We start from the raw sequence: 144,179 nt of genomic DNA on the forward strand, positions 1-144,179 counted from the left end.
TTCACCATAACATCTGGTCAAGTAAGAGTCCAATTAGGGTGGGTCACTTTCAGAAGGGGTGTATTTCAGGGTGATTCCCTCAGTCCCCTTCTCTTCTGCATCTCACTATTGCCATTATCCGTTGCGCTCAGAAACACTCGAGGGTATAACTGTGGCACCCTCGGAAACCGGAGGCACAAAGTCACCCATTTGTTTTATATAGATGATCTTAAACTTTATGCCTCTGGAGAGAAGGATCTCCATCAACCCTTGAGGGTGGTGGAAGAGTACACGCATGCTATCGGTATAAAATTCGGGATAGACAAATGTGCAATGGTTCATCTCAATGGACGATGCGGATACTACGAAGATGATGTGCAGCTCGTAGATGGAAGCATCTTACACCATCTGGATGCCGGAGAGACGTATACTTACCTCGGGGTGGAACAACGCCACTCACAAGAGGTAACAGCAGTAAAAAACTCTCTCCGCGGCAAGTATCAGCACAAACTTTGACAGATCTGGTCATCGGAACTGTCGGGGAAGAGCAAAGTTGCTGCAATAAATATAGTTGCCGTTCTAATCTTACTCTACTCGTTTCGGGTACTGAAGTGGACTCGAGAGGAGCTGTATCAACTCGACGTAAAGACCTGAAAAATGATGCATCTCTATAGGAGTTTACATCCCAAATCGTCCGTTCCACGGTTGTACTTCCCCGACAACAGGGAGGCCGTGGACTTTTGAGTTTGGAGTGTCTACATGACAGAATGGTGCTGGATACAGCCTGTGAAGTCGTCAGGAGTAAAAAAAGAATGAATTTGTTGACAGTAGAAACAACATGATACAATATGGAGAAAAACAAAATACAAATTTGTCAATAGGATACAAGGTTGAACAGAGTTCATTCTTCCTCTTGCATCTTACGAAAAAAAAATATGAAGAAGAAGAAAAACAAAAAAAAAATAACAAAGGACCCAAAATTGTTATTGTAATTGTGATAGCGGGTACAACATTTAATTCGAATAAAGAGGGGAGATGAGGCGGATATCGATATAAACATAAGAATACTACAAATATTTTAGCTATGGCCTACAAGAGCCAATGTATCGTAGAATATATTCGGGTATTATTGTTTTTTCAGAAGGTGTTTTTTCAGGCAGTACCTGAAACTGGAAACATATTTCGACCGAAAAGAAGGTGGTAAGTTGTTATAGAAGTCAGCTATTGTATATGTAAATGACATTCTGAATAGTTCTATGGAGTGTCTAACAACATGGATCATTTTGCGCCTGATGTTCACATTATGAACATCAGTTCGATAAGTTATTTTGTTATATAGGTAGGGAGGTGTTCTATTGACAATAACTTTATGAAATAATGTCGCCTATCGTACATTTTCAGCCACCTGACTTTTTTGAGTGTATGGTTCTCTTTTCTTGATACCGTATGAAAATCTCAAATAAGAGTTTTGAACTCTTTGAATTCGTTATTGCTCATTTTTATTCAGAAAATAATGATACACTACGTCACAATGGTTGAAAATAGATAATATCCACGAATCACAAATGAGTAATTTGGTTTTCAGGCTCACGACATGCCTATGAGGGTATAATACTTTCATTTTCCCAAATGCTCTTTGAATCAATGTTGAAGTATGTTTTTTGAATTTCAGTTCGTCATCGATAAAAACTCCTAGATTTTTAACCTGATTCACAACTGGTAAAACAGTGTCATCAATTTTTATCATCAGATCGCTAAGTTTCGACCTTGTGACTTTCCTTCCAAATACAATCACAGAGCATTTGAAATTATTGACTTCCAGGGCATGTTTCTTCGATACATTAACGAATTGATTCAAATCCTCATATTTTTGTTTTGCTGTACAGAGTCAGGAGTAAAAAAGAGTAATACAGCTGTGTATCATTGGCATTATGATATTTGAGTTTTTTCAAACAGTTTGTCAAATGGGAGGTGTAAATTATCTAGAGGATCGGTCCAAGGATTGAACCCTGTGGGACACCTGACATCTGACATGTGGTTCCCACTCTAGCAATTTGTTGTCTATGTGAAAGATATGAATCGAACAATTTCAAAGTGTTTTGAAAAAGTCCATTACAATGTAATATAGATCGAAGGAGTTGATGATTCAATGTATCAAAAGCTTTGCTAAAGTCAATAGTAGGACAGTGATTTCGTCTCTATCCGATGCTGTGACGATATCATCTAATATGTTCAATAAAGCTGTAGCACAGCTATAGTTTGGTCTGAAACCAGATTGCATAATTGGAAGTACATTGTTGTTGTGAAGGTGGTTTCTCAACTGTTGAGCAATAGCCTTTTCCAAAATTTTAGAAAGAAATGGAAGAAGACTTATAGGACGCAAGTCTTTGAATTCCTTAGGTTATTGGTACCACGATAGACTGATTCCACATACTTGGGAAAACTTTCTTCTCCAAGCAAAAGTTTATAATATGTAAAATAACGGGCACAACAGAGATTTAAGAGAAAATTATCGAGATCATCGATTCCTTTTGATCTACTTTTTATTTGTGACATGAAGGTTAACAATTCATTTTCGGTGATCAATGTCAATTCAAAAAATGATGTGATAGAATCATTCACATTATTACTGTATAAATTGTTCCAGATTTGGGTCAACCCTATTACACCTTATTAAACGTGGTGAATTCGTGTCCTATTGAAAACCATTCTCACTATACTTACACCAAATGAATATTTTCTTAGACCTCCTTGTATAAACAAACTGACGCCATTTAAATTAAAATAGCTTCGAGGAATACACTTCAATAACTCATCAGTCCACTTAGCACATGCACATGTCATCTTCGCTAGGAAATTACAATTATCCCGACATTAATTGGTCCAGTTCGGTGGGAGCCTCGCTTCGGCTGTTACAATGTGTAACTATGTGCCTGTTTTAATTATAGTTGTTTGGAACTTCGTGATAACCAAGCAAGTGGTGGATTTAACGCACGCCGAGGATATAAAATTCGTATATCCCAGAGTTAATGTGGAAGCTGTGCGCAGAAAAAGGGGCATTATTGAGGAGCAATCTGTGGATGATGGGAAAGTGAAGGTAAATGGGACATAAAAATGTCCTCTGCTTCCGTGATCAGATATATATTGCCAATAATTTTTGTTGGGTATATAGATCATAAGTTTGGTAAGTTTATTTTCTGAATGGCGTGAAACACGTCTCAAAATGACCGACAACAGAAAAGCAAAACCGAAACATATATTAAATATTTCAACACAAGAACCTTAGTCACAAGCTACCGAAAACTGACACACTCAAATGCCAATTGAACCGTGTCTTTCATCATTTTTATGACACTGTGTCCACGCTGTCACTTAAAGATCAATACAATCGCTTTGAATTCTACGTCACATTAATACACTTTTTGATTGTTGACGTCACAAGTCTGCATGTGGCGGGCATCTACATGAACAATTTTTTGATGAAAATACACTGGTATTTATACAGTAAGTCATCATGCATGTATTTATTTTCTCCATTCCCATCTGCCGCCTTGACTCTCCAATTTAGGAAATTCTTTCTTTGTAAATTCTCTTGTATTTGTTATTTTCGGTGGTAGGTTATGTAAGGTTAGGTCCGAAGTGATTGGGTCTATTGGAGTCTCCACCGCAATCCGCAAGGGTTTATTGTGGCTCACACCTATTCACACTCGACCAAATAAACCCTGCTTCTTAACGAAGACGATTAGTTTGTAAAGTGAGTGGTCTCTCAGGTCAGATGGTGAGAGTACGGCTCTGCCGAACTCTAAAAACCTGATTCAGTTTCCAGCGGGGCAGGCACAAAGTATGTGCTCTGCTATTTCATCATTTTCCAAACAGAGGCGACATTCACTGTCCGAGTCTCGGCATATGACAATTCAAATTACAGTGACCTGAAGAAAGGCCTCTTAGATATCGTAGTTCATTCCTACTATAGTCCAACCACTGTTTGGTATCAATAAACGCATCAACATGAGTTCCCGCCCGCTCACGGGAATAGAGGAATCCTTGATGAGGAAAGGCTTGAATTTCGCCATTACGCCAACATCTTTGCCCACTTTAGAAATAATTACTGCAGTGCATTCCACCAGTTCCCTTATTGACCAGACCGAGGCAGAAGAGTTCAGATGGAAAATTAGAGAACAGCTGGATCGAGAACCAGTTCCAACATATAACATCAGCAATGAAGAACGTAGAGCTCTGAACGGCCTACGTAGAGACAACACCATCAAGATCCTACCTGCAGATAAAGGAAACGCTACTGTGGTAATGGATATCGCTCTCTACGAACAGAAGATCGAAGAGTTTCTTCAAAAGGGACGATACACAAAGATCGTACGGGACCCTACTACATCAATCGAAAGGAAGTTGTACCAGATTTTGAAAATACACCAAGTCTATTTTTCGGACAAGGAAAGATCATCGCTAACACCACACCACAGTAAGCCCCCTCACTTGTATGGACTACCCAAAATCCACAAGAAGGACGTTCCACTTAGACCGATCATCAGCTCCAGAGATTCGGCTGCTCAAAACTTGTTTAGATTTGTACTTCCCTTAATACAACCATTACAAGGAAAAACATCGTCTTTTGTGAAGAATTCAAGGCATTTTGTCGAACTACTAGGGTCAATTGAGGTCACTCAGGAAGATCAACTAATTAGTTTCGACATGGAAAGCCTTTACATCAACGTTCCGGTCGAAGAAGCACTCCAAATCATACAGAGAAAGCTATCCGAAGACGGGAACCTGAAAGAGAGAACGAATCTACCTATAGAAGTGATTATGGAATTACTAGGATTCTGTGTACGAAACTGTTATTTCCAACTGAAGGACGAATTATTTTCACAAGATGAGGGACTGCCAATGAGATCGCCACTTTCACCAGTCATAGCCAACATATATATGGAGTGGTTTGAAACTCTAGCCATTGAAGAAGCCCACAAGGAACCTCGATTCTGGTAGAGATGTGTTGACGACACCTTCATAATATGGAACCATGGGAACACTGAACTAGACGTCTTCCTGAAACACGTCAACAGCGTGAGACCTTCCATCACTTTCACAATGGAGAAGAGAACCGACACTAAGTGGGAAACATCTGTATACCGAAAACCCACTCATACGGGACATTATCTGAACCACGAATCCAACCACCATCAATCAACTGAAAGAGGAATCATCAAGACTTTATTAGACCGTGCTTTCGGGCTCTGTAACACGAAGGAAGGTCTCGAGAAGGAACTGGATATCATCAAAAATGATCTTCAACGGAATGGCTACTCCAAAGCGATGGTAGAAAAAACCTTGGCTAAAAGACAGCAGGAGCCTCGCAAGGAAGAGAAGCCGTCACAACCAGTGCTTGCACTTCCCTACATCAGAGGATTATCGGAGAGGATGAGAAGAATTGGTTCCAAGTACAACATCAGAACCTGTTTCAGATCCGGCAACACTATCCGTAGCAGCCTCACGAAAACCAGGCCACCAAACACGGACTGCGATTCCAAGAATTGCATTTACCGGATACCTTGTGAGTGCGGAAAATCCTATATTGGTGAAACTAACAGGCCATTGAATGTTCGCATTGCCGAGTACAAGAAGCACACACAGCGAGGGGAAACCAGCAAATCAGGAATAGCAGACCATGTCTGGACTCATCAACATAACATCGAGTGGTCCCAAGCTGAGATCTTGCACAGAGAGGAACATTGGTTTAGGAGAAAATTCAAGGAAGCCGCTTACATGTTATCCAACAACGTATTCAGCCAAGCCAGCGTAGAAATACGCAACATATGGAAACCCATCATCAAGCGAAAAATGGTCAACTCCCGCCAAACGATCATCTCTCACGGAACCAATGAAGCGGAAAATGGAAATCGGGGATAAGTGAAAGTACTAGAACGACCTTTAAATAGTCATCTCTCAGTCCAGTCATCACCCGAAGACGATTGTAGATACTAACAATCGAAACGTCGTGAGCTAACGTGACTTGGAATCTCTCAACTTTTTATTTTTGTTTTCTTCTTTCATTTCTTTATTTTTATTTATTTTTGTTCAATTGTTCTATTTTACTTGTATTTTATTTCACTATAATTTCATTTCAGGTTTATTTTTGCTTAGTATAATTGTTATTTTCAGCTATTCATTTTTAATTCTTCTTTTGTTAGTTGTTCCAGGGATTTCAAATCATTTTATATAGTAGACAATGCAAGTCCGAACTAGTGAAAGGTTCTGGTCCGATGAAGTTGTTTGCAGCACCCTCCTTTGCAAGGAAGTCAGCATCCTCATTGTTCGGGGGTAGGACACGCGGAATAAATATTCCAAACGCTTAACATCGACCCCTACCATAGTTTTGTTTTTTGGTAAACAGACGAAGAGGATGTGTCTTGATACATTATTGAAACTGAAAACACATGTTAGGGAATCAGACCTAATGAAAGCTTAGAAGTGGTATTGGTACTACTAATGTACATCTCTAAGGTCTTTTGATTTTAGAGAGGTCAAAGGCAACTGCCTTTACGTTTACCACAACCTACTGTGTAGGCAGTTGGAGGAGATTTATTTCCTTATACTATCGTGCAGTTTTGAGTTGCAGTCAAACTAGATTCTTCTGTTAGGGCCATTTGTTTTCTGAGGTTGCTCATAAATCATTCTCATGAGCTCCAGGGGATTATTCACCGTTTAAGGGATTATTCTCGTCAGAGATAGATTTTTTCCAGATTATCAAGTTCTAGTTACATTTCCAGTCTTTTTCCCAATTCCCTGACATATTTTCGAGAGGACGGAGCTCTCCGTTCCTCTCTCCGCTCCACCGGTTTAGTGAGACTTGACCGTTTTTCCGCTCGATTAAAGCTTTTCATATGTCGCGTATCTCTACGCTAGCTTGGCTGAACGCGTCGTTGAACAAATATATGCAGCTTCTTTGATCTCCTTTCAAACCAGGGTTCCTTCCTGTCCTGTCCTGTCCTGTTCGGGACCACTTGATATTATGTTGAAGAGTCCAAACATGCTCTACTATTCCCAAATGCAATTCTTGGCATCCGCAGTCCGCGTTTGGTGGTCTGGTTTTCGTGAGGCTGCTACAGATGGTGTTTCCAGATCTGAGCAGGTTCTGATGTACTTGGACCCAATTCTTCTTATCCTTTCCGACAATTCTCTGGAGTAGGGAAGAGCAAGCACTGGTTGTGATGGTTTCTCTTCCTTATGATGCTCTTGTTGTCAGAATTTGTTGCATCATCACTTTGGAGTAACCATTCCGTCGAAGATCTTTTTTGATGATGCCTAGTTCCTTCTCGAAACCTTCCTTCGTATTACAGAGCCCGAGAGCACGATCTACTAGAATCTTAATGATTTTTTTTGTGTAGATTGATGGTGGTTAGATTCGTGATTCAGATACTGTCCCGTGTGAGCGGGTTTTTGGTATACAGATGTTTCCCATTTAGTATTGGTCCCCTTCACCAATACGTTCAAGAATGGCAATTCGTTGTGGATTTCCTTCTCCATTGTGAAATTGATGGAAGGTCTCACGCTGTTGATGTGTTTCAGGAAGGCGTCTTGTTCAGTGTTCCCATGGTTCCATACTATGAAGGTGTCGCCAACGTATCTCAACTAGACTCGGAGCTTCTTGTGGGCTTATTCAAATGCTTCTGTTTTTTCTTCTTCATAGTCGATCACAAAAAAATCCTAATTAATTCATAAAGTAAGAGGGAGGGGAGTCTTTTCGTCGCACTGTGTATAAATGATACTCAAAGATGAGGGATCAATGTTAACTTGTTCGTCAAACTCCATTTCCAAAAAGAACATAATTTGATATACTGGTAAGGCTTCAGATACAGTTCACCAGTTTGCTCTCCTCCACCTTTTCAAAATTTCCCAACAAAAACTAACATTTGGACTTGCATGCATGTCTCGAGAAAGTTACTCCCACTTTTCCATCAAGAAACTTCAAAACTGCCTAATCAACTCTTCCCCAAGGTCGTCGAGATTGGAGATTGGGCGGTGGAACTCGGTCCCGAAAATAATCTAGTTGTAGCCGACGGATTACAGACCGAATGGATCAATTTGGGCGGCCGTGGAGAGTTGAAGGCGGTTGAAAGATGCGATTACCATAAGGGGGCGGTGAAAGGACTGGAGAGCTTGTCTACGGCCGCTGTGACCCTTTGCGGAGACCTTATGAGGGCATATGTTGGAATTGGTGACGTGGCTTACTTTCTGGAGCCGTTCGATGAAGCCACTGGGGAGCACGTGTTGTATAAAAGGTTAGTATACCGCCAAAATTGAATCTTCTCTTTAACTGACCCGGTGAACTCTGCACCACTTTTTACAATGATGTCGAAAAATATGGAGCACTCATTTAATCATCAATAACTAGGGATAATAAACTTTATTCAATGAGATTTTCGTACTTTATTGATTGGGTACTTTGACAAAAGAAGCAATTTCATCGTTACCAAATAATAATAATGAGGTCTTTATTGCTTTTCAGTTGTATTTATACATGTGAACTGAATAACTGTGTGAGATTCATTTTGGCAATTGGCACCGGAAGGTGCAAACTGCCGTCTGTTCTTCCACCTAACCCGAAACAGACTACTGAATATCAAGTTAGAAAAACACAAAAAAAGAATGTGTGTGTACTTATGTAAGTACAAAAATCTATTAGAGTTTATGTTGATACTATTGTCATGTTCTACTGTGTATGAGACAACCTGACGATAAATTTCGTTATTTTAAGTCTTGAAATAACTTCAAAGAACCATTCAATTTAATTTATTATTTGGAATATTTGAATTTTTCCGAACTTCAATAATTATTATTTGTATATACTATTAATTTTTCAATTTATTTGTACACTTATTACATATTAAATAATGATAATAATAAAATAATATCAGTTTATGATTTAAATAAATAATATATATCGCCAACTAACCTCAAATTCTACGAACGTACTCAAAGTGACGTGTAAAAACCATTTTTATCTATGGAATGCCAATTTACTATACCTATATTATACTGAAAAATAATCTATATACATATAGTTCAACTCAGCAATGAACAAACATTTTCATTCAACAATCAATGGAATGTATTATTCGAGTAAATTCAACAAACGTTTGAATTCCACATATAATTTAGACCTTTGAATAAAATGTTAGTTATTTATTTGACTGTTGAATTATAATGGAACTTTAAATTCACTTTCTGAAAGTAAGTTTGGGAATAAAATTTCAATGAATATATTTGAATGACTGTCAAAGTTTTACCATGAAACATTGTTGGTAATAAAATAGACTTTTGTTTGTTTGAAAATATAGCAAATGAACTTTCCATACTAAATATTTTTCTATGACTAGTAGAGATTGTTATATTTCAATTTTATTAAAAGTGTTGAATATTTCCAACATTCACTTTAATGCATTTAGTTTAAAATTTGGTTACTTTTGTGCAAAACATCCTCAAGCAAGTATCATTTTATTTCATCAATCTTTTTAAGAAGCTAATTTCTGACAAAGAATTACATTTTTTGATGATTTAAAAAGTTTGTTGAATTTGAAAGATACATTTAAAACGATTGTTGATAATCTTAATTCGGCGCTGGTATCGAGCGGATTTATCAAGAACTTCAGGTGTTACATTGATGATTTAAAAAGTTTGTTGTATTTGAAAGGTACATTTAAAACGATTGTTGATAATTTTAATTCGGCGCTGGTATTGAGCGGATTTATCAAGAACTTCAGGTGTTACATTGATGATTTAAAAAGTTTGTTGTATTTGAAAGGTACATTCAAAACGATTGTTGATAATTTTAATTCGGCGCTGGTATCGAGCGGATTTATCAAGAACTTCAGGTGTTACATATGGCAACATGCTAGTTCATTTATAGTACGACACAACGCCGTTCAACCGTGTAGCTGAATAAAAATTATCAACAATCAATTTAATTCATGTATCACTGAAATTCAACAAACAAAATGATTCAGATCATTTCAAAGGAATATTAGTGAAAGTAAAAGGGGGTGGCACGCCGTTTTACTTTCTGTTGGTATTTTGTAAAAATGAATTGTTTTGACTGTTGCATTTTAGGTGATACATGAATTAAATTGATTGTTGATAATTTTTTATTCGTCGCGGTCCATACTATGACCAACGCCATACATATATGCAGTTGAGTAGTTCCATAAAAATACGCCCGACGTCAGCGCCGAATAAAAATGATCAACAATCAATTTAATTCATGTATCACTGAAATTCAACAAACAAAATGATTCATATCATTTCAAAGGAATATTAATAAAAAGCAAAACGGCGTGCCACAAAATGGCTGCCTATAACGCATTCATATATAGAATGTTAAGGATACCACTCAGCAATGAAGCCCGAAACAAAGAACGGAAAATCATATACCAAATAGCGAACGAAAACGGATACACCCAAAAGACAATAGATAAACTAGAAAACAGAATCAAACGAAAAATACAGAACAAGGATCAAGCTACCCCAACAGACGAAACAATACAACGATGGACAGCATTTACGTACGTAGGACACCAAACCAAGAAACTAACAAACATCTTCAAACCACTGAATATCAACATCACATACAAGCCGAAATAGGTGTTTTTAAGGCAGTGCTCTGCTAGATCCGTGATATGTTGCGGAAAGCTATGATCAGTTCTAATGGTGGCTAGGGCTTCGTTTATGGGTATACTCGGGTAGAGGGATTTTATGTCTAGGCTGGCAAGGATGTCGGTGTCGTTTAGTTTGATGTTTTTAATGATATCCACCAATTGCTCTGAGTTTCTCACATAAGATTCTGCCAGCTCCGTCTTTGGTTGCATGATTTTGGATAAGTATTTCTCTAGATTTTGTGCCCGTGAGTTGATGGCACTCACTATTGGTCTTAGTGGAACGTCCGTCTTGTGAATTTTTGGAAGGCCATACAACTTCGGGCATTTGCTGGACTTTTCCCGAGGTATGGTTTTTTGCTCGATTTCCCGACCTAGCTTGAAAGACTGGATTTTGGCCTTTGTGGTTTTCTCTAAATATGTCGTCGGGTCTTTGGCTGATGGTTTATAAGAACCGTCTTGGAGGATGTTCATCATCTTTTTCTGATAGTCCGTGGTATTCATGACTACTGTCGCATTGCCTTTGTCTGCCGGTGTTATTATGATGTTCTTGCTATTTTTCAAGTTCTGAAGGGCATCTCTTTCTTTCCTTGGTAAGTTGGATTTGGGTGGTTTTTGTGTTTTTAGGACATGTGCAACTTCATGTCGTATATCCTCTGCGGTCTCTGGTGGCATGTCTTGTAAGGTGGCTTCCAAACTGGAGATTATTTTCTCATTTGGGACTGTTTTTGGTGTGATGGCAAAATTGAAACCTCTACTGAGTACGTGTGTTTCGTCGTCGGTGAGAGTGTGATCCGAAATATTATACACTACCGTTTTGGTTTCGGAAGTCGTGTTGGACTTGGTGGTGTGTCCGAGATGCTCAAACTTTTTCTTGAGTTTTTCTGTTTTTATTTGTGTGTTTGTCTCTGTTCTCCAGGCGGTGATTTTGTCAATTTCGGTCCAGATGTAAGGGTGCAGGGTCTGGCTCAGTTGTATATGTAGTTGATATGTTTCCTTCTCTGTAGCTGCTAATTTTTTTTTTTTAAGAAAAAGTTTGAGTACACTACCTGTAGTTGTGAAGTCCTCTCAAATATTTTCTACAGATAGGACCATTCGGAAAACATTCATTGAAAATCCTTTCGGTCTCGTGAAAGTTACGCGTCGCACCGTGAATAAAAACTGCTTCAATTTTTTCTTCCAATGGACGAGAATTGACCATTTTAGAGATTGTTGACATGGTACCTTTCTACTAGTAAAACCGGAAACTAAATGAGAATATTCTAACAGAACAGTGATGTTCATTGTCGCACTGACATTTTTTGTCTTTTTCATAAACAAAAAATAAACTAACAAACCTTATCGGGTTGTTGGAATTGCCATATTATGGCAGATAAAAAGGAATATTTCTAGAAATATCGATATTAATGTGTTTGTCTTCAGGAAATTATCAAATGTTCCGCCATTTTGTAGTAGGTGAAGATATTGACTTCATATTCTAGGGTTGTGAAGCATTTGTCAGGAGCTTCAAAAAAATGTGTCACAAGATTCCCCTTTCCATTAAATTTTTTGCCAGATAGCGCCCAGTTGCCATCTTGAAAGTTTCATCTGTCAATTTCACTTCAAAATAAAGTATGCTTCGATTTCATTATCCCAAATTTCAATTTTTTGAGTTGACCCGTTCAAAAAATAAAAGGGGGTTACATTAAAGAAATGCACTGTAAATCAGGATAGTTTCCTATAAAAAATATTCTGAAAAAAATCTGAATTCACAGCAGGAACATCCATACTATCCTGAAACGCTCTCCATCGGTCCTGCAACCTGCTACCGCTCAGTGGATGTTCAATCTCACCGGAGACACCATAGATATCGACAGCGGCGAGGAGAATATTGAATTTGAACACGTTTTCCAGGAAGAAACTGATCCCTTCTTCGACGCGGAGGACTCGAGCAGGGAGACCACTGGAGGCAATTCATCCACCGCAGGAAGTTCCGTCCCGTTTTACGTGGGAGGATGGCACCGGGAGCAATTTGCGGACGACGAAGACGGTTATTTTTATGACACGGCTTGGTCCGCCAACGTGGTGCAAGGTGAGTGGGGAATGATACGGGGAAAGTCGGGAAGATAGAGAGGTGATGATGTGTTTAACTTAGAATAAAGTTAGTTTATCGCCAAAATTGAATTTTCTCTTAGATTAGATCAAGATCTTCAGATGATGTGGTGCTGCAGGTTTTTCCGGGTTTTCCTGCAGCTGAAAAAGCAAATGCGCCACTGGAATCAATGAAGTCGCCCCGGAGCGCCAATTAATTTTTATTGTTGTATTTATTTTATTTTTAATGTCATAAATATACTATTATTTATATAAATATAATTAGAATTTTCTCTTCAACTAGTTGAAATTAATGTCTTCTGATTGTATGAATGAGAGAACTGACATTGATAATCTCATCAGTATATACAGTAACTAATTGGAACTACCCCAAAAAACATCAAGATAATAATGAAAATTGTATCAATCAACTCTGTCTGTAGAGTCAAAGATTATCAAATCATCATGCCCATTGAAAAAAGAAATGTTTTAAAAGATATCAATTTTTGGGGAAAAACGTATTGGATTTCTACTCCTCAGTCATTAGGTACATGAATAACGCCTTTGATGCCCTAGCCCGTGGACCTTACATCAGGCATTTTCTCCTCTATCTAACGCCGCCACTGCCAAGGGAACCCCTATTCCTCCGAACTCATCTCCTCCCCGTACCACCAGTGCAAGGCGCCGGCAATACGGAAAGACGAATTTGCGGGGTAGAAGATCTTTTTTTATTTCTCAATAAATTACAAATCAATCCTTACTCCCTAGTACATCAATTAATACTTTGAAAAATTCTGGCTCCTAGATATAATAACAAAGAAATGAACCAAAAAGGTAATCTTCTATTTGACCCAACCCGTATATCCCAGTTGTACAAAGTTATCTTTGCAGATCCTTGGATGTATTTACAATCAAGCAGTACCACTTCCGGCCATGACTGGGAAGACCATGACCCTTCTTCATAGTTATCGTGTTTACGTGTGTGCCGCTCTACACTTATCCTTTCCTTTCTTCCCTCACCACATTGTCCGCCGAGTCATTAACAAAACGAATCCATTCTTCCATTTTCCCATTTACATCTCTCAACATAATTTCACCATTCATCCTTTCCGTCCTCTCCTTCTACTCTCGCCAACCAATCATGTCCCCAGTCATACATCTATGAATCACGTATTCTACCGTTTCAGGCTCCCCATATTCACGGGGGCAGGGAACCTCCGGACCCAGGTTAAATCTTGCCAGGTATCCCGGAAAATTCCCATGCCCAGTGAGCAGTTGGACAGCCTTCCGCGACAGATCCAATAATTTATATTCGACTGTTCCGCGTGATCACGGTACGTACTCCCCTATCATTCCTCTCCTCAATCATCCGCTGATTCATTGCTACCCTTATACTCCCCACTCTTCCTGCTTTCACTCTTTCTACAGCCATAGCAGTACCGTCATTAGGTACAGACAGAAACTTGTATCTGAATGAAACTTTTGAGCAGGACCTACACATCTTTGTGAAATAACCGTCGCATGAGCATCGCTGAGGAATTATTAAATGGCATCAACGGCGATCCAGATTTGCTCAAAAGGGTTATAACTGCTGAAGAATCATGGGTATATGCGGTGTGCGATGTGGTAACGGTCGTGCACTGCGACAAAGTTACCACATCGCCCTTGATAATATCCACCGTAGTAGTAGACGAAACGTCAAACATAAAAACCATGCAGACCATGGCTAAAAAACCGGAAAATAGCTGTCACCCAGTTATCTACGGCCGTGAAAGTTTGAAGTTGTAATGCTTAGCCACAGCTACGTATTCCAGTATTTCTAGCCACGAGAATAGACCGATTAATTTTCAATTCAGAAATTTAAAAGCCCTGCCCTGATCCTCATAAAATTCAAAGGCCTGGGTAAGCTATGGGAATGTTTAAAAAAATAATCTGCAGGTTCTTCGCTAGACGCGTAGTCAGAGAACGTCAGACCAGACGAAAATATATCAACTGTCAAACCTTGTATCTCTAGAGAGCACAGCTATCTGTATTTGTAGAGTAGGAAGGGTGAGCACTTAGACCACATGTGGCCCATTGTATATCCTCCCGAGGAGTTGTCCTCCTGGGTCATCGTCCATCCTTCCTTTCCAGGAAGGTGGACAGGTCGCTGGGAGACGTCTCGTTCATATCGGCAGGTGTAGACCAAGACTCGCCGGACACACACTCTCTTATTGACGATAACTCCGGACATGCCTGACAGTCTCATCTTCCTGTTCACACATCCTGCATAGAGGTGTGTCCACTAGCCCCATAATCTAGAGGTGTTTCCTTAGTTGACAGTGGCCGGTCAGAAATCCTACTGTTAAGCGTAGATTTTTCCTGGTCATCTCCAGATATTTCTTCGGCGCCAGCTTCCCAGGATCGCCCAGGGTGATCCTGGCAAGACTGCATCCTTTGATTCACAGAAAATTTCCTGCAAATGTAATTGGCAATACAAATGAAAGAGTCGACCTTCAATTTTGGAACGGGCACACCTGCAGGCCGGTTTCGGGCCTGTTAGCCACTCGTCAGTGCAAGATGTTCGCTCCAACCTAAGATGAGGAATGAAATACTCTGAAAGAATTTCGATTTTCAATTATGGAAAATCATCGACTTTAGGTCGATGATGGTCACTATCTGGCACTGACGAGTGGCTAAGGAGCCCGAAACCGGTCTGCAAGTGCGCCCGTTCCAAAATTGAAGGTCGAATCTTTCAGTTGTATTGCCAATTGCATATGCAAGAAATTTTCTGTGAAGATTCCTGCACTGACCCCTCTCGAATATAATCCAACGACGTTTGTGGTATTAGCCAGTGGAGTAGTTGTTTTCTGATAGGCGTCAGTCCATTCAACCTACTGTGTAGGTATATCCGAGACGGGCTTGAACATTTAAAGTTAATTTCTTTAGATTTGTTTACTGCCTGTCTTCAAGCATAGCCCACTGACTAATAAGAAAACTATAATGTATATTAAAAAAAAGGTTTAATGTGTGGAAACGGGCGGCTGATGCGATCTTGAATATTATTTTATTCTGTAGTAAGGGAGATCAAAAGTGTGAAATTCGAGAGGAAATCGAACAGTGTAGGGCGAAAATCAAAACAGATGAAAATTCCGTATGCCGAAATCGTGTATAATCGTGTTAAAATTGAGGTGAAGTTGTTCCGATATTGTTTTGGATAACCTTGCAGGATTAGCCCGGACGAGCTAGGAAAGGCGGCTGTACATTTGTAATAACCGTTATTTGGATTTTTTGGGACGAAGTTAGCCATAAAACTCAGTTTACAAAGTAGATCTAATATTTGAATCATAGTAAGGTAGCGGTCTGAAACTGTCGGCCTAGCTACGTATTATAGTCACTCTCGTACATAGTAGAAATGACGGCGAGATTTTATTATTATTATTTTCTTTTAGTTTTCTATTTTGTTGTATCATTTTTCTTTGTTGCTATATTATTGAATATATGAGTTTTAGTTTTAAAGCCGGCTTTTATGTCAAATTCTAGCATAGTAATCTCTTAGAAAGGAGTATGTCTTAGTAACATCCAAAATTTGATGTGGAGAAATCAATTTAACAAAACAGTCACGGCTGGTGGTAACCAGTTAGTGAGCCGTATATGTTACACATTTCTGTTTGGAATTCTTGACATGAGTTAATTTTCGGTTGTCCCGAAATAGTTTTTCAGTTGTTTTTCATCAGAAATACCTCCGAATTTCATATTTCTAACTTTAGTGAATGGTACCGTGTACAATGAATTCGTTGTAAACCGGTTTACTTTGAGTATTTTAAAACTACTGTCCTAGACATATATAGATATTGAAATTCTGAATGAATAAGACATTTCTATCATTCCAGCACGGAAATCGACAGGCTCAAACCTGCCGCCACGTTGGATGGAAATCGCAGTTGCAGTAGACTATACCCTAGTCGCTTTCCACGGCAATGGTAAAGTAGAACAATATGTTCTGTCGCTGTTAAATATTGTGAGTAGGATATATTTATCACTTTGTTGAACTTATCGATTATTAGTGTCCGACCGAAACTGGTTTTCATGACCGAAACCGAAACCGAAAACAAATTTCGGCAACGAAACCGAAACTTCCTTACAAGGATTATATTTTGAGGGAAAAATAAAGAAAACATTATTATAATCAGTCAGTCTCTATTTTTTTATCTTTAAATCACAACGTTATGCAGTCTTCGACATTTTTACTTATTGATAATCAACATAACAAACCTTTGTTTAATAAAAAATGTTAATTGCACCCTAAAAGTACTTAAAATAGGTGAGGTGTTTATTTGAGTAGGTGTATATCGTTTTTTTGGAAATTATTGATGGTTTTTCAAAAATATTAAACATAAAATTACTTATTTAAGTTGTTACCTAATATCACAATAGGCACTCAATATTTATGTAATAAACAAAATAAATCACGAGTCACGACATAATTTTAGGCACGTGGACGCGGCAAAATATGAAATTCAACGCGCCGAACATCACCGATCACAGCGCGGAAACTCCCGAATGCAGTTTCGGTTTCGGTCGCAGTTTCGGCAGGTTTGCCGACGAAACCGAAACTAAACCGAAATGCGTTTTTTTGCCGAAACTCGACCGAAACTGGAACCGAAATCGAACTTTCGGTCGGACACTATCGATTATAGAACAACCGAGACTAAAAGGAACCATTCGAAAATGTTATTACCACTGCTAGGAATTTATTATATACAGCCCGTTTATTTTAGTTGTTTTCACCATCGCTATATCGGAAACAGTAAGACCTACTAAAGAATAAGTTTGATGTTGAAGTCTAATGAACGAAACGTCGCAGTGCAAATCAGTTCATATCATATTATAACGGAGTTCCTCTGCCATTTTTTCATATTATTCTAAATAGAGGTGGTAGAGCCGAAAACTGAATATTACAATTCTAGATTTTGGCGAATATTTCAAAAACAACAATGATATTGTCGATCTGAAAAGAGATTATTCTAGTTCCTCAAAAAAATAAACTTTTGTCATATTTCAACGACTTTGTCGGCCTTACCTTTTCCATGATAGCAACAGTGAGACAGCTATTACTGATTTATGGAAATCAGTGAAAATAAGGAGAATTTTAATTTTTCTCGAAAAATATTTATTTATTCTTCAATGTCTATTTTGTCCCCTTCGAAGTAGCCTCACTCAGATTTATCTCCTCAATTGTCACAAAACGCCATCTTTTCATGAATTTTTTCAATCTTGGGAACAGGAAAAAGTCGCAGAGGACCAAATCTGTTAAATACGACGACTGAGGTATGAGTTCGGTGTTTTTTTGTCAATAAATACGTATAAGCAATGACAGTGCAAAAGCTATGAATTGTTTTTTCACAAAACCGGACGTTTTCATCGTATAACGGCGCATAACTTCAAGATAATACTCCTTATTGGTCGTACGACCATATGGCAAGAACTCCTGATGCACTACGCCACGGTTATAGAAGAAAAAGCATTCGATACCATCAATCATGAGCTGATTTGCATGAAACTCAAATATAATGGTTTTGATAGTGCTGCCTTATTTCTCATTTGGTCTTATTTACTTGGTCGATCTCAAAAAGTTGTTGTTGATGGTCATCACTCCTTACCTCTTGATATACTATCAGGAGTACCACAGGGTTTCATTTTGGGACCTTTATTGTTCATCATTTATACTACTGACATTATCTCGTCCATCAAGAAATGTAAAATACAGGCGTATGCTGATGACATACAATTATACATGCACTTCAAAATCGATGAGTATGCTGAGGCACAAAATCTCTTCAACACTGATCTTGATTTGATCAATGGGCTATCAAGTGAACATGATTTGAAAATTAATCCTAATAAAACAATGATGATGCACTTTGGATCGCAGAATAATCGTAAATTTGCAGAAAACAATTTACATTTAGAACTAGGTCATACTATCTTGACTCCTGTCAATACAGCTAAAAACTTAGGGGCGATGCTTGACACTGATCTTAGATTCACTAGTCATGTTAAAAATTTAATGAAAAAAGCTTATATGTCATTGAAACTCTGTGATAGTTTGGTGCTAAGCCATTTCGACTACTGTGACTTCATATATGGGCCATACTTATATGATTCAGATAAAAAAAGAATACAAAAAGTGCAAAATTCTTGTTGCCGCCTAATTTATGGACTTCGTAAGTATAATTCAATTTCTGAATCCTTCGAAAACTCCCGCTGGCTTAATATGAAAAACCGTATGATTCACCATTTGGGTTGTTTTGTTCATATATTAATTACCCTTCCCCATTCTCCCCTTTCAATACAGAAACTAATTCTGCGTGAAAATATTCACTCAAGAAACATTAAACACAAAAACATATTAACTATGCCGCAACATCGCAGTGCACAGTTTCAGAGATCATTTCTTTTTGGTGCTGTAAAACTCTATAATTCATTGCCCGAGCAATTGAAGAGATTCAATATCAGGAAATTCAAATACAAATATAAAAATTATATCTATGATAGTCAATATTGTCAACTTTTGCTCATTGGACAAATTAATAAACAACAGATCAATTAAATTTAATAATTCATCTACTACAAACCTACAAACTGTTCACTACATTTCTGTTATGAAATATCAAACATATCCGAGAATAACTTGCTGTCTAGGACTTCCTTGATTTCTCATGTTCGAAACATTGATCATTCTTTGAAGGCATATCGAATATCTTCGTTTCATGTATGTTCACAACAGGTTTGGTTCTGAGATCGTCAAAAGAGATGAGATATTATACATTGCGAAGTGAAACGGATATTCATATGCAGAAATGTTGGACGATTGAAACGTTAGATTTATCAAAGAGCTTTCGATTCAGAATGCATCTCACGCTTCACATTGCTTGTTTCAACCCTCCAGTGTTTCTGAGAGCAGTAAAGCCTAATGTTTTGTTTGGGAATTCACCGGTCCTTCATCTTTCTAATTACAACAAGATGGTGAGTCTGAGTTCTGTTATTACCTGCCAAATTCGCCGGTGATTTTCTTAAGTTTCATTTTTCTTTTTATCTTCAAATGGACCGACAAAAAATGTAACGGACTTAAATCTAGCGACCTTGTGGGCCAATCCAATAATCTTCTTTGATAGATCTATCATTGAATATTAAAACTGATAATTAGAGAAATTAAATATTCTTCATAATTTTGTTAGATTTGTTAACACCAACGGAAATTTGTCTCCACATTTCCTTTGAAATGTCAAGAGATTCAAGTTTTGACTGGATCGCAAAAAATCTGACAACACCGGTTCGTGAAAGATGGCGTTGCGACGTTAAAGACATTGAGGGGGAAGAAATAAAAGTGTAATCCACTGGCCGAAGGCATTTCTTCTAAATGTTGAGACATTTTATAGGTGTCTATTGGATATCTTTAATATCTCTAATAGGCATATTGAACTCAATTTCAACAACTTGTGCCTTCCCTGAACAGTGGAAAACGGCTCAAATTTGTCTGATATTAAAAAAAGGAGACTCATATATATATATATATATATATATATATATATATATATATATATATATATATACAGTGTGACCCATTTAAAATGGAACCACCCCTGTAGAATGTGCATTTTTCAATCAATCTCAATTTTTTTTTATTGAAATATTAAGCATGAAAAACTGTATCTTGACACTAACTTTCACAATTTTAGTTTCATTTCCAAGGCACTCTATGGTTTTTTTTGTTTGTCTAAAACGGCAAAAGTTTATTAGGCAATTTTTGTTTTCAAATTTGACTACACCACTGGATTCGTAGTCGTTATAAATCAAAACTGTCAAATTTTCATTAAAAAATATTTGTTAACAACGAAGTTACAACAACTTCAATTTTGGAAACAAAGTATTTGTTTGTAATTTTTATTCAGATTATAGACATATTTGAGATCTGACAACACTGTCATCACCAAGTAGAACACCAGTGAATTTGTACAGTGAAAATCCGAAGTCAACAGCTCAATGCGTTCTACAGTTATAACTCCTGAAAATATGGTAATGTGAGAGATTTGTGGTGCAAGCGTTTTGTAATAAAAATCTGACTACGCCACTGGATTTGTGGATAATATTCCCTTAAAATCATTCATTTGAGTGTAGGTTACGAGAAGTGAAAATTAAAATAAAAATTGAATAATTGAATAACAGAAAATTAAAAGTTCATTTTCAAGTTACGCAGTAGTAGACCAAGTTCAGAATCTCATGTCATGGGATCTCCCAATTGCGCTTTTACCAAATCTTGATAGAATCTTGAAGTATTAATGGTCATACTTGTAAGCTTTTTGGAAGTTTCCCAATAATAAATAATAGTACTTTTGTAACAGCGCACCTGGAAAATCACATTTTATGAGATTCTGAACTTACTCTACCTTCTTCTATAGCTGATGAAAAAAAAATGTATACAAACAAGTTTCAAAGTATTTATTCAACAATTAATTGCCATTAAGAAAAAACTGATACTAAAATAAACATTGATTTAAAACTAAACATTCAAATTTTTGTGGCTTCTACCAAACCTCCATTAAGTTCAATACATTTATCGTATCTCTTCCGAATATTGTTTACACTATTTCTTATTTGTTGAACTGTAATTTCGGCACAAGCTTGTCGTATCCTTTGCATGAGTTCAGCTCGATTCGTTGGTCTTGTTCTGTATACTTTTTGTGTCAGAAACTTCTGTTTGGGTGGTTTCTAAAATAATCTAAAACAGCACCTTCGTTTAAATTTCTTCTTCGGTGATTATTTTTTAAAATATGTTTGCTGACTGCACCGGTTTCTTTAAATGTTTTGTTAATTTTACTGACGGTGCTTCTGTCAATGGGAAGTCGATTTGGATGTCTGTGATTGAATATCCTAGCTGCTTCTCTTTCACTATGATAATTGTCCCCAGAAATTCTCACAATTTCAATTCTTTCTTCTAATGATAATTGCAAAGCCATTATTAAATGCACGTAACTAACAACTATTATTTTATTTATGATTAACTGTCAAAATCACAGCCTACTGTTGATTTATTATAAAACCTTTGCATAATGAGTTCAGCTTCCTCAAATTATTGATATCTCCTCTAAAAGATTGTTTTAGCTGAGTTATGAAGAATTTACAGGAAACAATTTTTGTCCTGCTCTCTGTTTTATTATTGAATAAATGATTTCCATGCTTTAAATCAATTTGATTTTAGCGGCTATGCGGAAGAATGTACTAAGTACTGCATAACTTGAAAATTAATTTTTAATTTTCTGTTATTCTAGAATACACTTCTCGTAACCTACACTCAAATGAATGATTTTAAGGGAATATTATCCACAAATCCAGTGGCGTAGTCAGATTTTTATTACAAAACGCTTGCACCACAAATCTCTCACATTACCATATTTTCAGGAGTTATAACTGTAGAACGCATTGAGCTGTTGACTTCGGATTTTCACTGTACAAATTCACTGGTGTTCTACTTGGTGATGACAGTGTTGTCAGATCTCAAATATGTCTATAATCTGAATAAAAATTACAAACAAATACTTTGTTTCCAAAATTGAAGTTGTTGTAACTTCGTTGTTAACAAATATTTTTTAATGAAAATTTGACAGTTTTGATTTATAACGACTACGAATCCAGTGGTGTAGTCAAATTTGAAAACAAAAATTGCCTAATAAACTTTTGCCGTTTTTGACAAACAAAAAAAACCATAGAGTGCCTTGGAAATGAAACTAAAATTGTGAAAGTTAGTGTCAAGATACAGTTTTTCATGCTTAATATTTCAATAAAAAAAAATTGAGATTGATTGAAAAATGCACATTCTACAGGGGTGGTTCCATTTTAAATGGGTCACACTGTATATATATATATATATATATATATATATATATATAATTATATATATATATATATTTACTGACTGAAACCAGTATCATTGTAAGTATTCGTTTGGTGAAATATGTCACATTAATAAATATTTTTTGAATCAAGGTAAGTGCGATCTACCAAGATCCGTCCTTGGGATCCAACATGAAACTCGTCGTCACAAAACTAATGATATACGATAATCAAAAACAAAATGTGATCAGAAGAGGAAATGCCAAGAGATCCTTAGAAAATGTCAACATTTGGAACAGACGTCTGCATGCTTCCTTGAAACCAGGAGAACCCCGGCACGATGTTGCCATTTGGTTGACCAGATCTGACATCGGGGGACCGTCCGGATATGCACCTGTAGGAGGAACCTGCGATCCTAAGAGAAGCTGCGCTTTGAACCGGACGAAGGACTAACCAGCGCTTTCATAATTGCTCATGAAACCGCCCATATGTGAGTTATCCCTGAAAAATACCATTCATCAAAAACACATGACATGAAAAAGAACCAAACTTTCCAAGCAACAAGGCGTATAAAATGGTGTTTATTCAACTTTTCATCGTTCATTAAAACCACCTAATGACATTTCTCATCCGTGTACGCGTGATGAAAATGCTAATCTCTTTTCCAGCCTCGGTTTGAGCCACGACGGAGACAAGAAAAATGGAAATAATTGTTCAGACGAAGCTCTAGATGGAAGCGTTATGGCCCCGATGGTGTCTGCAACTTTTAATAAGTTTTCCTGGTCAGAATGTTCGAAGCGTGAGTTTGAGAAATATACCAGGTGAGTACTTGCTAATTATTATGGCGGAAATGTTGGCGATAACTCAAAATAACGTTCGGATAAGTGACACTCCAAACTAACTGATTACACTGACTTATAATGTTCTACCAGAATGGGGAATGTTCCTCAATTTGGGTTATTACAGCAAATGCAAGTTTGAACAAAATAAAGTTGAGTTTAATTCATGAGTTTTTCGAATTCACTTTGAAAAGTATTCAAATTGATGTTTCAAATGTTGGGTTTTAATGTTTGAATGGATTTTTTTCTAATTCACATATTGGCAACAGCTCGTATATCAAGTTGAAATAATTTATACGTACCTAGATATTCTACTTTAAAAAAGGAAAATTATCTTTATAAATCAACAATTGAGGCAAAATATAAATTATAGTTCAATACCACCTCCACAAGTCACATAAACAACAGTTGTTTTGTTATTTATTTATATAGAGGACGATAGGTTAGGTGCACAAAATGTCATATGTCACAGAATGTCTCAGAACATAAGTAAACAGAACAGCACGCCTCTGAAATATGTCATCTTTGTTTGTCTCATACAGGTTACATATTCATTGTCCTTTATTAGCTATAACCGATGTTGCCAAATGGTGAAATAATAACGAATTCTTTTAAATGTTGAATTCATTATAAATATTTAAATAATTTTTTAAAGAAAAAGGTTGAAATGGTATGTTTAAAATGCGTTGTTTTAGAGCTCTTTTATGAAAACCACTTGATTTTCGTCAGGAGGAGCATTCCCCATTGGAATGATGATGGGGTTTTTGCTTGGTAGGTTCAATCATTGACATTGTGTAGTGGAAAATCTTGCAAATGAGTGACAATATTTCGGATTGCTTTCTGAGATTCTCAGCAATAACATTATGAAATTAATGTATGTAGGTCTTCCAAAAAGTAGGTTTTTGTTGCTTGGGACCAGTTGGATTGGTTCATTTATTCTTCGGAAAACAGTGGGCGTATTGTGCTTTTTCATTCATCTTGCCGTTCCAGAAATACTACATCCTGCACTAGTTTTTAGACATTCTGTGTTGGACGTTTGTTTATGTGTATCTCTATAATCATTCTGAGCCTGTGGTTGCTCTGTTGGATCAGTGTTGTAGGTTTTTTCTTAGTCGATTCTTCCTCAATCGTTTTTAACACGCTTCCATTGGCTTCTTCTTATATGTTCGTTGGTAAGCGACTTCTTTGGACTCGATTTTGACTAACTTCAAACGAACAGATTTGTTTTGAACTTCGTAAACTTTTCAAGAATCGGTGACAATATAATAATTTCATGATTTTATCGCATTATCCTGTTCAGGATCGCCAGGATTGAATAATATTTTCTCACAGTCTCTGTGTGAGAGCAAGTGAGACAACCATACTGTCTGCGCATGTACATATATTTTATATTAAAAAAAATAGTTTAAAAAGATCGATAATAAGTCCTATGGCTTGATGTAACTAATGTCTTCTAATAAGTCTGAAATCTGAATAGATCTAAGTAATATAGCTGCAAGAGTTCTGGCTCATTCCTTTTGGTAAAAACACGTGTAAATTTGAGTAGATCCATTCTGGCGTTTTTTGGACCTCAGACCCAGTTCAAACAGAAGGGACAAAGGTCAGCGGCTCGTCTCTGTCAGACGTCAATTCTGTGTGAATGGGGCTTTAGACTTTTAGTTTCATTCAGTCAACTAATCAGCTACCACGCCTACAGCGTAAAACTTAAACCATCAGTAGATGAACAAAGCGGCTTCTGGCCCAAAATTCCATGTATTTTCTTATGGAGCTGAATTTTTTTCATTCATCACATCCGAGTGGAACCTAGTGGAACACCCAACTCGAGGTAAGTGTATTTCGGAGAGTGGGAGAGGGAAACTTGTAACGTAATCAATGCAGGATGGAGTGAAAATTGCAAAAATGTTAGCTCCATAAGAAAATACATGGGATTTTGGGCCAGAAGTCGCTTTGTTCATCTACTGGTGGTTTGAATTTCCTGCTGTATGCGCGGTAGCTGATTGGTTGACTGAATGACGGCAAAAGTGAAGGAGTGGGATCTGAAAGTCTAAAGCCCCATTCACACAGAATAGACATCTGGCAAAGTCGAGTTACTGACCTTCGTCCCCAAACGCCCGAATAGACCTGCTCAAATTTACACTTGTTTTTTCCATAAGGAATGAGCCAGAACTCTTGCAGCTATATTGCTGATATATTTACAAAAAACTCATTTTGTTGTAAACAGACACCACCTTATCAGAATCACAGACCTTTCGTTCATTTCATGTCGTTTTGTGTTGTCTCGAAAATCTAGTTGTTGCAATGTTTTTTATTTTTTTAATGTATCCCAAAGCTTTCAAACAGTGCATCACAAGTAGGAACTGAAACGATAATAATCGTTTAAGTTTTGTGGGAAGTGTGTTTATGAAAATCAATTGTTACAGAGCCTTGAAGAAGAATTCAATTAACGTTATTGTTTCATTATGAAATTATTGTGGCTTTTTTCGACGTCATACATTTCGTTCAATATCCTCTGATATTGAGCACTTTCCTTTCATGTTCCTACTCCTCCGTATTTCTATTTTTACAGCAAATGGACATGCCTGCAGAATCCCCCGACCGGGCCGGATGAGATTATATTAAATGCCACCCTCCAAGCATCTTTCACGATGGACGAGCAGTGCAGAATGGAGTTCGGGAACGGGTAAAAATGCTTTATATTTTCCTAACGAACTTAGATTTCGTCCCATCGATTTTGCTCTACAGAAAGGAATTTATTGCGGACTTTGATAAATTGGCTTTATTGACTGAAATGACGCGGAAAGTGAAGGGTGGATTTCGCGGAGAAACGTTCAAATTAGGTGTGTTTCAAGTGTTTTTAAAAATACTTTATCTCGGCTTCCTACTTCTTCATCTTCATACAAAAAATGTCCGGGAATCTTTCGAAGGAAACGATTGAGCAATGAATTTTGAAATTAACTCTTCACAAAGGTGTTAAGATCGTGCAAAGAAGTGACTTTCAGACAAACTGAAAGAAAAAGCCCTCTTGAGAGAAATATTTTCATATAGAGATTGAATTACATGAATTCACAATAAACCCTCTCACTTTGGACGTAACATAACTTAACTTCTTTCTTTCAATTCTTTCTTTCAATTTGTGTTTAAATCAATATCTCTGTACATACCTGGATAAGCAAAAACAAGTCGATGTTGTTTATTTAGACTTCCAAAAAGCCTCGATCAAAAAGACCATTATGTTCTTCTCAGCAAATTGGGAAAATTGGGACTCTCTAAGCAACTGCTTACTCTAATTGAATCATATCTAGTTAACAGAAAACAATTCGTCGAATATGAATCTTTTAAATCCGCTAAACACGTTGTTACATCTTGGGTGCCACAAGGTTCTAATCTTCGACATCTTTTATTTTTTATTTTTATAAATGACTTGGCAACCTCTTTCAATATTCCTAGCCTATTATTTTCAAACGGCTTGAAACTTTATTATGAAATCGACGACATTTCTGACTGCCAACGTCTACAACATGAATTCAGTTTAAAAAAAAAATCTGTTTAAAATCTGTTTTTCCCTTAATCAGCTGTCGCCCCCTTACGAACGTCAACTCTCAGAAGTTGAGAAACTTGTGCGAGCTAAGGACTAACGAGGTCTTACCTTTTAACGTGTGATTCCTAACACGGTTGCAGAATCGTTCCAGCTTCAACCAGATAAATTCTCTCGAGAAAAATATCTGGTCGAAGCGGGAATCGAACACACGACCTTCCGATCGTGAGTCGGACGCACTACCACCGCGGCCAATTCCACAACAAGATGTAAGATGTAATCAAACTTTGGTGTAATAATAATCGTCTACAAATGAAAGTATCCAAATGTAAAATAATATCATTTACAACAAAAAAGCGAACTTTAATGTACAATTATTCAATCAACAATACTACAATCAACCGCGTACTTGAGATAAAAGATCTTTGTATAACATACGACAGTAAATTAACATCTACAACACATACAGGGGGACGCAAAATTCCGGAATAAAATTAATATCTTCATAACCAGTATTTTAGGAAAGAAACGCTGAAACACGTCAGTTGATTTCACGTTATACGCATTTTTTGACAATATAATGAAGTTTTTTTTTCCAACCCCTTAACTGCAACCCTCCCCAACTTTTTTTTTTCAAATGCAAACCTATGTCTTGCTGTTGCTGTTTGGTAATGCTGTTTGGTAATACGATTAAAAAGAAATACAAATGAGTGTCAAAAAACAAATAAAATCGATAATTTGAATAACATTTTATTTTTTGAGATCTTCACGTGTTTCATTATATAATAGCCTTTCTCAGGCGTGATTCTACCTAATTGATGCATAGGAATAAATCTAGACTAATAAATGCATCAAGATGAATTTTTAATCGATACTTGTTTGAAAAATTATTTCAATGAACTCTGTAGTTAATTGATTCGTATGAATAGTTCATAGAATTCCATCAATTTACATCGCGTATAGCTATATGAATAAAATGTAACTATAAAAATTCAGTTAATTCGATTATCGCTTCCATAATGCTTGTGATCTATTGATGAAGCAGAGTGAAAAATATAATGATAACTAAGAATAATGCCCGAATTGAGCAATGTGTCACGAAATTCCAATACATAAAGTCTTTCAATGAAAATTAGGTCAAAAGCTGATTTTTTTTCCAAAGGACAAAACACGATCACTACAGAAACATCCTTAAGGCCCTCTGAGAGCAATGCCTATGCGAAAGAAGCGATTCACATTGGATTTGAATCGCTGGAGATTGAAACCATTTGGAAAAACGTTTTCAGAAAGTTTACTCCACATAAACGCAGTTCTCCAAATGAAAGCTAGAGGTGTACTGAATTGAACCTCAAAACGATGAATTGAATCAAAACTCTCTTGGCATTTGGCTTTCTACTTTATTGTTTTCAGGTATTTCATGTGCAGAGCATTCGAAATAATTGAACCTTGCTCTCATTTGTGGTGCGGTCATCAAAACACCCCGCTGGTTTGCAAAACCAAAAAAGGTCCTCCTCTGGAAGGAACGGAATGCGGTTTTGGAAAAGTGAGTGCAAATCTTACATTTACTTGAAGATATTCTGCTTGCTTGTACAGTTTATATAACAATTCCTGTATAATTTACGGGAAACAAAGTTTACAGCAATCCCTCCGACTGAAAGATGGCGAAGACGAATCATTGATATCTTGACAGACACAAAAAAAGAAATTGAAAATTTGTATCACCATAATTATGGTGTTGAGTATCAGTTTGAGCATTTATTTGACTAGTGAAGTCAGTTTTGAAGTAAAATTTTATCGATTTTTGTATTTTTTTTTCAAATATTACGTTAAATGTCTGGTGGAAATTCAATGTCCAGCGTGGAATTAGTCGGGGAAGTAGTGGTTTTTTGGCATGCATTTACCAGAATTTAGGGTGTAGATACTTTGGGAGATATGAATAAAAAGTATATCGACCTTCAAAAATTAGGTATCGATGCATGAGGAATGAAAATAAGTTTTTAAAAAGCTTAGAAGTGATATATTTCTAAGGTTTTTGCCATGCGTTTTCCTTCAAACGATGTCCATCTTTCGTTAAAGAGTACTTTCCTCCCTGTAATGTCTTGTGGTACGTTTTCGATGAACCATCCAGTATATTGTCTCCAACTCTTTTATCACACAAAAACGACCTAACCTGACCTGTTCTTACCTGCGTACTTTGAAGATATAAAGGGTAGGAATTTCGAGTTCTAGAAATTTATAGAACAATTCAGAACTGGCATAAACTATACGAAACTCGCTTTCAGTCGTTTGGTATCCTGGTTAATGCCCGTGTATTAATAACCATTACATGAGAGTTGCATCCGCAATTTTTTCTACACCCAATAAATAATGAAGAACTATAAATGTTATGTTTATCTTCGTATTGAAGACAATAAAAGTAATTACTCATATTTCTCTAAATAATTCTACGAAAAGCAAACACATCAATAAGAACATTTTAAAAGTACAAACGTTTTGGAATAAGTAATAGATATGGAAATAAAAATTGAACCCGTGTATAAAGGATTTGAAAGGTGAGTATAAATAAAATAAAATGAAACAAATCAGTTGGAGAAATTTGGTTCGACGATCTCATTACATTTGGCTCTTGGTGTTATGTATATGAATAGTTTTACTTTATTTTTATTAAACATGTTAAAGTTCATTATTCCTTTAATATGGTCAGGAATGAAATTGAACGCCTTAGGTGCTATGTAAGAAAATGATCGCTGGCAATATAGTGGCCTCAGATCCAGTATCCCGTATTCCTTATATGAAAGATCTGTAGAATATCGGTGGGGTTTTTCTAAAATCAACTTCGGGACTCTGTTTTGGATAATCTCTAGTGGTTTGATGTGTGTTCGTAGGACCCCACCCCAACCTACTATGTCGTAACGTAAGTGACCTTCTACTAAAGCTAAATATATAATGTTTTCATGTGGTTGAATGACAAATTGTTTTTAAGGTTTCGGAATTCATGTTTTACATGTTATTTAGTGAAAGGACTGTGGATCTATTGAAAAGTTACCTCAGAAATCGGACTCAGTCAGTATGTCTGGATGGAAAGTGTTCTAATGCTTTACCTGTTGACTATGGAGTACCTCAGGGTTATATACTTGGCCCCTTTCTATATATATCTGACTTCCATAAAATAATTGATCATTGCATAATTCATCATTATGCAGGTGACACTCAGTTATATAACCGATTTCACCCAAGTAATTGGCAGGTGGCAATGAAAAAAATTAACAGCGATCTACAAAAGTTACTAGAACTATCTATAGCCCATAACCTGAAATTGAATTCTAAAAAATATCAGCTGATACTTTTTGGCCCGAAACACGAAAGCTGGGAAATTGAAGGAAGAATTGAAATCAAACTTGGACAAGACTTACTACAAATAATAACAGAAAGCAAGAACTTGGGTTTGTGGCTAGATGCTGATCTGAGAGTTCACAAACATATAAATTCACTTTGTCGTAGCTCGTACAGTATCTCACGTCAACTCTATCAAAGTAGAGATATGATGACTTCCAAATTGAAGTTGAAACTTTGCGAAGCCCTCATACTGTCTAGATTAGCATATTGCATGAAATCTACGGGCCTGCTTTCATACAATTTGATGTAAATCGCTTACAAAAAATACAAAACAATTGCATTCGTCTTTCTTATGTTGTGAGAAGATTCGACTATATATCCCCCAAGTTCGAGGAGTCAGGTTGGTTACCGATTGCTAAAACTTGGCAGTTCCACCTACTCGTCAATACTCATAAATTCCTCATTCACAAAAAGCCAAATTATATTTATGAAATATATAAAACTTTCAAATCTCAGAATAATTCGAGAACACGAAGCCGTCACACTTTTATTATTCCAAACCACTCTACAGCCTGCTTTTCTCGTAGTTTTATTTACAACTCTATCAAAGAATATAACACTCTGCCCAGTGAATTTAGACACTACTCCATACATAAGTTCAAGAAAAAGTTGAAAACATATCTGAAGTCTTCTGGATAGATAATACACACATCGGAAAAGTCTAGGGATATTTTTAAAAAGGGCAATAATTTTTTTTTAGATCGCTTTAGGGAAAAAAAAGTTGACGGGTGATTATTAAACGAATGTAACTTACAACAAAATTCATTAAATAGTCAAAAATACTGAGTGCGCATATAAGCAAAACTAAAAAAAAATATGGCTCTTCTTTGGCACCCCGAAAAAAAATCATAATACAAAAAAAATTGGAATCAGTATAAAGTATGGCCTCCACGCTGGTTTATTACGGCCCTACATCTATCGTGCATCGACAAAATGAGATTGTCAATGTCTTGTTGAGGTAAATTTGCCCATTCAGCGATTAAAAGCTCTCTCAATTGAAACGTTGTGTGAATGTTCCCCATATGCGGAGTAATTCTTCGTTGAAGCATGTCCCACACATGCTCGATGGGATTCAGGTCCGGTTATTGTGCTGGCCATGGCAATACATCAACTCCTTCGTTGGTGAGCCAGTCAGTCACTAGACGCACGACATGTGGACGAGCATTATCGTGCATTAGGTGGAAGTTTTCACCAACAGCACCAGCAAACGGACGGACGATAGGTAGAAGAATGGTGTTGAGGTACTGTTGAGCTGTGAGGGAGCGATTTGGAAAAACGAGATCGGTTCTGTCGCCGATCATGATTCCGCCCCATAGCATTACTGTACCACCTCTGTATGTGCGGACTTCCTGGACGTGTCTCAAACGTTCATTATTTCCAGGTCGTCTCCACAGTCTTACTCGACGAGAATCTGGATGAAATCCAAATCTGGATTCGTCTGTAAACAAAACTGTGGCCCAATCATTTGCATCCCAGTTTTGATGTTCTTAACACCACTCTAATGTTCTACTGCGATTGCCTCTCGACAAAGGTGGACATCTAAGTGGCCTTTTGTTGTGGAGATCTGCTTCATGCAGTCAATTTCTGACAGTATCACGACCAATGGTTACCTGGTGCGTCTGCTGCAACACGTTAACCAACTCAGGTGCTGTTCAAGACCAAAAATCGGTCTTGAACTGCAGTTGTAGCGCGTCCTCGCCCTGGATGTTATTCGGCTGGACTGCCAGTTTCACGGAAACGCCGCCACAATCGACTGGTAACACTTTGGGAGACCCCCAAATGAAGAGCTACATCATTTTGTCGCATGCCACCTTGAAGAAGCCCTAGAGCTCTATTCATCTCAGCCAATGGTGAGTGATGGCGTTCCATGTTAAAGCACAATATTTCCAGTTTAATTGCTGAGCAAGAACTGCATAGAATGTACAAACTAGACACTTTCAGATTATTCATTTTAGCCGAGAACCTACAGTTTGTAAAAAACTTGATAAAAGATTAGGTATCGTTTTTGCAGGCTTTGTTCAACCCATAGAAATCTACAGGGTGGTCGAGTGTACCAATTTAATCGAAATTAAACGACCTCATGCATTTATTTTTATGATATTTAGTATGTTATAAAAATATCCCTAGACTTTTCCGATGTATGTATATTCGTGTTATGCCTTGCTCATGTGGTTTTCCCTTTGTCTCACTTTTGTGTATATTTTTTGCTATTTATTTCACTTTATTCAAGCTGAATAGATTTTTAATATTTAGTTTGAAATGTATAACCTTTCTTTTTTTTTGGTTTCACAAAGATTCATCACTTATCTATGTATACTAGGTAATTATTTTTATATTTCTATATAATACATGCTATCCCCTAAGTTAAGTTGTAAAACAGCATCGGCTAAACTTTGCCCTTTCATTGATTTTTGTATCTACTTCTTCTTTATGAACAATGTATGTCAATAATAAAGCCCACTTCTTATTACTATTATTATTTACGGGTTTCCATTGACTGAAAAACTGTATCGTTATGAAAAATCTGTATCATAATGGATATAAGTGTATTGGACATATAAGTGTATTATTATAGTACGGGTGTAGAAAAAAAATAATGTAGAGTAATTTGATTCAACAGTAACGGATGAAGCTACTTTTCAGCGAAACGCTTTTTAAATACAATTCATTGTGAAAATTCTAGAGGTATTATGATGGATGTGAAAAGTTGTAAAATCGTGAAGGAAAACTGTTTCAATTGTTACTTTTTCCAATGTCAATGCCAGTGCCTTCTACGTGTCTGTGTCAATTGAGGATCGCCCTGTTGATTACTATTGACATTTTCTCACCCAGGCGTTCATAATGCAAATAGTTTCGAGTTCCATAATAGCTTCAAACGACTTCGTGAAACTCGAATAAACCAAACTTCCCCCAAATTATCCCGCATTCGAATTCCTTTCAGATTCCCATTGATTTTCCCTAATGTCCGACATTTCCCGATAGGGTAGAATTATTATTGTTCGATTGTTTCGCAGTGGTGTGTAAACGGATACTGCGAGGAGTTGGCCAACCGAAGGGTGGAGAGGGTGCCGATCGTTCTCAATCCTCAGGACGGAAGCTGGGGCGAATGGACGCCCTGGGGAGCTTGTTCGCGGACTTGTGGAACGGGAGTTCAGTTCAGATCCAGAGAATGTAACGATCCGCCGTAAGAAATTCAATTATTTTTCGATTTATTTTTAAATTGTTCGGAAAGTTGGAGGGATGAATTGATTCATTCTAGGGCTGAACTATGTTTACGTGACGATAAGAGTAAGTTGCCCCACCTCTACCTAAGTCTCAGAGGAAGAAAAAATATGGGGATGTTCTTCTTTGCTTTTTCATGCAGCCAAAATATCAGCGAGTTGTTCGTTTGTATAAAAATGACTATCACTAAATAAAAATAGAGGAAATCAGATCAAGTTTCGATAGTGTAGTGTTTTTCAATAGGGACCGAAGTATGTTTATGTGACGATAAGAGTGGCCCCACCTCTACCTAAGTCTCAGATGAAGAAGAAATATAAAGATGCTCTTCTTTGCTTTTTCATGCAGCCAAAATATCAGCGAGTTGTTCGTTTGTATACAAATGACTGTCACTAAATAAAAATACAGAAAATCAGATCGAGTTTCGATAGTATAGGGTCTTTCAATAGGGGCGATAAGAGTAAGTGGCCCCACCTCTCCCTAAGTCTCAGATGAAGAAAAAATATAGAGACGCTCTTCTACGCTTTTCCATGCAGCCAAAATATCAGCGGTTGTTCATTTGTATACAAATGACTATCACTGAATAAGAATAGAGGAAATCAGATCGAAATTCGATATTATAGGGTCTTTCAATAGGGGCTGAACTATGTTTACGTGGCGATAAGAGTGGCCCCACTTTTACCTAAGTCTCAGATGTATAAAAAATATACAGACGCTATTCTATGCTTTTTCATGCAGCCAAAATATCAGCGAGTTGTTCATTTGTATACAAATGACTATCACTGAATAAGAATAGAGGAAATCAGATCGAGGTTCGATAGTATAGGGTCTTTCAATAGGGGCTGAACTATGTTTACGTGGCGATAAGAGTAAGTGGCCCCACCTCTCCCTAAGTCTCAGATGAAGAAAAAATATAGAGACGCTCTTCTACGCTTTTCCATGCAGCCAAAATATCAGCGGTTGTTCATTTGTATACAAATGACTATCACTGAATAAGAATAGAGAAAATCAGATCGAAATTCGATATTATAGGGTCTTTCAATAGGGGCTGAACTATGTTTACGTGGCGATAAGAGTGGCCCCACTTTTACCTAAGTCTCAGATGTATAAAAAATATACAGACGCTCTTCTATGCTTTTTCATGCAGCCAAAATATCAGCGAGTTGTTCATTTGTATACAAATGACTATCACTGAATAAGAATAGAGGAAATCAGATCGAGGTTCGATAGTATAGGGTCTTTCAATAGGAGCTGAACTATGTTTACATGGCGATAAGAGTGGCCCCACTTTCACCTGAGTCTCAGATGAAGAAAAAATATAGAGACGCTCTTCTATGCTTTTTCATGCAGCCAAAATATCAGCGATTTATTCGTTTGTATACAAATGACTATTACTCAATAAAAATAAAGAAAAATCAGATCGAGTTTCTATAGTATAGGGTCTTTCAATAGGGGCTGAACTATGTTTACGTGGCGATAAGGGTGGCCCCACCTCTACCTGAGTCTCAGATGAAGAAACAATATAGAGATTCTCTTCTTTACTTCTTTATGCAGCCAAAATATCAGCGAGTTGTTCATTTGTATACAAATGACTATCACTGAATAAGAATAGAGGAAATCAGATCGAGTTTCGATAGTATAGGGTCTTTCAATAGGAGCTGAACTATGTTTACGTGGCGATAAGAGTGGCCCCACTTTTACCTAAGTCTCAGATGTATAAAAAATATACAGACGCTCTTCTATGCTTTTTCATGCAGCCAAAATATCAGCGAGTTGTTCATTTGTATACAAATGACTATCACTGAATAAGAATAGAGGAAATCAGATCGAGGTTCGATAGTATAGGGTCTTTCAATAGGAGCTGAACTATGTTTACGTGGCGATAAGAGTGGCCCCACTTTCACCTGAGTCTCAGATAAAGAAAAAATATAGAGACGCTCTTCTATGCTTTTTCATGCAGCCAAAATATCAGCGAGTTGTTTATTTGTATACAAATGACTATCACTGAATAAGAATAGAGGAAATCAGATCGAGTTTCGATATTATAGGGTATTTCAATAGGGGCTGAACTATGTTTACGTGGCGATAAGAGTGGCCCCACTTTTACCTAAGTCTCAGATGTATAAAAAATATACAGACGCTCTTCTATGCTTTTTCATGCAGCCAAAATATCAGCGATTTGTTCGTTTGTATACAAATGACTATTACTCAATAAAAATAAAGAAAAATCACATCGGGTTTCTATAGTATAGGGTCTTTCAATAGGGGCTGAACTATGTTTACGTGGCGATAAGAGTAAGTGACCCCATGCATCCCGAAAAAGTCACTGTTTGTTGTGGATTTTGAGCTGGCAGCTTCATCGATCCGTATTTCTTTGAGAACGATGGTGACCAGGCCATCACTGTCAACGCGAGCACTGAAGGTCGATGATTGGCCTGAATTGGATGCTCTGAACACTTTCCAACAGGATTGTGCTACGTGCCACACAGCTCATGACGCAAAGGATATTCTGCACGACAGATTTGAGGACATGGTCATCTCACGTGTAGGTTATGTGATATGGCCACTGAGATCATACGATTTGACCCCGTTAGACTTTTTCTTGACGAGTTTTCTCAAGTCGCAGGTGTATACGAATAAGCCACAGACCACAGTGGTCCTCGAAGCCAACATAACCCATTCCATCGGTCAAATTCAGCCTGATTTATGTACCAGAGTTATGGAAAAATTGACGTTTCGGGTGCACATTTGATGACGGACATTTGAAAGAGGTTTTATTACACACATAGTAGCATCAATAGGTCTCTCAAACGAATTAAATATTTCGAAGATATCTTAAATTCAAAGATAGGAAGCACTTAATGAAAGACCTTATATATAAATATCGGGCCAGATCATCTCACTGTTTATTTCTATTCTTATGTTGTTCTTGTTTGTGTTCAGAAACATTTGTTGGCGTTGTTTTGTTCAGTTTTGAACTGATTTCATTTTTTTTAATTCCACACTAACGTTTATCGATCCCAAGAAACATACAATGTTTATTGAGGAACAATAACAAAAATAAACAAATAATGATATGTGAACACTACGACATTGTCAACGAACAAATGCTATAATTGAAAAGAAAAGAAGGACACGTAAAAAAGTCACATTAGATTTCGTCATCAACTTCATTTTTGAAAAGATGGAAAACGGTGGAACGAACTAGAGCTCCGTATTTACCATCAATTTCAATTTCCACTGAGTGAAAATATACAGTTCGGAAATTTTAAACCTGTTCTTGTTTTCGATGAAAGCTCATTTAATAGGAGATTGTAAGAAGGGAGAGGTCTTCGAGTTTGACTTAGAGTCCCACAAACTAAACATAATTTTAATCAAGAAAGTTTCTCAGAAACAACTAATAAACTTTGGGGAAGCCAAATAACTCGAAAATGGATATCCTGAATTATTAGTTAACGGTTCGCATCGATTTCTCCGACCTTCATTATCTCCAATTATTCTCACACAAAACTTATTAAACTTCAAGAATAACATTCAGATTCAGTTGAGCTAACGAAGTGTGCCATGAATTGAAAACTCATTAATGATTTTCAATGTTAGGATCCAAATTTCATTTTTCACACTGAAATACTAACCTAACCTAACCTAACCTGAGAAGTAATTCAGCAAAGCTCAAAAACTAATTTGGGGTAGATACTGAAAACTATTTAGGAAATATCGAATGTCAGAGATTTGGCCTTCTATTTTCTAAAAAATTGATCATTGATCCACTTGAAATCGAGTTACCTCACGACGTTTCGATTGTTAATATCCACCACCATCTTATGGTGATAACTCTCTTGTCCCTTCTGAATTTATGGCAACTTATATTGAGTTGTTTACAATGAACGTTTAGACAAAAAGAATAGCATCAATGTATAGGGTATAAAATTCTCTATCGATCAGTATACAGGGTGTTAATTTGAAAACTTCCCACTCCCAATATTTTCCTTCCAGTAAATAATATGAGGAATCGAAATAATAGGTCAAGGGGGGCACTTTCAAAGAATGTTTGTAGCCATCGTGGTTCAAACTCCAAAGAGGTTGACTAAGTTCTTCAATATCAGAAGGTTGTGTTTTATAAACAACGGATTTAATATGCCCCCAAAGAAAGAAATCAAAGGGAGTTGAATACGGTGATCTCGGATGCCATTCAACTGCTCCCCTTCTGCCAATCCATCTATCCGGAAATCTCTCGTTTAACCACTGTCGGACGGGAAGAAAATAAGGAGGTGGAGCACCATCCTGCTGGAAATATAACAGATCCTCCTGCAAAAGTTCATTATTATCTTCTGTATCCATTTGAATTTTTAGCTCGTGAGATATAAGTTATAGTCTCTTCAAGCATTTCGAAGTACAGATTGCCAGTCAAGTTTTCTTCCAGAAATAATGGACCAATATTGGCATTTCCAAGAATACCAACCCAATCATCAACTTTTTGTGGGTGTTGTGTATACCCTTCCTGAAAAATATGAGGGTTTTCGACTCTCTAATAGCGACAATTGTGTCTATTAACATCGTCATTCTGAAAAAACGTGCACTCATCGCAGAAATAGATGGTTAACAGAAGATTAGTGACTCGATAAGACATGATTTTACAAAACTCTATTCTTCTATCATAATCATCCTCGTGGAGGATGAAGAATCTGCATTTCATAAGGATGAAATGTATGCATTTGCAATGCTTTTCTTACAGTCTCGCGTGACATTTCCATCTGCTCTGATACTGATCGTAAGGAGCTCGTTAGCTCTGCATAAAATGTTCCCAAACTTAAATTTGAGCTGCTTCAACAGGTACAACCGTATGCACAATACTACCAAAAGCATTTGATTGTATTAACCACAGAATACTGCTGCGGAAACTACATCATTATGGAATTGCTGGAAACTGCCTGAAATGATTTGAATCCTACCTTACAGGACGTAGACAGTTTGTTAAAACCAATAGTTGCTCAAGTACAAAGAACGTGAAAGCAGAAGTACCCCAAGGATCGATCTTAGGACCCATACTTTTTTTACTATATGTAAATGACCTGGCTACTGTATGTATTTCTGGTAGTTTCACCATTTTTGCAGATGATACCACACTTTTGTGGTGAACTAAGATTTCACGCAGTAAAAAATGTTTTGTTATGCCCTCATAGACTCTCACTTAAGGTATGGCATAGCATTTTAGGGTATATGCAGTAAACAGCTGTTTCAATCTATTTTCATATTACGAAAAAGTGCGGTACGATATCTCTGTAGAGCAAAGTGGAATGATCCTTGTAAGCCACTGTTTTTAATGCATGGAATTTTAATTGTGACTTCATTGTTTATTCTTCAATCAGCATGCCTTATACACAAGAACAAAGATACCTTTACTTCTCCGCCTCACCACAATAATACTAGACAAGCTAGCCAATTAAAGATTCCTATCCGGACAAGTAGTCAAATCAAGAACTCAATTTACTATTCATTGGCATACTCACATATGGCTCAAAATGTATTAATGTGGGGTTCTTCTGTGGGGGCAAAACTTGTTTTTATTGTTCAAAAAAGAATAATTAGAACTATCTTTAATATTGCACCCAGGAATAGCTGTAGACCTGCTTTCTGCAAGAACAAGATGCCAACGTTACTATGTATCTATATATATAAAGCTCTGCTTCATGTGAAAAATTATGTATCCAATCTGAGAGATGAATCAATAGTTCATAACTATGCAACACGAAATAGACATTTATTAACTATCCCAAATCATAAAACATCGACATTCAAGGAATTACTTGCATATAATGGCATAATATTATTCAATACGTTGCCTCAAGATATTAAAGATTTGCATATTATACCATTTAAAAAACAAATAAAGGAGCTATTAACTAATAAGGGATATTATAGGGTAGAAGAATTCTTAGAACGGAATACACTGTTATCATGATTATTGCTTTCACTGCATTTTTTTCATCATGTGTATGTGTGTTTGTTTCATTTTTTATATATGTATATAGTTAAGTACCTGTTTCAAGTCTCCGATCTATGTTATACTGTGGACCGTTATCATTGTTTTATATAATTTTTATATTTTTATTTATGACGTCTTATATCATGTAAATGATCGAAAAGACGGATAAAGTTATTATTATTATTATTATCATTATTATTATTATTATTATTATTATATATAATGGAGTGAAAATGTATAACAAGTCCGAAACTTGACTAGTTAGGTATAGGTATGATATACATAGAAAGGAAGCAAATTTCAGCAGCTTTCCGAATTTTCAATAATATACAGGGTGTTCCATTTAAAATAATCAAATTTCAGCAACTTTTTCAAGCAAACGAAAAAACTGTATTTTTTTACCACCCTGTATTGAAGTAACGGAGATTAGTCTGACGTGTGGGAAGTGTCCAAGTATCACCTAACTTCAAACCAAATTTCGATATCATAGTACTTCTTAACTAAAAGATATCGGCATTTTTAGAAGTCATGATTTTCGAAGAAAAAAATTGAAATTAATTTTTATTTCGAAAACGGTAACAGATAGGTATAGGGAAATATCAAGAAAAGTTGTCGGGCAATTGTTGGAGATTCCAAAAATAATATTATATACAGAGTGTTCCATTTGAAAAATCAAAGTTGCTACTGCTTTCTAATAGAAGCGGCAACACCGCATTGTCGAAAATATTTTAGTTGGCTAGAGAATGTCCGAATATGCCCTCCATTAAATTTTCAAAGTGATCCGTTTTCTGGTTCACCAGAAACGTCTAATGTGCCATCCACCGTGAATCAGCCTGTATATGTCTGTATATGTATGTACATGTACAAGATTACACTTTAACAAATGATACTGTTCGTGTATGTGCTCATTTGTGTATATTAGTACATTTATATATTCACTTAACAATTTATTAATATTCATAGTTATTTTTTTTGCAGAAAAATGTTTGTCGACAAGATGTATTTCTTATGACATTAAACGTATACCTCTCTTTCTCTCTCTCTCTCTCTCTCAAACCATGGTATAGGCGTACTAATAATTACTTCTGTTTGTTCAGAACACTATTTTTCGGAAAATGCTCATCAAAAAATGATAAGTCAGAGTACTATTAGAAGCAGAATTAAACGCCAATCAAAATGATCTGCGACTTGACCCCCTTCCCATTTAAAATTCCAAGGGTAACATTTACCCCCCTAGGGGGTTGAACTGCGAGGACTACAAATAGTCCTTAAAATAAAATACAATAAAATTAAGCCGTTCTTTCGATTCCTCATATTGTTTACTGGAAGGAAGATATTGTGTGTGGGAAGTTTTCAAATTGACACCCTGTATACCACGACACAGTAAAATGAATATTGATTTATATATGGAGTTACAAAAGCACATGACATCAAACCATACAAATGGGTTATCATTTTACATTCACGTACTTCAGGAAACTTCCACCCATAATTCCACTCAAATATCAAACTGAATTAACCCGACTCATATTTCAGTTATTTAAAACCTTGACTAACATGGAGATTTTCCAATGGTCGTTCAAAAGACCGTTCGCTTTTCTTGCATAACGAAACCTCTTCTTTTATTGACACACGATATTATTTTCACAGACCCTCGTATGGAGGCAAACCTTGCGAAGGCAAACCCGAGGAATGGCGTATTTGCAGGAAAACCGATTGTCAGGAACCACTTGTTGACATGAGAGCTCAGCAATGCAAACAACTGCCTAAGCTTTTCGATTTGGATGGTAAACGAGAGATGAACTTCACGTGGCTTCCATATGAGAGCGATGAAAGTACGAAATTAATTCTGAGGGTACAGTTAATAATGAAAACTTCCACTCCGTCGGGCTGGGTTTGGAGGTTTTTTCCGCTTTGGAAGTTTTTATGATTACCGCAATTATTATAATGGAAAACATATTAAAGAAGAAAGTAGTACAAATTATGAAACAACAAAAATTAATTAGCGCTCCGGGGCGACTTCATTGATTACAGTGGCGCATTTGCTTTTTCAGCTGCTTATGAATATGAATATGAAAAACATATTAACGAAGACAGAATACAAATCATGAAATTATAAAACAACGAAAATTAATTGGCGCTCCGGGACGACTTTATTGATTCCAGTAGCGCATTTGCTTTTTCAACTGCGGGAAAACCCGAAAAAACCTGCAGCACCACATCATCTGTAGATCTTGATCTTCCAACGTCTTCTCTTTCGTTAAATAAAATGTAGGGTGTCTCCAGAGGCTCCAATAAATTCAAGACATCGCCAGAACACTTAGTGACACGACTATCGTCAAACTAGTCCGTTTTGTCTTTGATCAATGCGTAATAATGGCCAGATTCAACTCCAGAACCACAGTGAACAATGACTGTATGGAGAATTTGAATACAGATGATGTAAATGAAATCAACATACAAAGAACAGTTATCGAAAATTCATTTAGGAGACTCAATCTCTCATATCATATACAGTGCATTTCTTTAATTCCCCTCCTCCTTTTTATTCTTCGAACGGATCAACTCAAAAAATTGAAATTTGGGATGTTGAAATGAATGCATGAATACTTTATTTTGAAGTAAAATTGACAGATGAAACTTTCAAGATGGCGACTGTGAGCCATCTTTCATAAAGCTCCTGACAAATGCTTCACAACCCTAGAATATAATGTCAATATCTTCAACTACTACAAAATGGCGGAACTTTAATGAATTTCCTGAATACAGTGACATTTGACTACATAATTTGATGTTATAAGCTTGAGGTCAGTTCATTAGATGCTCGAAATGACTGCCTTGAATTTCTTGAAATATGAACAGCCTATCCGATATTTCAAGCCGAACATTTTCGAACACAGTAACGTCAGTATCTCTACAAATATTCATTATTCTCTGCCGTATATCCAATATTGAAGCAGGTTCAGTTTCGTACACCTTTTGCTTCAAATAGTCCCATAAAAAAAGTCCAGAGTTGTCAAATCTGGCGAGAGGGCTGGCCATTCTGTAGGACCTCGGCGGCTAATCCAACTACCGGGAAAAGTAGTATCCAAATAGTTTCTTACTTGTCTCTAGTGATGTGGTGGTGCTCCATTTTGTTGGAATATAATATCCATATCGAATTCATTAGGATTCGCTTCGACAATTTCAGTGGTAGAGGGACAACAGTAGTTTCCAGCATATTCAAGTACAGTTCCCCTATTGAATTTTGATCAATATATAGAGGTCCTACAATATGGTTTCCCAATATTCCTGCCCAAACGTTAATGTTTTCTGGATATTGGGTATGTGTTTTTCGGAAAACGTGAGGGTTGGTGTCACTCCAATAACGTCAATTTTGTCTGTGAACATTGTCGTTTAAAAAAAATACATTCGTCACAAACAAATTTTGTGGAGATAAGTCATGATTCGCAGAATTCTCTTCTTCGATCAGGGTCATCTTCAGTTAATTGGTGTAACAATTAGGAATATTATCCCAAATTTCAATTTTTGACCCGTTCAAAAAATAAAAGGGGGGGAATTAAAGAAATGCACTGTATATTTTATCGTCATGAAGACAGGTAATTCACTTCTTGTAGACAAAGTAGATATTACAATGTAAAACCCTTGAACTCGTAATGAAAATATACGTTTACATTGGGAAAAAATCAACATACAAACATAGATTTGAAAACATGAGCAGAAAAATAATCAACAAATGAAGTATGCTAGGTCAGAATGTGAAATAAAAATTCCAGAAATGATCTTCAATTTCATCGTAATTTATACCACAAGACCTTTAAATGTTCTCGATGAGTTTTCATTTATCAACAAAAACTTTGGTAAAAATACACTAACCCGTAACTTGATGAGAAATAAAAATATTAAGCATGACGAATGTTATTGGAGTTTTTTACAACACCAAACCGTTATTTTAACAATTCGACACGTGTTTCGATCGCCAAGTAATCATCTTCAAGAGGAAGATCAAATTGTTTAATCTTCATTTCTTCTCATTACTTGATTAAAATCCATATTAAAACTCATTAATATCGTTTATTGTATGATTTTCAGTATAGAGGGTATAATATAAAATGCCGAAACTCAACATAACTATAAATTACTTGTCTTCCTAGAAGTAATATTGTAATGCTATCGTTTATTTCAAGATCTGTTTTTTTTACCAGAATTAATCATTTATTTCATCAAGTTTTGTATTCACCCTCTGTTATAAAAAAGACACTCATGTACTCGTACAACTGATGAAGTCGCCGTATAGCGAAACGCATCCCCAATAAAACGTATTTTGTAAATTATATAATTATTATCATCAATAGAGTTATTAATTTTCATTCAGTAAGTTGGCTGTATTCATAAAATAAGAAATGATAACCTGGTACTGATATACAGAGTGTAACTGAATAAGTGTAAAACATTCAAAGAGGTGATTCCTCATCGAAAAAAAGATAGGATCTTTCATATAAAGAAACTTCATTGGAGCATCCCTTGTTAAGATACAGCCCCTTAAAGGGGGTACATAAAATTTGGATAACAATTTTTTTCACAAGCACTGAAGAAGTTACAATATTGAAATCAACCTGACGTTTTGTACTGAAATAAATTTTAGAGGTTGCGTTTTCCACCCCTTACAACCATGGGGTGAACCAAATGAATTACTGGCTAAGTGTCTTTTTGGTTTCAATTCTTTTTTTCGATGAGGAATATCCTCCTTAAATGTTTTACACTTATTCAGTTACACCTTGTATACAGACAGAAATGTTTCTCAATGAAAAGTGACACATAGTAACTCTCTCCGAGACTTGTTTCATTTACAGATGCAAAGAAATGCAAGTTCATCTGTGTGAATGCTGAAAGAAAGGAGTTGTACATCAGCGATGAAAATCTGATTGATGGGACTCCATGTTCTTACGAAAATCAAGACAATATTTGTGTTCAGGTATGTCAACATCTATATTGACTGTATTATTGAAATTCCTGTATTCGATAGTCTATTTTTGAAAACAAAAAAAAAATAGAATCAATTCAATGTAAGCTTTCCACTATGAAATGTTCACAAAATTGCCACACGTGTTAAGAGTTCTCAAACACTTACTTTGTACATGTAAAACTGAGTTTTCATCGACTCAAAAGAACTATTGCATGATTTTTTTTTATTTGGTAGACGAGCCTAATATACAAAAAAATGACAATACAGTTGCAGATGTCCTTCAAAAACAATGCCCTGTATATAAATTCGGTTGCTTTGCATTTCTGTGCAAAGTCCGAACATTGCCATAAAAAGTTTCAATTGAATTATAATTTTTTCTTTTTTACTTTTTCCTATTATTTCCCACTATTTATGCATTAGAATAGATGAATACCTTTCGGAGTAAAACAATTATTTGTGTGTATGAACATTTCAGTCTCTTTTCGATGAAATAACATTGACTCGGTTTCCACTTTCTATTCCAATTCATGAATATTTCTATCAAACGAATAAAACCGAGGTTATGTCACAACGGCAGTCATGCTGATAAATATGCATCTAAATATATTTCCCAATTTAGGTTCACCCATCCGGAAAATCATCTGATTACCTTTTCAGGGAGCGTGTCAGATTGTGGGCTGCGACGCGATTCTGCATTCGACCCTAAGAAGAGATAGATGCGGAATCTGTGGTGGAAATAATTCAGACTGTTTGGAGATGAAGGTGTCTTTTGATAGGAAACTGAGACGGGGTAAGGGATACATTTGCCTCCCAGAAAAGGCGTTCAACCACTGAATATTGGCGAATGTTTCGTGTCTAATATTTGGCGAATGCCAGATTTCTATTATTTGGCGAATGCTCAATTTTCAATATTTGGCGAGCAGCACTATTCTAATATTTGGCGGATGTCATGCATCTAGCAATTGGCGAATGGTATGTTTGTGTTATTTGGCGAAGGCTCAGGTTTTCTCAATATTTGGTGAATGCACTGATTTCGATGTTTGTTCTGTTCCTAATATTTGGCGAAGGCGAACTTTTCTTAAATTCAATATGTATCACAAACTCTTCTAGAAAATGTTGGCTTCTGTTACAAAATCCTTTACATTTTCATGCATTTTATATTCATCATAGAGTTATAAAAACTCAATATAATAAATTAATTGGGTACAGATAAGTTATATACGAAGGTGGAACAATAATGAACAGTTTGACAAATTGATACACTCAGTTGCATAAATGTTAACAAAGTATGATCTTGAACAACTTATTCATTTTCAACATGATTTTAGTGCGTACAGGATGATTTTGAGTGTCATCCAAAATCTGCTCAGTGTTTTCTTCAATTACCGTAGCGCTTTGCAGCAGAAGTTCTTGTGTCACGGTCACAGGGTTCACATCTCGGATCCCTTCTATTCTTATCATTTATTACTGACCTCAGTAATAGGTTTTGCAGATGATTTAAAAATATATTTACCTGACGAAGCTATCGAAGATTGTAATACATTGCAACGACAGTTAAACAATATCCAGACTTGGTATGAAGTAACAAACTATATCTCACGACATTCTAATGTGAAGTAGTGTCTTAGAGTAGGAAAATGTCAGTCGTCGAGTAAAATTATTATGTAGATACAATTTCGCTGTTACGCAGTAACTCAATTAGAGATCTTAGCGTTTATTTTGATCAAAATTTGTCTGTTTCCGACCACATTAGATCGAAAGTAAGATGAGAGTTTATGGCTTTATAGTTTGCAATTGTAGATTTTTTCAAATATACCTGCTCTAATTACTCTTTATGTAGCCTAAAATTGCTATAATACATCAAATGGAAAAATTCAACTTTGATTCCTGAAGTTTATTCACTTCAAATCTAATGGTATCTATCCAGATAGAGGTATTCCATATGAATCTCTTACCATAACATTCAATATTGAAAGTCTTGAATTACGCAGAAAACTTGCTGAAATAATTTTTCTATATAAATTACTGCACCACAATGTGGATGCTATGGAGGTGTTATCTCTTATGAATTTTTGTGTGCCTCATTTTAGAACTAGAAGTACAAAAAGTCACCTATCTTTAACATCTGCAATAATTTCAATTCAATTTCAAATTTGTGTGATATCAATTTTGATTCCCTAGAATACATTGTTGAAACTGAATCTCAATTTTTCATGAGGAATTTTCAATTTTCTGGTATAGTTTTTTCATTTTATTTTATTATAATAAATCTTTGTCATTCATCTTCTCAAATTGTAACTCTGTAGTTATAAGAACCTTTATAACTTTTTTAACACACTTAGTTAACCCTGTTGGAGGTTTTCAACTGTTGGCTAATTACATGGTCGTTTGGTCAATAAAGAGTATTATCTTGAGTATCTATCATAACAGTAATTGATCGTCATGCCCCAATGCGGTTAGTGAAATTAACAAAAGCACCTTCTCCATGGTTGAACGATAATCTCAGAAAATTAATGAACCTCAGAGACAAAGCCAAACTGAAATACAAGCAAACTAAATCAAAGGATAATTTTCGTTATTATAAAAATCTCCGAAACTTTACCAACACTTCTATAAATCATGAAAACAAAGTTTATTTCAACCGTGTTTGTGCCAATAAAGACCAGAAGCAACTATGGAAAGAGCTGAGAAACCTGAATGTTACAAGCAGAAAACCTTACGTTGCATTCCCAGAAAATTTGAATGACGCCAATCAGATCAACTCCCATTTTGTAAACAGTGTCCCAAATTTCAATAATGACAACAAAGAACTTATTGAGTTTTATAATAACAACTTATCCCCGTATCTGTAAATTACTTGAAAACTAATGCAACTGGAGTAGATGGTATTAATATGACAAGTCTCGCATAAAATGCAAAATTCAAGTCATTCAGTCTTTTATTCCTTTCATTTTTTTTCTCTCTCTCTTTTACTACATAGGTACTATAATTTTTTGTACATCATATGTTCGATGAATACTTTTAAGTTTTATATATTGTAAAGGAGTTGAATGGAAAAGTAGGATTCGGCGTGTTGCACACGCTTGTCTCCTGAATTCTGCTCCACGATTTGACCAAACTCATTGAATTTTCGTTTATGTACTTTCTTTTTTACCTTGGTAAATAAAAGACATTATTATTATTATTTTTATTATTATCTAAGACCCAACGAATTTGGTCTGCCAAATGAAACGTCAAAGAACAGGAATTTATCCGCTTAATATCTCTGACCCGATTCAACCCTCGGCCTACAACTGAGCTTTCTATTTACAGAATCCAGCCGCGTTGCTATCCTACCGAAAATGTCCAGAGAGATAAAAGTGGAAATCAACGTAACTATGTACCATTCAGACAATCCTGTCCTAGCATTGATACTGAAGAATCGCAAGAAGAAAAAATATACTGTCACCATACCGAACACTGTCGTGCATACAAAAATTTTGGAAGGAACGAAATTTTCTTACAAGAAGTTCAACAACAAACACACCATATGGGCGAAAGGGCCGCTTTTCAACGAGATGGTCATACTGGTGAGAAATATTTATTATTCAACATCGACTGCCGAAGGAGGTTCATCCTCTGTCTTTCACCACAGCTTTCACTGCAGGACAACTAATCTAATCAACTAATCAGGTCTAATCAATAGTACTAGGCTGAACCAGGCATGCATTGCAATATCTTGATGGCCTAATATCTTGATGTGGACGAATAAGGGGGTTTGAAGAAGGATATTTGCGTTATTCTAGTTCTAAGTTGGGCCCTACCATCCGAAAAGGGAAATAGTTTGTACCATCGATAGTCAAGTTGTTAATGTTAGTGACAACATTATGTTTTTTTATGATTGCTCGTCTAGGCATCTATCAATGTCGGATGCAAGCGATGTTAAGAGCACTCCCTGAAGCAATAATGTCCAAAAATTGCTTGTTGGCCTAAGTCCATTCGCTTCTGTTAGGTATCCACTGGTATGTTCCTCTGACCTATTATACATTTGTTCACAAATTCTGCCACAAAACTTCTCCTTTCGACAATTATATGTCTCTCTTTATGTTCCACATCTTCCAAAGTAGTTCTGAAGAAGTAACCTCAATTTCAACTCCTACTATATCTGTAAGTATCATTCCTTCTCATCTTTTTGGCTTGGTATGAAAACCAGAACCTTCGGTCTCTTTGGATATTTTTTGGCTTCGACCACGGTCAAGTCCAGCTCCTCCCCCAGGGATCCGATGCTTTCCCTAAGTCATCTTTTTGTTTCATCATTAGCACAGGTCATTCCTGGATATGATCCTCGAACTAAATAAAGTTCTTTTGAACTGGAGGTTGATATGACTGCCTGAGGCAGTGTTGTCCAATTCACAGTTCCAATCTCTCTTAAATCAGGTCAGCTTGTTCCTGACTCAGAGTGTCCTTCAAACGTCGTCCTTCAGTAACCGCGAACCTCACCCTGCTTGGAGCTCCTGGGCTTTTTTCCTTTTCCCTGGGGTAGAGTTTTTATGTTCTCTTTATATCTCTTTTTGGCCCCTTCTACAGATGTCTCATCAGTAATTTTTCTCGATCTCCTGACAGACCTCAATGTTGCTGTCCAACATTTACCAATTCCACAGTTAATGTTTTGACGGAGCTGTTTTTTCCAACGTTTGTCTTTGCTAGTCCACTTGAGTCTTGGGGTCAGTCATATTTTGTAAGGAGCGCTCCTCAATTTGGTTTGTTCTTTCTCCGCATTCTACATGAATTCAACGAGTAAGTGGGGAAAGGATTATCCACATCTCTCTTGCCCCCTGCTTAGTACTCTGAGAAGTCATCTGTTATTCATTAGTCATACCTAAGAAGGCTCAGCTATCATTCCTCCTTCGGTTCGGATCGCATCACATCACTGGATTAAACCTCCTTTGCAGTTACCTCGTACAACAGGCGAAGGTTATCGGAAGTTCCGCAGGGTGAGGTTTTCTTCTTAGTCTGACTTTTCTTCGATCCTTCTGGTTTGGGAGACACTACCAGTAGCTGAGCTTCCGCCGACACGGCTTTCAGTTTCATAACTATAACCAAAGATAAAAGTATGCAAAATGAGGTACGAGTGCTGATGAATAACTATCGGATATTCTTCGTAGTGTATGAGAACATTTAGATCAAAGTCTTTACTTTGTACAAATTGAAATTCAAAATGTTGTTTCAGGACATAAGGACTATTGTAAAAGAATTTCAAAGATTTCAATAAGAGATCTAATTCGACTCTCGGTGTCATTAAAACATTATTTTCGTTTTGTTGTCGTTCTGCAATGAAGCACAATTCAATAACCGCATTCTTTTGTTGTAGGCGATAGTACCAAAAAAGGAAATCAGAGCAGGGATTAATATTTCCTACAGTACGGAATATAGCATTCATAAGGATCATGTGGTACCTTCAAGACGGTTCGTGTGGATACTCGGAGGATGGGGGCCATGCTCCACAAGCTGTGGAGGAGGCAGGCGTCAGAGAACATCAGCCTGTTGGGATGAAAAACTAGGAAAAATCGTCAAAAGGTCATACTGTTCATTGATGCAGAAACCTAAGCAAGAAACTCAAAAATGCAATGCTTTCGGGTTAGTACATAACCTGATCATAGAAAACTTTGGGGAATAGAGGCAAAAAATTTGTAAAGGATGCAATTTGTCGTATCATATTTCAAAATTCAACATGGGTATCGGAATAATTTTAGAAAGTTTTGAATTATATTCATAAAACTATTTGAAGGGACTATTACCGGAAGATGGCGCTGCTAAATTCAGGGATAGAAGAAGTTCTTTCTCTTATTGAAAAAACTACCAGTTGTATCGGTTTCGATACAGAATCATCATTCGCTTTGAGAATCAGTACATGAATCAGTATCACACATTCCTATGTGCACTACAAATAAATATCAATTTGTTGAATAATATCAATGGAAAATCCTGACACCATTTTGTGTGGACATAAGGAGTGGAAGCTGTTGAATACATCTTGTGGTTCTTTCGTGTAATACATTGTAGCTTCGAAAATTGTAGCTTAAAATACAACAGTTCCAAAAATACACTTTTTTTTTAGTTGCACTTTTGAATGGATATCAGGTGAATGGGAACCATGCAGCACAACTTGTGGTACCCTCGGAATGCAGCACAGAGAGATATACTGTGTCCCGAAATCAATTGTCACCACAGTACTGCTCCAATTCAATGGGACCGTTACTAATCCGTGGAGATACATGGTAAATCCTAACAGATGTTCCCGATCAAAACCATCTACAGTGAGACCTTGTAACAGAAAGCCTTGTTTCTCCTACTGGACATTTGGCGAATGGTCACAGGTGATTTAGCTAATAAAATTCATCTAAAAATGTAATCATCGATCATTCTTCTCTAAACCAAAAAGTGTTTTTAAATATTGATTCAGTTAACTGTAGTTGAAATATTTGCTTCTGTTTAGACTGAGATGATCATTGAAACTGGATAATATATAATGTATCACGCATTTCACGACATGCAATCATTTTCGCAGTGTTCTACATCTTGTGGTAACGGAATCCAGACGAGATCCTCGCACTGTCCGCCTCCTGAAGACGAAACCTTCTTCACCTGCGGTCCAACGCCCCCTCCACAAAAGCGTTCCTGCTTTGGAAACTACACGAGAAGCTCCAACCTGCTTTGCAGAGGGAGAAGAAGAAAGAAGTGCCACAAAGACGAGTCGGAGTACTGCGCTTTCGATCTCCTTCACAGATTCTGCAAAGTGGGAGGGTTCAGGAGAGTCTGTTGTAAATCCTGCAATAGTATTGTGGTTTCAGAAAATGATTCTGTCAGTAACTCTTTCGCATTATAATATATCTATTTGACTTAATTAAAATTTTACAAGAAAAATACTTATACATTGCTTCTTATTTTTCATCTCATTTTTCAAAAAACTTTGGTCATAGACTAAAGTTTTTTAACAGATTCAGTTTTGACAATCCATTACAGTTATTAAAGATGCATAAAAACCCTGGTGTTTTTTCGATTCGCTTTCGTTTTGTCAAAATGTACTGTGCTTTCTCTACCTCTAATACTGTATGGTCATTGTTCTCTTCTCAGGCGCATTCGACCAGATTATGTGCTTTATTAGTACTATTCTGTGTCTAAAAGCTCTCGCCGCGATGAAAGGGATTGCACCTGAACGGAAGCAAAAGCCAGTATAAGAGAGAGAGAGAGAGAGGAAGAGAGAGAGAGAGGGTTTGGTTCAACTTTTTGTGTGTTGATAGATGGTATAAGAATCGAATTTGATAACATCGATGGCGTCTAGTACGAAAAAGTAAAAAGAATCAATCAATCAATTCCAGCGTAAGTCATGTCACATGTGCAATTTCAAATTGTAATATTGAATTTAGGTATATTTCTCATAATTCCATTCCAATTCCCCATCATTCATTTTATTATCGTTTTTCTTCAACAGTAGGAGCACCTAGTGTATCAAAATTGATTACGAATATTACTACATCATTTTGTTTCGATTTGTGTTCTGTGTACCATTTCCCAACAACGCACAAAATTAGAAATATAATAGACCGTATTAGTGAGTTCAAAAAGTGATAAAGAACTACCCACACGAAAATTCCAGACAAGTTAAGAGCAGACAACAATGATATTACATATAGACGAATAATAAGAGGCGCACTGGTAAAATGCGCCTGAATGAGGAAACAAAAGAAAAAGAAGAAGAAGAACCATATAGAGCATATTAGTTAGGTTAGGATTCACTTTTGGCGCGAGGTCCAAATTCAAAAAATGTTACATGGGGACCTTATGGAGGTTTGAATTCAATATGAAACTACACAAGTACATAATGAATGTTAGCTCTTAAACATCTTGGGCTAGATACCTTCATGATTTCTAAATGTATCAATGTCAGACCATCATTGAAATTCAATTCGGTTACCTGAGATAATTATTAAAATTATAAAAAATTAATATAAATACATAGTAATCTTAAGTAAGCTTCATATTCCAAACTAAACCCAGACAAGCTTCTATTCCAGTAGTAATAATCACTTTGTAATATGAAGTAACAATGGCAAATATTATAAAATTATCTGCAATCATTGATTATTTTCGTGACGATTTGAAATTCATACAGAGAGGTGAACAGAGTCTTTCACCTGGACATTTAGAAATGTGCAATTTTGATGCAGGATCGAAAATCATTGAGGGAAAAGTGAAAGCAAGCATGAGGGACAAGAGCTATGATATCGAGGTGAGTTTTTATTCATAACCAATAATTTATTCCAATCAAGGCAATTTAATAGAATGTAAATTTATTTTATTTATTGAGTGGGTTCGGAAGTATATTTATGGCTATGACTATTTCTTCCTTTTTGTGAATGAATGAAGCGTCTCTGAATGATATACATGACATATGTAGGTCAACAGAGACTATTTGTAAAATTTATTATTATACTTTTTTCGTAGAAGTATTGTAATTCTTATCTTCTACACATATTGTACATCAAATGATTCATTTCAATGAAAGTATTTTCTTTATTTTTATTTATTCAATTGTTCGATTTTTACTTGTATTTTATTTCACTATTATTTCATTTCAGGTTTATTTTGGTTAATATAATTGTTATTTTCAGCTATTCATTTTCAATTCTTCTTTTTTAGTTGTTTCAGGGATTCCAAATCATTTTATATAGTAGGGAGACATGTTATAATTTTACATCTCGATGGGAGTTTCGTCATGAACTCACTGTTAAGTGTTTTATGTATAAGGAGAACCCAAGTAAAAAAAATAGTTGTAATAGTTGTTGAGCTGCAATTAAATCGAGTGGCAAGATCTAAGTGGGGAAAATTCATTCTCAACTTCATGAGAGTTATTAGTATTTTAATATATTTTTGCTTATTTTTCGTTCCTTGGAATTGCAAACATATTGCAATTGCTTGTATACCTATGGTTACATCCAGGAGCAAAACAATGCACCATTTTCAGATTTTCGAAATAACATTTTTCCAGCTCAACTTTGTCGGTATTAACACGTGAATTTTAAATATCCCGCTAACTTTGGTGCCCCACCAGTAATATACCACTCTTCAATCTAAGACATGCGTTCCATGAATTTTGCAATGCATTTTTATATTGACAAATTCATAGAAAATTATCCATATGTTTCAATTATTTTGTATCAAACAGGTAAAGGAAACTCCATTTCATCTTTTTTATGTAAAATCAGTTCTAAGGAATAAGATTGAATACCTGAAAAAAGGCGACAAAGTCGAAGAATTTTTAGTCCCATAAGATTTACATGGGAAATTAAATGACAGGTTTCCGTGATGGACCTAAGTTCGAATTTCGCGCTCGAAAAATCCTAACCTAACTAATATGGTCTATTTTTTTTGGTGGTTTTGGTATTTGATATTTCATTTTCCAATATAGCGAAAAAAGTGACACATCTTGTTTTTTACAATTCTACAGTAATTTATATTCCTTCTTGGCACTTAATTATTATAAATTGTTTTCATAAGGTGAAAATGGAAATCTTAGTGAATCCAGAAGAATTAATAATGTGTCCTTACAACAAATCTCACCATATTCAAAGAAAACGAATGGCATTTCACTTGGTGAAATGCAAAAAAAATTATCCTGAATCGAGAATTGTAAACTGTGATTTCAATGTTACCCATAAAGTACCTGAAGTAGAACTCCAATATCACCATGAGAATTGCCCAAGCAGGAGAAATATAGAATTGGCAGTCTATGAAGAAGCTGGTAAGATTGATGTTTTCTGTTCAAAGCTCCGAATAAATTTTTAAGTGTAGATAAAGTCTATCATCCCCAAAATATATTGTTTTTTTCTTGTTTTGATCTCATATTTCACGATATGTGAAAATTCTTGTATAAAATAACTAAAACTCAAAATCTTTACGTGATGTTGAAGTCTAAGTCAGAATGCTTTAAACTCTCATGTATACCCATTATAATATTAGTCGCATTTTTTTTTCTTATTTGTTGACCAGTGTTATTATTAATAAAGGAATTCGTACTGTATAAATTCATCTCAGGTATAATACCCATCAAGGGTCTGACAAACTATAATCGACTTTTATATATCTACAGCTTCAACCTCTTTGAAAAATTATTTGAACTATTTCTGTCAGCATATTTTGCAAAGTAAAAAATTCACGTTTTCGCAATTTTTGCAGGTTCCAACACCAACAGGTTTCCTATCCAGAACCTCAACATAGAACCAGACGAGTCTTGGGACGATTGCAATAATACTACCTATGATGCAAAAGCAAATTGCGAGAACCGTAATGTTTTAAGGAAACTTGACGTTGCATCTGCAGGGAGCAGACGAAACTTTCGCATTTCAGAGCGTCGAAGAATCAATGAAAATTTTTCAAGTACCGAATCACGATCTGAGAACGCCCCCCGAACAGAATCACACCCTCAAAGATCTGACTCATCAAATAAGGAGACATTCTCTAATGTATCAAGGTCGAAAAGGGACGAGAGAAGTAAAAGACCAGTTGTTTTGCCCGACATACAGCAAGAGCAAGCTGCAGCAGAACAATCCGTGGAAGATAGCAATGTTGTATCTGATTTGATGGCTAAAATAAAACTAGGAGCAGGCAAAACATTCATCCAGAAAGTTGCTGAAAGAAAATAGAAGGTTTCAACATATCGTTTCTTGACAATTCTTGTTTAAATTTCATGTTTGTTTGTTTTTTTGTTATATTTCCTTCAAATCTTTTCGTACCCATAATCTACTAGTGAACTGAGAAAAAACTAGCCACCCATTTTTTTATGCAGAACCATAATTGTTGCTTGAATATGCCACCAATATTTAATTGACAACTGGAAGGAGACTCGAAGAACATAAAAATGGTAGAAGTGGTCTTTGGATGATGCATCGTTGCAAAAACAATGCTTCCAGTACTTGTTGAAAAGCTGAAATTCAAGTAATATTTGTGGATTGAATATGGTAGTTATGGTACTCGCCAATTAAGATAGATTTTGATGCCTATTCGAAAACAAATTATACCCTCTCCGGAAGATAGCTATTAGTCACACAAACTGATGTCAACAGTACATTGACTTAAGTGGGCGGAGTCTTTTAACACAGAACGATTTTACGTTCTCAGAACTCATCTTAGTTGGCACATACTAGAGCTATTCCCAAATTTGTATCTTCCTCTCTTCAAAAAAAAGTTTCAGCAATCTATTATCCAGACCCGTCCCTAATGTTGATATATAATATCAAATAGTAGATGAACAGCACATTTTGATTTTTGAAGTAGAGAAGATACAAATTTCGATATTACGTGTGATATCAGCGATGTTTTTATTCATTGGTTCTCTAGGAAATTTTGAAGAGAAAGTGCAAAACTGTACTTTCTCTTCAGAATTTTTTTCTCATCAGTAAGTAATGTTTTGATTGCTGTAAATTTCCAAAATGTGAATCTGACCTTATACAGTTTGTTAGTGCCTTTACAATTTTTTAATTTTGACTAGTTTCGACTTGCAAGAACTTAATATGTTATAGTTTCTGGTCTCAGAATAATGATTTTAAGTTTTTAATACTCTTCAATAGTTTATTGTGTTTTATCTTTCTCAAGTGACAGTTACCAATGTGGAAAAATAATACTTGAAGAAATATATTTAAAAAAAAATATTCTTGTATTTTTCATCTTTTTTATTTCTCCTTCTCATAAGTTTGAAAATTTTAGTTGAGTTATTTTGAAGAAGCTTTGTTTAGAATTGTTAAAATTCAATTTAATTGAAATAATCAATTTATTCAATCAAATAATTACAATTTAAAAAATTATTTGATAAGTTTTTAATTAATCCTGCAGGGATGGAAACATTTAATTTAAAAAGAAAAACAAAAGTTTCAAAAAGCATTAAATCTATCCTGTAGATCAGGATAAATTTAATTTAAAATCGTTTAAATTCAGTTTAGTATAAAATAATCAATTCAATCGGATAATTACAATTAAAGGGAATATTTATTCAAGTTCATGAAAGACAAAACTACTTTTAATTGATCCTGCAGGGTACATTTAATTTTAAAAGAAAGAAACCTTCCCTGGACTTCCACAAATAATTCAAAACCAAAATGAGCCAAATCGGTCCAGCCGTTCTCAAATTTTAGCGATACCCACGAACAGCAATTCATTTTCATTATTAACACGTTTTTATTAGCTTCACCTGTACGTATGTATGTTTGTTTGTCTGAATTGAATGTGAGTGTTGAAATGAAATAAAAAACGACACCATTTTTTTTATTTTTATAAATTCACAAATATTTGACAGATACACTACATAATCATTACAAAAAAACACTATGACATCAATTTTGGCAAACGCTAAGATTAAAACTCGAGGAATCCAGTAGAATATCAAAAAAAGGAAAAATACAATGAGGGGGGCCTCATCGAAAGAAGCGTTCCAATCCTCCCCTTCATAAATACATTATACAGGGTGGGCAACAAAAACATTCCATACTGCCAGAAAACGATATGTGTTTTCAATAGATTCATTTTAAATCGGGGGTTGTAATTCTACCTACCAAAGTGGAGGGTTGAAGGTTTTGCAGTGGATTTTAGATCTGAACTTTCCCCTCTAGCTAACAAACTTGACATTTTTATATTTTTGTACTTTCTCTGGTGGTTTTGCTTGCAGTACATTTTCAATGGGCCACCCTGTATTTAATATATTTCAATGCTTATATTCGGGATGGGTGGAAGAACAACTCCTTTCAGAGAGGAGTTGAACCCTGCCCTTTGGCGCCAATTTTTGTAGTTTCGATAAAGAATTTGTAATAACTGTCTACCAACAAAAACGTTTATTTTTATTATTATTATACAATTCAACTTAACTTTGGAAAGTTTAGACATTTGGATTGAAATTTTACAGAAACCCTATGAGATGAGACAAATTTTGTTGAAGAAATCTGTACTCTGCATTGGAAAATCTATAAGAATAACATACCTGAACTCATGTAAATTTTCAAAAGGCTTGGGAAATCCTTTTTGGCTGATGAATTATTTTTTTTACAAAATGGAGATCATACAAACTAACTGCTGCTTTTCCACTATGAAAAAATATGAAGACACAAGTACTCAGTGTCACGTATAGCTTAGATAAGTATTCTATACAAACCTAATGAACATTAGCAATATTTCATGCATACACAATCATCCATACACTACAAAATTCATTAAAATGAAGGTTTCATCAATTTTTTCTACCTCCTCTACGTTTCATCGATGATGTACATTGGGGACAAAACCATTTTCCTTTTGGCGGAGCAGTTATACCAACACACGGATAATGAAACCATTCCGACGGACACTGAAAAAATTAATAACTGTCAATTATGGTCATAAAATTAGTTTGATAATAAGGCCAAATGTTGCAACCTAAGCAGGTGCTAATCAACAATGGTTAGTAATATTGTTATTAATTATAAGGAGACAATGACGCAGTGTTGTTTTCGGAGGACAGAACCGGTCAAATTAGGTGATGTTTAAAATACTTTGATTATTATTATTCTCTGTATAACTCGTCATTCAATATAATTATTTTATTTTTGACTTGGTACATCTTTTGTCTGTAGATGAAGTAAAGACCAAAAACCTTACTTTTGAATGAAAAATTGCTATATTTTATTAAATTTCACATTCTCAAACAGATATCGAAATGAGATTAACAGTTCAAATTATCAATTAATCATTATTTATTTACCAGATATACAAGGTAATTGAAGGGCTACAAGCTCAAAAATCAAATGAAATCTAATATGTTACTCCAACAGAGCTCACATAAATATGAAAATACAATGTTATTATGGGCAGACCACATCAAGGAACCATTTTGTACCACCAATCTTGGTCAAATCTTTCATATTCAGTTCCATCGAACTATGGTTACAATAATTACCATTTACTTATCCAAAGACTAGCAATATACTGGATGGGATTATAAGTTCGTAGGCTAACAAACAGAGGGCGCTACTAGTATAAATATGTTTCATCTTACACTGTGAAATTGAATACCATATTGCAAAAATATATCTTGTCAAATTATTTTTTTATATAATGAATAGAAATGACTCACATCTTCATTATCGCAAGCTACCATATCGCCATACGATACTTGGTTACAAAGACAGTATCTAGGTTCGTTCGGATCGTATGTCCATTCTCCGTCGGTCACCTCAGCATTTTGATTAGATACCTCAACATTTGGTGATTCCGGAGCTGGAGTCACCACGGTTGGAGTCACAGCAGCCTGAACAACTGTGGAAACCGATGAAGACGACGTACTACTACCCGTGCTACTACTATGCCATTTCCTGGAAAGAAGAACACATTCACTGATGTTCAATGTAGCCGAGTCAGACTTACTTTTGTTTCTTTTTGTTGTTAGCATGATCCTGTTGTATGGCTTGGATGGCTGTTTGTGCTGCCCCTGCTAATTCTCTGCCAATACTGAACTCGTGTCCGTGTGAACCGGTATTTATTGCCTCGTAAGAAGCTTTCAGGCTTGCAGTTCTACGGCCCTGCTGCATCTGAAATTAAAAATAATCAAATGGTTACAGTAATTTCAAGACATTTTGATCAAATTTAAGCAGTGTCACAATAGAGTATCATAATAGTATCTTATTCAATGAGAGAGAGACGGAATTTTGTTCAGGCATGCTGTCTCTCAGAAAAACAGCATTTTTATTCTGGCAAGGCTGTCTCTCAGAGAGACAGCATTTTTGTTCTGGCAAGGCTGTCTCTCAGAGAGACAGCATTTTTGTTCTGGCAAGACCGTCTTTCAGAGAGACAGCACTTTTGTTCTGGCAAGGCCGTCTTTCAGAGAGACAGCTTTTTTGTTCTGGCAATGCTGTTTTTCAGAGAGACAGTTTTTTTTTTTCAGGTAAAGCTCTCTCAGGGAGATAGCATTTTGTTATGTTCTGGCAAAGCTCTCTCAGGAAGACAGCATTTTTGTTCTGGCAAGGCCGTCTTTCAGAGAGAGCTTTTTTGTTCTGGTAAGGCTGTTTTTCGTAGATCATTTTTTTGTTCAGGCAAAGCTCTCTCAGGGAGACAGCATTTTGTTCTGGCAAGGCTGCCTCCCAGAGATACCATTTTTGTTCTGTCAAGGCTGTTTCTCAGAGAGACAGCATTTTTGTTCTGGAAAGCTCTCTCAGAGAGTCAGCACTCTTGTTATGGCAAGGCTGTCTCTCAGAGACAGAATTTTTGTTCTGGCAAGGCCGTCTCTCAGAGACAGCCTTGCCAGACCAAATTTACGTCGCTGGTCATATAAATATTGCTCACCTGCTGAGTAGCAGCAATAGCTTGAGATGCGGCAGCAGCAATAGCTGGTCCTGCCCCTAGGCTATGGCCCAAGTTGTAACTGATAGCAGTCGTTGCAGGTGGTGTGGGTTGCGAATGAGACGAGATGGTATGTCTTGTCTCCATTATAGGAGCAGGTATAGTAGGTGGAACTGCAGCAACGACCTGCCTTTTTTCCACTAACTGCGAAGGTAGTACCACGTTACTCTCCCTCCTTTTCTCACTCCTAGGTCGTGTATACCTGAAACTACTAGTCACACTACTTCAGAATGAAAACAAAACTGAAAATCTATTTTTTGCTCACCTCTCATAGCGGTTCTCTTTCTGCTGTAGCGACGAAATACTCGGCGAGCTGTTAGGTGTGTCTAATTCTAAAGAACGTTTTTCTAATACCTCTGTTATACCTTTATTATCAGCTTCTAGTTCGCATTTGAACTTATGCAACTCTGAATCTAGTCTTCGTAAATACTTGTCGACTAAATCGTACATTTGACCAGCTAAAGTAACCTGTAAATACAAACATCATGCTAAAGAAACGCATCTTGCGATGTATATTTTTACCTTTTCGTCAGCATCTTCTAATGTTTTGTAGTACTCTTTTCGAATGGCCTGATATTCTGAATCAAGGTTCTGGGGCAAATTTTCTCCAGGGCATCTCTTGCAATCATTGAAGAAGATCTTAACCCGTTTTTCAAGTTCATCCATATTGTCTAACAAATAATATTTATGTTCATATCCACACTAGACAATTGAGAGGTATTTTATTTGTATTTATGAAAACAGGAATTTCTAAGGTGTTCGGTAAATCATATGTATTTATTTAATACAATGCTTAAAATATTCTATAGATTTTTCAATGTCTTCTATAGCTGATATCTGATTCTAGGGAGAATATAGGCATTATGAATTATAATTTGTATATAAGTATCTGAAAATCTATTCTCTTAATTGCTCCTGCTAGTAGTAAAACTTAATCTTCAATTTTATCAATAAGACTTTCAAAATTTAAAACTTTGTCAATTATTAGGCCTAACTGTTTAGCTTAATATTTTATATTTGAAAATCAGTCTTTTCAAAGTTATATTTTTTGTGAGAAATTTTTAGCTTTTGCTAAATAGAACCTTGTAAAATACCAAAAATTTAAATTACTTCATCACCATTAAAATTATCAATTACTATGTACTATTTTCGATTTTGGAACTGAATTCGAAATATTTTTTTAGTTTTTTAATTAGTTTGAGAATATACAAGACAAATACCATTTTCAATACAAGAGGATAAACAATTTTTCAATTTGGTTTTTAATTCTTTATTCAACTCAGGTTCTCGATTTTTCTGAATACTCACTATGTATGCCTAAGTCCATTTCTCTCATATCGGTAAAACGATCTCGTAATTCTTGGGGTAAATGTTCGATCACTAAAAATTAAACAAATTTCAAATTTAGCGCCTTTTTAGCATGCGTTGGGTAAGGCTAATAATTTGAAAAATACTTACTCTCCAAATAGTCTTCCAAATATAACATTTTCTTGCTGTGTTATAATTATTTGAAACAAGATAAATTGAATGATATTCAATTCTATTTATACTTGATTTTGATGTAAACACTGAAAGACCCGTAAAACAATTTTTTTAACACCATCAACAGAATTGACAGGCTTATAAACGAGATTGACATGTTTATTCTCTTCTTCACCGTGTAATGACCTGAGCTACTAGAGTTATCCAGCCAAAAGGTTATTCAACAATTTGATTTGACAATTTTTCACAAAGTTTTACACAATGATTTTTCAAATCTTTTTACGAAGGTGAGCTTCGATTGTCAGTGTCAAATTTCAGGTAAAATAAAAAAGGTGTCGAAATGTTAAAAGATATGAATTGCAATTCAAACTGTATACATTAGATTAAGATTAGTGAAGTGTAGACTGCGCCATGTTCAATAAAAAGATCTGGTATCCATTACTGAATCAGTTACATAGTCATACTTCTGTAATATCAAAAAACCATCCAATGAAATTTGTAATATTTTGTTTTTATTTATGCACTTCCTACGAATATTTCCACGTGCCATTTGGCTCACCCGTAAAATGAAAGTATTCACGTATATTGTTAACTCACTACTCTTAAAATGTGTGTGTTGAGTGGAAATAAATATATGTCTGTCTATTTGCAATAGTGTCGTCAATTAGATTATAGTAATACTTACAATCGTCTTCAAAAATAGATGCTAGTATGAATAATTACCTACACTAGAGAGTTTTGAATGTATTTCGAGAATGTTTATGAAATTTTCACCAAATTGAAAACATCGTATTGAATGTTAATCCAAAAAATTATATTCAGTCCAGTACACCACAATTAGAAATATATATCTCAGCATAAGGTTTTCCAATTTTACGTCCGTAATCCTGAATTTTGAAAAGGGTGGCATTTCCTTGAATTACTTTTCCAAACACTACATTTTTATGATCCAGTTGCTCCATCTTCGTGAAAGTTATGCAGAACTGTGAATTATTATCAGTTGGAGGCAACCTCTTCATGGAAAGAACTCCTGCACATCAGAAGGTTGTGTTATTATTTACGAAAATTCAGAAGAAAGACACATTTTGAATTTTTGTATCTTGGACAATTTCAACTTTAAATTGAAGGTTTCTTCAACTCTTTACTCATAATACCAAATTGAGACTTGTGAAAATTTGTTAATGTCGATTATCAAGTCAAGTGTCTTCGGCACTAAAAGTGACACCTTTGTCGTCAGTCGATATTAAAAATAATCGTTACCAATTTTAATTGAGCTGAAAGTGTCTCTGGAAAAAATTGTATTTTTCATTCGATGAAAAAGATTTTTGTTCGCGTGGTTGTCGAACTTTTTTTACAGGGGATCCCTCACACAAAACATCATTTTTTCTCCTAATGAAACTATACTATTTTTTCAAAAAATTAATTTTCTACGAGTATCTATATACGTTATTATCCAGTGCGAAATAACTTTTCGCGAAACATATATACACAATGGAAGTTAACTTATTGAAAAAAGAGATAATTACCGGCTTTGGTATGCTTCAGCATATGATTTTCTTCGTGAAATCTCTCGCCATAAATGGAAGCACCACCACGTCCAGTTCCTTTAGTGATGTCGCCAGTTTCTAAATACTGCCCTTTGATTATCCTATGTACCAAACAATTTTTGTATGTCAATCCTTCACCAGTACAAATCCCTACGAAATTTTGTACGGTAACGGGAACGTGGTCAAAATATAATTCTATGAATACTACTCCCAAGTATTCGCCCTTTCTCACTTGAAACTCTAAGAAACACCTAGAAGAACAATTTTTTCATAAAAAAATAACTATTATACAAATTATTTTCCTTTGGATTTTTGCCAAAAATATATTTTCGAATGACTTACAACGGTCTATCGAAGTTTCCTCTCTGCAATCCATCACTAATAGAGGGTTCGCTACGAAGTATATTATCAATATTTGGTTTGTACACAATCGTCAACGGATATTTGCAAGAATGATCCATTTCTTTTACTGTGGTTTGCCATTCCCTTCTGAATTCTTTCGTTTGGTAAAAAGAGGTCTGTTGAAGAACATTTGTCAATAAATATACTGACTTCATCTGACCTAGTCGCGATCGTCGTTATAAAATATTCGTAAGAGAACTTTTCAGTTTTAGAAGGTGTAATGAATAAAATACCACACGAGCGGAGCGAGTAACTGCGAAATTTGAAGTAGATACTACAACGAAGCGAATATGAACACAGTCATCTGAGTCAGATGACGTCACATGCCGGACGAAATTATTCCCGCAGGCGCAATTTCAACTACCCATAACTTTCTCTATTGTTCGGATATTTTGGTATTTTGTTCTCAATTTTGTTCTCTTTCATCTAAATTTTTATAATTATACTACACTGGAAAAGAAAAACTTCTCCGAAACGTTATGAAGTCAAAACTTGAAAAAATCAAGTGACTTTGATCTAGATGCCGCTCACAAGGCAATTATTAGGTATAACAGATGACCTGAAGAATCTAGAAAACTCAACATATGCGTAGAGTTGCAACAATGGAATTTTGTAATTGAACATAGCTATCGGCACAGACTAAATATTTAATCTGTGCTATTGGAGTGTAAGATGCAGATAAGCTAAAAAACAATCATGTCAGAAAGGTGATGTCATATAAAAATAATTTAAAATAATTTAATTTTTTTTCATTTCATAAATTCAATATCGGTCAAACTATTGAATATAATTTTCATAATATAGAATATGCTAGACTTATTATTTGAGAAATGGCATTACTTACTGCTGATTGGATCACCTTATATATAGCCAAATTTTCTTCAGCTATTTTCTTCATTTTCAATTCATGAAACATCCATTTATTTGTCCTTCTGTATGCCAGGGGGTTGTAAGTGTCCACCACTCCCTAAAACTTTAATTATATTTCTTACTTCAGATAATATATCATTCAAAATACTGACCCCCTTTCTGTTGATCATATTTATTTTTGCTAAGAGTTCTTTATTTTTTTTATCGATCAACATTGCTGTTTGTAGATCTTGACTTAGTTTTCTAATGTTGAGTAAATTAAAAGATTTCAGTTTTGATGGATAGCAATCTACCATTGGCCTCGCACAAAACACCTAAATTGTTGATTGGAAATTTTCATTCATTCTTGATTCAATTTTATACAAATGCTTACCCTATATCTGAAAGAGTTATATGTAGCTAAGTCAATAGTATTTGCCTCATCTGTTACAGAACCCGGAAGATAACGAAATTGTTTTTGAGGTCGGAATTGTTTCACTTTTTTGAGTTTTTTTGCACTTTTTCCCATTTTCACATATACAATTTTTTTTCACTGCTCACGAAAAGAAATGGCAAAAATTCAATGTCAAATTTGGAAATGTCCAACTTCATTTGATGTTTACTCAGAGATAGGCAAATGCATATAGAAACCCTGGAAACTTTTATGTAAATTTTGTTTTAATCAGTTTACACAACTACAATTAAGTTTTTATTAAAAATTACAATAAATAATAATCTACACATACATTTGTTTGATATGTTGAAATTCTGAAAAAATTACCTTACCTACAGAAATTAATATTTCAGAATTCTTTTCGAAAATAACCAGAAATGTTATTTTATTATTTATGTCGGTAACATAACCTTATAGGGTATGTCGGTGATACCTATTGGTGGCATATTTTAATTAGACAATAATTAGTGAAATATTCCTAGTGTTTATTATGTTCAGCAGCGCTTATTCAACTTTCAAACAGTATATAAGTTTTTTAAATAAGGATTTTCATCAAGTATCGGCCAGTTCTATTCAATTATTTAAGTTTTTGTTTGTCTTGAAAGGTGGAGTCGCCTTAACTCATGGTTGTCTTTACTGAAAACCCGGACAAGGATTAGAGTGAACTTTTTGACCCGGACTATTGCCACTGGTAAAACCTATGAACCACAGAAAGCAGTTCGAAACAATACCGTGTGATGCTAGATCTTGATTTTTCAGTTATTTATTCACAATAAATAATACTAGTACAGTTCAAACTGTACTGTAGTGATGGGTATAGAGGTTCCTGACAATAGATGCAGAAACTGCTGCGAGGCATCTGAGTCCTTTTATGCATTTGCTGTCGACATGTCCAGCGGTCTCAGCATATATCCATCGACATATAATGGGGCCCTAGAGTGACAGCCTTCTGTATTTTTCAGGCCAAGATTACTGCCAGTTAGGGTGTTCTGTGACTGCGGCTAGCCGGCATGACCTTGAGAGTAGTGAGGGTCGAGGGTGCACCCGTTTTTCTTCTTTTTTTTTGACAATATCTGCCCAAGTAGACTGTGCCGTAGCTGAAAACTTCATGATCAGCTAATGAGGGTGGAAAATGAATAGCTCCAGTAAATTCGGCATTTTCATTCCCCGCAACATTTTCAATATCCTTCATAAGGCAACAACAGTGTCGTGTCAATACCATAAAAGTGCTATAGGGGGTAATAAAACGGGTCGAAACAGTGTTTTCCAATGTTGGATCACTAATGCGTTTCTTTTGGGGATTTTTGTACGGACAAAACACAAGCACTACAGGAAAATTCTTAAGGCGCGGTGCCTGTGATTTGAACTGTCAATTATAGATAATCAGTTTAAACTGATTGTCAGTAAACTAGGATAGAAACTTTTTTGCATGTTTGAAAAACCAAGACTTTCAAGAATGTGTAGGTTATATTACTTAGTATTCAGGAAACGATGACAATTTACCAGAAAACGAAATAACTTACCAGCAGGATGGAGCACCCCACGGTTCATGTTAGGTGCATCCCACATTTCAAAATTACAGTCAGTCTTTGTTATAACTTGGTGTATCACTTGGTTCTTATTGAAAAACAAAAACAGTTTGTAAATACTTTTTATTATCATTGAAAAATTTTCCCACTTAACTAATCACTGATCACTCGGTCTTAATAATGTATAAGTAGTATCATAGAAATAAATATATAAGTAAAATAAGCAAAATATAATAAGTAAAATAAGCAAAATATAATAAGCAAATATAAGCAAAATACATTTCATATGCATTACTTGCATCTGAAATGTATTTGCTGACGTATCACATTTCGTATTTTACTTCTCAACAGTAACATTCGACAAAAAGTTTGCAGATAAAAGAGAATGTAATTTACTCTTCAGCGTTAACGAATTTACACTGAGTGATTTGAGAGAAGTTACAGCATTTTGCACAGTAAATTGTGAACGGAGTAGTTGTTGGTCTATATCATTCAGATTTTTGCGAGCTTTGTTTACAGTACTTTGGCACAAATTTTCTATATCATTGTGGAGTTGGCTATTTTGTTTCCCTGTAAAAAAAAACCACTGGATAACTGATAACTATAACTGTAGGTACTTTTCATTCACAATCAACGACTGAAGACTATAGACAAACATAATTTGCTACCCTGCTAAAAGGAAAGCACTTAGCACTGACCAAAATTGAAATCAACCCACTTAGTTTCTGATGAAATAATGAATCAGTTGGACTTTTTTCTTTACTTCTGTCTGACTGAGGTGCTTGATTAAGAGCAGAAATAGCACTGGCAACACTATCAAATTCTGAAAATAACTAATTATTTATTTAAAGCCAAAAGAAAAAAATATTCTTGCCGTTTTCGGATTCTGAATCTTCGCCAGTTATTATTGCACCTTGTACCGATTTTGTTACATCGTGGACCTAAAAATGAAAAATTAATTATCAAGGAACCCTATACAATTTTTCTGCTACCATTTTTGGATTGAAATCCTCCTCACTGTCTGTTTCGGAAGCTTCACCAGATATAATTACCGGTTTGTCCATACTTGAGAAAAAATGGAAACTCAAAATTGATTGATATACATAAATTAAAAATAATCTAAACAAAAATATTATTTTCAAAGATCGGGAATGTTATGATTAGTGACAGAGGCAAGGTTGCCAGTTGCCAGCCTCACAGCTGAATCTATTACGGAATATAATTTCGTAGTAGATTCAATAATTCGATATAGAAAGACGTAGAATGGCCACAAAATTTTTAATTATTTTCCATAATACACACTTACAATTTTCAATTCATGGTCACAACTATGGAAATTAACGAATTTACAATTACAAAAAATGTGAATTTATCTATACATTGGCAAATTTTCTGTAATTAATAACTATAAATTATGTCCAGCGTCTGTAAACTCTTCGCATGTACTCTTTATACTCAGCATAATAGATGTCAGCACGTTATATTCATTGCAAATTTTTTGAATATGCTTATGAGACGAAATCCAACCCAACCAAGTCAAAATTACCTTTGAATAATGAGTTATGAAGAAAAGAGAATTGGAACTCTATGTTTTTTACCACTTTAATTTGTAACTAACGTTACTGCAGTTTCGTCCTATAAGGACATTTTCAAACTTGCACATTAAACTAATCTGTAGTTTGAAGTATAAGTTTGAAAATGTCCTTATAGGACGAAAGTGCAGTAACGTTAATCACAAATAAAAGTGGTAAGAAACATAGAAAGTTTCAATTCTCTTTCCTTCATAATGGTTTTCTACTACGTAGTAACGGCTACATCCATCAATTAATGGAATTTGTTATTAATGATATGTTGTTTTTCAAGTTATAATTACAATAGTTGAATATGGCTTTGACTGGTTTAAGTGACTGGTTATGTTTCGTTTCATTAACAGATATGTAATACATTCAACTTTTTGACAACTATTTTCTGAGTACTGAGGGTACAAGCGTGGATTTTTTTGTCTTCAGCCGAGGGACATAATTCACAGTTATAACTGTGAATTTGTTAGTTAACACTTGAAACTGTAAATTTACACTGATAATTGTAAGTACACAGTTATAATTGTGAATCCACAATTGTGAGGATGAATTGTGAAAGAATAAAATCACTTAGCAAAACTCACGTCGAGAAAAGTGGGAAAAGTGTTTTCATTAGGCGTTAAAACAGTGTTTTTCCGTTAACCAGCTGTCACCCTCTTACGAACAACTCCTCACAATTCGAAACTAAGAATGAACAAGGTCTTACTTTTTAATTCCAATCCCAACCCGTATATTTTGAAATAGTAACGAGTTTTTTCAGGGATCTCATTTAAAACAATATACGACCACTGTCTTTGAGTAGTTTTGTGAACTTTTTGTCATCAGGAGAGTCCGATAACAGTGAAAAAGAGTCGCTCAATATAACTTTAGTAGGTGATGTCTGAATAATCAGTTGTTCAATAAAACTATTTTGATCCGCCCTAGAATCGTCCCAGTACCAAGCCCGAATATACCTAATATTTCTAGTGTAGATGAATGATTAACCGTCAAAAGTCAAAGTCAAAATAACTCATTTTTAAGGTTATATCATTTGTCAGTGACGTTGTTTTTGTTTTTGTATGAATAATTTTTTTATTAATATCGCATTGATTTCATTTAAGTACACTGTACTCCAAATCAAGTATTGAAACCCATCGACATTTTATTTTATCTTACTAGAGAGGTCATAGACAAGACCCAGCACTCTGATACCACTTCTTGAACTAGTTTTATCTGAGGTTTCATGTGATTCATTTCAGGCCAGTAAATAGTGAAATGGGAACGTCGCCACAATTTTTGAAAAAGTTGTACATTACATGACTCCAATGTACTTTGAATACCTACTATACATTTATTCATGTTGATAAAAAGGAATACATTTCAACAAACGGAACAAACCAGCACAACTATAGATATACTTGTGGATTTGGTAGAGTTTCCCACAATTTACAAAACCATGTGACTCTATCGTAATGTGGATTATCGTTCTTCCTTGGTGTATCAGTGTTGTACTTGTAATGTCTTTAGTATTCTGCATCTGCTGGAGAAAGAAAACGCCAAAGTAAGATTATTATTCACGTTCCTTTGATTTCGTTTTGTATGTCGTTTTTGCTTGATGCGTTTGTTTTCAGAGATGAATGGCAAGGGCTTGATGGCATGGTCACACAAAAAAATCCTGATGAAAATGTCAATCATCTTCATTCTGCTGCACCGTGTGTTGTTGATGTTTTAGATGCTAGCGGTGATTCGTTAGATACTAATGGAAGGTATGATTTTGAAGAGATATCTGTTGTACTTATACAAAGTTACAAGATCCTCACTACAAGAATTACAGATCAAAGATATCCCTTTGAAAATGTTGCTATTGCTGTTGTTTTATGCCAAAAATTTGTGATTTTATGTAACCCTCTTAAATCAGGATTCATGGTATGATAACTGATTTGATATTGTTTTGTGGCGTAGCTCTATGCACTGTTGCTGGTGTTGCATGCATTTGTTAATAGAGGGTGTGCATCTCAATAATTGTTTAAACGATTATTTAGTAATTTTAACCATTTTGCTAGGTATGGAAGACAATCTTGAATAAAAATCCGTGTTAGCTAAGTATTAACGAGGTGTTACCTTTTGATGTGCGATTCCTAGCATGGTTCAAATGATTGGTGATCACTGCGAAACAGAAACTGCTTCAAATATTTGGCTAATTTTATGTATTTGTCGAGTTATGAAAGACATATTTCTGTAAACAATTTGTATAACTTGTGCTTATACTTTATAGATCTTTTTTTTTTATATATGCATATTCCTTATATTATGTTTCAGTATAATATATGTTTACTGTATTGGGTATTTTTCTAACACAGTACATTTCTGTGAATTTTGGAAACTGTTCAGGATATTAGATTTTTTCAAACATATTTAATATCATTTAAGTCTCATAGACTTGTTACAACAGACATTTTCTAACAGTTAGAGAGAAGAAAATCCGGGCTGGTAAACAATGGTCGAAAGGAACTTGTAGTACCAAAAGTTTCTTTTGCTACTGCGGCAGCATCAGTGGTATATGCACTGACTAGGGGCACTAACAAACCCAGGAGTCTGAGATGGCCGTTAGGATACTGGACACTGTCCATTGAGAGGGCATCTGCAGAAAATTGGGCTGCAGACAATGCAACGAAGGGACAGATACAGCTTGTCATGAAAAATTTAGGGCAAAACGCAATGAGAACTTGAGGCTGAAGTGTTTTCCAGAGACTTGGAAGGAATGGACTAGTTAGACTGCTCCTATGAAGCAAAAAAAATGCACGGACTGTAGTGAGGCGTTGCTGAGACTTGAAAGATACTACCTTCATTGTCCTACCAGAACGGAGATTTTGTTCTCTCTGATCGTGACTCTGTCCCTGAAAGCCTATGTTCTTATATTTTCCTTCAGTTTTTCGAAAGTACTGATCTTGAAAGTACATTTTTCAGGACTGCGGTAACAAATACTAGAAGAAGTCTACCTGATATACCTTCAGAGCAGGGAACTGCCGTAAATTGGTACCCCACTGGTGACAACTCTTCGGAGCATTATGCAACTGTGGGCCAGTATCAAAACTCAGGTTAGTGGAAACCAAAATGGCTTCTGCTGAGGCTGTTCTTTATGAATATTCTTCCCGATCTTGAATTTGATTTGTCTTATCACTGAATCAAAGCTTTTCCAGCTAAGAGGCATACATTATCCAATGGAGTTGAACAGAGACCAAGCATATCTCAGCATAGCTCTCTCAGTCAGGCAGATGAAACATTCTCTCCGTACGAACGGGTTAAATATGACAAAATCAAATCGAAAGAGCATCCTTACGCACAACTTCAGCCTACCACGTCAAGGTGTGCTGTTACGGAAGAAATTGGATCGATATCAGAAGAACGAATTACTTTGTTGAGGTATAAATTTTTTTTATTCATTTTGTAATGCTACTATATCCAAATGATAATTTAAATTCCAATTCAATCAGTCTTTTGAGAAACCTAGAGGAGGAACACCATATTGACTCTATTTATACTGATTTCTCTAAAGCCTTTGACAGGGTAAATCATGATCTTCTCATGGCTAAGCTCCTAGCATTAGGCATCGATGGTAACATGTCAAAATAGATAAAAATTTATTCGGATAATGGAATTCAGTATGTTCAATACGCTGGTTCCATATCATCACAAATTCCTGCAACATCTGGCGTCCCTCAAGGATCGCATATAGGCCCAATACTCTTCATTCTTTTTGTAAACGATGTGTCGGATGTCATATGTCACAGCTATTATTCAATGTTTGCAGAAGATCTCAAACTTTACAGGGATGTAGATAACTTTTATGATGCAGAACTGTTACAGATAGATTCAGATAACTTATCTCGTTGGTGTGATGAAAACATTCTTCATTTAAATATAAATAAAGGTTATTAAATAACATTTTCAAGAGTTGTGAAATCTATTGTATATCCATATAAAATCAAAAACATTAATCTAACGTTGACTAACAGCGTTAGGGACTTGGGAGTGTTGTTTGATAGCAAAGTGACCTTTGAAGGTCATATTGATCACATTATATCAAAATCACTCAAATTATTGGGATTTGTTTAACAATCTACACATAAATTTTCTATAAATACCTTTAAAATATTGTACTGTTCTTTGGTACGCTCGGTCTTGGAAAATAATTGCGTGATATGGAGTTCTCTATATCAGATAGATCATCTATGATTGAGAAAGCACAAAATAAATTTCTGAGATCATGTGTATTTAAACTCGGATATCTGAGGTTCGACTATGAGTACTCAGACATTCTGCTTCTTCTGAATTTATCTACTTTGGAGCATCGCCGAGCTGAAATTGATCTAAGACTTCTTCATAAAGTTATAAAAAATGGTGATATGAACTGTCCATTTGAAACACAATTGATTAACTTCAATGTAAGTTCAAGAAGAACCAGAGTGTCGGAGTTGTTTAAAGTTCTTTACCATTCTGCTAGCTATTGGCTTAAATGAAACCATCACTAGAATGCTTAGTTTAGCAAATGAGAATAGCAGCTATATTGATTTATTTGACTCATCCTTGTAATCTATAAAAAATCAGTTTAAATGTATTGACCTACTATGAAGAAACTGCGGATTATTATTATTATTATTAATTAATTAATATTTGTTTTTTTCTTTTTGGGTATTCTATATTATTATTCAATCGTTTATTTTTGCAATCACACTATTTATGTGTTCATTGTATAATGTCAAATCCGTAAATAAATAAATAAATAAATAAACCCTACTATCCTGTAAACTAGAATTTGTGGAAAAAATTAAAAAAATGCTTAATCCTGCATTAAATTATCTCCAAACAGCTGAAACATTTACACCCTTGGAACATTCTACACAATCTCTCAAACGTACTTCTGTATGAAAATACAAAAGTGAATCCTATAAAGTAGAGACTATCAGAGTTAGGAAACCGCTTTGCAAAAAATGAAACTAACTTGGAGATTCTACAGGCATTATGCAGGGAAAGAGCTAAAGGACAACCAACCAAATTCAAATACCTGGAGAAAACTATTTGGGAAAACATGAAATCACTTCCATAATTTATTATAGACCCTTTTTTTTCCTTCGTGTATATAAAAATCAGTGTGAATATTGAAAAATTGTACACTTGTTGAAGGATTTTGGTCGATGGCCCTTTAGTATTTACCAATAAATAACATTTATTATTATTATTTTGTTTCAAAACCTTCAAAATTTTATTGTTATGATGCTTTCACGAGTCGGAACAGGTGGGGTACGTTACTACGTTACTTGTTATACCAATTAATAAAAAAATCGATTTTTTGGACACGAGGGGTTTCCCAAATAACTGAAAACAGACAACAAATTAAAATACAGAAAAACACATGACAATGAAACGGACAAAACTTTCGAAACAACCCAATATATAAACTTGAATATAATTTTTTGTTTTTGTTGTTTCCAGACCTGATGTGGTGAGTTCATCTAATGAATTAACGGATCCTTTGAGATCACGAAGATCATCGTCACACAGTAATGAGGGCTTGGATATTCCTGCTGCGTCTGCCGTAGCAGGAGTTCTTGCAGCTAGTCCTGACTTACCGTACATGACTCCTCCGGTAATGCAAGTCAATTTCAGTGGAGATTCTCAGGATTCCTCAAGTAAGCAGCTCGTCATATATCATTTTTCAATATATGATGGAATTGGCCGATACTTGATGAAAATCCATAACATATCCAAAAAACACTTTATTGTGAGGTTTCCACTAACCAGTTTTACAAAAACGCAACACTTGTTATGCAATACAATGGCTTCCTTCAGGAGTGTCTTTACTAACTAAATTCTACATATTCAATGCTTCATATACCTAATTTTACAATTTGAAGTACTTAAATTTCAAGTACCTGAGTTTCACCTGGCCATTTAACGTTTTAAATATACCTGAGTTTGTAATTAATTAAACTACCTGTGCTTATGTACAAGTTTCCACATTTGAAAAAACATTTAATAACGTGGAGTTATTTAATTCCATTGGTCATTCAGTAAATTACCTGAATTGTTGAATCTATTGATTTCTAACTGTTCTAGAAGATTGAGTTTCAAACTTTTCTCTCGTAAATGTAACTTGTTGTATTTAAGATTGAATCTTTAATCTTCAACACATTTAACGTGCTTATTGAAGAACAACTAATATATATTTTTGGGATGGAATTTTTGAAAGTTGGTTCACAAGTATGTAAATTATTCCTTAGATGGCTCCTTTTGTGTCTGTATCAAAAATACAGCCCATGACAACCCATCTGACGTATCACTCTAAGTCCTTTTAGAGTGTATTTCGAAAATTTTACCAAATATATCTGAAGATGTTATAATTTTTGAAAACTTTTTCCAGAGTAGTCTGTCCCTCAGATGTCTTGCTAGTAAATCGTCTAGTATATCATTTTTCAGTACACTATCAGTGTACCTCTTAAATATTTTTCAAGTAAATCGTCTGCTATGCTATTCTTTAATCCATTTTGACCATCTGTTCCAAAGATCAATCTAGATATTTTCGATACTTTCCAAGAAATTTTTGAAAATTAGTTGAAAATTTTGAAGCTATCCTTCAGAATGGCTCCTAAATGAATGATCTTATGTTACAATTCTTTAGTTTAAACGAAGAAGCCGCTTTGAAAATTACAAGGGCTGAGGATCCACTAACGACTCATCTGTTGTATCATTCTTACTTTTGAATAATAAGTTCCGAACATTTGGCTAAATATATCAGAATACAAAAAAATGTGGGAAACTTCCCAAAGAAAAAGGCAATTGAATTTGAAATTTGAGGTTTCTCACATTTTCTGTTTGAAGATGGAAAAAAAAGAAGGCCAGAAAGTTTTTTTTTCTTCTTCTTTATCCTTTTCAATACCTGAAAATATCTTAATTCTTGAAAATTTCGACCAGCGTGAACTTTTCCTCAGACATCTTTCAAGAAAATCATACGATTTACCATTCTTCAATTTAATTTGACTAACTGTACTGAAGATACACTTGACTGAACATTTTTGAGGTTAACCAATGAGTGTAAACTATCACCGCTTGAAGATAAGTATGTCGAAGCTATATTTCAGATTTTTTGGCTATCGCTCGCAGATTTTTATGCTCGACGTTTCGCATACAACTGCGGTATACTTGTTAAACTTAATGCTTTGGATGTACTCGCAGCAGTTGTGCTCATGCTCAATTAATGAATACTTTTTTTCTGATCGATTCAAATTCTATACGATTTGTTTATTTTTCAGAAGGATACACCAGTATTAGCGTAAGAGAACCCCTAGCGAATATAATAGCACAAACGAAAGAACTGACCAAAAACAAACGAGAATTAGACCCCCACTATTCTACAGTATCTGATGATTCAGGTTAGTTTTCACAATATTTTGGTGATCTGTTACGTTTTCTTTGAAATTCTAAAGTGTAATGATGAGATTCCTATACACACACCCTATTCCTATTAAACAATTCTCAACATGTGTTTTACTAACTACTAAGAGGTAGCGCTAGTTCTGATGAGTCTAAAAACAAGGTATTTGTGATGCGTCACCAAAGAGCGTTGTTTAGACCCCACCATAGGCCTCGTCAGTGGTGCTTGGCCGAATCACGAATGCATTGTTACACTCAACTGTCCTTAAAGGATAAACCTGAGTAGGAAACGGCAGTGACGGTTCTCCTTAAGAAGATGCCACCAATTATCTAGGTTTGTTCCATTCAGGAACAGAATAATTCAAATGTTACAATCATGACCCGGCCAGTACCATTCATAAGATTTGTGGCAGCACTGTTTGCAATGCTTTTAGGCTATGTTTTCATCTAGTAATAAACTTATCACTTAGGTTATATCTCCGTTTTGAGGTCATTGAGATCAAATAATGAAAATAACAATAAAGGAGTCCGGATCCCCTTCTCTGCATGGATCATTCCTCTTTAGGTCAGCTACCCGAGCAGCTGGGCCTATGGCTGAACCCCTTCAGCCATAGGCCCATAAGGATAGGCCAAAGCATAGGTTCTTCTTCAACAACATTGAAGACTTCGGTTTATTAAAGCTCCTAACCTTTGCTTTCCTCAGTTCGAGTGGGCTAAAGTCATATCACGGCCTGCCTGGAGGGGGTCTTCAACACCTTGGTCTACCCCAGTCGCGTAATTGGTATAGAGGTTCCTGACACAAGGTGCAGGGCTTGCCGCGAGACGTCTGAAACTCTAATACACTTGCTGTCAGCATGTCCAGAATATGCGGTATAGTCCTATATCCATCGACATAACGCGGCCCTAAGAGTGCTTGAGACCTACGGCACTCTCACGGTATTGACAAGACAGCGATGTTCTCTGCGATCCGGTAGATATTAAATCCGTTGTGGGGAACGAGAAGTGCCGAATTTATTGGAACTGTTCGTTCCCCACCCTCAGGTTCATACAAGCTGATAAGCCTGATTTAGTTCTTCTCGGCCACCAGAGCAAAACGATATTTGTCGTGGAGTTTTCAGCTTTTGGCGAGACGAACATCGTCAGAAAAGAGGAGGAAAACGGATAAAATATTGAGATTTTTCTTTTCGAACTCCACAGGCTCGTTGAATAAATGATTCTCCCTGTCTTTCATTTGATAATGTTTGCCGGGACTGGTGATAGGTGAATTATTAATTAGATGGACACAGTGTTTATCAATAACAACAAAACAACGACAAACAAAACACAAAAAATAAAATTACAGGGTAACCTCGGGGAACTAACGCTAAGTCTTTTCTCGATCAGCGAAGAGACTCTAGAGCGGGTTTAGTTCTCGGTCAAAACTCTAGAATAAGAATGCCTCGGCTAAAAAATGTGTTCGAAGTAACTCTTGAAAAATCATTTCTGGTAATGGTCGGGGTCATAAATATAGTCAAGAAGGGTCAACCACTTGGGCCCGAATTCCTTGCCTTAATCGATGAGAGTGTTAACGATTAGTACCTACTCGAAACATCCCAAACGATTTTGTTCTAAATATTCATCTGTTTTTCTGCAATAAACTTTTATTTCGATAGAAGAGAACATGATATGCGATAAGAAAATACGAAAATGATAAGTAAAAATAAAAAAATTAACATAAAAACCTAAGCAGATGGATATTTTGGACGACTGCTCGATGAAAAGTTAATTTCCTAACAAAAATTTATAATACTGAATAAAAATCAATAAAGAAATAAAATGTTCCTAAATTAAGTAATTGTAGGAATAACCCTACATGTTCTAAGGCATTTTTTCTGCAGTACAAATAATTTGTGAGCTGCTCATGCTGAACCCCATAATAAAATCCTATTGTATGTAAGTCGTGACTGAATTGCAGCATAATAAATTTTTTAAGGTACTGACAAGTTGAGAACTCTTCGTAGGCATTTCATTGGGTATGTTTTACTGTTTAGTTTGGACATTGTGCTGTGTTGTGGGAAGAGGGTGGCTAACAAGGGGTCCATTTTTTTTTGTAGAAACGTGCCTCCTTGAATAGTAAAGTTGACGTGTTTCACCATTTTTTCACAGTCTCAATACCGAATGATTCAGTTAAGTTGTCCTGTTTTGACTTGAATAAAATTGTTATAAATTATAGAGACCATTATTGTTATATGTTGAAATAACTGTTTCTGTAACAAAATGCAATTGCTCATAGAGTTCACAACGTCTTTCAACATCATGATCTCCAGTCTAACTTTTGATTTCACAGATGACGTTTATACAACTATTCCCGACGCAAATAACCCAATTTACACTAGCGAAAGCGAAACCTACGCTAGAATACCACCCTTACCGATAACAGTGGAGGTGGAGGTGAATGCTCCACCTTCCTCACATTCGCAGATCGACGAATTAGATGAGACGGCGGATGAGATTTACGAACCACCTCCTGAACGGCATCATCCTCCTAGCATCGACAGCTTGAAACATGTGCCTTCGCATGGGACCTCGTCTCAAACGTTCTCTCATTCACGACAAGGTGAGAAGAAATAATCGATACATTTAGTAAAGTGAAAACCGGATTCTCTGGCATAGAATGAATAGCAAACAGCACTTTTCCCAATCACCAAAAATGGGAGAGAGACGTATATATTTAATGTCATAAGAAATACATCTTATCGACAAACATTTTTCTGCTAAAATGTAATGTATAACTATACAATATTGAAAAATTATTAAGTACATATACACACACATATATACATGTAAACATATATACAGATGAGCACATAATCAAGCAGTATGAGGGCATAATAAAATTTTTTTGCTGCGTAAAACCAGTTTCTTTGATACTGTTCCAAGTGCAAAACACCCAGAAGAAAGTTTCTTATTTATAATGTCTATATGTTCCTCGAATTTCAGACACTTATCGATATTAATTCCCAAAAATTTTGTGGAGATCTTATTTTCCACTAGTGTGGTTTCCATATGAATACCATCTGTAAAAATGGTGAAACTACCAGAAATACGTACAGCAGCCAAGTTATTTACATATAGTAGAAAGAGTAGGGGTCCTAAGATCGATCCTTGGGGCCCTCCTGCTTTCACATTTTTTGTATTTGAACAACTATTGGTTTTAACAAATTGTCTACGTCCTGTAAGGTAGGATTCAAATCATTTCAGGCAGTTTTCAGCAATTCTATAATGATGTAGTTTCTGCAAAAGTATCCTCCAACCAAGTTGGCATCTTCAGAAAATGAGGAAAACTGTTTTCTTCATCTCTGGAAGAGTATTGCATTTCTGGTGATTGGAAAAAGTGCTTGATTTGCATAACATTTAGGATTATATAAGGCTATTGAAATTCTTATCTGTGCTTTCTCGGAAATTGCAAGAGTCGTAGGGAAGGTGTACGAAACTGAACCTGCTTCAATATTGGATATACGCCAGAGAATAATAAATATTTGTAGAGATATTGACGTTAATGTGTTCGAAAATGTTCGGCGTGAAATATCGGATAAGCTGTTTATATGTCAGGAAGTTCAAGGCAACCATTTCGAGTATCTTCAGAACTGACCTCAAGCTTATTACCTCAAATTATCTAGTTGAATGTCAATGTTCATTTTCATTATCCCAAATTTCAATTTTTTGAGTTGACCTGTTCGAAAAATAAAAGGGGGGGCATTAAATAAATGCACTGTAGGAAAAAAGAGCAAAGAAATTATACAAATACTCATCTTAGCGTTTTGGAGGCTAAAATCTGCCTTCAACTTCAGAATTGGGAAAATCTGATGAGTCTTTGGTTCGTTTTATTTTTGAACGTTCTCATTAGATGTCACAAAAGTTTCTGAACTTCTACAGTGATACTATGAGAAAACTTCATTTTGTAGCGTCTTCATCCAGCTCTGTAGCGAATTTAGGATCGCCGAAGCCTGAAAAACGTAAAGTCAATTCTCCGTTGCCGCCTCCTCCGACTTTGACTAATTTCGATTTCCATTCTGACAAGTTACTTGCTATGAGAAATATTGACGACCTGTATGCGAAAGTACATAAAAACAAAAAGGAAGAGCCGAACGGTGACATGTCAGAAAAAAGTGACTGTTCTTCTGATATAGTGAACCACATCGCCACTCCGGAAATGTCAATAACACCCGATATGAAAAATAGAGAGCACGACTATGAAACTTTGAAGAAATCTTTTGGGAAAACGAGCGATCCTGATTACGAAAAAATTAGGGGAACTGACGAACCAGGTACTGATATTTTTTTTTAATATAATAACTGAAAATTACCATTTTGTAGTAATCAAAAACTGTATTACTCGAAATATTATTTGATATATATGATTACATTTTTACTTTCAATATCAATATTTCCTATGTATATTAGCTAGCAACAAATTTTGCAACTGAATTGTTAATTTATTTGGCTGAATTTTACTTCTATTTATCATGCAACCAGCGAAAAAAATTTGTGGTGACTTGCACTAATTTGTTGTTATTATAATAAAAATGGTAATAATAGCATTTTTTTAATAAGTAGTAGACTTTCTTTTAGGAATCCTAATATACAATATATAGATATGCATATATAAATAATTTATATACATCTATAATTTTACAGTACGTCATGTATTATAATTTGATATATTCTAATAATTGAACAGTATACTTTTGCCAACGTAACGCAAGTCAAATATTTCCTTAAGCATGAAAATTGGGTTAGGTTAGGTCTAAAGTGAGCGGGTCTATTCGACCCCCATCGCAATCTTAATGACTTCTATTGCTCTATTGCGGATGACTTGACGAAAAATATAAAAGCAGCCCGTGACCCCTTAGACTATGTGAATATCGAAGTTACGAATACCTTTATATTATATGATACAAATATTACCGAACTGCATGAAACATTATTTTCCATTAAAAACAAAAACGCCACAGGCTCAGACGAAATCTCTATAAAAATCCTAGAAAATATTCCGATAGGAATACTCGATATATTAGTCAATCTAATAAATAATTCATTTAGAGAAGGAATCTTTCCAGTTTTTTTGAAGAAGTCGATTGTGTTAGCACTGCCAAAGGGAGAAAACATCAATGGTCCATCAAGTCTTCGTCCAATTTCTCTAATCTCTGCAATGGCTAAATTGATAGAAAAACTAGTCAAAACAAGACTCCTGTGCTTTCTGAATGGAAACAAAATAATAAGTGATTGCCAGTTTGGTTTCCAAAAGCAAAAAAACACTTCCGATGCCATATATTCATTTCTTTACAATGTTTATTCCAACATAAATGACAAAGAAATAGTAGCTGCCGTCTTCTGTGATATAGCCAAAGCATTTGATTGTGTGAATCATAAAATTCTTTTGCGGAAACTCAGTAGATACGGTATAACTGGAATAAGTCTTAAATGGTTTGAGTCATATCTAGCAGATCGCACCCAGATGGTCAAAACCACTTCATACTCAAATGAAGGTAAAATTACTTGCGGCGTCCCACAAGGTTCGGTACTGGGCCCTCTTTTATTTTTAATTTACATTAATGACCTATCGTCTATAAACATCCAAGGAAAATTCACTCTATTTGCTGATGATACTACAATTTTATGGCATGCTCCTAACAACCATACGTTGTATGAAGTTATTGAGAATGACATCACGATAGTGAAGGACTGGTTTGACTCAAATCTCTTGAGCTTGAATTTATCAAAAACAAAAGTAGTGTCCTTTCGTTGCCAGATTCCAGCCGTACATCTAAATAATATTCAAATAGATAACGTACCAGCTTCTAAATTCCTTGGCTTGTTCATTGACAATAGTTTAAAATTCAACAATCATGTAGATACTTTGAAATCGAAGCTCTCCTCTGGATGCTATGCCATACGAGTAACTGCATTTGAGCTCGGATCTGCAGAAGCTAGAATGGTTTATCATTCCCTTTTTGAACCACACCTCCGTTATGGTATTTGCTTTTGGGGTGTGTGTTCTACCACATGCCTTCAATCAGTATTACTAATACAAAAACGTGCAATACGAGGCATATGCAAAGCCAAGCCTAGGGACTCTTGTCGACCTCTTTTTGCCTCTAACAAAATCCTAACTGTGGTCTCCCTATTTATATACGAGACAATCTGCCTTGTCTTCAAAAATAGGGTATTGTTTAACAACTTGGACGCGCCAATGTATCAAACCAGGCAAAGATTCAGCTTTAAATTACCGCTGCCTTCTTCGTCTCTAGTTAAAGATTCCATTATTTACAACGGTCTTAAAATGTTCAATCACCTTCCTCAAGCTTTAAGAACCATGAATGACCTTAGAGCTCTTAAGAAAGAGTTGAAAGACTCACTCTCTGGGAGACCTTATTATAGCTTAGCAGAATTCTATGATGATAATTTTAATTGAGAAGACTAACTGTAATATCTACGGTATTTTATTGATTTCATTTCATTCAATTTAGTTTAAATTGATTTATTTACATTTTGTTGACCATGTTCTTATATCCTGAAAGTTTGTTATTATTTACATGTCTCTTTTCAGTTTATGTTATAACCCAGGGGTGTCCAACTTGCAATGCCTCAAGGGCCAAAACTAAAACCTTTGATGTTGTCGCGGGCCATATAATAATTTTGTAACAAGTAATAACAAAATAAAGTGAGGTATAAAAATAATTAAAACAAAAAAGAGTATTATTTCTTTTATTGCTCAACAAATACATTTTTTGATAAACGGAAAATTTATTGATAACACTTTTTAATAATGAAGACAAACATTGCAAAAGCAACGAAAAAGATGTATCAATTAGTGTGAGGACTGTGGTCGATCGGCTTCATCCACCAATGAGGAAATGTCCACCTCCAGTTCAGTTGTAGACAGTCTCATAAGATGAAGTAAGGAAAAATCGGTTAGGTTGCTTCTGTTTTTGTTTTTAATGTATTTCATGGAGGAAAAGGCACTTTCACATGTATATGTGCTTCCGAACATTGACGTCATTTTCAGTCCAAAATCTCGCAGGTTTGGGAATTTCTCCTTTGGCAGTAATTTGAAAAATTCAGGTCCCTTTTCTTGTTTGGTGATTAGGTACATGTCTGCTTGAAGATCACATAACTCAAGCTGTAAGTTGGGTGGTTGATCATCAATGGTTGCTCCAAGAGGGTTATTATAAAGTAGTACACTGCTTTTAAGACTTTCAATTTCTTCAAATCTTGTATTGAATTCATCAATAACTTGTTCAATTTGTGAAATGCAGGATGAAAACTCAATATTTTCCTCACCGTTGAATTCTTCTGCTATTTGCAGACAGCTAGGGAAGTGTGTCAGGTTGTTCTTTTCCAAAGCACGTTTAAACACGTTCAGCTTATTCCGGAATCCGTTTATCATTCCGATCAAATCTGAAACCGTCTGGTTTCTTCCTTGGAGACTCAAGTTTAACTTGTTAAGATGATTAGTCAGATCTGTTATAAATGCTAACTGTCATAAGAATTCTGGATCCTTAAACTTCTCTTCCAGTTCAGTTGTGTCAGATGAAACGTATTTGTTGAGGAATGCAGGGATTTCCTTTCTTATGGCAAAAAATCGTTCCATGCACTTTCCTGCACTCAGCCACCTTACATGGTTGTACATTAGCAAGTCTCCATACTCAGCCTCTGTTTCCACTAAAAACTGCTTAAGTTGCCTGTGTAAAAGAGATCGATTTCCACCTCTAATCATATTTATAATCTTAATCACGGTTTGGAAAACTTGATCTTCCTTGACTGATTTTCCACATAAAGCTCCCTGATGTATAATACAATGAATTGTTGGGCAAGTGACACCATTCTCTCGAAGCAGACCCACTAATCCAATTTTTTTACCTGTCATTGATGGGGCCCCATCTGTTGCTATGGCTGAACATTTATCAAAGCCTCCAATTCTGTCAACTGTTTTCTTCACAGCCTCATAGATGTCTTTTCCTTTTGTTGTTCCATAAAGAGGACAAATATCAAATAACTCCTCTTTACTGGTAAAATCATCAAAAGTAGTGCGCACAAATATTAACAGCTGACTAATATCGGTTTGATCAGTGCTTTCATCCAAACAAAGTGAGAAATATGAACTTTTCTTAACCAGGCTAAGCATAGATTTTTCTACTTGCTCACCCATAGCAACAATCCTTCTTTGTATGGTTTGATGTGAAAGTGGCACTGATTCAAATTTCTCCGCCATTTTAGAATCACCGAAAGCTTTGGCCATTTCAACAGCACATTTTTTTATCAAATTGCCATCAGTGAAAGGTTTTTTTGCCTTTGCCAGCTCAAGCGACACGGCATAAGATGCATGCAAAGAATGCGTTTGAGAGTGTAATATTTTACTGAACATACCAGTTTGCTGTTTAAGCTTTTTCTTCAAATCTGCAACTAGGGCACGCCGACTTTCATTTGTGTACGTAGCATACTTATTTTCATGCACTGTTGTGTAATGTCTTCTCACATTATATTCTTTAGGCACTGAAACTACATTCATGCACACTAAGCACTGCAACTTTCCATTATTGTTAGCAATCAAGTAATCACTCTCCCAACTTTCTTTGTAAATTCTGTTCTCACTATCAATTTTCCGTTTTATTGGTTTTACACTCATTATTGTATAAGAGGAATCTAAACAAAGAATTAATCAAGCACTGTTCACTAGCAACGTAATAGATTAGCCGACTAGAATACGTGTCAGTCGCACGATGGTGCCTGGCGACGGATGGTAAGCAGTGGGAGGTGGGAGGTGTAGCCTGCGTGAACTGTGATGCGCAGTAATCAGTGCAGTTCTCATAGTGGTGGAGGACGATTGTGTTCGTTACACGTCCGCAAAGCGGCACGCGGTACAGTACTTGTGATGTAAAAACACTGCTAAACCATGAAATATAAATTAAAAAATCTTTTTTCACAGTGGCAGCATTTAAAGAAAATATATGCTTTTCGAAAATCTTACGTGGGCCACAACAAATAGCCTCGCGGGCCGGATGCGGCCCGCGGGCCGCCAGTTGGACAACCCTGTTATAACCTAATTTTAGTGATTTTACTTTTGTGATTTCATGTATATGTTATTTATATTTCGCACAAGGCTTTGTCAATAAGAATTTATTCTTCAGACAATAAAGTATATTAAAAAAAAAAAAAAATCCGCAAGGGTTTATTGTGACTCACACTTATTCACACTCGACCAAATAAACCCAGCTTCTTAACGAACCCGATTAGTTTGTAAGGTGAGTGGTCTTTCAGGTCAGATGGTAAGGGTACGGCTCTGCCGAACTCAAAAAACCTAATTCGGTCCCCAGCGGGGCAGGCACAAAGTATATGCTCTGCTGTTTAATTGCTAATGAGGCAGTCGGGTAGTCAAGGTGCAAGATTCCCACATTGATACCCGCGAGAACCGTCCCATATGAGGGTTTTTGCATGTCAGCTACACCTGATGATGCCTTAGATTCAACCGTGCAGGGCTTTTTCCCTCTGGTTTTGGTGAATCATCGCTTAAGCGCAAACGTTTGCTAACCTGCTGATGGGGGGTTTGTCCCTCCACCTGAGACAGATTCTGTGTACGCCGCTCAAGAATACATCTCCTCTGTAGACTCGCTCCTGAACTAAATTTACAGGGAGGTCAGTTGGAGTAGTAAACTCGACATCCATATCTTCTATAGATTCAGCGTCAGAAAGAATTTTTTAAGTTTACTCTGTCCATAAAAGTCCCACGAGTAGCTAAGGTAAGAAGGCCAACAGAACCACAAGTGTCATTCCCGTATTCATTGAGGCTACGTGGAAGCAGGCATTCGATGGCCGGTTTACTCAACCCCCACATCCCAAGCCAAAGCACTCGCCAAAAACAGCATACACAGTGGTTCAGGCAGTGAAAGATGAACTAGGACAGCCAACCCAGTACTCAAGGCCAGCAAAGTACCTGTCTACAATCTGGACCAATCAGAACAACCCAGCAAAAGTGCGAACTAATCAAGAGTAAGCATTCGCATGGACACATATCCCCACCATCACCCCACCGTCACCTCCCCACTCTTTGGAAGTTATAAATACGAGTGAACACGAAGCTCGCCAGTCAGTCGTTGTTGAAACGTAAAAATGTAACCTTGATTCGTGCAGTCAACTCACAAACCGCTGATGATTCCTTCTGCAGTATCAGACAAAACGATTGGCAGTACTATGACAACGGTCTACCAGCTTGGATTTTGTTTTCTTTAATTCGTAACTCCGGCCGTGAAAGCATCTGTTCTTTTATTGATAACTATTTATTTCTTTGTTTTTGACTTTCAGAAAAAAATGATGCTGTATAAAAGTGTGTGTTTTATTGCGTCAGCTTGTGATGAAGCATATGTAATGATTCATTGCCCCTTGTTCATTATGCAAGGAAGTAGTAATTACAAATTATTTGAATGAATATTTGAGTCAATATCGAGATTAGTACTCTTTTATTATTATTAACTGTAAAAGGTAATCTGACACTTCTTCAAAATTTCTTAATTTATAAATAAGTCCGAATTAGAAACAGTTTTTCCTATAAACATTTTCAATCCTCAGGATACGCAAGTATCAACGGTCCCGAGAGCATCCAAAGCTCTGACCCCGGTTACGAGGTACTCAAAGACCAAGCATTCTCTGACTGCGATCCAAATTACGAAGAACTGCGACACCGCGTATCTAACGCCAGCGATTGCTCCGACTACACGAAAATAAAAGATTTGAATGATGGCTACTCAGTAGTGAAGAAAAGAAACAAGAAGTTGACCAGTGTTCCTGCTTTCAATAGCGAAGACGGTCTGGATGAGCCGAACTATGAAAGCATGCCGAGTGAAATCGTTTCCGATCCGAACTATGCAGGTGCGAAGTCGAATGGCAGCGAGTCTGATCCGAATTACGAGTCGGTGAGCCAGAGCGACCCAAATTATGAGAGCGTTACGGATTTGGAAGATCCCCCTTATGAGAGGTTGGACGAGGATACCAGTAAAAGCAATGCTGATTCTTCCGGATACGAGAAAATTGAGAAAAAAGGTTTGTACAAAGAGACGTGACATTAAAATAAGGGTAAAGCACTTGAGGATGACGGTACATTTTATTATTACAGGATGTCTCTACATTGCTTGAATTCAAATTTTCGTGATATCTACAATTCAAATAGTCAAATGTTGAAATCACTTGCTGATGTAATTGAACCTTTAACATTGTTAATCATTCAAATTTTATCGACTGGAATATTTCCTCGTGTTTTCAATATTTCAAGGAGAGCTGCAAATCAATAACTTGACACAGTTATCTATTACAATTGAAAATATCACTGGTAAACACACAGTTTGCTGCCGGATTTTTTTTGCTGTTTCTAGGTAATTTGGGTCTGCTGAATTCAAAAATGCCACCAGATTTGCTCCATCAGATCGTTTTCAGAAAATACGACAACAGATCACATTTCTAATATAAGTATAGGGTAATTTAACGCAGCGCTACCTACAAATAAACGAAACACGAATAAAAAGTAAGATATTTATTGTACAACAATATACTTACAAAAATCATCACACATATCTGCCAAAAAACTTAACTTTTCATGTAACCTAACCAGCATCGCAGCACAAATCTGTTATTCGGCGTCAACTAAAAACTCCAGCAGTAATCCGCCATCATGTGAGTGTTCCATCTCCCCTGATACCTCTCTTCCATCGTTTTGATATTTTGGTGGAAGTGTTCCCCCTCTTCCTCACTAAGGTCACCAAGATTTTCTGGGAAACGGTCTAAGTGGCTGTGGAGGTAATGAATTTCAATACTCATATGACAACCGTGTTTGTTGAAATTGTTGAGCATTTCTTCCACTAAATCCCGGTAATTTTCCGATTTATTGTTTCCAAGAAACTTTTTCACAACTTTCACAAAAGAGCACCATGCATTACACTCATTTCAGTCATAGATTCTGTAAAATGCGAATCTTTTATAAGTTGTCGTGTCTGAGGCCCATCAAATATTCAGGCTTTCAAATTTTCTTCACTGAGTGAAGGGAATTTGCTGGACAAGTATTCAAAACAAGGACGATTCTGGTCTAGGGCCTTTGTAAATTGTTTCATCAGCCCTAGTTTAATATATAACGGGGGTAATATAATTTTCTCTCGGTCGACTAATGCTTCGTCAACTACGTTAGCTTCTCCTTGAACTAAAGCATCTCTAGAACGCCATTTTCTTCTACTCCAGTGTTGGTCCTTAGCCCTGCTATCCTAAAGACACAGGAAACAAGGATATTTTGTATAGCCACCTTATTGTCCCAGGATAAAGTTCACCATCATAAAATCAACACAGATGTTGGTCATACTTGATGTTTTTTAGCACCAGCGATATTGTTTTATATTCTTTTTTCAGTTTTGTAGAATGCCCAATTGGTATACTTCCATATTTGTTGCCATTATGTAGAAGGACACACTTTAAACTTCGTTTGGAACTGTCGATAAAAAGTATTTGATGAATATATTATATCTCGAAAACTAGAGTTGATGCAAAGAAAAGGTTTGTATTTTTGGGATCAGCACAGATGATTTAACCAAAATCAGTTGATTTTTTTTCGGCAGCAAGACAACATTTTTTTTTGTGGGCTGTGTAATTCTTCATTTTATACTCTTCAAATTTTTTTCATACCATAACTTTATTAAATTCCTTCGAAAAATAGTCAATGCCTGAGTGATTTTAATATTTCATGAAATATAAAGAAGCAGTAACCTCGTGATGATGATTTCTTTTCCGCATGAGCATTTCTTATCACTAACGACCTTTCATTTTTCAGTTCATGATCGAAACGACACATCTGACAGTTCAAACAGCGCCGACAAATCATCCCTTGACAAAACCGACCCCCCTTACGAGCACCTCACAAATGATTCAGATTCGAAGGAGCCTGGTTATGAGGAAATCAAAAATAAGCCGGTCATCACTACCAACTTCTCTGGTAGTTCCGGGAATTCAGTGGAAAATACATCGGACATTCTCGATGAAGACGGCATTGTCCAAGTTTGATCAGTATTTGTACCGATTACTCTGGTGCTAAGTTTATGGTGAAGTAAGAAGAGTTTTTATTTTAAAAATTGACTGCTGAATCGACCGAGAAGTCACGGCCTAATTTGTCAGGGTATGCAAGACATTTGAACGATAATGAGAATCTTGGAAATGAACCAAATTGGTTTTTTGCATCTCATAGGAGCGGGGCAGTAAGTTTTAAAATGAGAGGTCCGCCTACTAGTTTAATGAATTAAACAAATTGTGATTATGCAGAATTAAGCTCAATAATAACATGTAAGAAGCCAGGCTTGCTTGTTAGTTTTTTCACGTAATGAATCGGCGCCCAACGTGGGGCCATTGAAAATATTTTGGAGAAAATCTGAAATAATCTTTAACATCCATGAATATCCAGATTTCTTTGGAAGTAGTGTTAGAACAGTAAGTTGCTTTGGTACTACTTTCTGCACCACAAATCATTGAAAAAGAGCAATACTCTTACACACATTCGAGGCACAATATTTTTTATTGTGATGATATTACCTCGAAATTACTATCATATGCAGTAGAGTGAGGTTTCATTCGGTTTTCCGAAGTTTTATCATCATTCACGTTTCTCAATAGTCTATTTTTCAACTTTTTAAGCCTGGCTTCAAGATATGTAGCATTGCAATGTAATATGAGGGGCGATACCACTAACATTTAATTTTTATTGAGTTTTGTGCCAAATAGTCCAAGAAATATCGAATATGTGAGTGCAGTTGGTTGCTGAAGATTAAGAATTGTGAAACAAAACTGTCAAATTCAGAAAACGAAACCCCATACTGTTACAATAACACTGCAATCTTTAAAGGGACAATAAGTCGAGATACAGGGTGGACTTTGATATTCAGAGCCCACAAAAATGGATCCTCTAAAAATTTCAATGGGTTTTGAAGATACACTAAATCTATCTTTTCGAAATGTTTTACTTTTCAATGTATGTCGAAAGAGAACCACTTATTTCCAGTATTATTGTAATATAACATTTGAAATCATTATTGTGAATGGAATCCAGTGGATTTAAGGGCAACTTAACATGGTTGTACTTAGTAGAAGATCCCAAAATTTGGGAAAATGTTGAGAATGAAGATGTAATGATTGTTTAAAGGAACTTTCAATCTTATGAATCACTTGTCAACTATAAATTCGGTAATGAATAAATATTATTACTTCTGTGCATAAGTTCATGGATACTAATTGATCAAAAACTAGATTTTTTTTTTTGTTAAATTGAAACAAATATATATTATTGCGTATTCAACCAGCTGTATAGTGGATACAAAATCCTAATTTATGACGAATTTGTCAGAAAAATAAGTATTAAAATATATCTGGGAACTATATTTTTTCACTTTTTTCTACTATAAATTGTCTGAATCGCAAAAATTGGGAATATCGAATGTGGCGACTGTTGCTATGTCAATGCAGAACACGCCACAATGGATATGAAACAAAGTTGCTGGCTAATATTTTTGGTTCATGCAGCACACTAGCGAGATTCGATATACAAACACAGGCATAAATTCCGCATCTTAATTAGGGTGACAAATTTTAAATGCGTTGTCAAAAATCACCGGAGGTTGACTTTGAAAAAATTTGATCTTGCTGTGAGAAAATTAATGTATACGAAAAAAGTGACAATAATACGGTGTTGGGGAGAAGTAAAACAAAAATCTTGAAATTAAAGTTTTAAGAAAGTGCATGGCTTTTCAATTGAACACAGGAAAAACCACAGCTGTTTGAATTGCGGTTAGCTGCAAAGTAATATTATAGCACCTATATTCTCGAATCGAAGAATAATTGAAAAAAAATCTAGGTACTGGAGACCTAGTAACAGCCGAAACGTCGGTTTCGTCGGTAATCTGGTTTGAAATCTTTTTCTCATTTTATGCTTTCGACATTTATTTTGACCATTTTATTGTATTTTTATCTTTTGTACCATACCACTCATTGTTTGACCCATTTTCAGGTAATTTTCATTTCAAGTCAAAACGATTTGTTTTCTCCAATTCAACCAAATATTTCTATCCGATTATTTTCGTTTTTGTTTCATTCGTTCTTCGGTAGGTAGATAATGGAAGTCCCAACTTTGTAACTTTCACCAAAGAACATTTGGGTTTACGAGAGGGTATAAAGTTCTTTGTGAAAAGCTTCACAAACTTTCAATATGAAAAATTTCCTCCATGGAAAAATTGCGAGAACAAACATGTTTTTTCATAAACTACGCCTTGCGATTTGTTCTACACAAACTTTATTATCTACGAAAAAGCTATTGTGTTAGCGAAACATGTAGTGATATTTTTTTAAAATAGTTTATGAAGATCAAATATTAAGGTGTAGTTTATGAAATTACTATGGATCTTCATCAAGTAACGGCCAAATCAATCAGAAAACATAATGTTTTCAATGAATCTGTGGAAGCGTGTAGAAAAATCTTTAAAAGGTGCTTCGAGAGTAGTTTCTGTGTAAAAAAAGCCACTTGCATTCTCGAAACAAGTGGGCCGAGTAGCATGAATACACTATTCCCAATCTTTCAACGGTGTTCTGCATTTTTAAAATCTTTTGTGGTCACCGCCACAGAGCTACCAATAATGAGTCTACCTGGGTTCACTTAAGACTAAAGATTTTAATAACAAAGTCATAGATCAAATTACATATGCTTATATGACTACAAAATACTGTACAAACAGTGGTCACTGTGAATTTTTTATGGCAAATGACGTTTCTAACAAAATCTTTTTTTAATCACGTGACTCAATGAAATCACGAAATGTAACCTATAACCTAATCGAGCCAAAATCAAACGCAGTTAATGAAGGAACCAATTGAATCTTCCTGTTTGAATTGAATCTTACTCAGAAGTTTGAGTTAAAACTCATTTTCTGAAGTAGAAGAATTATGTGAAATTGTTTTCATATCCCAACATTCTGTATCTTGAAAACGTTTTTTACATAAATAACTTCTGTAGAAACTATAAATTTGTCGCATGGCTCTTATTTCTTATAGAGTGATATAAAAGATTATGTTGATGATATCTGAACTATAATGATATTTTTACAAATTTAATCACCGTGTGAAATTTTAAATCTCATTTTTGGGTTCCACTTCTTTTGAACGATCAACGCATCTATTGAACTAGATTTGTGCAAAGGATTCTTGTAAAGTTTAGAAATTCTTCAATAAGATCAGTATTATGGAAATTTAAGGCAGCTTACGATTCACCTAAATGAATTTTGGAGTATTCAGTAACTAGTTATTGCTAAGAATTAAATACTTGATCTTAGATATTTAATTCAGATTTATCTTCGTATTTTACAATTTTTAGGATATACACATATTTATGATAAATTTAGTTTTTATTGTTATTACAGAGTAATATATTGAAGTTACTATTTTGTATCAATTTTTTATGTTGTATTTCAATGTATTTATTGTGAGCAGTTTTTATTAAATGTCTTTCCTACCAAAGTACTTTTTGTCCGTTTTAATGTCATGTGTATTTATAGCTCCCTATCTCAATAAATATTTATTCAACTGTGTCGTTGTGAATACTGATCAATGAAAGCACTGTTCGACGTTGGTTTGCGAAATTTCGTTCCAGAGATTGTAGCCTCGGAAGATGAGCCCAGAAGTGGTCGACCTACAGTTATTCAGAACGAGGCTTTGAGGATCTTGGTGGAGACTGACCTATCACAAACGACTGGTGAGATGGCAGAAGAACTGGGCGTCGGTTCCCATGCGGTTTTTGATAGTTTAACACTGCCTGAATCACTGTGCATGCTGTTTTCGGCGAGTGCATTTGTTTGGGATGAGGGGGTTGAGCAAACCGGCCATCGGATGCCTGCTTCCACGTAGTCCCGCTGGATACGGAAATGACAGAATCACTTATGGTTCTGTTATTCCCTAACTGAATGGCATCCCAACGATGGCTTAATCCTGAGGTGTATCAGCTGTCTCTACGGAACCTTCGAGATACCGGGCGCCCTCTCGTCGAAGCATCGCCTTGTCACGGTAATGCAGAGCTCTGCCGTGATTGACCTTCTTTCCTTAGCTACTCATGAGATTTTTATGGACAGAGTAAACTTAAAAATTCTTTTTGACGCTGAGTCTATACAAGATATGGATGTCGAGCTTACGATTCCATCTGACCTCCCTGTTAATTTAGATCAGGAGCGAGTCTACAGAGGAGATGGATGTCGAGTTTACGACTCCAACTGACCTCCCTGTAAGTTTAGTTCAGGAGCGAGCCTACAGAGGAGATGGATGTCGAGTTTACGACTCCAACTGACCTCTCTGTAAATTTAGTTCAGGAGCGAGTCTACAGAGGAGATGAGTGTCGAGTTTACGATTCCAACAGACCTCCCTCATGAGCAGGTTAGCAAACGTTTGCGTCAGGTGTAGCTGACGTGCAAAAACCCTCATATAGGAAGGTTGTCGTGGGTATCAAGGCGGGAATCTTGCAACTTGACTATCCGACTACCTCATTAACAGAGCACATTCTTTGTGCCTGCTCCGCTGGGTACCGAATCAGGTCTTTAGAGTTCGGCAGAGCCGTACTCTTACCATCTGACTGAAATACCATATACCATACAAACTAATCGGATCGTTAAGAAGCTGGGTTTGTTTGTCCGAGCGTGGATAGGTGTGAGCCACAATAAACCCTTGCGGGTTGCGGTGGAGGGTCGAATAGACCCACTCACTTTGGACCTAACCTAACCTAAGACTCATTAACACTTACAGAACTTTTGAAACAACCTAACACATTCCTAGACTATCGTTAATACCAGAAATAGTCAGAACAAGTATAGAAAAAAGTCATTACAATAATTATTATTACCCTATTTGACCAAATCTGAAAGTTTAAGAAGGATCTTTGCAGGACAGAATGAGTTCAAAAATTGCACTGCAGATTTCACTACCACTGCTTATTGGTCTATTAATTTTCCTAAGAAACATACAATGTTCATAGCAGGAAAAAAATAATTCAAAACACTAACTATAACATAACTAAGTACGAACAGAGCACACAAAAAAATAGATAAATCACAACTGAAACTTGAAAAAAAATTAATCATGGATTTATATTAGTATCATTTTATTGACAGTTATGTCTCAGTTATTTTTTCTGTTCCAATTCAGTGATCACCTTCATTAGGCAAATTAGTATTTTAGGGCAAACTAACTTGTGTCTCTTAGAATTAAAGGGAGCAGATGTGGGGACCCTTTGCTTCATGTTCTTGTAACTGAAGAAGTTCAACTCTTTCTCATGTTTATGCCTGAAATGATGGCCACTTTTTGCGTGGAGAAATGATAACATTCAAGCTACTGAATGTCCTCCCTTTATTTCAAAAGAAAAAAAAACTAGTACATTTAATATTTCTATATTTCACAATTTTTAATATATCTATAATTCACATATACATATATTTTATATGCAGAGAAAAACTTCGATCCCTACAAAACCCGATCAAGAGCTTGAGTTTTTTGTAGAGGTCTAAAAGACAGTTCTCGACTACCACAAAAACATCAAAAAATAGCTGATCGAAGCTTTTCCGATTGATGAAACAGACAAAATGATCTTGCGAGTTCACCTTAAATACATACCTTGGGAAAAGTAATTACAAACAATATAGCACATCGATATAATTAAGATATCATCTAAATTATGGAACAAATGGCGCGAAAATCTGCCCTGAGTACTTTCCCCATGGACTTTGCTCCAGTCAGCATCCATGAGGAATTGAGCCCTTAGTACAGGGGCAGATTAGCGACAGCGTTAGGCGTCACTTCCTGGATAGTAAGACCAAACGCTACCCACGAAACAAACCACTCCAAGAGCATTCGTTACCGTCGAGGAAGCTTCGAAAGGCTCGTCGGTTAGGAGAGTCGTAGAGGTTTTGAGAAAGTGACCTTCCCGACCGATGAACTGTGGGGAAATTCCTCGACAGTAACCTGAAGGCTTGGAGTAGCGAAACAACACACCTGCCACTCGTGTGGCTTCCTTCTATTGGGATGGGTGACTAAGATTGCATAGCCTACTTTCGATCATCACATTCTGGGTTACATCTCTCGGTTCCATCCGAAAGCTATCACTATTACAAAACACACATCTACACTAAGTAGTTCCAACTTGTATTTCGTCACTCTTGCACTCTGTCCTCGCTTCCATGGATTTTTCAAACTGAAAGCTGCTGCCAGAAACGTCGGTGATCGGAGTCATCTTTTGGTTGGAGTCGGTGGTAGTCCAACTAGATTCGAGGATGGTGTTATATTTTCGGATAAGCGCGAGCGTTGCTCACGCAAGGTATCTGCGCAGGCGCAGAGTACGCTTTGTTTTTATTCGTAAATGAACTTTTAAAACCATAACACGTTTACAATATCGAGTACATTACTTGTACTCAAAACAAACTATTTAAAATTAAATAAACTCGAACAGGCATTCAGCCCCACACTTGTTTGTTTTCACCAGTAATTTGGTAACAATACCATACTATAACGTAATAATATTACATGTTTTAACTATTTCGAATACATATTTTTTATGTAAATACTAAAATTAACTAAAAAAAAAAATCGCCCTTGTCCCTTGGGCGTACAGTCCGAAACGAAAGAAACGAATGTCGAAGCAACACTTAAAAGGTGGTGTTGTTGGAGTCTGTGGGGGACTCTCCATCGTGAGAAGGCAAGGGGACCAGTTGTACCCCCGGTGACACCAGCATTGTCGGTTCGGTGTTACGCCTCTTCATTTTACCTTTCATCTTCTTCAACATGGTGGCCTGAGGAGGGGCGCATTAAAATACGAAAATTTCTCATACAAACCATCGTTATACCAAAAATCTACTGGAACCAAACCATAAAGCAGTAACGTTACAATTATATGATGGTCAAGCAAAATAAATCATGCCGATGACGATACAGAAATGATGATAACCTCGGGAAGATACAGAAGTTTGTGAAAATAGGTGTGTAGATTGGAAACGAGTTTTGAATTTAGTCGTCTGTACTCTTGCCCCCCTCCCCGTTGGCCGGTAGTATATTTGGTTCTGTAGGCCGACGCTTGAACTTATTTTTCTTCAGCATTGTCGCCTGAATCAAGTAATTCACAATTATTAAGTGCCAGCAAATGTGGGTACACAGCTAGAAAATTTTGACTCTGTGTGGTATTGCTATTTCGAAGTCAAAAGGTAAATGCAATTAGGCTCTTTGAAAATTCATTGGTAGAGAGAAAAGTATTTCAAATGGATATTTTGGTATTTATACTCGGCATGCTTCGGAAAAACTAGATAGAAATATGAAATCACAAAATTCTAGATGTTATTTGAAATGACCCATTTGTTTTTCCAAAATTCATATTTCTGAACCAAATCCCTGTTAATTAATGTTTTTTATAATGCCGCCTTTTGGAGTAGTACAATTGATTTCACTCTGGACACAATGGTCAGTATTGATTTTTTCAAACTGTGTTGATTTCCGCACAGAAAGCTGTGCATTGATACATTCTCGATTCACTATCCGAATCGTCCAAAATCAGTGAGTCTGTGAACTGAAAAGGTTTACGCGACAACATGCTCAGTATTCAGTTGAGTGACTGTTTTCTGACTGTCAGGAACAGTCCGGGCATGTCCGGGTAAAGAACCAGAACAAGCCCATTATGAATTACAAAATAGATAGACGTAACCTTAAAACTTTATGTTCGATTCATTATACCTAGATGTCGCTCACCCCGTGGTCTTCCCGAATAGAAAAGAGACAAGTTCGCAACTCGCAACCGTTCATTGATGATCGAGGTTCTCAAAATTGCCTTTGATGTTTGGGTTTCCAGTTTGGGAAATGGTTCTTTTCTCAATTGAAACTAGCTGCTTCAAGTTATGCTTTGTGCCGGCATTTCATGTAAGTGAGCAATATTTTAAAGGTCTGATTTGAACTCTATAATGTGTTGACAGTTGATGTGGTATGCATACATTTGTAGTTGAAAGTAGTGTTTTAGTTCCTGAAAAGCTGTCCTTGCTTTCAGTAAGATGATTGTATATATCGGTATCCAATTTAATAACCAACAAATCCATATTACTTCATTGGTTATATGTTTTCCATATTTCCTTACGTTTTGTTGATAATGGATTTGTTTACTTTGATTGAATGTAAATCCAACTTGGCTAAATCTTTGAAAATTGATCACAAATGGTCTATAATTAGTAGCAGTATAGACTGACTATAGAACACAATTATCCGGCTTGTAAGTCTTTTCTTTGTCATGTATCTCAATTTTGCATGGATGGATGAACCATTTATTCTTGAAAGCCAGTAACTATTTTCTGAGTTTTCGAATATATTTTGTACAAAAACGAGTGTTTCAGATACTGAATCTGAATATGCAATTATCTTTCATTTATATTGATCCAATATAGGTATAATTTTTGCAGAAGTTAGATAATATTACTATTTCAGTGACAGAGAAATGGAGGTGGCTCTATTAAAAGTAGGACACACCTCAACAATGAACGTCAAAAATCTATGGAAGCAGGAAAAATGTATAACCATATAAAATTTTAAGAAAACAATATGAAGGGCGTCCTAGAATAACTATGTTGGGAACAATAATATTTTGTTATTTGAATAGAACAATCTGAACTTTCTTTCCATTTGAAACTTTCTTCTTTCTGAAATGCCTTTTTCAAGTTATCGGGAAACGGAAATTTTGATATAGCAATACCAGACGGGTTCAAAATAAGTAGCTTTCAAATTGTGTACAACAGCTATTGTGTAAACATTTACCACGTTTAGCGTAGGGGGGTGTGTTAATGCTCTTCAAATGTGTTTTGTGGGCTGGATTGTCAAGAAATGAATTAAATGATGCACAGGGAATCGGTTCAAAAAATTGCTGAACTGCTTTTATCGCTTTTTCTATCGATGAATATCTTGTCTTTTTGTTTAGTTCCAGCATTATATAATTCATTCAGTTTTCGTTAACAGCCCATTCAGTTTAAGTATTTTTTATGCTTATTTTGTACAAAGCAAATTTGGTGTATAGCTTGGGGGAGGGGTAGGATACAGATATAGCACATACCATGCGATTCGTAAATGAAGCTCAACTACAATGTTACATTGTGATATCATATTAGACGAAGGGGAGATATGTTAAAATAGAAATTTTCCTTCTGGTCGCTTCATCAAATAGTTTTGAATGAGAGGAAAATATCTAGAATCAATAACAGTAGGTCCGACACTCTTAGGATAGTGTTAACAAATTTGTATTCATTTTTGGATTCTATCACTCTGCATTAGGTGTTAAGGGTACTCTTAATATATTCTATTACAAAGCTAATTTAAATAAAATGATTAATAGATTAGAAACCTCTTAAGGTTTAAAATAGGTATAACAACATTTACCCTCATTCTAATCTAACCTCAAAGACTGATATGCATCTTGTACTAAGCAAAACTTTGAAGAGTGCCTGGTGGTGAATAGTCGTTGGTGGAGGCTGGCCTTTGTGTATAAGAACATGTAAGACATACGGGCAATGATAAATATTTATGTTAGGAAACCCTACCATATTTTAATGGTGTCAGATGTGGGATAGATATGTGTTCGAACAAAAACTATTAGTTCATTCAATTTTATCACAAAGCTTTGAAAAAAACACGCCACATTTATATATACCACGTGATCTTCAAGATATTCAATCTATTTTTCAATTGAAAATGTGTTGTTCTAATAAATTGATGGATGTAGCCGTTACTACGTGGTAGGAAATCATAATGAAGAAAAAAGAATTGAAAATAATTTCTGTTTTTTACCACTTTTATTTGTAACTAACGTGTTTAATGTATAAGTTTGAAAATGTCTTTATAGGACGAAACTGCAGTAACGTTAGTTACAAATAAAAGTGGTAAAAAAATAGAAAGTTTCAATTCTCTTTTCTTCATTTGTTGTTTTGTTAGAAAAGTTCACTAACTATGAATTTGAAGTTCAATAAAATAAATACCATCCACGATTATAATACAAGATGAACAAAATAACTACTAGTTAGATCATATCCTTCAGAATTTTGGGAAAAATCAATATTTCATTTAGGCGTTGAAATATATTAATAATCTTCTAGGAAATTGAAAGTAAATCAAAAAACAAAATTCAAATTGGAATCAAAAAAATTTCTACTTTCTTCCTCTAATTGGAATTATGATCTACATATTAGATGTATTTAATGGCTATTATAATTTAATTATGTGTTTTTAATTTTAATCATTATTTTTCAATTTTTGCTCTTAGGTTTCTAATCTCCTCATTTTTAGGCCTTTGTAGTTCACAACTTCATTATATTTCCCATTAAAAAGGTATATCGAAATACGAATTAAATCTGACAAGTGCCAGGATCTACTGTTATTCTTTCCAGGTTTTTTCAGTAAAAATTGACAGAAAATTAGAAAAGCTCAATTTGAACAAAAAAGCTGATGCAAATCTATCTTCATGCATGAGTAGGTTAATTGTACTAGTAGATATTAGGTTTGGTAATCTGTGAAAGCATAATTGTCTAACAGAGAAAAATTTTTCAGGTTGAAATTCAAGATGACTATTCAAATAATTCAAAATGTGAATACTTCGAGAAGACTTTTATGAAGTTCACATATAATTATTGAAAAAAGGAAAACTCATAATATCTTATATTATCAGATGTTTTACAAGGTGCCAGAATGGTTTTTTAATCGATTTTGACAGGCAATGTAAACTTTAATTCCTTTAAAATTCATAGAAAAATATACCATCTCTCTATATTATTTCAATAAAAACAAAATCATCAGTGATTAGAAAAACAAAAATACAACATTTACTAATTCTACAAACACCAAAAGGCATTTGGTTGTTTCAAAAGTTTTTTCCGTTTTAATGTCATGTGTTTTTTTGTAGCGCTATATCTCGATAAATACAGTGCAATCCATTTAAAACGAGCCACTCTGAATAACTTTTGGCACAATGATTTTCAGGAAAAATTAAAAAACACATCTACCATAGTATACAGGGTGACACATTTTAACATATTCACATTTGATGTTACTTCCCCTATCGCAGTCCCAGAGCATGTCCCAATTTTTTAAATGGATCAATTGTTTTGCATTATCAGATGTTCCATGATGAACAGATTTAAACAAAGTACAATACATTATGGTCTGAAGCTCATAGTTTGGAAGCTATTTGAGTTGAAAACGAGCTACCCTGAATGAACTTCTGTACAACCTGTTACCTAGGTGTTTTGTGAAGTATATTTCAAAAAAGTCTTATTTTGCCTGGTTAAGTTTGAATTCGACACTCTCTTCATTTTGTATTTGCCTCACTCTACAATAACGATTACCTACCAGGCAAAGTTACAATTGGTGTTTCTGTTTTTGTGAATTCTTGAGAAGCAATGTTTTATACTACCAGAATGGAAATAGTGCTAGAGCACAAATACGTTTCGGAATTATTAAATAAATTTATGGAAATTGCATCTGTTAACATTGAAAAGCATAACCGTTCAGGAGTTGTCAACGATGAAGCTATTTGCACTTCAGTTTTAGGGCACGTTGGACTAATGGAAAATTCGCATTCTCTTACTAAGTTACCTCGAGAATCAGGATTCAGTCGTACAAATTTTTTCAGGATCCTTCATGAGTACAAATTTCATCCATAAAACTTTCGAAACAACCAATACTTGGTGAATCTGAAATACTTTTGCTGTTTAATTTCTGTTCTCCTCTAGTATTGACACCTGTGTATCGATTTAGCTTAAGGCAACAACACTTTATTAGGTGTTCACGAAAAATACCGAATAAGTGATTTCAATATTTCTCTGTTAGAGAATTCAATTTTCATTCACTAGTGAAATAAAACAAAAACCAAGTTGATGAACTTACCTTCAGAGCGGATTTTAATACTACAACATCACAAGGACTTTGTACCCACGGTTCACCATCCACTTGAACAGGAATGTCAGAATTGAGATGAATTTTGATGTGTCCACCCTGCGAAATGAAAAGTTTTCAGTGAATTAGAAGGTATAATAGCCAGTTGTAAGGCGTGGGTTTCCTTATCTGAATGTTTTTCTTGAATCTATAGATCCTCCGAATTAGTATTACAGTAATATTGCTCACCTGTGCGATCCTCATAGCTGTTCTCAAGCCAGATTGAATTTGTCCTAAATGGACCACACCAGTGACACCTACAACCTCTAACATCCCATCCCAGTGGTTTGGCTTTGAAAATTGGTCATCCTTCTCTGGACCCCAAGGATTTGCCCCAGAACCCCAACTGGAAAGAAATCGAATTCTCTCATGAAGTAACCCAAAGAGTTTAATAATGATACTACTGTTGGGTAGAAGTCGCTCAGACGGTCGGATAACGAAATCGTACTCACCTTAAAATATTCAAAATAATTATCCCTTCCACTTGCGGTAACTCCACCAACTTGCCGTCCACTTCGAGCCTCACTTCTTTGTGCAGGTCCTTGCACATTTTTGGCCCCACCATTTTCCGCAGACCCATCTTGACGTAAACGCTCTTGTTATGCAACCGGCTGATGAACTTGCTAGGGTTTTCCTCTCGTGCGTTATGGAAATCCAGACAGAGGTCCGCATCGATACCAATCCCGAAATAGTTGTTCATCACGAAAATTTGGGAATTGTCCTCGCTCGTCGAACCTGCCACTACTGCGGAAGGAATTCAGGTTGAGGAAATCTGGGATTCGAAGGCTTTCTCAAATCAATTCATCGCTATTTTGAAATATTTATCGTTGAATAACTCATGCATCAATTGTGGTTTACAGCGGAATACTCTGTGTATTTAGATCTTTGCAACTCTACAGCCCCCTACAGTCCCCCTTTCGAGCCTATCGTGCTTCGACACGTTTCAAGAGTGATGAGCCCGCGAAAAAACCATGAAGGACAAAAATATTTAAGGAACCTCGTTTGGCTTTTGCAAGCGACATCGTCTGTTCGATTGAATACATAAGAAACAGGGTAATAAGGAGAGGAATGAGAAAGAGCAAACATTGCGCAAAGTGGAGAAGCAATAAAACAGACCTCTTAGTGGAGTCCAAGAAGTGCAAAGTCCAAATATATTATCTTCGAGATGAGATCAAGTTTGGGATGAAGCCAATACATTCAGCAGCAGAATAAGAGGGATCTAAAAATATTTAGGGAGAATCAACGAAGGGGATGAGGAAATGAAAAAGAACTTGAAAGAACACTAGATAGAAAAAGTGAGCAGGTGTACAAAGTGAAGTATAAATTTGAGCATACCCATATGTCCCCTTTTGGGCAGAGTACACCGGTTTCAAAGAAGGCTAGCAACAGCAACAAACCTATCACAAGGTCTTCGAGAATAAATTACTGAATATTGTCTTGTCTAAGACTAGCTCCTTTTGCAGCACCAGGGATTAGAGCAGGATCTTGGTAACCCTTGACTGTTGTAAGAGACAATTTAAAAGAGGGACATATCTAAGGCTCGTAGCCAAATATGAATCAAATGATTACTGTTTATAAACTGAGCAGAGTGCAAAAATTTGCATGTTTGGGGGTAACAGGAGTAACAGTTATCCGCCCGACCAGTACACGTCTATCTTCTGGGCTGAAGTGTATGCTAAGTTGCGCAAGAAACATTAGTTTGAGGCCTTTAAAAAATAAACGGAGCAATACTTTCACAGACAGCCAGGCAGCACTGATGAACCCAAAAGTGACATAAGACTAGTCTGAGGAAACTGGCTGACATGAATAGATTGACTCTATACTGACTCTTTGCACAGAAAACGAAAAAGCCGATGAGTATTTCAGAAACAGATCATTAACTCCAGCTATGCAGGTACCAAAATCTTTGATACCGAATTAGATTGAGGAGAGGGTATATACGAAAGATAAAGAATAAGGAAAATATATCTGGTAATGTGCACGGTGAAACCTTTATAAAGGGCGATCAACGCAGAACAGTTACAGGACTACTCAGTGGACACTGCCCTTTGAGAGGACACCTGAACAAAATACTGCTGCCAAAGGAAGGCAATGGAACAAAGACTAAAGGCGAATGTTTGACACTGGTTCATAAGACACAAATAATTCATGGACAACATACATTCAGAACAAACTGGTACAGGGGACAAGATTGTTGAAATAAGTGGGGGGGGGGGCAGAAACGCAATGCCCATGAAGCTGCAGTGTTTTAGTAACCCTTGAACACATTAACAGAGAGGTTGAAATATTCAACAAAATATTTACTCAAAACATCGAATGCCTTCTTTGCAACATGAAAATTTTCAATGCTTTCTTCGTGACAAATAATCCAAAATAGCGATGAAAAAGACAGACAAATTTGCTATTTGCGAAATATTGTGGAATATAATCGATGAAATCCAGCGCTCTTAAATAAAAAAATGTTGTTTTGCCGTAAGTTCCTTGCATCTATATTGAAGAACTAGACCAAAAGCCATGCACTCTAAATATATGGGTCTACTTTAGGAACCTGATTAAGCGTTTTTTTAATAGAATATTTTTAAGTCTTGTCGACAGAGGGAATGCGAATTGACAACCGTCAGGTGCATATAGATTTGAAATACTTGAGGTTCAATCGTTTCAAAGAGTTTTGCACATACGAGAAATTCAAAATTTTCAGAATGGATAATGAAATTCTGAATTGATATTTAGACTAGCGATTTCTCAATTTCATTTATTACAATAAAGAGACATGTAAAAATCATTGTAATGTCACTTGTCTTTCATCAAACGTCAATAAATAATGGTTCGTTATTTTTATTCAACCAAAGAAAAATATCGTTAGTAATATATGACGAAATATGTCAAACTGGCTTCATAAATTTGTTTACGCTCTACTTATATGTACGAAAAATCCCGAATGAGTCCGTTTGTGCGTGACGCACAGTTACGCGATAAAAAAAAACTAGAAAATGGTTGATTATATAAAAACCTCTAAAACATTATATGTTTTTTCAATCGCCTGAGTAACGAATATTTATTTGCATATTTTAAAAAATCGGCATGTATTTAGTGTTCGGCATTTTAATCAAAATAAAAACAAAATAAAATTGTATATTGGGTAAAGATAATTCACTGTCTTGGTGCATGTGGATCTGGAATCTTTTGAAAAACTATTTCAACTCAAAATGCATTTCTTGCTATTCTACTTCATAAACTACGTCACTGCGTTAATGAAATTTCTTGTCGCAGACATTTTGAAATGATGTTTAAGGTTAATCAGATGTCATCCATCTATTGAGAGCTACCCTCAAAAATATAAACTCGTGAGAGATAGAGCTTAGAATTAACAAGGTATTTCTTTTTAACCCGCGATTTTCAGCAGTTCAGCACGACCAATTAAATAAAAGTACTAAAGTTCATTCAAAGTATCCGTCACTCAATATAACCTTAGTTTCTTGTATCAAGTGTAGTTTATTGAGAAATACTTGAAAAACTTGACAATTGGTGAAGATATTCCTTATGTAAAAGATGTCATTCAAAAACAAAGTGAAAAACATCATGACATACTTGAACATCATAGAAACGAACTACTTCAGCAACTAGTAGAACCTCAATTTGGAAGAAGATTCAAAGAAAACTAGGTAGCAGACTTGAAAAATAGTTGTAGAAGACCTATATAATTTTTATGTATTTTGATTAGGTAACTTAATACCTACAAAATAGAGATAATTCTTCTGCAAGTCTTGTGATGAATGCAGTGAAACAGATTCTTTTCAATTCGACAGAATTTTTTTAGCTACTAGATGAAGATTATAGCAATGCCGAAACGTTGACTAACTCATTAAAGTGTTTAAGAAGAGGTGGTGGGTATTTATGTGTCCTATAAGATGTTCTCAACAGAATTATTCTATAGAATAGTGGGGAATAATAATAATCAACAATTTCTTCTCCAAATGCACCAAAACGATGAATAAAAACTGCCTAAAATATTAATCAGAGTCGTGGGTGTGACTCATCAAAACTACAATACGTGTTAATCGGTACCCGTTAGTCTCATTACAGCAAAACAACATCTAGTTACACATATGATTGACCTGCTTTTCTAATTTGCTCATTGGTCACTTTCATTTTGGACAGTTTTTGCCTCTTCTTACCGGTGGAGTTGACCTGCTTATTAACGTTGTCGTCTGGTTTATCCTCCGGATGGAAAACCACTGTCCATCGGTCTAAGCGTATCTCTTCGGCGTCTATTACATCCCTGAGGAGGTTCAAAGGATCTTCGCCTCCCGTATAACCCGGGCCCCATCTCAATACTCTCGCCAAGTCGTTACCTGAAATGTTTCCATTGTTTTTTTTGTGTGATTGTATGTCGTTGGTAAACTAAATGTAGGTATCTAAAATTTCCTCGAAAATTATTTCATTTTATTTTTTTATGAAATTTATAACAACTATTTTGAAAAATAAATTACCTATAAAGATTCGATTTACATAAATTTTTGCAGCAATTTTGGAAACACATATATCAAGCAAGTGCATCTTGAAATTTTCGTCTCTCATACGATATTGACTCTTGCCAAATATTCAATAATCTTCATTTTGATTGTGTCTGCCAATTCATATGAAGATGCTAGATTCCAGTATCGTTTCATAGTTTTTTCAACGCCCGAAACACTGGTCGCGTTCTTCTCCATCTCCGACTGCATAAACGGTTGTCCATTTCAGAGCCTCTGGCCTTTATTGGTCTGCATGATGAGGAACAGATAGTCCAGAAAGTTTCCTTTCTTGGACTTGCCTCTCCCGTTACCCACAAAACTGCTCTTTAATGGCACCTGTATGGCCAAATCGAACTCCGAGTCGGATTTGCTTCTGCTTTCTTAGCTGGAGGTCTTTGCCTTTTGGGTTTCTCCTGATAGTGTTCAACAGAAATCCTATCACGGCCTGGTCTCCCTACCCTCCTTGGCCAATTATTAGAGACCCCAAACCTTGGAGGGGAGCCCCTGCACCATCTGCTCCTGCTGCTTCCTATCACTCCTTGAAAGTCTTTCAATCAGAGCAACGAAGCCTTGGAGGAGCGCAGTCTTTTGCTTTGACTTTAAAAGCTCTTTAACCTCTGCAAGCAAGCTGGAATCATCTCCGCCGATTCCATTTTTTCCTTTGTACTGTAACGACTGGCTGACGCAGCTCACGATCTGAGAATACATCTGCTTATAGGCTGAAATCATATCCGTCAGCTGTTCCTGCAACGGCTGTTATGCAGTTAACCACCTTAGTAGTCTACATCGACTAATAAGGTCATTAGCCTCGAGTTCTGGGTAAGCTGTGTTGATAACTCCCCAAGCCACCAAGGAATCATAGGAGCATCATGGCTATTCGCAGTCTCGTTAGCCATGTTACGTAGTAGAATCAATTCACCTTCAATGAGATGAATTCTCGCAGGGAAAAATTCCGGTCGAAGAGAGATTCCAACTCTTTGGAGCGCTAATGTCTTATCAAGAAGAATATTTCAGGATTCCGTGGTAGCCCAGTTCATTAACTCTATCAAAAGCACCTCGTTCACAATTATTTTTCCTTCCTTCATAACAATTATTTTGAAACATTGAATTCCATCTGAGAATGTAATATTTTTTCTCCATCACCCAAGTTTCTCTTCAAGATTTGTTTGCTTTCTTGGTTACGTCAACTAGTACCTCTGCAGAATATTGGGATCGAGGTAATTTAAGTTCAGTTTGTCAGGACAGTCCTTAACAGCACTGTTCTTTCCTACATAACACAATTCTCCAAGTGTACCTGTGGTTTTTTTTAACTTTAAGAGAAAATTTCAGATATTTTCCAATAGCCGTGATCATCTAATCTCAGTCCGTCAGTAGCACTTGCTCTTGATGTATTTTTCTATTTCGTTACATTTTAACAATAATATGAACTATCAAATTTCACCAAAAACCAAATGTTCTGTTCATTTTCAATTGGGGTTATAATTTTTTTCCAATGCTCCCAATGGTCTTTTGTCATACAAACGTTCGTATGCATATTAATCAACTTCTCACCTGTTCCTAATGGTACAATGGCACACGCTGGAGAAGAGCACTGCGAATCCTGTCCGACATTGTCGAGGCATTGCAACACCCACCCGATTGTACCATCTCCACCGCAAACAAGTATTTTGTAGTTCTTGATGTTCCTGAATACATATAACCCGGGCAATGGTCCGCCGTTATCCAAATCGAATACCTGGTAAGGGTTCAGTAATTTTCTGAAGCTCGATATTAGTTCTAAACCTTGACATCCTCCAGACTTTACGTTAACGAAAACTAAGAGAGGTTGTACACCTTCGGGTATCATTGAGGGTTCGATGTTGGGCAATAACATAACTGAAAGAAAAACATGTTTTTCAGAGATTGTTTTCAAGCAAAGCAGTGTCGAACAATATCTACGATACTTGGTTTTGAACAAAATTTCAATGGAACATGATATCAAGAAAGAAACTGTCTGAACCTTACTTTGTGTCTTTAATAGCCTGTTGGTTACATATTATGTACAAGGCTTATTTTAAGTCACGTCCTTCACAGCGAAAAATACACTGCAATTTTGTTAAACGCGCAAACTAACCTAATCAATAACCTAACCAAACAAAAATGCACAAATTACTTCAATGGCATATTCATTATTGCGGAAAAATATGCGCGGTATTCAGGGACAGGCCAAAATTTTCAATATGAAGGACTTTTTCAAGGATTCCCATTCTTCAAGCGAAAAATAAAATGCGAACTCATCACTGCGAATATATCTCCGTGAAAAATAATATCGCGCAAAATAATTATTGCAAAAAACTGACCTAGCCATTAACCCGAACGAAGAAAAACGTGAATTATGCTAAATTTCACCTATGCGTAAATTTTGCGCTATAAAGGACTTGTACCATTACAAATAACTACCACCAAGTACAGTGGATCGGCGATGCACTGAAAGTATCTATCGCTGTTAAATTTACAGCAAATAATATTGATCAAGAACTTACCAAGCAAAGGTTGTTTATCTTCGTATTTCGATTCGCGTAGCGTATAAAGTGCCCTCACAGCTTTATCAGAGTCTTCGTAAGTGATTACCATCGATCCGTATTCGTAGTAGATCGGACCGATTTTGGAAAATTTATTTTCTAAAAAAAATTCAAAACCTTGTGTCATCATGTATCTTCCTCTGAGAGAATTTATATTACCTCTTCCTAAAAAATCAGTGAGGATATTTTCGTAATTTCGTTCCGATAGGTTGGGTGGTAGATTTCCGACGAACAGAGCTAGATTTGGTCCATGAGGATCTTGTTTCAATTGAAGGTAGAATCGCATCAACTCCATCTGTCGGATACTGTCCTTACCAAGCTGTTTCATGATCTCCCATGGTCTTTCGTTCCACGACAAAACTCTTTCGGTAACTGAAATGACAGTTACAATGTACTGAGCGGTTGCGACAAGTGGTGTCAGGTGTGGGGTGTGCTACTTCAATATAACTTTCAATTCAAAGTTTCCTTTTTTTTTTGAATAATTCAATTATTTCACACTGACTTACAAACGCCACAAATTTAGATAAATTTCGAGTATTGCGCAATTGTATTTCAGTATACATATATACTCAAATAATTGAAGTTGAATTTATATTATTCGGTTTCATAATATACTTTTGCATTCTTCAAGATGACACATCATCAGATTATAACGTTTCATAATGAATATAATCAGTCTCATACCTCCTCTATCTAGAAGTACTTCACTACACCGATAGTCTTCAGCGTTGTAACTCTCCAATCCGAAACGTTTAAGTGCTTCACGTATGAGGTCGCCTACAGATGTATTGGAATCCACAGGCACGGTGCAGAGTGCCTGAGATACCTGGAGTTTTCCGGGATAAACACGTACTTCTCCCGAATCATTATCTCTGTCTCTGAAAAAATAAACATATTAATAATTGGTATATGTATGAACCTACATTGAGGTTGAACATAAAAATGATACTAAGACAACTCACTTGAATCGAAGAAAAACTGATGCTCGTTTTCCTTCAATTCGGTTCAGACTGAGCACAGGAGTAGGATCTTGCAAAACGGCTTCATCCTGCGAATAGAGATCCGTGAGGTGGAATGAATTCGGGTCTTTCGTGATGTGGAACGCCCTCAAAGCTTGGGTTAAGACTTGCTTCAAGGACGCTTGCCTCGACACGACGACGATCCGGAAGATTTTTCTTCGTAGCGAGTTGTTACCATCGTAAACCTTGATAACTTCTGAAAACAAAACAATAGGTGTATAGCTAATGAATCTCTTTATAAAGATATAGAGTCACTCATCTATCTCATCACCTCATCTGCACGGTTTTGGATAACACCACAAGGCAAAGTACTCGTTTCTTTCATAACATTATGACTTTATGTCACCGGAAGAGACAAATGAAATTCACATAGCTGGAATGAACTAACTCTATGAGGGTGTTTACTTATTGTCATCGTGACAAGAGCAGATTTGCCTGCAGGTAGCGGGGGGAATCAAGAACGCTGGCATCTGAATGAATATTGATGTGGGGGCCCTGGAATACACTTACCTTCATCTCTTTCTTCCTGATTTTTGTTCTGCTTGTCTTGCCGGCTATCCCTGCCCGGTGGATGTGACTGGGCATATTCCTCCGACTCTCTGTAGCGACCAGTGTCACCGCTGCTGAATTCTTCCGAGATACTCCGTGCTGCAAACAAAATAGAATATTATTGGATTACGATTGGTTTATGTCGCGAATATTGTGGAAATAATGGTTCGTTATGCGACTGTTTTGAAAGATAAAGCTGGATTTAGTTCCACTCTTCCACTTCAATACTTCACAATCTTTATCGGCTGTCTTATTCGCATCTTAATGTTTGGTTTGTCAGTGTTACGATAAACATGCCATTATTCTAAAAAGATGTTGAGTTGAGAATTCATGATATTCAATAAATTGTTCACATATGTACACGATTCTACCAAAATAATGCTATTACTACTATTCAGATAAACTGATATAAATTGCCATGATCTTTGCTGATCCAGAGGGAGATTTGTTGGATTTTATTTCTACTACTTCCATTCAACTTTGATAATCAATACAACCCTATTATTATAAATTACCCACTGTATATGGCACAGCATATGTCAACTTAGTTTCTCATCCCATCAAATTATATTGGTTCAAATATTGGTACAATTATTAGGGACACATTGTTTCGCCATCATTTACAACTAAAGATTTGAAATTCAATACAGTTACACTTCTACCCTCAAAGGTCATTATCAGGCATGATGCCAAGAAAACCCAATTGCTCTTCCCATCTTTAGCCTTCCTTGACCACCACCATTCGAAAATCCTGACCTACTACTGAGCCTTCCAGCAGTTCTGGTTGATTGTAGAAGACGTTCGACACAGTCCACAAGGGTTCCAAATGGAGTAACAGACGGAGTAATTCGTCTTCTTGGTTCTTTTGTAAACGATTGGGATATTCGTTATTATAAGTTGGATCAAGCCATTTAACTTCTCCACTACGTAGAGGGATTTCCATCTACTTTGCAGAGTGTCCATATCGATGTCTAAATGCTCTTCATCTGGTCTTTAGTGATCTTTAGAGGTAGTCTCTTAAGTTCATAGATTTTTTTGTCGACAAATTCGTTGAAGAGCTTTTTCCAAAGTGTTTGCACCAATCCCCTACAAAAAGGCGACTGTTTATCTAGCAGTATCTCCCTTGTTCGGCTACTACAGAATTGATCCAAACTATTACGCAAGTATAGGAAATCCTGATGAGCTCAATTATTTTTGATAAACTGCACCATACTTGGATTACCGCTAATCAGCAAATCCTCTGATCCTGATGATGTATCTATGCTCCGCTTCTTGTATATTCATATTATCAATTGCGACATAAGTTGGTGGAGGCTACCAGATTCTATAAAGAAATAGATCACTGCCCTGATTGGAGGAAAAAATATCACAAACATCCTTGGTATTCGGGAACATAGAAAAGAATATGAGAACTTGACTCTCTTCCACAGATACATTAGCGGGGAAAGATTCGACTGACTTGATTTTCCCGAAAACGGTTCATGTTGATCAGGATCCTTGTAGAATACATTTTCTGAAAGCTTCTTCAACAACATTCATATTTGAACTAATAAGACATTTTTGCACAAGCCGCACTCTCAAAGCGTATTGAGGATTTTCATGCAGTTCTTGTGCATCCTGATTTGGCGATTCTAAGGACTACGATCGGTCAGTATTATTGAAAAAAGTTGTAACTTTCGCAAATTTTGAGTGGTTAACAAAGCCTCTAAATTTATTACGGGTTCAAATACTACTGGCGGGGGCTTGAGGGTGGTTTAGAAAGAGGCAAGGGGAGTTCTTGGCAACATGTTTAGTATTTATTTATGCCTGTACAAAAATTTCAAACTCAAAAGAGTAATTTCTTTCGCGAATTGATTAAAACAAACAGCAAAGCAAAACAAACATGGCAAAAAAATAATTAAAACTGCAAACCAAAATATACCTCGAAAGTATGGAGGCGACAATTGGGGCTGGCATTTGCTTTGGCAAGAATTCGGCAAAACAACAGAAAGTCGCTTGAGAACACTTGATAAAGAAGCACTCCGTCTAACATTTTCCCCACTGATGACTGCAAAATCATTCCCTTTATATCTTAAAATAAAAAATTAAAAAAACAAAGTTATAAGCAATAAAAATTCAAAAATAATATATTGACAAAACACAGACGGTACATTGATTCATACAAAATAAAATATTGTAACGAGCTATCGTCACTAAGAGTTATGATAAAATAACTGGTGAGGTTATTTGATTTTGATAACGTATTTAATAACGCGAATTACGGCTGAACACTATACTTCATCACTACCGCTTGTCCAAACTAATCTGCGTTCTATTCTAATTAAAATTATCTCATTCCTCATTTCAGACTTTTCGAACGAGTTTGACGCTAGCGTAGCGCGCCTGTCAGTGTGACATCTGCACGGTACGTTGTCGGACGACTTGTTTGCAATAGGCGTAACATCGCCACTTCTTCAAATTACTCCACCCCGAGTAACTTAACTATTTGACGGTCATTACCATTATAGGAAGCTAGCCTTTTGATGTGAACTAGGAGTGGTTTCGCCTTGAGGTTAACTGGCTACGATAAAACAAGTTGTTTATTTGTTTGGTCACGAAGTACGGACTTTTCTATCTCCTCTGGGTTTGGTATAACCACACAACGTATCTTTTTCAGTTTATCGTCACTGATAATCTGTGGGTATTTTCTCAAGATTTCGCGAATTCTTCATTCGTTCTATGGTTTTCCCAACGAACTCACTGTATGTCCTTTTTTCGAGGTGCAATTGATCCAGTAATACCTTTGTCCAACTCATGCCAGTAGTGGTGATGCCGAAGTGTTCGATTCTACTCCTATGGAGCCAGCACATCACCTGTACTCTTGGTACTACCAGCTGGTGCTACTTACTTCTACTTGCGATGCAATGAACTATCGCGGAGAAATTGGAAATCCCACTGAGTTCAGGAAGCCTTGGGAATCGCACCGTACTTGGTCTAACTTCTTTGTTGGACCAGCTTCAGACCATTATTTTTCATCTTGCTTCTGAGTTGCCAGCTCTGCGAAATCTTTTTTGTTTATAGGATCCGTTTCAACCTCCTTTCGAAGGCAGTACGTATACTTTTCTTGCTCCCATCTGGCACTTCGTCTTTTTTGTCGTCGTCAACGCCTGAGAGATCTGTGCCTTCTTGCTGGTGTTAGCGATCTGTGTCTGTAGGAAGTTGAATATTTTTTGTTTCTTTTCGAATGGATGTCGTTTCTGCTGTTTCGTTTTGATCTACCTCTTCATTTTGTGGGATAACATAAGTCATTGGGCATTTAAAATAGTCCATCTGAGTGCCTTAGCTTCACACAGCTATAGTAACGCTTTTTACTGAAGAATTCCGTGTTCCCATAAAACTCACTTCAAGATAATGTTTGAAGAAACTTTTGTCTGGGCTAAACCAGTCCATAGGTGATCACTCTATTGATTTCAGCGATGCCCTGCTGCTGGATGAACGAGAAGAATTTCCTGTATGAGGAAGCTTGCACGAATGCCTGTTAGATATAATTCAATTTTGGTACTAACCCGGGAGGTAGTTCTTTTCTGTCATAAATTCAAAAGGTGGAACATGGAATTCAACATAAGCTCAATATATTTACAAAATATTGGCCTAATACAAAAGGGTAGATGTAAAATGTCAAAAAAACAAAAAGAGGCATATGCAAACGAGTCCTGATTCAGAACTTGTTTTGGACATGACACGTGTCCATTTCAACCCTTCTGATATCATTTTGAAGAAACATCAACACTGCTATTGGTAGTAAACCACCTTACTATCTATACATCATCTGTACAAAAGCAACACTTACTACACGAATACTCACGAGACAGCGTGTCCTTCCGTCTGACTTGCACTCCGATGATGGCTTCCATGGGTACCTCGGTTCTTGGTATGCTGACGGCATGCGGTGGCAAGTAGATGGGTTCCAGAATCCCAAATGTGCACTCGCTGTTGATGTTCACGTGACATGTCGCGTGACTCTGGAAAAGGGGAGTTTGCATCATTCCAAAATCTGGCGTCATTGTAAGTCTTAGTTCAAAAAAGTCAGTTAAAGCTTCAGAGGAAACATTAGTTTCATCATTATTATATAGAATCATGTAGAATTATATCCCAGAAACTACAGATAGAACAGAATAACAGTCTTTGGCTCAACAAATGCTGCGCAAAAAGCCAGAAGGCAATGTGTTAAAACGATGTCAAGCTTTCTCATTCTTCCACGTTATCGCAGTTCTCCAAATGAAATAGAACAGTAGAGTTCGAGGTACACTGAGTTGAACCTCAAAACGATGAGAAGCCACAATCCCTTGTGTATTTCTGGTATGTACCGCTCTTAGTGGAATCAAATGTACCAAGTCATCTCCTGTGGAAGTATCTAAAGATGAGAGACAAATCTCCAATCTTTATTCAATGTCTCAAATTATCAAGGTTGCAAGCGATGTTCGTGTCTCCAATCAGACGGATGACTCTCTTCTGGATGGAATTCAGCAGCCTTAGGGTTTGCTTAGGGGCGGTGCTACATTTATGAGAGTAATACTTCAAAACGGGGTCTGATCTGAGCTTTATAATGCATCAAAAGTTGCTGAGGTGTGTACAGTTTTCTGGTTCGGAACAGTGGTCCAAGATTTTGAGAAGCAGCCTTTGCAAATCCAGCTACATGATTGTGCTAAGACATATTGGTGTCGATTTTAACCCCCAATAAACCTATGAAAGCAGAAAGCGAAATTGTCTGTCCTCACATTATTATATCCGGTTCGGAGACATTTATCTTTTTGGAGATGCCAGGGTTTTCGTAGCATTGAATTGATCCCAATTACTTTCACCACAATTCGAAATCACTTCTAGATCCTCATTAAGATATGCAACCTCCTGCTGTCGGTGAAGATGTGCATCCGCAGCCGGTGCATGGATTCCAAACGGAATGACGAAATAAGTGTGCTGTCGTCAGCAAAGCAATATATTGGATTCTTGTTTTTTTCCAATAAGTCGTTGATATACAATCAAGAGAGGGTTGGAGACAATATGGATCCCTGGGGAACACCAGCGTCGAGAGATGTCCATCGACGGCCACTTCCAGGGAACGTTTGATCTGACAAGCCATCGAAGTTTGGCCAGCAAACCCCCAAGCAACACACGGTCAAAAGCTTCAGAAATATCAAGTGCTCTTGACTCTCCATGTTTCTCAATTGCTTTATTCCAAATATGGGTGACATACGATAGAAGGTTGCCTGTTGATCTTTCGTTCCAAAAGCCATATTATTGGCCGCTCAAGATGTTAAAGCCTTCCAAATATTTAAGGATATCACTCTTTGGTGAAAAACTGTCGCATCTGAAAAGTTAAAAAAACTTTAAGGCTTCTTGAATCGATGAAAAGTGAAGTATTTTCTCCTATTGGCAACGACTCTGACTACTTCAAAGATGCCCAGGAGAGTTGTAGGTCTTTTTTTTCAGTTATTTGCTTTTGGAAAATTTCTCCTATGAGGAGTATTAGTCAATATCAATGATTCTCCATTTTGATGACAAGAATAAAGTGATCTGAAGCTTCCATCCGTAAAGTGTTTTAAACATTTGCTTATTTACTTGAGATTATAACATTTTTCTAAAGAATACACTTCTCCTTATCCAAGATAAATATTTTAATTGTTTTTTTTTCCTTTTTTTTATGACTACTCCATCTTGGAGATGGAGTAGTAGAAAGCCAAAAACTTCTTTCCCAATAAATATTTTGTGGTGAATATATAGTTCTTCAGCCCATTCAAACCATTGTTCAACCCAAACTTATTTGATAAAATATTCGACAGATTGTGTAAATATTTTTTCATGATTCATACAAGTATTGTTACGAATCCAACACTGTTGTTTAGCATTGGTGGTGTCTGCTATCAACTTATGAGTCTGCGCTGGATGCGGTAGTGAATTGTTCTGGAGAGGGTGGAGAACACTGCTAAGAAGGATCTAGAACTTCGCTCCGTCGTTTTACGCAGGCGGGGAGCAATCAGTTTAGTCTGATATTTAAGTAATAGTGAAATCTTACCGTCATTCCACACCATTCGCATCGATATCCAGACAAACATTCCGTGGTCCAGCACGTTTTCTTGCAGAGGGCACATTTGGAGTTACTTGGAAGATTTCCTTCCCGCCAATGGTGTTGGTGGTGGACGTAGACCAGCTGCTTCCCCGGAAGATAAGTAGCGTTCTCCTTGCAATCAGCGACCGCAAAATCCTGGCATTCCAAGTGTACAAAGTACTCGCATACTGAAAAAGTACGCACATCATTAGTTAGCTAAATGGAGGGGTTATTGAGTATAGGGTTTACTAACAGGGACTTCTGAACTTTGACAATTGATATCGGCCATATTGTTGAAGCTATATCTGTTGAATTGAATTAGCTGTCATTAATCCAGTCTGCTAAAGCTTCTGCAAGAATATATAGTAATAATCATCCAGACCACAACTGAGCCATCAATTCTTCAAACAGTTAATGGATAAGTTTCGAACTTCAGGTTCTTTTCACAACAGTCCTGTCAGAAATGACGAAGTTAAAGTTGCAGTTTTAGGACATATACAAATGGATAATCGACAATCGCTAGAGCGTCTGGTGTATCAGCTACTAGTGTTTTTCGGATTTTGAAAGCCTACAAATTAAATCTTTTCAAAATAAGGCTAGTTCAGGAATTGAACGAAGATGTTCCTGATCGCCGACTTCAGTTTTGTGAGGTGTTCAGCAAGAAATCGACCAATAACCCAAACCTATTATGCAATACATGTTTTTCAGACGAAAGTTCTTTCATCTTGAATGGTGAAGTAAATAGACGTAATTGTCGTTACTGGAGCGATGTGAATCCTCATTTGGTGATGGAAACATATTCACAAACTCCACAAAAATTGAATTGTCTGGGCCGGCACTCCTGGTAATTATATTGTTGGGCCATTCTTCATTGAGGGTGCGTTGAATCGGTAAGAGGGGTCCAGTGGAGTGGCCAGCTAGATCATCTGACCTCACACCGATGGACTTCTTTCTATGGGGACAGCTGAAGTCGACAGTGTACTCTACTGAGCGTACAAATCTAGAAGACCTGCGACAGAGAATGGGGAATGTTCCTCCTGACGAAAATCAAGTGGTTTTCATAAAAGAGCTCTAAAACAACGCATTTTAAACTTATCATTTCAACCTTTTTCTTTAAAAAATTATTTGAATACTTAAACAAGAGGAATGAAATAATGCATTCAACATTTAAAGGGATTCGTTTCTATTTCACTATTTGGCAACATCGGTTATAGCTAATAGAGGACAATGAAGCTGTTACCTGTATGAGACAAACAAAGATGACATATTTCAGAGGCGTGCTGTTCTGTTTACTTATGTTCCTAGTTTCGAGACATTCTGTGACATATGACATTTTGTGCACTTAACCTATATTCCTCTATATAAATAAATAACAAAACAACTGTTGTTTATGTGGCTTGTGGAGGTGGTATTGAACTATAATTTATATTTTGCCTTAATTGTTGATTTAAAAAGATAACTTTCCTTTCTTAAAGTAGAATATCTAGGTACGTATAAATTATTTCGACTTGATTTAGGCGCTGTTGCCAATATGTAAATTAGAAACAAATCCCTTTAAAAATTGAAACCCAACGTTTGAAACATCAATTTGAATACTTTTCGAAGTGAATTTGGAAAATTAATGTACGGAACGCTTTCGAGAGTAGACTGTATTATTGTATGGAACTAGGTGGAGATCATTTTGAACAATTAGATTTTGTTTCCACTGATATTATTTGTTGTTGATTTCCTCATTAAAATGAACGACAGCGAATTTTCTGTTTTTTCTTAAATAAAACGTTCAACATTTAATTTCTCGATAACGAATGAACCAATTTCGAAAAAAATTACAGAAGTAATAGAGAAACAAAAGACCTTTCAAATGATGTATCACTCTACCCCCAAGTCATTGAAGAAAATAGGGGGGGGGGTAGTTGCTGACCGCAGAGGGGGTGAACTTTCGGGTACGATTTTCATATCAGAATTAGTCCCCCTAGAAATAAAAATTGACGTGTTCTTTGAAATTTTTGATTACACTTCTGTTTCTGACTTACAGCGGAGGTCAAGTTTTTGTTGAAACGCCCTGTATTAATGGTGGAAGTTATAGCTTGCGTTATTCAAATTTGAATAGATAGTTCAACGAGATTTTTACTTTCATAACGAATAGGTATTTAATGATATTACTGAAAAATTTGACTTACTCTCACAGTGGATCGACTCACTATCATCCAATCTCTTCCTGCAGACGTTGCAAAATTTTCTCTTGTGATGAAGTGACTCGGACCAACAATGAGCTACCGGATTCTGAAATAAAACGTACATCAAAATAATCAACATAACCTATAACATCGTAAAGCGCTGTTTGTGTGGGTTTCGAGTGAATTTGAGACGAACTAATTGAGTGAATTTTAAAAAAATGGTCGTTTTTTTATTTATTCAATCATTTATAGTAAAATAGAAAATAATAGATGAGTTTCAGCTAAGCAGACGTGTGCGTAAGAAGATATTGTATTTATAAAATATGTGAATGAAGAAGTTATTAATCGGACGTAGCACTTGAGAAAGTGGCAAACCATAGACACGTGTTTTGGGCTTTTGGCCTATCATCAGTATGGTGCGGCCAAGTCTAAGGATGGGCAATACTTGGTTACCAGAAGAAAGAAATACAAATGCACGGAGCCACCAGCAGGAGCCAGCCGCACATTTGTGGTTTCAGTTTATAGATCTGGTGTTCACAAGAAAACTATCAAAATCACCACCAGCGGCTGGCTCCTGCTGGTCGCTCCGTGCATTTGTATTTTTTCCTTCTGGTAATCAAGTGTTGCCCATCCTTACACTTGGCTGCACCATACTGTTGATGGGCCAAAAGCCCGAAACATGTCTCTACGGTTTGCCACTTTCTTGAGTGCTACGTCCGATTAACAACTTCCGTATCTATATCAAGACACTCGATAACCTTCGTATTTGTATTATTTCCTGGACCTGGATGTCACGCAGGTAGCTATAGCTGCCTCCGTGGTGATTTTGATAGTTTTCTTGTAAACACCAGATCTATTAACTGAAACCACAAATGTGCGGCTGGCTTCTGCTGGTGGCTCCGTGCATTCGTATTTCTTTCTTCTGGTAACCAAGTGTTGCCCATCCTTACACTCATGATGGGACAAAAGCCCGAAACATGTGTCTATGGTTTGCCACTTTCTTGAGTGCTATGTCCGATTAATAACTTCTTTATCTATATGAAGACACTCGATAACCTTTGTATTTGTAGAATATGTAAAGATAAAAAGATAATATATAGATAAAATGTATAAAGATAAAAGCTAAAAAATGGTAACAATGGAATGTCTAGTAGAAACTGCATGAGGTTTATAGTGTCCATGTGTGTATGGATAATATTAGTCCGTGCTTTGTGTGTTGTTCTGTGTTCATATAACTATGCATTACTTGAAAAAAAGGAAATATTTTCACATTTTTCTGACCATTAGTGTAAACCATTTTCCAGGCGTCGATTTCAAATCAATGGGATACTTTTTTTGACCCATCGTTAGAAATACCTATCTGAAAATTGTCAGGTTGTTACAGTGCAGCATAATTTTCTTCAGAGAATTAGTTCACCAACAAAATAATTACATATCAAGAAGAACATTACTTTTTTTTTCATTGGAGCCAGGTAAAATGATACGAACACGTTTTTCCCATTTTTCGGGAATTTTGCTAAATGCGATTTTCGGCCAATTTTTCTTTACGAATAATAACTAAATAAGTACATTCAATGAAAGTGGAGCCAATTAGAACCTACAATGTAACTCAAGAAGGTTTATTATGACTGACACCAACTGAAACTCGACCAAATTAGGGAAGTTTCTCAAAGAAGCCGATTAGGAAAATAGTCTTTCAGATTCGAAGGGGAGAGTGAAACTCTGAAAAATACCGAAAACCTGTACTTTCTTAGTTATATGTAGGCAATGAGGCTGCTGACTCTCTTGCAAAGGATGGTGCTGCAATCAGCTTCATCGGACCAGAACCTCTCTTTGGCATCGCTTTAGGCTTTGCCAAACAAAGGTTGAACACCTGGATGGCCAGAAGATTTATGGACTTCTGGCAGAATCTTCCAAGATTGGCTCACTCCATATGTGAATGAAGAAGTTATTAATCGGACGTAGCACTTAAGAAAGTGGCAAACCGTAGACACGTGTTTCGGGCTTTTGGCCTATCATCAGTATGGTGCGGCCAAGTCTAAGGATGGGCAACACTTGGTTACCAGAAGAAAGAAATACAAATGCACGGAGCCACCAGCAGGAGCCAGCCACACATTTGTGGTTTCAGTTAATAGATCTTGTGTTTACAACTTCACGAGTTCAATTTGAACCAAAGCACTGCCGAAACAGCCCGAATAATAACTAAGTAAGTACATTCAATGAAAGTGGAGCCAATTAGAACCTACAATGTAACTCAAGAAGGTTTATTATGAGTGACACCAACTGAAACTCGACCAAATTAGGGAAGTTTCTCAAAGAAGCCGATTAGGAAAATAGTCTTTCAGATTCGAAGGGGAGAGTGAAACTCTGAAAAATACCGAAAACCTGTACTTTCTTAGTTATATGTAGGCAATGAGGCTGCTGACTCTCTTGCAAAGGATGGTGCTGCAATCAGCTTCATCGGACCAGAACCTCTCTTTGGCATCGCTTTAGGCTTTGCCAAACAAAGGTTGAACACCTGGATGGCCAGAAGATTTATGGACTTCTGGCGGAATCTTCCAGGATTGGCTCACTCCAAGGGGTTTATCCACCCTTCAAAGCTTGATACCAAACAGTTGTTGGACTACAGCAGGGATGAACTACGATGTCTAACAGGCCTTCTTACAGGCTACTGTCATTTGAATCATCATACGCTGAGAATCGGACTGTCGGAAGACAGTCTGTGTCGCCTCTGGTTGGAAAATGATGAAACAGCAGAGCACGTACTCAGTTCCTGCCCCGCTAAGGACCGAATCAGGTTTTTTGAGTTCGGCAGAGCCGTACTCTTACCATCTGGCCTGAAAGATCCCTCACTATACAAACTAATCGGTTTCGTTAATAAGATGGTTTTATTTGGTCGAATGTGAATAGGTACGAGCCACAAATAACCTTTGCGGGTTGCGGTGGAGGGTCAAATAGACACTTTGGACCTAACCTAATCTAGTTATTAGAAACATTGTTTTTGTCCTTTCGAACTCGAGCGGTTTACAGGTCTACCAACAGGAAGGAAAAACCCATTTCTGTAAAAAGTTCAAGGAAGCTTTGTTGATGTCGGGTTGCTTTGGGAAAGTTATTTCTGGTATTATGAATAGTGGGGTGCAAATTGTTTAGTGATGGAATTGTAAACTTACTGATCGATAAACACCTCAGCTGAGTTGATATAACCTGGAATGAAAAGACCCGGACCTAAGAAAAAAACGCGTTTTTTTTGTTCAAAATTGGCATATTCATCAACTTTAACTCCATCAAGAGCTACACAATCATTCTAGCGCTGCTCTAACCTTTCAAAATCACTTTCGTAGAACGATTTATTTTTTGCCTCAAAATAGGCCTCAGTTTCAGCAAAAAGCTCCTCATTCGAACGATGTTTCTTACCGGTGAGCATTTTTTGAGGTCTGCAAACAGCCAGTAGTCGCCGGGAGCTAAATCTGCCGAATATGGTATATGCCGGAGCAATTCAAAGCCCAATTCATGCAATTTTGCCATCGTATTTATTGATTCATGATACTGTGTTTTGTCTTGATGAAGCAGCGTTTTTTTTCTTCAAATGGGGTCGTATTTCCGCAGTTTCGACCTCCGAACGCTTCAAAAACGCTATAATATAATATTCACTGTTGATGGTATTTACCTTCTCGAGATAGCCGATGCGTTCTGCATCATGGATGTTTCTACGACCACGTTTGAAGTGGGCAAACCAACGTTCAATGGGCTTGTTTCATGCTGTTGAAAATGATAGTGGTTTGCTTATAGACTGATCGAGTTAGGGGTACATTATACTCATGGAGCCTAATTGGTCCCAATACCTCTTTATATTTGCAGAAAAAAGAAAAATGCGAGAAGCAAGTGTTTAAATTGGCCGCGTGTCTGTTGAACAATAAAATAGATCGTGAATAAGTGGCCAGCTTTATTCACGCCGGTATTCAGGCCGGGGTGATTCGGATAACCACGTGAAGGGTGTTATATATGTGGAAAAATACCAAAAGGTCTCCCAAGCAGGAGGCGACTTAAAAAATCAAATTGTTTTTATGTTAAAAAAACGACTGTTTTTTATTATATAAAGTTCGAAAAAAAATGAGTGGCAGCATTGCTTCGTACAAGACCGCTGCGCCCCCCGACGAAGCTCCTGTTAACCAACAAATGGTCAAATGCGTCTGACGATAGGAAGCAACGACCATCCAAAATAGAGAGAGAGATAGAGAGAGAAGTACATTGTCTCATACATTCAAGAGAGATAGCTAAACGGGTGGCAATATGGCTAATATATAACGTTGAATTTCTTACTTTTGGTGGGTGGCATGAATGCTTTTGAGAACCATTTGAAAATAAAGCTCGTTAAATTCTATTTAGAACCATGGTTTTCGAGCACATTTTATTTTATGGAGATTTTTTTCATGAAGTTAAACGTTAACGGGGTCATATACACTTCCATTATTAAAATTTCTGTGATATCAACGTGAAAATGTCTACTGCCGGAGATATTTCAAACATAACGTTTTTATTGCGTTTTGTGTTATTTGGATCCCATGTATGAATAATTCTCCTTTCCAATGCATTTCTTACACTTTCTTCTTAGATTTAGTTGTCAGAAGTGAGTGTGATTTTACTTTGAATCACGAATGAATCAGAAACTGTTTATAAGCTCCGTGAATTTTACAATTTGGCAATGTTGATTATTCGTAATGTTCCAATTGGTCAATCGAACAAGTAGCGGGACTATGCCCGTGACGTCACGAGTCTATAAAATCCGATTTTTAATAATTAATTACGGGAAAACAACGCTATTTAGGGAGCTAAAACAAAGTAGACTATTTTTCAATTTGAAATTACTACCAAATGAACTGTAAACCAAAAATCATCAAACAAGCCCATTGTCGTTTCTAATAGTGCGGATTGCTTGTAACACTTATTGTTTCGCAGAGTGAAATTGAAACACAAAATTGTTTTTGATCCATTGTTTTGAAAATAACAAAAGTAGTATCACTCTTCGCACAATAAGTCACAAACTTAGAAGTAGAATATCATCAAATGTCCATGTCCATGTAGTATTAACTTATCGGAGCAATTGCAAGGCACCAAAGGAGAAGAAAATATCAGCAGAGAATCCTTCATGTCTGGGGAACTGTTTGGTGTTTCATTAAGAATCTGAATTATCGAAATGATTCCAGATCCAGTTGCAAAATGCATTCTGCGTTTCACCGGAGTTATCAGCACTTTCTACGACATAAATCCATCAACGCCATATCTCGATAGCCTTCTTTCTGACGCGGGGGCGTCGAAACTTATGTCATGCGTGCTTTTCCGCAATAAATTACTGGCTTAACACTCGGGTGAAGCTATTTAATCAGAAAAATGGTTGGTTTTGGATTAACGAAATTTATTACCTTGATAAGGCTGGCGGCTACGCTGGAACACGGGGAGACCACAGTCTTCAGGCAGCGATCATGCACCACGAAGTTGCAAACTGGAAACAGAAAGGTACAAATGAGTTTTTGAAAAGGAAAAAATCAATAACAACATTAAAATATTAATGAAGGGAAGAATACAAAGTGTGTTCAAGTTATCATCGTCCAATGACTCTGAATTGACCGATGACATGGGTTATGATAGCTTTGAGGACCGATGTTGTTTGTGGCTTATTCTCAAACACCTGCGACTTAAGAAAACCCCACAAAAAATATCTTACCTGGTCAAATCGCATGATCTCAGTGGCCAGATCACAGAATAATGAGAAATAACGATTCCTACAAGAGGGAGCTCCAAAAGCTCTACCTGTATAGGTAACATTATGACCACCTTAAACGATAGTGAGTGTATTAGGGGAATATCGGATTCCGGCATTTCTGATCATGGTGGACAATTAGTTTCTATCACCAAATATACTTCCAAAGCTCCCGTGGGTTGGGCTACCTATCGGGCGCGTCCTCAGGTGCTGGATAGGAGAACAGCCAGGGGATTGGAGGCCCTGTCCGGGAAGCCAATGTGGCCTAGCAGACGGGGTCGCCGGACTCCTGGTCAGTAGCAGAAATAAGTAGGGTGAGGGGAACTAAAACCCCCCCAAAAGCCTTTGCAAAACATGCCACCGTGGACCAGCCTACCCAAGCTAAGGTGTGAGGGACGAAACCTCATTGTAATCAGCCTACCTCTGGTAATGCCGGGCTCTGCCAGAGGTGACCAACTCTTCCCTTGCTACTCGTGGGAACACACATGAATGAAACAGCGCAAAAACAGAAACAACAAAAACCAATCCCGAGGCTAGACAGAAGTGCTCACCTCAATCTAAGGCGGTGGCTGTGGATTAACAGGAATATCCACCCCAATCTACCGCTTGGAATGAGACGCGGCGGGCGCCATGAGCTCCGCCTTGAATAAAGGCAAGGAACCGGCTGCCCCTGCAGGAAAGCTCCCTCCCACAACGACAGTAATATCGCTGCACCTTCCAAAACCTTCGTGGAGGCCACCGTTAGAGACTTCAAGGTTGCCAAAGAGAGTGTGCGTTCGGCTAGTCTTGGCCTACACCTGCCAATATAAAGAAGATGTCTCCTAGTGACTTGTTCACCTGTAACCTTACCAATCGATGACAAGGGTACAAGTCACCTGTCAACTTAACCCGAGACAGGTGGGTATGTGTGACTAGTCTCGGTGAAGACGGGAGGGGTTCTTGGATAATATTTCAAGATTTAGATTTCATAAAAAATGGGTGCCAGGTAAATTGCCTCACAAACACTTCAAATGTGTCAATACCACTAACTTAGCAAATGATATGAAACAACAGGTACCGGTTTAAAAATTTATTCCAAACTTGAAACCACTTGCATTTATATGAGGTATAAGTCTAAGCAATCAAGCAAATAGACCAGGCAAAACAAATCAAAGGATAGCGTGGATCAATAATTATTTTCTGGGATCGTAAAAGATTAATATACAAATAGAAAAGAACATATCGAGTGGTCCAACGAAAAGTATGCACCTTGCTTTTCTCCTTTTTTTGTAACTTAACGCAAAAATGCTCGGACAGGTCAATTTTGCTTTTGAGGAGGACGTATTTTAGATGTATTTTTCTACCTGTGCCTTCAACCCCGTAGCGAGGGTGAGTAACAACCCTGAAATTTTAAATGGAAAGTGGGGTCGAGTGATATATCATTTGAAAGGGCACAAAATTCTCTTTCCAATGATACATAATTTGTTGTATCTACTTGAATAGTTATAAAAAGAGTAAGAACATTTACTCGATATTTTTGGTGTTAATGAAAATGCGGAAAAATAACAACAGCAGATAAGTGTACAAAAAGAATTCAGGCAAACGTTCATTGATTCAGTTCGGTTGCTTTTGAAATTATTTCAATTTTACTGTAAAAATAGTTTATTCCATTCCTGAACGAGTTGAAATTGTTAAACTTTATTATCAACATAATAGTTGTGCTAGACTTACTGCTCGCCTCTTTAATAACAGTCATCCCGGGAAAAATGTGAATGATTCGTACGTTGCCAAGTTAGTCCAAAAGTTTGTCGATACCGGATCTGTCTGTAATGTGAAACACCAGCCACGGAAACCGATCAGAAATGAAGCAGTGGAAGTCGCTGTTTTGGGACATGTTGAATTGGATCATACTCAAAGTACCCGTCAGCTTGCTGCAGTCTCAGGTGTCTCCCGTTCGTCCATAATACGGATATTAAAAGCCTATAAATTTCATCCGTACAAAATTAAATTAGTACAGGAACTCAATGAAGATGATCCTGATAGAAGGCTGCAATTTTGTGAACAACTGAGCCAGCTACTAATTGATGATCCGCACCTATCATTCAACACATGCTTTTCCGATGAGAGTACATTTTTTTTGAATGGAGCTGTGAATAGGCATAATTGCCGTTACTGGGATGACAGTAACCCACACTTATTCCGAGAGGTCCATACCCAGTACCCTCAAAAAATCAATGTCTGGTGTGGCATATTAGGTAGTCATATCGTAGGGTTGAATAAAATTTTAATTTTTTTTTTATTTCAATCGCTTTTATAATTTCCAACCCTTCCTAATATATTTTATTATGCAAGTTTTCAATTTGACAGAATCACAACAGACATGTGGAATAGGCCTACTGAGGAAATCACGGTAAAAAAAACGCGCTAAGTACACTACCTCATATAGGTGGCTTGGAAATGTGTGCATATAATGACGAGTACAACTTTTTGACTCGTCGTATCTCAGAAACGGTGGCTCTAAAAAAAAAGTATCGATACATTTTTTTGCAGAGAATTTTATGATCTACAATTTTTATCTAGGGTTATTTTATGATAAAACTTACTGTTTTCCTAAGATTTTTGCCTTTGACCTCGAATAAATTTTTTTTCCAGGCATCGCAATCATTCTGAATTTTAAAATCTCATTTTTAACTGTGTTTTGAACCATTACAAGCATTTGCAGCTTGTTGTAAATTTATGTACCTCCCAATGTCTAGATTGACCGGATTAAGATCCAAGGTACAGAGGATAAAATAGGGGAATAAAATGGGAAGCGCTTTTTAATCATTTCCATTGGAATTAGTTGTAGGAAATATTTTATATTCATTTTCGAGAATTGACATGAGTTAGATCGTTCAAACTATCGTCAGATCAGTTTCACACACTTACCTTGCAGATGCATGGAAATAATCATAACTGAGAAACTGATTACTTTTTTCTTAGAGGCTGGAATACTCGAAAACCAGCAACATGGATTTCAAAGAGCTCGATTCATCCCGCATGAAAAATTAAAGAATTCTGATGTTACTGATCTCCTATTTGAATCGAGATGTTTTATCAAATTGTGTGTAGTACTTGATATACACACAAACTGCTGCAGTAGTCGTATCCAAGAAAGAATCTGTATGACAGCAGAACAGATTATACGATATTTCTATCCAAAATAGAATCGTTTTTTTTTTTCGATGATACACCTCCTAAAATTTGCTCGTGTATTGGAAACTGAAAGTGGAAGGTTGGATGCACCCGAATAAGCTCTCAAATCCGAAACATCAGCTTTCCTGGCGTGACGTCAAGGCAGTGACGTAGAAGGGAGAACGATGTTTGTGTAATATTTTGAATAAATCAATACTAGCTTTCACAAACAAATGGAGCACGCTGACAGAGAGGGTGACGATATCTGAAGTCATGAATACCTTGTAATTTGTTAATGATGCATTATGAATTGAGAGACTATTTCTATAATTTCAGAATGTTCAAGTTACAGACCCAGAGCTCATGGCTACATGGGTTATTTTGTACATAACAAATAATATACAAAGAATTTGAACCATTGAAATAATAGGGAGATACAAAGGTGATGATTTGAAAAAAAAATAGATACTGAAAATATTGCAGTAACATTACAGTCTCATTATAAGATATCACACATAAAATCAAAGTTAACTAGCAGTACATAGCGAAATCGAAGAGCTTGTAAATTCCGAAATAGATGATTTCTCTTGTGTAAATACTCTGACTAAACTTGAACGGAGTAGTAGCGATTTCAGTTCAGAACTTTCGTTCCCCAAAACTATTACTGGTTGTCAATTATATAACTCTGTTAAAATCTGTCATCTGTTAAAATCTGTTTATCCGTTAACCAGCTGTCGCCCCCTTACGCCCCAAAAGGCGCAAAAACTTGTGCGAGCTGAGGACTAACGAGGTCTCACCTTTTAACGTGTGATTCCTAACACGGGTTGGACGATAGGAAATGAAAATCGATCGTCGGAATTTTAAAAAATGAGTAATTTTTTTTTCTTTCACACTATGAAGTTATCGTTTATCGTTTATAGAACATTTTTGTAGAACTCATCGATACACATAACTCTCTGATTTGAACCTCGGTCAGGAGGTTTTCGAAAAATTGCCGGAAAAACTATTTCCTCGTTTTCCGATTTTTCCCAAAAACTAGGGGGATCTGAGTTACGTGGGATTGAAACTGTGTGAAATTCTGGATTGATATCCCAACTCGTTCGAGAGATAATGGAAAAACAAGTTTCTTGGACAGACGGACGGACAGATAGACGACAGGTCTACAGGTTTTTATGTCCGAAGTTTCGTCTACTACTGCGGTACACATTATCAAAGGTGATGAGGTATTGGTTGAAGTTCTCCAGTTGGTGTTCCCAATGCAGTTACGAACAATTGCGCCTTGATGTCAAGTAGACGAAACCCGAAAAATAGCTTTGACACACAATTCATCACATTTGCTGTACCGAATACTTCTTGAGAACTTCCTTATTTGGGCAACTTCCTTATTTCAAATGTAACACCCTGTATTTTATTACATTTTTGAAATTCTCAGCACATTTTAGGCCCACTTTGTATAACAATGCCTATACCCAAATTTGTTAGTTTTGGAGATATAAGTATTTTTCTGAAAAATTTGACAGTTACAGCACCACTCCAAAAAAATCATAACTCATAGACAGTAACACTTGAAAATGTGAAATTTCACAGAATCACACATTAAGCATCAAGTCATGAACTGGTTCATCGAATTTTCGAAAATAATTTACAGGGTTGGTAAAAGGTAATTCAACATAAAAATGGATGGATTGAAATGAAATACTATCAGAAAGATGAATTATATCTTTGTTTATTGATATCAAATATAGTAATCTTATTTTGTTTATATTTTTTAAGGTTAGATTTTACTTTAATTTTAGAATTTAACTCAATTTCTTTAAATTCAAATAATAGTGTGGTTCATTTCAACAGATGTTCAAAGACATTGCCGTTTTGTTCTAAACAAGAATAAATTCTTTTTTGCATACCACTATTTGTAGCTTTATGTATAAAGTCAGAAATCAAATTATTGAAAGCTCTCAGAACCCTTCGTTTCATGTTTTCTTTATCACTCACAGAATCTGCATAAACATTTTCTTTGATATATCCCCAGATGAAGAAGTCCAGTGGCGTCAGGTTTGGAGAGCGAGGAGGAACTTTAAATGGCCCATTGTAGCAAAGCCACTGATCTTCGAACATCCCATTCAACAACCCAGCAACGGTATCAGTACTACGTGCAGGGGCTCCATCCCTCTGATACCATAACTTGAAACGGTATTGTTCAGAAACATGCCTCATGGATTTACCAACCACATTCCTAATTATATGCGACTATCTAACGCTATTCAAATTCTCTTCATGAAGATATAAATATAAAATTCGGTCTTCCTTTATAGCGCAAAAAACATTAAAACTCCATGAATCCTGGACGTTGCGCTGGCGAACGAGGTTTGGATTTTCTGCAGCCCAAAAATGGCAAATTTGGCTTCATCTGTCCATATCACGTTCTTCATGAACTCAGGATCCTCCTGTATCTTGATGAGAAACCATTCGCAGAATTCCACTCGTGCAGGTAAGTCGTAAGGTTTCAGATTTTGAAACTGGTGATATTTAAAGGGACGCCACTTATGTTTGATTAAAATCCGGTTTATTGACGATCATGAAATTCTAAGTGACTTTTCTGCGTCTTTCAACTAACTTTCTGGATAGGCTGTGAAGTAAGCCAAAACTACAATTTCGATGTCCTCATTGTTTACGAGTGTTTTTTTTGTTGATGACAGACGAAAAAGATCCGAAATCACGGCAGTTTCTTAGAAGTCTTCTTAGAATATTTTTATTGGGTCTGTGCAGATTTGGAAATTTTCTGCAAAAACACGACAAGTTCTATCCATTACCTTACTGCATTCACCATAAATGATTAAATTCAGGAAATCTTCATTAGAATACCCCAAACGAGACATTTTGCACACAAATAGAAAACTACGAAATACACGTCAATTATATCGCATAAAATTTTGACATATTTGTTGTAACTTCATTTGTTTTCAAAGCTTTCTTTGTTTGGTATTGCTTCAAATGATTTACACTTAGTACGTAGTATTCAAAAATAATAGAATAGTGTATGGTTTCCATTTGACAAAATCGTGTTTCATCAGTTTTCTTGATGTTATGTTTTAGGTGGAAATTTCGACCACCCTGTAAATTATTTTCGAAAATTCGATGGACCTGTTCATGACTTGATGCTTAAGGTGTGATTCTGTGAAATTTCACATTTTCAAATGTTACTGTCTATGAGTTATGATTTTTTCGGAGAGGTGCTGTAACTGTCAAATTTTTCAGAAAAAAATCAATAACTCGAAAACTAACAAATTTGGGTGTAGACATTGTTATACAAAGTGGACCTAAAATATGCTGAGAAATTCAAAAATGTAATAAAATACAGGGTATTCCATTTGAAATAAGGACGTTGCCCTACACTTCCGGTATAACGGAAAGAGACCGGAAGTTGAAAATATTTTAGTTGGGAAGGCCATTTTGTATAACACACTACCATACAATTTCAAGTTTTTATTTTGAATCATTCTCCAATTATTCCCAACGAACGCTCGTCGTGAAAGACCCTGTATAGACTCAACACAGAAATTATGCGATAAATGTCAGTGGAATTTTCTCCTCCTTGATGCAGTGGAGTCACTCTTCTAGTTTTCAGTCCACAGGGGATCCATCCTGTTAAGAAAGCTACGTAAGCCTAGGTGTGTTTTGTTCGAAATATATTCACAAAAAAGGAATTCCAATATATACTGTCACTCATGAAAGTTGAAAAACGCCACTTTTTATTATGCATTCCGAAACTAATTTATTGTATAATTTGAGACATTGTATCAAACATTTGCAAAGTACATTTTTATTGAGTAACAACTGTTAGATCAAAATAGAAACAATTAATGGATAGACTTTTGTTGCTTATTGAGAGTTTTTGTCGAACATTCAGTACCTAGAGATAACTGAAGAATTGGGAACGCTGTTTACAATTGTGAGGTTATGTTCTAAGTATTCAGAAATCTTGAAGATTCTCAAAGACGTGCAACCATTCTAATCGTGGAGATATTTCCCTTTCATTCATCATTCGTCACGAATAACATTCACGTCCATATAAATAGACCCAGTCGCTGTCAACGTTATATAACTTAAAGGGCCTTCATAATGGGTAATTCTCCATCGCTACCGAACACGTCGATATCTACAATTCTAATTCCATTGCAGTGTCGGTTGACTATTGTCCGTGTTTAGCAGATACCCATTGAAAACTGTGCTTTATCTACCCCCGTTCCTTTTGACAATGACACTGTATATTTGCGTCTGTTGTAAGGGCTTTACGTGAAAATGTCGTGTATGACACTTCAAATTTAGGTATCACAATGACTACCTATTGTGTCGTATTGGCCGATGACGTTTCACTATTTTATTCAGGCGAGCCTCGTTTATGTTCTCTGATGATACCGCTTTGTGCAGGAATTTTCAACACAAAGTGAAACGAGCTTCTATCATTTCAGTTTCAGTATGGTCAATTGATTTTTACGGAGGCGCAGAAAGACCACTTATTTTTATTATTCGTTCCTTGGAAATTGAGACTTCAAAACTAGAAATTACGATTTTGAAACTCGAGATTGAAGTCGAAATTTCAAGACTGAAGTCGAAGTTTCAAGTTTGAAGTCCACCAGTTATAGTGGTTTGAAATTCTGGCCAATAAAACCCCGAGTCTGGTGGAGATACGTTGACACCTTCATAAAATGTAACCATGGAATATAGAACTGGACACCTTCCTGAAGCATATCGACCTTCCATCACTTTCACAATGGAGAAGTAATTCCACAACGAATTGACATTGACACACATCGAAACCAGCAAATCGGGAATATCACAGGATGTTTGGACTCATCAACATAACATCAAGTGATCTTAAGCTGAGACCACAGGAAAGAACGCCGGTTTAGGAGGAAATTCATATGTTATCCAACAACGCATTCAGCCAAGCTAGTGTAGAAAAAAACCAACATATGGAAACCCACAGTCGAGAGGGAAACGGCCAACTCGCGCCAAACGGTCAGCTCCCGCTAAGCAGCGAGAGGGAAGAGGGGATAGGTGAAAGCACTTGAATGACATATAAATAGTCATCTCTAGGAAGAAGTTCAGTCATCACCCGAAGACGATTGTGGACACTAACAATAGAAACGTCGTGATATAACTTGGCTTGAAATTTTTCAATATTCAATTCTTTTTTATTGTTCAATTTTCAGTTGTGGCTTGTATTTTATTTTATTTCATTTAAGGGTTTTTTGCTTAATATAATTGTTATTTTCAGCTATTTATTATAATTTTATTTTTTCTTTCAAGGATTTCTAATCATGTTACATCATATAAGACAATGTCGAGCCCCAACTAATGTCAAAAGTCGAAGTTTTGAGATTACAGTCGAACACATGATAGAACTGATCGATACTTGATGAATATCCATCGTAACGTATTCAAAAAACACACTTCAATGTGACATTTCCATTTGGAAGTTTACAAAACCGCGACACTTGTTTCGCTATACGATAGCATCTTCAGGCGACCCAATACTGTAGACTACTTTCGTTCATCTATTCGAATACGTTGGATTATCCAAACTGAATGTGGAATGAATATTCTATCAACTCGGTTAGAAGATAGGGGGGTGCTTCTTCACCTTAGGATGGGTGTTCATGGTCAATCAATAACACATCCGGCGCTCAAATTCACAATGTGATGTTGCTGAAGATTGTTCAAAGTCAAAGGAAAAAGTCTAGATGCCACCTCGCTCACGCAGTTGGAAGTCGTTCAAGGTCAAACGCGAAACACTCCCTTAAAGTCATTTTGACTACACTGTGTGACGTAGGTGAAGGTCGTTTCAAGGTTGAAAGTGGTGGGGGAGACCCGAAATCGGCTTCAACCAACTACTATTGTGACGCCCGAAGAGTTATCGTGTAGCGAAACACGTGTCGCGGTTTAGTAAACATTCAAGTGGAAGTCTCACATTGAAGTGTGTTTTTGGGATACATTGAAGTAAGTTTCGAGTAAAAAGGCGCTGTTTCAACTCGCCATAGGTCTCATCAGTGGTACTAGGCTGAACCACAAACGCATGGGATAGATCAAGTGGAAGTCTCACATTGAAGTGTGTTTTTGGGATACATTGAAGTAAGTTTCGAGTAAAAAGGCGCTGTTTCAACTCGCCATAGGTCTCATCAGTGGTACTAGGCTGAACCACAAACGCATGGGATAGATCTTACAGATGATGTCTTTGTAAGAGGAGATGCCATCGCGCCCTTACTCGAAATTACGATTTTGAAGCCGAAATTTCGGAAATATTTCATTAAAAAGTTTTTTTGCAACGGGGAATGTTCCTCAATTTGGGTTATTACAGCAAATGCAAGTTTGAACAAAATATAGTTGAGTTCAATTCATGAGTTTTTCAAATTCACTTCGAAAAGTATTCAAATTGATGTTTCAAATGTTGGGTTTCAATTTTCAAAGGGATTTGTTTCTAATTCACATATTGGCAACAGCGCCTATATCAAGTTGAAATAATTTATACGTACCTAGATATTCTACTTTGAAAAAGGAAAATTATCTTTATAAATCAACAATTATGGCAAAATATAAATTATAGTTCAATACCACCTCCACAAGCCACATAAACAACAGTTTTTTTGTTATTTATTTATATAGAGGAAGATAGGTTAGGTGCACAAAATGTCATATGTCACAGAATGTCTCGGAACTCGGAACATTAGTAAACAGAACAGCACGCCTCTGAAATATGTTATCTTTGTTTGTCTCATACAGGTCACAGATTCATTGTCCTTTATTAGCTATAACCGATGTTATAGCTAATAGGTTGAAATGATAAGTTTAAAATGCGTTGTTTCAGAGCTCTTTTATGAAAACTATTTGATTTTCGTCAGGAGGAACATTCCCCATTATAATATGCTATCTAGCAGCGAAGTAGAGGAAACGTTCTCCCAGACTTCCTATTCCAGATTCACTAATATTGTTGTAGATAATGCTATTTTTTATATCAAATTACCAAAAAAAATTAAATCAGTATAAAAAAATGTATATATAATAAAATTATAAAAATAATAAATAATATCTGTTGTGAATTTATCAAGAACATAGCTTAAATAATTGTAACCGTTTTTCATCATCATTTCGCATCGGTTTGTCAGGCTACTTGAAATTATTTTATCGCGCGATTGTTTCAAGTTTGCAATAACTCCTTAAATATATATTTGAACAAACGGCAAGTATATTGTGCATAATAATTTCGCAACGACCACTTTTATGAACATTGTATATTTATACATGCCTGAGAAAGCTATTTGATTTTCAATATGCAGTTTTTCCAAATGAATTTAATCCCCAGCGATTCAAAGCCAACGTCAGTCCCTACTTCCACACGGGCTCTTAGAGCGCCTTAACGATTTTCCTGTAGTGCTTGTGTTTGGACCTTGAAAAAAATAAACAGAAAATCGTCCACAAATTTCACACACATCTTACATTTTTTCCAAGAGCAAAGTTAAAAAAGTTAAAAAATGAGCAGTATCGTTTTTTAATAAAAAATGAACATGACTGCTCAGGGGAATGTATCAAATTGAATTGTGTATATCCCGTGGCGAACCTTGGACTGACTATCGTCTTTATTATAATAACATAATATTCGTATTCTCCTAACACACACTGAACATTTTTATTTCCAGAGGCATCGCACCGAGGTGATTGTTGACGTCAGTTCCTTCTAATACACTTTTGTGTGTATATGTTTACACAACTCTCCAGGGACTACCGATGTTGTTATAAGCAGAGCCGTATTTATTTTATTCAGCGAAAACCAATTAATTCATCTTAAATTACAGGCACACAAAACTGGGATGCGAACACCATTATACAGACCGAACCAGGTGGACGGAAATAAAATGTGTGATTTTCGTCACATAAATTGAAAGGGATATACTTTGAGGAGGGATTAAGAAAAGTTCTAGGTTTCTATTTCTCCATCTCAATACAAACAATTTGTGAATCTTCCAAAGAAAGAAAGAAAGCCATCAATTTCGAAATGGATTCTTTACAAAGATATGTAGATCATCTCAAAAACAACTACTTTCAAATGTCTATGTCTAAACATCATTATGAATTATACAAAAATACTTTTTTCTGTTCAGTTTACACTAAAAATATTCGTTATGTTATTGAATCAGATATCAATTACAGGATTGCTACATAATATAGTATATGGAGTGTAAAGTGATAAAGAGTTCATTTTGAAATTAATAGCTGTCTTTCTTTCTTTGGAAGATTCCTAGATTTTTTTGTAAGAAGGTGGAGAAGTAAAAATTATCTCTGCTATAAATATACTATTGGAGTGACCCATCCAAATAGACAAATGATGATTCAGGTACATAATAAATATATTTTGAAAAACTAAAAAACGGTCTTTTAAAGAACATCGAACTAAAAAGTCGTGAATATTTTTGTTGATAAGCTTAAAACAGTTAGGTACGAACAAAAAATACTATTATTATTGTGGAAAAAGCGACGGGAGCTTGATATACAAAAAATATGACACAAAGCGCCAACGCTTTTTTCACAATAATACTAATATTTTTCGTTCGTTATTGTTTTAAGCTTATTTAAAAAGAAATATTTTTAACTATCTAGTTCGATGTTCTTTAAAAGCGTGTTTTTAGTGTTTGAACTACAATCATTTTTCATTTTTTAGTTTCGTATGCTATAAAATCGTGTTTTTTAGTCTTTTTAAACTATATTTATTTTATCTAAACCTTGAGATCAATCAGCCGTATATTGTTTAGAAAAATGACCATTGATATTTTCCGATTCCGGATAACGAGCCTAAAATCAGCTACCAAGCCCAAGATAGCAGGCACGCAAAGGAGGGTTACAAATAAGGCAGCAGGCGCGCGTGTTAATAAAAAATAATAAATTTTTCAAAGGTAGAAATACATGTAAAGTGAGTTCGAATTATATCAAGGAGGTTACGTACATCTGCCCGCGAATAGATCAAGCAATAATGTCGATATATCAAGGATGTTACGTACAGCGCCATCTGCCCGTGAATAGATCCAGCAATAATGTCGATAATTCTGTCAAATACATATCTCGAGCTTGAGAGTTACAAACATACATACATACATGCAGGTGAAGCTAATAAACGCGTGTTAAAAACCACAAACATCTTTCGCAATTGTACATTATTATATAATTCTCGCTGACGTTTTCCAATAAAAATCTCTTGCTGTTTTACACTTCTAGATTTAGATGAACTCCTTGGGCAGATCTAGGAACCGTAAGCAATGTCTTTGGTAGACTTTAACCAAGCGCACGTTGTTTCCCGAGTATTACTTTTTGTGCAACACGTTCGAAGACTTCTTTGACACATATTCTGCAGCTGTAATTTGCTTACTTCTCGCATATAAAGACTCACAATGAGTTATGTCATTAATGGATGAGATCAGTTAGTCCTTGTGATGAAAATATTGCATCCTTATTTTGTACCTGACTCCTGTATGGATTCGAGTCCTAATTTTTTATACCAATACCATGCAGCCCTTTCTAGTGCAACAGAATATAAAGATGTTTTCATTATTTCAGGCCCTACTAGTTCATTTTCGTGTTTTTACTCCATAGTTACCAACTACACAATAATGCGAACCTAAAGAAACAATTAACAAACTACTGAACAAACGTCAATTTTTATGGAGGAATCTTAGAGTTTTTGATTGATCTTTCTGGTAATTACCACCTTCCACAATCTGAAAAAATTAATATTGTAATGACCAACTTTATACAGAAGGAGTTTTGAAATACGTCAATGTTGCTGATTGATTTTGAAACATTCAATGTAGTCATTATATTCTCTTTTATTAATCTGTTGCAACGGTTTCACTTTCATGTATTTTATCGAAATGGGTCGCATGTAAGATATATTCTCAATATTCTCAAATATATGTTCAAAATACCCTCATTTACAGATCCTACATGGGCTGAAAACTCTCGGCCTTGAAACATAGATGGAGTTAGTCTTTTTGCATTCACCGCTCCTTCAGTAAATACAAAAAACGCGTTTTCTTTCTTGGATCTGGGACTTTTTAGCCCATTTGTTATGAGACCATTCTTGTATTGACCCATTCCATTCGATGGTCTCCGTTTCTGATGTAATCTCTATTTCAATTGTTACAACAACAAGGTATGTTCCAAATGCAATTTTTTGTTTCTTCTTCTATGTTGCTGGGCGTTTCATGTTTAGGTATAGATCTCAGTATATTTTTCGTTTCTTAAGAATTTCTAACGTGGTATCTTTTTCCATTTTTTTCAATCTTTTCAGATATTCCTGGAGCATAAGATGTGACATTAGTTGTGAAATGTGTTGGTTCTTGAATTGATGAATGTAGAGTTGGTAGTTGTAGCATTGGTTACGCTGTTTTTAAAGTCATTTGTTGGTCGAATTTTGTTGTCTATTGCCTTGAATGTGGAGATATAAGCATTAACCTCCATCAGTGATATTAGTACCTGAATGCATTTGTAATTATCTTATATGGTCTTGAAGGTCTCCCATGTAGCTGATCTTTAATGCCAAACTCAGATTGTTCCCCAACATTTATCGGTAATTCACTCAACAGTGAAATGAGTATGTGGTTAGAATATCCCAATGGAGGCCTTACGGTGACTGTGTACATTTCTTGATTGGTTGTTAGATATAGATCCAGAAGACTAGCATATTCTCCATCACGGTCAGTAATCCTGGTTGGCCGATTTATTATCTGAGTCTGCTGCTTATTGTGCAGTTGCTTGGTGGCCGAAGGCTTTACAGAAAACGGCCCAAGCGAAGTTCTCTGGTTTACAGAGACAGTCTTGTCTGGCTATCGCTGGTGCCATCAGTACCACACCGTTAGCGGCCATGGAGATCCTTCTAGATATACCTCCTCTCCACATTTTTCTGGAGAGCGAGGCGGATGGACTGCATACAAACTTGTGCACATTATCAATTGCACAAATCAATTAAATGCAGAGTGAACTGGAAGTTACAGCATTCTGGAAATGATCTCTGACTTTATGCCTCCAACTGTCAACTACGAACTGCCTTATAAAGATTATTCCCGAGTAGAGAGGACTGGATCCTCCGGGAGAAGGAAATATTAAGAGCAGATAGTTGTTGGTTCACAGATGGATCAAAAACACCTTCCGGTTCTGGTGCAGGTGTCTTTAGTCGCAGATCCAGGACAGAGATATCTACCTGCCTAGGAACTTATGCGACTGTATTTCAAGCGGAAATTTACGCTATTGAATTGTGTGCGGAGAGATTGGATGAAACCAACCTCACACACAAGTCAATAAAAATATTCTCGGACAGTCAAGCGGCGTTGGTAGCTCTTAGCTCCTGCTTAGCAACGTCTAAATTGGTACCAAATTGCCAAAAACGACTCTCCTCGATAGGAAGACTTAACAGGTTGTCTCTGATCTAGATTCCTGGCTATACTGGCCTGGAAGGTAGTGAAGCTGTTGACTTTCTTGCAAAGGATACCAAACAGTTGTTGGACTACAGTAGGGATGAACTACGATGTCTAACAGGCCTTCTTACTGGTCACTGTCATTTGAATCATCATATGCAGAGACTTCGAGTGTCGGAAGACAGTGTCTGTCGCCTCTGTTTGGAAAATTATGAAACAGCAGAGCATATAACTTGTGCCTGCCCCGCTGGGGACCGAATCAGGTTCTTAGAGTTCGGCAGAACCGCACTCTTACCATCTGACCTGAAAGACCACTTACTATACAAACTAATCGGCTTTGTTAAGAAGCTGAGTTTATTTGGACGAGTGTGAATAAGTGTGAGCCACAGTAAACCCTTGCGGGTTGCGGTAGAGGGTCGAATAGACCCACACACTTTAGACCTAATCTAACCTGACCTGCTGCTTATTGCAAAAGTTTAGCTTCGCGACCTTGTTCGTCGTTGATATTTGAAAATTTGAGCCATTCGATATTGCGGACATTGAAGTCACCGAATATGGAAATTTCGGTACTAGGATGATTGATTTGTTTTTCGGCAGGCATTTACCAGAACCTATTGGGTGGAGAGTGATGTTTTGTCCATTATAATATTCATTTATGAATTTATGGAAGGTGAAAACTCCTTCGAAGCCAGGAAAAAGCCTCCTGCACAGTTTTAATCTGATTTGTTCTCCTAGTTATCGTATGGACACCAAAGGTGACTCCGATCGTCATGTGGATCATCAAATATCTCCAGAAATCAACCCCAATATCGTGAAAATTACGGCGAAGGCTCGGCCCAACGTTGACCATTTGTTGCTCGCTACTTGGCGATGGCGGTTCGGAGACAAAGTGACACGGCGGCGGCGAGTTTAGTCGAGAAGGACGACGGTGGCCGGCGAGCGTCGTTGACGTCGGAGCGAGGAGAGGAGGTATTGATCCGTAGAGGAGGCTGCAACGAGACGCCTCAACACGCAACGCTATCGCGATTCCAACACACTTTCGGCTGTACAATCCACTCCGGGAGTTGTTTACCGGAATCTTCGAAGAATACAGAAACGATACTAGTCCATTTTATTCAGTAGGATCATCAGGAATCAAAATAAGTCTGAAGACTGTAACTTTGAAACGTTCATCTCTCTCAACGTACCTACACAGATGGTTCTGGTGAATTCCTGCCGAAAAACAACTACTTCCCTGGCTAATACGACGATGAACATTGATTTATATCCGACATACATTTAATGATAATAATAATACTTTATTTTCTTACTGACGTGCAAAAACATATATAGAATTTGTCAAAAAGTAGATAATTATTCAATAACTAAAACTAAAACTCTCCCAGGGTGTGAAATCCACCTTTCAACAGGTACTTCCTGATACATTGAATGATTCCAGTGTCACACATGATTTAATTTAGGCCGGAAGTTTATTGTACAACCTTTGCCCAGTCACAAGGGGTGACCTATATAAAAGAAAAATCCTTGGAAATGGCACATGTAAGTCATTTCGCTGTCTTGTATTGATAGTGTGAATTTGCGTATTAGTCTTAAAAGATTTTAAATTACAAAATGCAAAAACACACTTCATGGTCTGATCCCTCTGGACCTGTACGTTAAGGAGGCTGTGTTAATGGTCATGTTACGATTGCGCATGGCTGGTGTAAACCTCGAAGTAGGAATAGGTCAATTGAGGCTGAACCTATGACCAGAAGCGCTTATTGCGCAACCTCTGCTGCAGGCAACCAGTGATGCAATTGAACCCAGGTTTTGTGTTTAATAAACCCTACAAAATACAAGTGAAACAGAACACAGAGTCAGATGCCAGAAATGCAATACGCATATATGCAAACGGCTCAAAGACCAAAGAAGGCTCAGGATGTGGAGTGTACTCCAGATCAATAAGCCTAAGGATTAAGTGGGGAATGGGAAAAAAACTGAACTGGCTGATATCTCAATCGCAAAAGAAATGACCAGGAAAGGAATATCTGGCAAAAACATTACAATCTGCACTGATAGTAGACAATCCCTATTAGCTTTGAAAAGACAACGTGTTACCTCACGGGGTAGTACTAGAGTGCCACCAAGGTTTAGTCGAAGCCTTGGTAGATAATAACATTATTCTGAGGTGGGTTAAAGGGCACTACAGGAGTGAAGGTAATCGCATTGCCGACTCTTTAGCCAAGGAAGAGGCTGGACTAAGAATTTTAGGACTTGACGACTTCGATAATTGCGGAACTAGCCAAATGTCACACATATGCTCAGTCCCTAAAGAGATGGGATGGACTCAAAGGAAGCAATTTCGCCAGGATCATCCTGGGCGACCCTGAGAAGCTGGCGCCGAAGAAATATCTGGCGATGACCAGAAAAATCTACGCTTAACAATAGGAATTCTGACTGGCTACCATCAACTAAGGAAACGCCACCATAATATGGGGCTAGTAGAAACACCTCTATGCAGGATATGTGAACAGGAAGATGAAACTGTCCTATGCGAGTGTTCGGAGTTATCGTTAATAAGAGAGTGTGTGTTTGGCGGGTATTGGACTACACCTGCCGATATAAAGGAGACTTCTTCTAGTGACCTGTCCGCCTTCTTGGAAAGGACAGGATGGACGATGACCTAGGAGGACAACTCCTCGGGAGGATGTACAATGGGTCACATGTGGCTTAAGTGCTGTGGGCCTATACTCACCCTCCCTACCCTACAGATACAGAGATAAAAAACACACTTCAAATATATACAAGCACGGCAAGGTTAAGATTTGATGAGTTTAAAAAACATCTTTACAACTAGAGGTATGAGAGACACCAGCGATACAACGTATCATTTTTTGTGTGATATAAACATCATTAAAACAAGTGGATGGCCCTCAAAAACATATTCCTCGCCTTAGTCGTGATTCGTTATGTGTATAACATAACATTATCAGCTGTTTCTCCGTCAGAACTGATCTCATATTTCTGAAATGATAGAGTGAAGTTTCAAAATTACTGACTAACAGTGCCTCCTGCAGTCAAGACACTCATCGATTATAGTACCAGAAACTAACAGCAGTCTGGTTTGTTGTGTGTCCTGACAGTTCGAAGTCGTCGATTTTCTCCCAATAGGACTCTACTGTGTTGCCATGGCCTGGTTGTAGAGAGTTGCAGGGAATCACACCAGCTGCGGACCACCATACAGTAACCATGGTCATTTATTGGTGAGTATTCGCTTTTGGAAAGTACCTGGGTGGCTCACCACTGTCCTGGACGTCTCCTGTTGTCGTAGATCTGATCTAAAAACTGATCGTTTTGGTTGTGCCAGAGCAAAAAAGGACAGACATGGATACGTGCCAATTTTTGTTCGTTCGAGCTTCTTGATCTTCTCAATATATTTTAAAACATCAAAAACAGCATGGGATCTGACACCAAGTTCTTCCGCCTTTCCACGCGCCGTTATTGATGGGTCAGTCTCCACCAGGGTTCTAAAATTCTCGTGCTGGATAACTGTAGGTTGACCTCTTCAGAGCTCATCTTCAGGGCTGAAATCTCCAGAAGTAAATTTCGCCAACCAACATATACCCAACGCTTTAAACAAATATTATATCAATAGCATTAAGGACATAATTGAAAATATTGACAAAGGTATACCAAAATACCCTGTCACAACTCGGAATTATAACTCTCAATTGGAAGAATTTAGGATGGTTGATTACATGGAGAATATTATTTTTTCAATGCCCAATAAAAGTGGTACCGACGACTTAAATATGTTGTTCATTAAATATTGTTTTGATGATATTGCAGAACCGTTGCTCAACCTTGTTAATAGCAATAATAATTTCACTGCCAAAGGTATCTAATTCTAATAAAGCTTCCGATGTAAGACCAATAAATATGCTGAGCTCGACTGAAAAAATCTTAGAAAAGGTAGTGTATGAACAATTGGTAAGATATGTTGAAGATAACAACATAGTTAATAGTGTTCAATCTGGTTTTCGAAGCAAGCATAGTTGTGAAACAGCATTTCAATGTGTTTTAGATGATTGGAAAAAAGTATGGGAGGAAATAAACTAGTAGGTGCAGTATTCCTTGATCTACAGAGGGCTTTCGAGACTGTGGATAGAAATAGATTAGTGCTAAAGATGGAAAGTATCGGTATTGTGGGTAGAGCATTGAAATTGTTTGCAAATTATCTGGATAATAGAAAACAAAAGTTGATTCTGAATAACATAGAATCCGACGAAATAGAAAATAAATTTGGGGTGCCACAAGGTAGTATTCTAGGCCCTTTACTCTTCCTTATTTATATAGATGATATAGTAAGAGAAGCTGGAATGTGTGAAATCCACTTATTTGCAGATGACGCCCTCATCTATTTTTCTTCCACAGACCATGGAATTTTGACGGAAACGATAAACTCTACAATAAATTGTATTCATAAATGGTGTTGCAGTAATTTACCTGAAATAAATGAAAATAAAACGAAATGTATGCTCATTGCAAGAGAAAACCGGATTAAAACACTGCCATGCCAGAATTTTTAAATCAAACTATGCGGGAAACCAATCGAACAAGTGAAAAAATCAAATACTTGGGTATTATAGTTGACTATGGATTAACTTAAAGAACATGCAAACTATATATTAAAAACTATTTCTTTTAAAGTAAACTTTTTATTCAGAAGTTCAAGATACCTTAATGCATGGACAAAAAAACGGTGATATACAATAGTATTATACTTTCCCATTTGAACTATTGCTCCACTATTTTATACCTACTGAACCAAAACCAAATTGACAGGTTCCAAAAACTACAAAACCGATCGATGCGTATCATTTTGTTATGTAGCAGACGCACTCCCTTAAAAACCATATTGGACAGTTCATGGTTAATAATTGAAGATTATCTGTTATACCAGATATTTATTTTCATTTTTAAAATCAAAACAGGACGGGCACCTAAACACTTAATTGATAAAATAAGTTACAATTTTAAACTGCACCAATACCTAACCAGATCAAGAAATTGCTTTCACTTACCTCTAGTAAGGATAAAGACTTCTCAAAATTCTGTTTTTATTAAAGGACTCAATGATTTAACCCCAGAATTAAAGGATATAGATTCTATTGACCTTTTTAAAAAGTTATTGAAAAAATATATGATGGAAAAACGTAATGACACTTGGCGTTTATTATATAAACACACAGTATCTATATTTGGTGTGAGACGTAAACTTCCAGTTTAGAAACTTTTTATATATATTTTAGTTTTTCTATATGACGATATTAATTTTATTTTTTATGTATTCGCAAGATTTTATGCTAATATATTTGAGACGAGATGTATATATGTGTGAGTATATATTTTCATTTCTCTTTCCATTATGATTTCCTACCACGTAGTAACGGCTACATCCATCAATTTATTTAATAAATATAGTATTTGTATGCTGTTTTTTTCTATTTATCATTGTATAGGAGCTGCACCTATATTGCAATGTATTTTTTATTGCACATATCGTTATTTTTCAAACTAGAAATTTTCATTTTCAATTTCGAACTATATCTACATTTTGAGTTTTTATAATTATTTTCAATTTCTATAATGTCAGTAATATATAATTATATAATATTGTATATTAGGGTTACCTTTTTCAGTAAATATATTCTTCTTCTCAATAAACTGAAGAGAGGCAAAAATTTTGAATTTGGATTAAATGAATACCATCAATGCATATAAAACGAAATTCTCTATCGATCAGAATATACCACATTACAATAAAATTGACAAAACTTCTGAAAGAACCTATGTTGGAAAACGAACATCCACAACAAAAACTGGTAAGATTCTGGTCTGGTAATATTGATACACCCTGTAGTTGTAAGCACTGGTACACCCTGTATAAACAGATTCGCAATTTATTGGCCGGTTCTAATGAAAGAAACGGAGCTTTCATCATTTATGTGATGGTGATTACCAAGTGTAGGCAACGAAAGAAGTTATATTTGTAATAATTTCAACAAGTAGTAGCTTCATTAGCTCGGTTGATGAAGAATATCCATTGAGTCTCGTAAATCGTTATGTTTATTCTTTCGTGAAGTACAATTTCCTATAGGACACTATTTTCGTGTTGCCTTGCTCTATTTCTGGAAACTATTTATAGACACTGATTGCTTATATTTCACAAAACAAGACACTGTCGTAGAAACAGGTTAGGAAGGAATTATCGCGCAGGGTAGTTGAGGTATGATAATACAACGATTTCCTCGTAAAGCGTGACTGACATAAAATAATATGTACAGAGTGGCACGAGAAAAAACGATTAATATTACAAAAGTGCTGTATCTGTTCAAAATATTTTTTATCAACCCAACTTTAAAACTGACGAAATTCAATACAATCTTTGAGCCCCTATTTTCCCCCTTGGGGGTGGAAATTCTTTGTTCCCTTTCTTGATGCTTATTTACGCTATACAAAGAACCTACCTGCATATTTCAAGATTTTAGGTTTAGTAGCTGTACGTTAATACAAGAGCGAACAGGTCGTCATTTATATTTTTACTTCAAAAATACAATAATTAAAAAATATGCCAACTGCACTAAGTAATGAATAGCTTCGAACATCGAATTATGTTAAATTCGCAAAACTAACACAACCGACGTCTACCTCATGCGT

General features: G+C 36.3%; 7 protein-coding genes across 22 annotated transcripts in view; 3 read left to right on the forward strand and 4 right to left on the reverse strand.

Annotated features, from left to right (window-relative positions):
* The first annotated feature begins 2,804 nt into the window (after positions 1-2,804).
* LOC111502885 (A disintegrin and metalloproteinase with thrombospondin motifs 2) lies at positions 2,805-51,437 on the forward strand. Its single transcript, XM_023157049.2, is given in 17 exon segments — positions 2,805-3,076; positions 7,990-8,273; positions 12,398-12,714; positions 16,586-16,713; positions 22,740-23,022; positions 23,025-23,076; positions 23,255-23,407; positions 25,992-26,105; positions 28,371-28,503; positions 33,371-33,540; positions 41,212-41,396; positions 44,415-44,536; positions 45,185-45,317; positions 47,840-48,096; positions 49,878-50,143; positions 50,625-50,883; positions 51,075-51,437. Coding segments are annotated over 17 exon segments (3,354 nt in total). The 5' UTR covers positions 2,805-2,896; the 3' UTR covers positions 51,393-51,437.
* Positions 51,438-53,930: 2,493 nt separating this feature from the next.
* LOC111502886 (gametocyte-specific factor 1 homolog) lies at positions 53,931-56,216 on the forward strand. Its single transcript, XM_023157050.2, has 2 exons — positions 53,931-54,308; positions 54,743-56,216. Exons 1-2 carry the CDS (start codon positions 54,071-54,073, stop codon positions 55,207-55,209), a joined length of 705 nt encoding a protein of 234 aa, XP_023012818.1. The 5' UTR covers positions 53,931-54,070; the 3' UTR covers positions 55,210-56,216.
* Positions 56,217-56,811: 595 nt separating this feature from the next.
* Ing3 (Inhibitor of growth family, member 3) lies at positions 56,812-61,572 on the reverse strand. 3 transcript variants are annotated; one of them, XM_023157054.2, is made up of 8 exons: positions 61,382-61,572; positions 61,232-61,303; positions 60,446-60,594; positions 60,189-60,391; positions 59,867-60,131; positions 58,952-59,115; positions 58,662-58,899; positions 56,812-57,896 (listed from the first exon to the last, which is right to left on the reverse strand). In XM_023157054.2, the coding sequence occupies exons 1-8, from the start codon at positions 61,407-61,409 to the stop codon at positions 57,780-57,782; spliced, it is 1,236 nt and encodes a 411-aa protein (XP_023012822.2). In that variant the 5' UTR covers positions 61,410-61,572; the 3' UTR covers positions 56,812-57,779. The 3 variants fall into 3 exon arrangements, with proteins under 3 accessions (XP_023012822.2, XP_023012821.2, XP_023012819.2); XM_023157053.2 differs by having other exon boundaries at positions 59,867-60,134; XM_023157051.2 differs by having other exon boundaries at positions 59,867-60,143; positions 61,382-61,570.
* A 625-nt stretch (positions 61,573-62,197) lies between these two features.
* LOC111502888 (peptidyl-prolyl cis-trans isomerase A) lies at positions 62,198-64,822 on the reverse strand. Of its 3 annotated transcripts, none has more exons than XM_023157056.2 (6): positions 64,598-64,822; positions 64,377-64,538; positions 64,199-64,321; positions 63,298-63,470; positions 62,932-63,203; positions 62,198-62,435 (listed from the first exon to the last, which is right to left on the reverse strand). In XM_023157056.2, exons 1-6 carry the CDS (start codon positions 64,730-64,732, stop codon positions 62,224-62,226), a joined length of 1,077 nt encoding a protein of 358 aa, XP_023012824.1. In that variant the 5' UTR covers positions 64,733-64,822; the 3' UTR covers positions 62,198-62,223. The 3 variants fall into 3 exon arrangements, with proteins under 3 accessions (XP_023012824.1, XP_023012823.1, XP_074041027.1); XM_023157055.2 differs by having other exon boundaries at positions 63,295-63,470; positions 64,598-64,820; XM_074184926.1 differs by lacking the exon at positions 64,598-64,822 and having other exon boundaries at positions 63,295-63,470; positions 64,199-64,327; positions 64,377-64,517.
* A 1,470-nt stretch (positions 64,823-66,292) lies between these two features.
* Positions 66,293-67,375, reverse strand: Blos3 (Biogenesis of lysosome-related organelles complex 1, subunit 3). Of its 2 annotated transcripts, XM_023157025.2 has the most exons (4): positions 67,179-67,370; positions 67,061-67,127; positions 66,905-67,009; positions 66,293-66,756 (listed from the first exon to the last, which is right to left on the reverse strand). In XM_023157025.2, the coding sequence occupies exons 1-4, from the start codon at positions 67,248-67,250 to the stop codon at positions 66,524-66,526; spliced, it is 477 nt and encodes a 158-aa protein (XP_023012793.1). In that variant the 5' UTR covers positions 67,251-67,370; the 3' UTR covers positions 66,293-66,523. The 2 variants fall into 2 exon arrangements, with proteins under 2 accessions (XP_023012793.1, XP_074041028.1); XM_074184927.1 differs by lacking the exon at positions 66,905-67,009 and having other exon boundaries at positions 67,179-67,375.
* A 1,406-nt stretch (positions 67,376-68,781) lies between these two features.
* On the forward strand, positions 68,782-91,739 carry LOC111502889 (uncharacterized). 4 transcript variants are annotated; one of them, XM_074184988.1, is made up of 10 exons: positions 68,782-69,306; positions 69,377-69,511; positions 70,713-70,843; positions 70,937-71,168; positions 73,239-73,435; positions 75,056-75,175; positions 77,503-77,772; positions 79,121-79,483; positions 85,782-86,252; positions 88,021-91,739. In XM_074184988.1, exons 1-10 carry the CDS (start codon positions 69,218-69,220, stop codon positions 88,248-88,250), a joined length of 2,238 nt encoding a protein of 745 aa, XP_074041089.1. In that variant the 5' UTR covers positions 68,782-69,217; the 3' UTR covers positions 88,251-91,739. The 4 variants fall into 4 exon arrangements, with proteins under 4 accessions (XP_074041089.1, XP_074041090.1, XP_023012825.2 ...); XM_023157057.2 differs by having other exon boundaries at positions 68,783-69,306; positions 70,946-71,168; XM_074184989.1 differs by lacking the exon at positions 69,377-69,511.
* A 1,897-nt stretch (positions 91,740-93,636) lies between these two features.
* Positions 93,637-144,179, reverse strand: part of LOC111502890 (diacylglycerol kinase theta) — a 62,081-nt gene continuing 11,538 nt past the window's right edge. The window contains exons 2-17 of one of the 8 annotated variants that reach the window (XM_023157062.2): positions 122,531-122,610; positions 117,114-117,216; positions 114,901-115,121; positions 112,693-112,849; positions 110,770-110,895; positions 108,810-108,947; positions 108,243-108,495; positions 107,965-108,158; positions 107,440-107,652; positions 107,242-107,379; positions 106,271-106,594; positions 104,321-104,557; positions 100,658-100,949; positions 100,395-100,551; positions 100,158-100,265; positions 93,637-95,047 (exon numbers count right to left, since the gene is read on the reverse strand). In XM_023157062.2, the coding sequence (XP_023012830.1) occupies positions 94,904-95,047; positions 100,158-100,265; positions 100,395-100,551; positions 100,658-100,949; positions 104,321-104,557; positions 106,271-106,594; positions 107,242-107,379; positions 107,440-107,652; positions 107,965-108,158; positions 108,243-108,495; positions 108,810-108,947; positions 110,770-110,895; positions 112,693-112,849; positions 114,901-115,121; positions 117,114-117,216; positions 122,531-122,610 (2,885 nt within the window). In that variant the 3' untranslated portion in view covers positions 93,637-94,903. Of the gene's footprint in view, positions 95,358-100,157; positions 100,266-100,394; positions 100,552-100,657; positions 100,950-104,320; positions 104,558-106,270; positions 106,595-107,241; positions 107,380-107,439; positions 107,653-107,964; positions 108,159-108,242; positions 108,496-108,809; positions 108,948-110,769; positions 110,919-112,677; positions 112,850-114,900; positions 115,122-117,113; positions 117,217-122,530; positions 122,611-144,179 lie in introns of those variants that run through there. The other 7 variants (XM_023157060.2, XM_023157064.2, XM_023157063.2 and 4 more) reach the window with 7 other exon arrangements.

This window comes from Leptinotarsa decemlineata, unplaced genomic scaffold (assembly GCF_025532065.1).
Source record: "Leptinotarsa decemlineata unplaced genomic scaffold, Ldec_3_MD MMD2_tig00026361_RagTag_RagTag, whole genome shotgun sequence".
Lineage (NCBI taxonomy): Eukaryota > Metazoa > Arthropoda > Insecta > Coleoptera > Chrysomelidae > Leptinotarsa > Leptinotarsa decemlineata.

Bases quoted from the DNA above. Each gene is read 5' to 3' on its own strand.
- LOC111502886 (XM_023157050.2), top strand. From the start codon at position 54,071: ATGGAAATCTTAGTGAATCCAGAAGAATTAATAATGTGTCCTTACAAC. The intron at 54,309-54,742 runs GTAAGATTGATG...CAATTTTTGCAG, and splicing joins GGCAGTCTATGAAGAAGCTG to GTTCCAACACCAACAGGTTT.
- Ing3 (XM_023157051.2), bottom strand. From the start codon at position 61,409: ATGTTATATTTGGAAGACTATTTGGAGA. The intron at 61,304-61,381 runs GTAAGTATTTTT...TTTAATTTTTAG, and splicing joins TTTGGAAGACTATTTGGAGA to TGATCGAACATTTACCCCAA. The intron at 60,595-61,231 runs GTGAGTATTCAG...ATTATTTGTTAG, and splicing joins AATGGACTTAGGCATACATA to ACAATATGGATGAACTTGAA.
- LOC111502888 (XM_023157055.2), bottom strand. From the start codon at position 64,732: ATGGGAAAAAGTGCAAAAAAACTCAAAAAAGTGAAACAATTCCGACCT. The intron at 64,539-64,597 runs GTAAGCATTTGT...TCAACAATTTAG, and splicing joins ATAACTCTTTCAGATATAGG to GTGTTTTGTGCGAGGCCAAT. The intron at 64,322-64,376 runs GTCAGTATTTTG...TTAAAGTTTTAG, and splicing joins ATATGATCAACAGAAAGGGG to GGAGTGGTGGACACTTACAA.
- Blos3 (XM_023157025.2), bottom strand. From the start codon at position 67,250: ATGGACAAACCGGTAATTATATCTGGTGAAGCTTCCGAAACAGACAGT. The intron at 67,128-67,178 runs GTAGCAGAAAAA...TTTCATTTTTAG, and splicing joins AGGATTTCAATCCAAAAATG to GTCCACGATGTAACAAAATC. The intron at 66,757-66,904 runs GTGGGTTGATTT...TTTTTTTTACAG, and splicing joins ATTATTTCATCAGAAACTAA to GGAAACAAAATAGCCAACTC.
- LOC111502889 (XM_074184988.1), top strand. From the start codon at position 69,218: ATGTGGATTATCGTTCTTCCTTGGTGTATCAGTGTTGTACTTGTAATG. The intron at 73,436-75,055 runs GTAAGCAGCTCG...TTTATTTTTCAG, and splicing joins AGATTCTCAGGATTCCTCAA to AAGGATACACCAGTATTAGC. The intron at 77,773-79,120 runs GTGAGAAGAAAT...TTCATTTTGTAG, and splicing joins GTTCTCTCATTCACGACAAG to CGTCTTCATCCAGCTCTGTA.